General features: G+C 46.8%; 1 protein-coding gene and 1 long non-coding RNA gene across 2 annotated transcripts; both read right to left on the bottom strand.

Moving 5' to 3' along the window:
* Positions 1 to 19,558: 19,558 nt before the first annotated feature.
* LOC147663273 (uncharacterized) lies at positions 19,559 to 21,718 on the bottom strand. The gene is made up of 2 exons (XM_086950569.1): positions 20,013 to 21,718; positions 19,559 to 19,928 (listed from the first exon to the last, which is right to left on the bottom strand). Exons 1-2 carry the CDS (start codon positions 21,716 to 21,718, stop codon positions 19,685 to 19,687), a joined length of 1,950 nt encoding a protein of 649 aa, XP_086806695.1. The 3' UTR covers positions 19,559 to 19,684.
* Positions 21,719 to 22,193: 475 nt separating this feature from the next.
* Positions 22,194 to 97,293, bottom strand: LOC147663272 (uncharacterized). Its single transcript, XR_015305360.1, has 4 exons — positions 97,102 to 97,293; positions 94,551 to 94,668; positions 71,247 to 71,316; positions 22,194 to 23,069 (listed from the first exon to the last, which is right to left on the bottom strand). It is a non-coding gene; the product is annotated as an uncharacterized LOC147663272 (long non-coding RNA).
* Positions 97,294 to 136,000: the final 38,707 nt, after the last annotated feature.

Raw genomic sequence — 136,000 nt, 5'->3', positions numbered from 1 at the left:
CGCGCTCTGTTACCACGGGGTATCCTGGCGCGGTGAGTGACTTTTTAGAACAGAAGTGCTGAAAACAGAGTCTGGAGGAACTACTAGTAAGGGACATTGAACAAGTGGGTCTTGAGATCTTTTTTAAACAGAGCAATGGTTGGCGAAGCTCTGAGAGAGAGGGGGAGAGCATTCCAGGCAGAGGCTGCTTTAACTGAAATGGATTGGCCTCCTATGCGTGCGTATTTGAATTTGGGGGTGGTTAATAAACAGAGGTTGGCCGATCGTAGGGCACGGTTGGGAGTGTAGAATGAAAACCTTTTCTGCAGGTATGTTGGTCCCTGGCCATGGACTGCTCTGAATGCCAACACAAGAATTTTAAACAAAATTCGATGAGGTACTGGTAGCCAGTGCAAACTGCGTAAGTGGCTACGCACGCTAGATCTCCTTGGGAGGGAGAAAAGCAAACGTACTGCAGCGTTTTGAATCACCTGCAGGCGGTGAACCATGTACGCAGGTAGACCACTAAATAAGGCGTTGGCGTAGTCGAGCCGGGATAGAATCAGAGCTCGAAGGACGGACTCCTTGGCTGCCCTAGGCAGAAGAGGAAAAAATTTCCTCAGGGCACGCAGGGTGCCAAAGCAGATGCCGGTCAATTTTTTTATGTGATCAGCAAACTTTAGATCTTGACCGAACCAGACTGTGTGCCCGGTCAATACGAATTGCAAAGTCTGTGGGTTCCTCTAGTATCTCCCGGAAAAGGCCCTGAAAATACTTGGTGATATCTGCTCCTTCTTCTTTGGATGGAACTCCTCTGACTCGGATATTATTGCGTCTGGACCTATTTTCTAAGTCCTCGGCGTGTGCCTGTAAGTCCACTTGTTGATTTCTAAGGCGGAGAAGTTCTTGTTGGAGGTGTTCGACTTCCTCGCTTCTGGTCTGAGTCTTCGAGGGACGCCACTTGCTCGCCTATGCCGTCCACATCGCAGTGTATCTCCCTCACCTCCCCGCCACCTCTTATTTGAGCGTGTGGAAATCCTCAAGCAGAGAGTTGAATAGGGTTTCAAGAAAGACCTGGTGATAAGCACCTCCTCGTCCCCTGTTCCATTTGATGCTTTGATGTTGTAGGGGAGGGAGGCCCTCTGTCCTCCTTAGGGGGGCCCTTAACAAGCATGTCAGTAAGCGTGCGTTCTCTCTTCGTTCTCGTGTTGGCCGTGATATGGCGTTGTCCGCTGAAGCTCTTCTCCCCCAATTTGCTTAGGCCGTACGGGGCCCTCACCGTGTGACCTGGTTGCTAGGGGCTGGCATGCTGGCCGGGGAGCCTTGTGTGGGAGCGCCGGTTTGTCCTTCTCGCTGATTCTGAATGTTGCTTGAGCGGGTATGGGTCTATATGTGGCCCCAGCCGCGAAACCAGGCTCCTCCTGACTGGTGTAGTGCAGGGCACTATGTGTGTTTCGGGCTCAGGCCGCAAGTGTGCTGGTGTCAAGGCCTACCCACGAGGGCCACTGTCTTCTGTTGCCAGGCCCCGCTTGCTCTCTGAGAAACAGGACTGGCCAACCGCACCCCCAGCCACTATTGAGTGGGCCGCAGATCTACCTCTTTCTTTACTCCTGAAGTAAGTGGGGGCACCCGCTCTCCTCCGTGTGGGCACCTGTTAGGTGATTTGGTCCCATGCGCGCTCAGCCGGCATCCACGTGTTGGGCCCACCGTGTGCGCTGCCCTGCTGGGAGTGTCAGGTCCGGTGCTTCGTTTCTATTCTTAGCAGTGCCTAGCGGAGCCCAGGTGTGTCCGTTGCCAAGTGCGTATGCAAGGAAGGTGAAGGCCCTGCTGCCAAGCCACACTCAGACACCGCTCTCCCAGGGGCCTCACTGCTGTGCCTCGAAGTGAAGGGCAATGGGCCTCCCTCTCTCCGCTTCCCGGGCGCCCTTGAAGGAATAGCAGGGGTCGCACTATGCTGTCTTGCTGCTGCTTGTTCCTGCGCCCCCTCTCCGCTGCAGATACTTAGCGGTACCTGTATACAGCTCCGCTGGGGCTCGGTCCACCTCCGCGTTGCTTCAGCTCCGGGGTATTCCCCCGGGGACCGGCGCCGGACCCCTCAAAGTGGCACCAGGGAGGGCGGCATCCGGTCACAGCTCCATAGGCCCAGGAGCCACGGCCTCAGTTTTCACGCTCCCGTCAAGCAGCGATGCGCCCCGCAGTGCTGCCGGTGCTCCACCTGGGCCCCCGGTCTCGCCGCCACACAGCCGCCACCACTCCCCCGCAGCGTGGTGAGGCCAGAGGAACGGGGGACAGTAAATGCTGAGACCTCCTGCTGCTTAGCCTTGCGGAGTCCTTCGCAGTGACCGAGCGTCCCGGGTGCCATTTCGCAGCCTCGAGCTGCAAGTTGCTACAGGGTCATTCGGGAGTGCCGAGCTTCTCAAAAGTGCATTCCAGGTAGACTCCTCAGCTCTGTATCTCTCTCCACCAAAATCTGAGGGACAACCGGGGATATTATGCTCAAAATTGGCCCGGAGAGGTGTTTGGTGCGAGGAGCCTCGAGGTCCTATGTCCTCTCAGGTCACCATCTTGGCCATGCCCATCCTCTCAAATTTTTTTTACATTTGTCAGTATTATCCACCGAGATGGGAGTTTCCTGGCTGGACTAGGAGATTGAGCTGGGCTGGTCTGTTGTTTAGTTGTCTCACCTCTAACTTTAGAGCTTGAGATAGCACACTAGCCAGGCGGCTCACTAGTTGACAGCTGTGGTGCATCTGCGTAGCAAGAGCACAGATGGTGCGCCAAAGCCAAGCCTGTTAGCACCCTTTCACCCCTGGACCATGCCAAGCACCCCAAACACTCTCTTAAAACATCTCTTAAGTCAAACTGCTCTGTTCGTATCTCCTCCACCTCTGCTGCTCTCCATACAAGGTAGGGCCTGTTCTCAAATGTATTCACCTGCACCTCACATGCATAGACCTGCTTTCAACATTCCTTTTCTAGCACAAAACCTGCGAACAACATTTTCCAACCATATAATTCACTTTTCATGGGTCTCTCCTCCTACTCATGCTTTTCAACATCACCCGTACAAACCACTGTGGCCACATTTAATGGAACAATACTGAGGTGCGCTCATTCGTTCCACAAGATGGAGAATGCACCAGAACAGCGCACGCTGCACATAAGATAAAGATAAAGGACCTTCTGCGACTCACACACATGCCCGGCAATGACACAGTCCCTACACAGCTTTTACAAAGGGCTAGATGCTTAGCATTGCTTTTCAAATACACACAAAATGCCATAGGCACAATTAAACAATGTAAAATACAATTAATTCACACACAATTCACAGTGTAAAATCCATCAGCAAATGATCCAAAGTGTACTGCATGCCACAAGGGTCTTTACTATCACAACTGCGTTGACAGTTTGCTGTCACCAAAGTGTTCTTCCTTTGAAAAAGGTGCATTTCCTCTATGACATGTAGAGCAGGGGCAAGCCCATATCAGACAGAATTAAAAAATGTATAGCTCTGTAGTATTCAGAGACAAAGAACTGGGTAATAGGACAATGGCTTCCAATAACACAGCACTGAGCACCTCACTTAAGCCAATCTTAAATGATTGTTCGAAGAACAGGGCAACAGGAAGGTGTATTAAATGCCGACCATTAACCTTTCACCAGCTGCACACGGGGACGGCATTGGATAGATGGAACGCTGTGCTCCAGCAACCGCTCAAGTCATGCATACAGGCGCTAAAACATGTTGTCCTGGAACTCTCGATTCCAATTCACACAATCTAACTACACACATTACAGTTAACTCTCACCCCACCGTACCAAGTGCGTGTTTCCTGATTCGACACTGTAGTGTAGTTCCTAGTTTCCCACTAGGCCCTGCGCATTGGAATAACATAAACAGTAGTATCGACGTGGAACTGCGGATATTCCAGGCCTCCACTGACTATGCTAAACTTAATTGGGTTTGTTACCAACTAGCTCAGAGGTCACTGGAAACTTTCTTCTCTGCATGGGAAGTGATCAGCTTCCCTGGCACAGACAAGAAGGGATTCAGTTTTCCAACAACCGTGCAACATGACAACTTTGCTCCTCAGATCAAGAGTCAATCTCTAGGGTCGTGTGAAACAATAGACATGTATTTCACTCAGTCAGTCTAGTGCAGTTTACTTTCACGAGATGTAGAGAATAGAGAGACGGGCGTTTGTCAATAAAGGGTTAACATTTATTGAACAGTCTTTCTTCTCGTACAAGAGAAATGTATTGCCACAATTGCAAGACTTGTTATGATAAAAAGTACGTACAGTAAGATAAGTATTGCGAAATAGAACTGTAAAAGCATTGATATGGTTTCTTAGCCATTCAATGGTTTAAAAGTAATAAAACATATATACATTCATATATACATTAGGCTAACATACTCAACTGGTGCTTCTAACTATGCCTACCCCAGTGTGCCTGACCTAAGCCTAACACGTGGAAGGGGAGTAAGTAAGTAGCTTTAAGTTAAGTTGGTTTTGCCAAGGTTTGCTTAAAGAATTCTCGTCTAAGGGTTTAGTCAACACCATACCTCTGAATAGAATGATGGAAGTCTGGTATTTCCTTCAGGGGGCACTCAATATCCTAGTCACCCGCGAGGGCAGACCGGAAACGCTGGAGCTGGATTTCTCTGCAGGAGAAAGGCAGCAGCTCTTCTTCAGCGCGTCGGGAGGAGGAGGCGGGGGACAGCGTCCGCGGCAGCTGGAATCTGCTGGGCTTCTTTCGCAGAGGGACGGCTGTTCAGCTCCTAAGCGTACTGCACCATCGTTCGCGCTTTAGCAGCGATAATGGTATCAGTAGCTTCACCACCAAGGGACAACAGCAGAATCGTACTGCCTGCAGCAGCAATGGGATGCACAACAAAGTGCACGGCAGCTTACAACAGCACGACAGCTTTCAGCTCACAGCACACATTGCTTAAGGCAACGTTGGTAATATTTATACCTGACAGGTGCCGGGTTTGACGCAAGTTTGCTGGACATAAGATGTCAATTAAAGATGTCACTAGGAAGTGATAGCTATCAGTTGCTCATTAGAGTTCCATTACTAATCAAAACACAGCAAGCGGGGATTTCCAGGTTTGCTGAGTTTTTATCTTGTTGAAGAACTCGGAGTGTTAATCTAGGAATATCAGATAGTGACTTCTGCTCTGTCATTGCACTAATTGGTTGCAAAGGAAGTGGCAGAGAACTATGCTGGAATGTGGCTCTGTTCGTGTGAGGCCAGAGATGACTTTCTGAAAATCGCACTTGAACGGTTATACCAATATAGGGAATAAATGGATTTATAGCCGAATAGGGGCATAAGGTCACAGTATCGATCAGGAACCTAGATAAACACGCAACACCCACTCCACGTTTTCATGTCCATCAAATTACTAAAACTAGAGCAATTAGATGCATGTGTAACATTGCCCACCCCAAAATACATAAATGCATTCGAAATAGGCGTATATTGTAATACGTGAAATTTAGGTACTGTACGTTTTTGAAGCATAGAAATCATTCAAAAATTATTGCATATGAAATCAATGAACGATTATGCATAAGAATTACACATGAAGTATCTCTGAAACAGAAGAAGGGCGAGATAAATCATCACATAAAAATGCATTGCAATAAATGTGCTAGAGGCTGGTGTAATGTTGTTATGTCTCTAGATGTGTTTAGAAATAGAAGTGTGAAGCTTCTGTTCTCTAAGAATAGTTTTTACGTTAAGCAAAGAATTGTTCGTGCCAAAAAAAAGTGAATATTTAAAAAAATTGTCCAAATCAAAAAGAATTAATGCTTAAACGGGAAAATAGAGCTACAAAGCTTTTTGCAGTCTTTGTTGATCAAAACTGAAGGCCGAATTCAGAGTTCATGGGAACGCTGTGTGTCGGAAAGCTTCTCCAAAGTTATTGTTTCTGTATGGGTGAGAACATCGTGTCAGACAGGCTCTCAAAGAATTGGTCTACAAAATCAGGTGACAGTTCGACCAAATTAGATAGCGCTGTAACTTGGCAGGTGTGAGAATGATTGCTGTCATCATAGTCAGGACCAGCAATGCTCACAGAACGTTGTACCTGGATGATGTTGCTTTTGTCACTCGCTCCACTGTTACCACTTGGTTGTAGCACAGGAGTCTCCACGAATGCCGTCATCAGGATTGGTAGCCGCTGGGGACAACACAATGCGTGAGCCGTTATTGGACTGAGCAAAGTATCGACGTCCATTGGTACTGCTGATGGAAGTGAAAGACAGATGTCCAACACGCATTCATCGCCGCAAAGCATACACCGTAGCACAGGTAAAATGCAATTTTGCCATATAGGTCTGAATGAAAGGAACCAGGTCATGTTTAGATCTCTCAGCCTGGCCAATCCAAGGACGTTAGTTATCCTGTCCCGGTAGCGCATTGCTAGGATTGTCTCTTCCATTCCCATGGGAGCTATGTCTGAGCCGAGGCTTGCCATAACGAAGCAGGAGGGTCAAAAATAAAATCCCTGCGACGAGTCCCAAAAATAATGGTATGCCGAGAAAAACAGAGTGTACAAAATTAGGAACGATTCCCAAAATTGCCTGGAAGGGTGTTAGAAGTCCCGTAAAGACTGTCTTAAATATGCCTGGGATGCTTGTTGCACTAGACATGTTAAGGAGTTGGCTCAACATTTCTACGAAATGCACGGGGCAATTTGTTGATAAAAGGTCATGAACTTCAGTAGCTGTCCTTGCAACTAGAAGATCATACGTCTCTTTTGATGACGTTATAGGCACTGTTGTCTGTAAAAGTACAGATTTCATTTTGCTTAATGTATCAATTCGTATAGAATAGAGATTCAGACGAGGCCAGATGGGAGTCACTGTGTCTGCAGGCCCACTCGGAAACAATGCCTGCATACAGCATTTGACAGTGGATTTTACTCTTACTAGATAACTTTTCCCTGGCACAAGGCCACAACATCTGTGATCCGTTCTAAGAATGTAACTTCCGTTTGAAAGTTGCATAAAGAAGGGCTCTATCTGAGTTGCAGGTGTGACTAGCTGGTGGCATGAAAGGTTGTTAGAATTTCCATCACATGCTCCGTGTAAATTAATACCCTGACACAAAAGTATACCGCTTAGTGAATGTTTACAGTTATCACCACTAAGAAATACATTTTTGTCGCTGTCACTATAGCAAGAATGAGTGTATGGTAATTTCCATTCTGATTTTATATATCCTTTACCCAATTGTTCATACTGGCCAGCAGGTATGTACTCAAGGCACTTTTTAAATCGGAAAGTTGTTATCGGAATTGTGATAATTCCGTGTATTATCCATTCAATGACAGGACTCTCTGACATTGTCAATGGTAATCTCTCGAGTTTTTTGATGCTCAGGATTGTATAGTCTGCTCCTTTCTGTGCCAAACTGATCTGTTTATCAGTAAGGTTAAAAATGGAAAATAATGACGTTGTGTTGATTAAACGCCAAGGCACATAGCCTGAACGAAGATTTTGCAGCGTCCAGCCTAGTTCTATAATAGAGCGTAATTGAGACTGGCCATGTTGTAACATTAGCAAGTCTCTGTCTATCACATCAAAGGCAGAGGATACAATATTGTCCAACGAATATATTCTGGAAGACAGAGTCATTAACCCATTGTCTACTACAGAAAGTGATTTCTCCAAATTAATACGATCAATTTCTCGTATTTTCTCAGCAGTTTCAATTTGCTTTACTTTCCAAGCCTCGTTGTAAGCAGCATAGATACTGGTCGCTATGAAACGCTTTTGACGCTGTTTGCGTGGTCCAAGAATGAAATCGCGCAAATCAGCACCATCTTTTAGTAAAGACAAGTGTTGCTTAATTTCAGCCAGTGTGGATGATGTTAGCCATTCAAGGCAGAGTTTCCCTACACTGTATGTTGTTATAATCCCTGGATGTTGTCTCTGGGAATATCTAGGGTCTAGTCTGGTAATTTTTAACCCCTGTGTTTTATTCAGGAATCTATCTTGACAGCTGTTTGTGTCAGTAGGCCAGATTAGCCACTTTTTCCAATCAGGATGTGTTTTGTTGAAATGTAAAATTTGTGACACGTCTAACTCAATATCTGTGGTTGCATTTTCAGGAATTGGCTTTGGTATAGACGGTGTTTTAAGGTCTTTGATCTTAGCTAGGCCAAGACAAGATGTTTGGTGTATTGTGTCATTTAAAAATAACATTTGTTCTGGTATCATGCAGGTTCTGAATAGTGCTTCAATGCCTTGCACCTGCCAATCTTTTGTACCCCAAATTGTTTTTGTTTCAATATTATTTTTCCAATAATCAAAACCAAATGTCATCATTTTGTCATAAAATGCTTCTGAATATATCAATTTAGAATTTGTCAGCATTGTTTTCATTCCTGTTTTATCTAACAGTTTGTAATAAAACGTTTCTGCATCACTGGTGTTAAACCCTGAGAAGTATTTGAATTTCTCAAAAAATGCTTTAGAACTGCTTTTAGGTGGTGTAGAACAATGTTCCCATTGATTATACATAAAAACATTTCTAGGCTGTGCAGATTTATGCAAGTAATGATCCCCATAGTGGGTGTAACAGAATAGCTGCTCATAACTAGATGAACCTTGTAAATAATCATGATCTGTGAATCTAGCTGACATTACTAAATCAGACATCATGTCATTAATACTGTTAAAGTCCCAATCATCAGAGAATGTACTAGGTGTCACAAAGTCACTTAAGGAAACCTTTAGTTGATGAGGATACTTCAGGATTTCGACCGGACCATAGATCTCATAGTCTGTTTTCTCCCATACTACCCCACCAGGTATTGGAATTGCTGTGATATTTACTGTTGACAGTTCTCTTTTCTTCACGTGGGATGATCTGTGTGGTTTCAGGACTAGGTTGATGTTATGACTTGCTGTGTCCATTCATTTGTAATAAACTTCCCTAAAATTAAAACTAAAATTAGGCATAGTAGGAGTATGAATACCCCTGAGATAATCCAATGCTCAATCAACGGTGAATCCAGATATAATTCTTTGATTTGTTGAAGGAGTCCTGTAGTATTTTCTTTAGAATACTTTTTTGTTTCTGGCATCACTTCGGGGTCGTTTTGATCTTCAGAGAAGTTGTCGAAGTTGATGAAATAACCAGAGGCAGTTCTGTCAATTGTTGGGATTGTTCTTTCAATCTGTCTTTCGGTAGCACTTTCTGATGCCACATCATTGTAGACTGGTGTTGTTTCTTGACGAACTGTTTCAATCTGTGTCTCAAGAGGCACGAGTTCCATGGCATTATTGCATAGTCCTTCATTGTGCACTGCAGGCTGATCGAATGTGATTAGTCTTTCAGTTTGAACCTCTTGGATTGGACACGACTCTGTTCTCCTTTTTACCAGCAAGGGGCGGTAGCACAACTGATCTTGTTCCGGTGACTGCCAAGACAGGTCCTGCTTTTCTGTAAGAAGGCCCAAATTCCTTCTTAACCGCGATCTTTTCTCTGACTAGATCCCCAATCTTTGGAATCCAGACAGGCCTTGCTGGGGCTGTTGCTGGTGGTGCCTCGTCAGTGGTAGTTGGCTGTTGCTTTAACTTTATGTTGCTTAAGGATTTTCTTGTTTCATTCAGTTCCTGTAAAACAGCCAAACGATCCTTTACATCAAAGTGCGTTTTTTCTTCTTGTACCACTGACATCTGACTATCGAGATCCTGAATACGCATTCTAATTCCGAACAATAGTTCGTATGGGCTGAAACCTTTTAGAGAATTTCTTGGCATGTTGTTAAGACTAGTCTGGACACTTATTAAATGTTTGACCCACCCAGCGCCTGAACCTAATACCTTCGCTGTTATAGATTGCTTTATGTCAGGGTTTTTTCTTTCTACCACACTGTTCCCTTCCGGGGTATGACGGACAAGAATACCGCAACCCAATTCCCATGCTGGCCATGGCCTCCTTATAAGCTCGAGAGCTGAAAGCAGGACCCTGATCAGAATGGAACGTGGTAATTGCGTATATGCCAATAAAGACTCGCAAATCTTTTATAACCGTTCTAGCGTCAGCCGAGCGCTGGAGGCCTCATTTTTTAAATGTTTTTAGCCTTAACTATTAATAGGACGCAGGATGGGGTGTAGGCAGTGTTACACTCTTTCTGACTGGTAGCCGGTAGCAAGGTTCGCTACTGCGATCCCTATTACAGTTTTCACAGTTGTTTGCATATATTTGGTGTTCTACACTCATCCCCGGCCACCAGAATACTGATTGTAATTCAGTCAGTGATTCCTTGATCTCTCTGTGCCTAAGACCCAAACCCATATGTGCGTCTGCTATTAAAAATATTCTCCTGTTCGTGTTTGGAATTACTCTGTCCCCCACTCCAGGGATTCGAGCAAAAGGAACGGAGTTTGCATCGATTACGTATGCATAATTGAGTGGATAGTTCACGGGCAGTGCTGCACAGCCGCCTTTTACGGTCGTTTTTACTGCCAGCATGGTTTCCCCGTCTATGTATTTATCTGTACGCTTTTTTGTGGCTACGGAAGCCGGGTTAGTTGCTTCCGCTTTGGCTGTATTAGCCAATGAATTCCCTGCAACGTGAACGCCATCACGTTGAAGACTCTGTGCGTGAATCACGAGAGTCTTTTGTAGTTCTTTGTGTAAAAGAGCTACCTGTTTCCAGAGCAATTTATGCTTTATTGTGGCACCTGTGTCATCTTTGTAGTCGTTTTCAATCCAGCTCTGCAGTTTATTGTTGTAAGAGTTGACGCAAAAATGAGAATCGCACACGATAAGTGTCGGGAATTCACGTTCTGCATTTTCGAGCGCCATCTTTAAAGATCTGATTTCAGTTCTCTGAACCGAACAGTTTCTTACAGATTCAGTTTTTGTTACTTTCGGTCTGAATTTACCGCACAGCCAACGACCTTTAATAATCGCACATGCTGCATTGTAGGATTTTCTCTCTACGTTGAAATGCTGTACAAAACTATCTGTATAGATTATACAGGCGTACTGTGGGAGAGGCAGAATTTCGATTGGCAGAGGATATTCTTCTTCATATTCTAAATCATTCAGTTCTTCGAATTGCGGGGCGAAATAGTATTTCACATCTTCCGCTCCTAGAGAATCTATGCACTGTATCCATTTTGGATCCAGTGACACTGTAGGCAGGTTTACTGGGCTGAATAGCGCCTCGAAGGCGGATTCCGCTGTAAGGATATTAATCCGTTTGCCGTGTGCTAGTTCTCGTTCATTTGCTAATGCGATTTGCACTGCTTTCACAGTTCTTTCTGTGGGACTGAATGCTTTTTCTGCTTGTGTGTACAAGTGAGATTTAATTGAAATTGGTACCTTTTCTCCCTCATTAGAGGTTAGGTATGTGAATCCGCATCTTCCTGGGATGACTCGGATTACAAGATCGATCGTGTTGTCACGTGTATCTAATTTTGTTTTTGCTAACATGTCTGTTTGCAGCGATCTCAAAATTTCTGTGTGTTTTTGAGTCCAATTGATTTGTTTAAAATCAGGTTTAATTAGTTCGTAGAGAGGTTTAACCCTTTCTGCGTAATTTAGAATGTAAGTTCTCCCGAAATTCAGAAAACCTAGTATGGATTGTAAATTCTTCAGCGTTTTTGGAGCTTACAGCGCACTTCTCTAAGAAGTTGTCCGCTAGGCTTTTCCCTTCACTTGATAATTCGTACCCTAAAAACAGTACCGTCAGATGGGCAATTCGAGACTTTTTAAAGTTGAATTTGTAACCCTCTGCTGCGAACCAAAGTATAATGGTGTTCACTCTTTTCAAGTGAGTATCCAAGTCGTCGTCTGTGAGATAAATATCATCTACGTAAGATAATGCTTCATCATCATATATTTGTAGTAACTCTGTTACCCTAGCTGAGAATAGTCCTGGGCTGTTCTTGAGCCCCTGTGGGAGTCGACAGAATTTTTTCTGCGACCCAAATGCAGAGAAAGCGGTCAAATATCTGCTTTCTGGTGCAATGTTTTGACAACGCGTCGGGAGGAGGAGGCGGGGGACAGCGTCCGCGGCAGCTGGAATCTGCTGGGCTTCTTTCGCAGAGGGACGGCTGTTCAGCTCCTAAGCGTACTGCACCATCGTTCGCGCTTTAGCAGCGATAATGGTATCAGTATCTTCACCACCAAGGGACAACAGCAGCAGCGTACTGCCTGCAGCAGCAATGGGATGCACAACAAAGTGCACGGCAGCTTACAACAGCACGACAGCTCACAGCTCACATTGCTTAAGGCAACGTTGGTAATATTTATACCTGACAGGTGCCGGGTTTGACGCAAGTTTGCTGGACATAAGACGTCAATTAAAGATGTCACTAGGAAGTGATAGCTATCAGTTGCTCATTAGAGTTCCATTACTAATCAAAACACAGCAAGCGGGGATTTCCAGGTTTGCTGAGTTTTTATCTTGTTGAAGAACTCGGAGTGTTAATCTAGGAATATCAGATAGTGACTTCTGCTCTGTCATTGCACTAATTGGTTGCAAAGGAAGTGGCAGAGAACTATGATGGAATGTGGCTCTGTTCGTGTGAGGCCAGAGATGACTTTCTGAAAATCGCACTTGAACGGTTATGCCAATATAGGGAATAAATGGATTTATAGCCGAATAGGGGCATAAGGTCACAGTATCGATCAGGAACCTAGATAAACACGCAACAACACCAGAGTGCCCGCGATGTAAACTGGCTGATGCCAGCTTCTAACATATGGTGTGGGAGTGCCCACCACAACAGGTGTCATGGCTCGAGGTTACAGCCACCACAGCTGAACTTGCAGAACATATACTGTCAACTACCCCTGAATCCTGCCTGCTAGGCCTTCACCCTAAAGCAAAGAGGGAGCTAACACTTACACAGGTCCCTAGACCTTGCATACATACTTTTCAAGTGACGAATAGCAACGTCTTGGAATGCGGCCTCTGTGCCGGACACTAAGAGGCGGCTGCATACTCTCCTGCACTGTGCACGAGCAGAGGCCAACACACTACACATGCTACTCACTAGAGGAGTGGGGAGAGTGGATGGGGTGTGGGAAAGTAGGATCTGCTTTCATGGCTACCCCCACTTTTTCCTGGTTTCATGCTATTTTTCTGACGTTGTAGTCGACGTAGGTGTTTGGCTGGGATTCCTGCATAGAGTGTGTTGCCGTAGGCCAGTCTTGTTCTGACGAGGGCCTGTGTCCCCGTTCTTCTTGTTTCGGTAGGGATCCACTTGTAGATTCTGCGGAGCATGCGGAGGGTGCTGAAGCAGGAGGAGGAGACAGCGTTGACCTGCTTAGACATGGAGAGGGAGGAGTCAAGGATGAATCCTAGGTTGCGTGCATGGTCAGTGGGTGTTGGTGCTGTTCTCAGTGTGGTCGCCCACCAGGAGTCATCCCAGGCTGAGGGGGTGGGTCTGAGGATGAGGACCTCCGTCTTGTCCGAGTTCAGCTTCAGACGGCTGCTCTTCATCCAGTCGGCGACGGCCTTCATTCCCTCATGGAGGTTGGTTTTGGCGGTGTGTAGGTCCTTGGTGAGAGAGAGGATGAGCTAGGTGTCGTCGGTATAGGAGATGATGTTGAGGTTGTGTTGGCGGGCCACTTGTGAGGGGGGCCATGTAGACGTTGAACAGCGTTGGGCTGAGAGATGAGCCCTGGGGGACGCCGCAGATGATGTCGGTGGCTTCGGATCAGAAGGGTGGGAGGCGGATGCTCTGGGTTCTGCCGGAGAGGAAGGACGTGGTCCAGTCAAGGGCCTTCTCTTGGATTCCGGCTTCTAGGAGGCGTGTCTTTAGAGTGCGATGGCAGACCGTGTTGAAGGCGGCTGACAGGTCCAGGAGGATAAGGGCTGATGTTTCCCCGTTGTCTAGTTGGCGCCGGATGTCGTCTGTGGCGGCGATGAGGGCTGTCTCGGTGCTGTGGTTTCGTCTGAATCCGGACTGGGACGGGTCCAAGATGTTGTTGTCTTCCAGGTGGCGGGCCAATTGCATGTTGACGATTTTCTCAATGACCTTTGCCGGGAACAGGAGCAGGGAGATGGGCCGGAAGTTCTTGAGGTCCTTGAGGTCCGCCTTGGGCTTCTTGAGGAGGGCGTTGATTTCGGCATGCTTCCAGCTTTCCGGGAATGTCGCTGTTTCAAATGAGATGTTGATGACCTTCCGTAGTTGGGGTGCGATGGCTGCGTCTGCTTTGTTGAATACGTGGTGTGGGCACGGGTCTGACGGAGGTCCTGAGTGGATGGAGTTCATGACCTTGCGTGTCTCGTCGTCATTGACGTTGGACCAGGAGATCAGGCGGTTGGCGCTGGAAGTGTTTACAGGGGAGGTGGAGTCTGGCGTAGTCGGGGTGGTCGTGGTGTTGAAGCTGTCGTGGATGTCAGCGATCTTGCTGTGGAAGAAGATGGCTAGTGAGTCGAACAGTTCTTGTGAGGGCGGGATGTCGTTGGCACTGGGGTTGGAGAGTTCCTTTACGATGCTGAAGAGCTCCTTGCTGTCGTATGCGTTGTTATCCAAGCGGTCTTTGAAGGAGGATCTCTTGGCTAATCTGTAGAGGTGGTGATGTCTGCGGGTGGCGTGCTTGTGAGCTGCATGGTTGTCCGGTGTGTGTTCGTGGAGCCATATCTTCCCCAGTTTCCGGCATTTCTTTCTATCTTCCTCCCGGTTAGGTCGATCCTCCTGCTTTCTTTGTCTGGTGGTGGGCCTGATGTTGTCAGCACAGTTGCCCTTTTTCTAGTAGTTGCCGCAATAATGGAGTCTACTGTGACGGATCCTTGGATGTACGGGGTTCTTTGGAGGAGTGGTTGTACTTCTTCTCCGTCCTTGGCGTGACGGACCTGCATGTTACTGGGTCTTTGAAAGCCTCCCTCCTTTGGTCCACGACACTCTGAAGCATAAGGGAGGAACTAGCTTCTGGTCTGAGTGGGGAGCAGGGTCTCCAAGAGGAAGTCTGCCTTTGGCTTTTCCTCCTCTAATCTGACTCCAAAACCTGTTGCCGCGTTCCTGATGACCATATTATAGGCTCCAATGTCATCTGGCGGCGAAGGCCTCGAAGGGCACATGTCCACGGCCTCTTGTGGCCTTTCAGTTGCGAGGTCCTGCCATTCCAGGTCCTGTGTCCCCGAGGATGCCGAGCCGAGGGTTGTCCGCTGGTCATCGTCCAGCTCCTCCTCGTAGTATAGGGCCTCCTCCTCTAGGTGTTCCTGGGGCTTGGGAGTTTTTGGAGGCCCTTCGGCGTCAAACTCCTCTTTTTCTTCTATTTTGACGATCGGCGTCTACGGCTTCGACAAAACCGTGAACCTCTTCATTTTTTTGTCAAACTCTTTTTTCCTTTGCAGGTGCTATCCATTTCGGCCTCGAGCCGTCTCTTCCTCCCCTGGAGCTTGGCGGCCTGTTCGGCGTCGACCGTTTCGGCTGATCTTTTCCTCGCCGCCATCAGCGTCGGCGTCGACCCGGTCTTCGGGTCATTCTCTCTCGACGTCGAGCGGTCCTTTTCGGGGACTTGCTTCGATGACCTTGGCATTTCGCCGGTCTTCGCCACCTGGGAGTCCTTTTCGAAGGATCCGCTGGGCTGTTTGTCCTTGGATGCAGCTGCAGCCGTCGAGATTTTCGGCGCCAGTGCTCCCTTTGAGGACTTAAGACTCTGTTTTTTGAGAGTCTGACTCAGACCTTCAAGGGTCTGTCAGGGGTTTGGGGGTCAATGACTCTCCTACCTCTTTAGAAGTGTTCTTATTGGACTCACCGACCGTGTAGTCATTGGCTTCACCGGTGACGTTATCCTCCTTATTGCTGGAGAGTCCCAGGTCCCGAAGCGACGGCGGTTTGCCCTTGCCTTGCATGTTGTAGTTGGCCCTTCTCTGTCTCTCTCTAACCCGGAGAGTCTTCGGTGAGAAGGCGGAGCAGGCGTTGCAGTCCTTGCTCTCATTGTCGACAGGCAGGCAAGGTTATAAACCAGGTGCTGCTCCTTCTGTGCGTATTTGTGGTAGCAGTTATGGCAGAATTTAAAGGGTGTCTTGTCCATTCCTGTGCTCAGGGGGCCCCCTGTGTGCGCATTCTCCGTTGGACGTCGAAGTTCTCCTTCATCGTCCCGGCTTGGTGGTCTAGTCCCTTGTTGACTTCTCCAAAATTTTCTGTTGAAAATTCGCCTTTTCTGCGCCTTCTTTCCTCCAAAAATTCTGGATCTCCTAAGAGACGATCCAGACCCAACGGCGGAAAATAGAATCTGAAGATGGCGCCCAAAGGTGGGAGCTTCCGCAGGAAGCAGGCCGACGTCACAGGAAGTAACACCAGAAGGTGGGACGTCAGCGCCCACCTGGGCTACAAAAAAAAAAAGAAAGAAAAGACTACGATTCCGGACCCAACCACTAGACCGCGGAATAATGCACAGCATAGTGAATCCAGAAAGATTCACTCTGCAAAAATTGTAGTTACCAGACAGCTCAAGAGCTCTAGAACGAGCCGAATCTACCCTCCAAGACTCTACATAAGAATAAAATGGAGTTAGAATAACCAAGTCCTTTTCCATTCCACCCTACCCCACAGCACTGCCACCAACTCCACCACAATAACCTTGAAAACCATAGCTCCTATCCCCAAAGCACCGTCATCTGTTCCCACAAAACACTGGCCCTTTCTGCTTGTCCTAAAGCTACTCCCCCACACTGCCACCTACCCTCAAAAGAATACATGGCTACACTGTCTGGATAGATGTGTTGCAGCAAAGTTTGTACTATGTTGTGACTTGGACACAGCCAATTGCTTTGGTCAGGCGATTGACATGAGTGTGGAACTTCGATGCATTGCCTGGATTAGGTCTATATGCTTCTCTAAAGATACCCAAGCATCGTTAATGGACAAGCTATTTGATGGCGCTCGCCTTTTAAGCAAGAAAGTGGACTAGGCCCCAGACAGATTCCTTGGGTCTGTCTGCCTCCGCCACGCAATTTCATCACAAATCTCATCCCCTTTTGGCTACAGTAGGGTTTTTCAACTCTGCCAGCGACAGACCCTGCTACAAACCCAACAGGTCTCCCAGTTCTTTCATGGCCATGGCACACAAAGGCAACGTCCAAGACATCATGCCACTGAGTGACCTGCTGCTACAACTGGTGCAGCTGCAAAACCTCTTGGTGTCCTTCCAGACACTGACTCACCCTATTGTAGGCAGTATCCAACATTTTCTCCAGGGAATTAGATTATGCCAGTGGCAGACCCCTCTCTCTATTCCACCCAGACTTAACAGTGGTGACGGATGTATCACTTCTGGGTTGGGAAGGTCATATGGGAGACAGAGATTAGGGAACCCTCGTCACCGACAGAGCTCCAACTCCACATCAAGCTGTTGGAGTAGGGAGAATTTCACTTGTCTTCTGGCCCACCATCATATGAGGGCTGGTGCAGCTTCTCACAGACAAGACTGTCAATGACGATGGTCTCATCAGGAAATGTCACACAAACGTGTTTGACAGCGAGCCGAGGATTCACTGGCTGCAGTTGTTTGGCCTGACGAACGGGCGCTGGAACTGCTTAGTTGAATTTGACTTCCTCCCAGGTACGCTGCCCGAAGATACAGAAGAATCCTTACTCTGTTGTATTGAATATAGTTGAGAAGCATATGGGAGAGACGGCGATCTACCATCCTGATGAGACCATGGTAATTAACTGGAACGGTCGAAACATTGACTATACAGGGATTATGTCTTCTGAGAATCGCCTTTGCTTAACTTGTATTGTACAATGGTAATTTACAGCCCTGCTTTTGTGTACAAAATGTGGATCGGACTGTTTTATCATCATATCACTTTCATCTTGAGCACTGCGCAGTCATCACTGAACAATTTATATATACACTTGCTGCTGAGAATACAATTAGAATTTTGGGAAATGAAAAGGCCTCATCTGAATTCTAATCATGATAAAAAAAGGTGTATTAATATCTGCCCAGGGCCTGCATATGTGATACAGACCTGTGAGATAATGAACTCATAGACCTCTATAGTTGTTCACAGTGCTCTGGGAAGTGCTTTTATGCGTCTACGCTTGTCACTTCTGGAGCACAATGACGTCAACACTGAGCTGCATGATACCTCCTGCGTGCAGCAGGACTGCTTTAAAGTTTGAGGATTCAGTCTGGCGTGTGGGAAATATTCATAAGGTGAGGAATCTGCAGGTAAAGGAGTATCCACCAGAAAGAGCGTTACCGACGGCAAGTAACTGGTTTGTTATGTTTTCCTGCAGTTGTATTTTATCTAATTCCGGGTGGTGAACTCCGCTCGCAGAGATTTCCATACTCCGCGGAGCTTGCGGAGTTCCTAAATAATCCGTACCGTGAAGCGTAGCAAGGTTTTTTTCCACACCGCGCTCTTCAACGTCATGTACTGGAGTAAGGAAAATCCACCTCCTGATGAGATTTTTCCTTGCTCGCGATTGCCAAGGTCTAGTTGGTGAGCAAAAGCATCTTCCTGGCGAGATTCGTCGTCGGATTTCTCAATGCAAGTGGTCGCCGCAGGTCACAACCACTCGCGTTGAGAAACTTTCCTTGGCATTGACAAAGCTTCCGCTCAAGTAGAAGCAGCTGCACCCTCTTGCGCTACACATGGTGCCATTCACGATAAATTTTACAGGGCGGGACAAACAATCGGAGATTAAAATCACCACGAACGGCATGACTCTAACGCACTCCGCTGCTCGTAGAACTCCGCATAGTGCGGCGCAGTTTTTTGACACTTCGCAGAGTTCTTCATTGAGGACCACCACCTAGGCTTAATCTTATCATGAAAATCTAGATTTCAGTCATATGTTAAGAAACAAGGGTGAGTAGAAACCTTTTGGGTGGAGAAAATTTAAGACATTTATATTGTGAATTTTTTGGTAATTAGTTAATTTTTGCAAGTACTAACACTTCTCTTTGTAAAATAAATACCTTGAGATTTTTTAAACTTTCAGATACTCAAATTGTGGATTTTGTTGCAATTAAAACATTTTCGAGGCCTGAAATATCTTTGGAGGTTGCATGCTGGCAGCCTAAGTTATCCTGCAAGAGTTGCTTGATTAAACCACAATATGTGCTATCTCATGTAGTCAGGTTGTTAAAAGCTTTTCTGCAACTCAAGATATGCCTTACTTTTCGCCTGGTTTGGATGCATTTCTCATGTTTAGTGAGATTTCCTTTCTGAGTATAACGTTTCCGGCTTTCCCCTCCTGTAGAAGGCTTTAGTCCAGTGTGAATTCTCTCATGTCAAGTGACATTGTATTCATGATTAAACCTTATCTGACATTCAGAACACACATAAGGCTTTTTTCTCCCGTGTGAGTTCGCTCATGACAAGTGAGAAGTAATTTGTAAACAAAACTTTGCTTGCATTTCGAGCACTCATAAGGCTTTTCCCCAGTGTGGGATCTCTCATGAAGCATAACACTGTCTTTCGGATACAAGCTTTTATGGCATAAGGATTTTCTCCAGTGTGGAGTTTCTCATGGTAAGATAGCGTTTTTCTCTGCAGCTTTTCTGTCATTCAGAGCACTCATAAGGTTTTTCATCAGTATGGAGTCGCTTATGGTTAGCGAGGCTGTGCCTATCAAATAGGAATTTCTGGCATTCACAGCGTTGGTAATGTTTTTCCCTGTGTGCGTCTGCTCATGTAGTGTGAGATTGCATTTAAAATTGATGCTTTTCTGGCATTTGGAGCACTAAATTATTTTTGATGGTGAGTTTTCTTATGGTGCATGTAACCATCTCTACCTCTGAATCTTTTCTGACATTTAGAACACTGATAATGTTTTTCCCCAGTGTGGATTCTCACATGTGCAGTGAGATAATATTTTTGGCTGAAACATTTTTGGCATTCGGAGCACTGATAAGGTTTTTCCCCAGTGTGTGTTCTTATATGCTGAATGAGACGTCTTTTTTCACTGAAACATTTCTGGCATTCCGAGCACCTATAAGGTTTTTCCCCAGTGTGGGTTCTTACATGCTGAATGAGACGTCTTTTTTGACTGAAACATATCTGGCATTCAGAGCACCTAAAAGGTTTTTCCCCAGTGTGGGTTCTTATATGGTGATTGAGACTGATTTTTTCACTGAAACATTTGTGGCATTCAGAGCACTGATAAGGTTTTTCTCCAGTGTGGGTTCTTATATGCTGAGTGAGATAGCATTTTTCACTGAAACATTTGTCGCATTCAAAGCACTTATAAGGTTTTTCCCCAGTGTGGGTCCTTGTATGTTTAATGAGTCTTCTTTTCTCAGAGAAACATTTCTGGCATTCAGAGCACTGATAAGGTTTTTCCCCAGTGTGGAATCGCACATGTGCCATTAGAAGTGATTTAACTTTGAAATCTTTTGGGCATTCAGAGCACTGATAAGGTTTTTCCCCAGTGTGGAATCTCACATGTGCATTTAGAAGTGATTTAAGTTTGAAATCTTTTGGGCATTCAGAGCACTGATAAGGTTTTTCCCCAGTGTGGGTTCTTATATGCTGAGTGAGACTGAGTTTGTTTATGAAACATTTCTGACATTCAGAGCATGAATAAGGTTTTTCCCCAGTGTGGGATATTGTATGTCGAGAAAGTCTTCTTTTGTCACGGAAACATTTCTGGCATTCAGAGCACTGATAAGGGTTTTCCCCAGTGTGGTTTTTTATATGCAGCGTGAGATGCCTTTTTTCATTGAAACATTCCTGGCATTCAGAGCACTGATAAGGTTTTTCCCCAGTGTGGGTTCTTATGTGCTGTGTGAGACTACTTTTTACACTGAAACATTTCTGGCATTCAGAGCACTGATAAGGGTGTTCCACAGAATGGGTTATTGCATGTCGAGAAAGACTTTGTTTGTGACAAAACCTTTCTTGGCATTCAGAGCACTGATAAGGTTTTTCCCCAGTGTGGATTCTCACATGTGCAGTTAGAACTGATTTAAATTTGAAATGCTTTGGGCATTCAGAGCACTGATAAGGCTTTTCCCCAGAGTGGATTCTTGTATGTTCAGTGAGTCTGCTTTTGTAAATAAAACATTTCTGGCATTCAGAGCACTGAAAAGGTTTTTCTCCATTGTGGGTTTTTCTATGATGAGTGAGATTGTTTTTGTCAATAAAACATTTCTGGCAATCCGTGCACTGATAAGGTTTATACCCAGTGTGGGTTCTTCTATGCCGAGTGAGACTGCTTTTGTCAATGAAACATTTCTGGCAATCCGTGCACTGATAAGGTTTTTCCCCAGTGTGGGTCCTTGTATGTATAGTAAGTCCTCTTTTGTTACTAAAATATTTCTGGCATTCCGAGCACTGGTAAGGTTTTTCCACAGAGTGGGTTAATACATGTCGAGAAAGATTTTGTTTGTTACAAAACCTTTTCTGGCATTCAGAGCACTGATAAGGTTTTTCCCCAGAGTGGATTCTCATATGGTCAGTGAAATAAGATTTACGACTGAAACTTTTTTGGCATTCAAAGCACTGGTAAGGGTTTTCCACAGAGTGGGTTAATACATGTCGAGAAAGACTTGGTTTGTTACAAAACCTTTTCTGGCATTCAGAGCACTGATGAGGTTTTTCCCCAGTGTGGATTCTCATATGCTCAGCGAGATAAGATTTACGCCTGAAACTTTTTTGGCATACTTTGCACGGAGAGTTTTTTCCCCCCGTGTGGATTCTCATATGCTCAGTGAGATAAGATTTACGCTTGAAACTTTTTTGGCATACTTTGCACTGAGACAGGTTTTTCCCAGTGTGCATTCTCTCAAATTCAGTGAGATGAGATTTATGGCTGAATCTTTCTTGGCACAGGTAACTTTTTTCCCCAACTTGGGTTATTTTGCTTTGATTGAGGTGGGTTTGAACACTGAATTTGTTCTCACAGCCCGTGTTTTTATAAGGTGTATTCATTGAGTTACATTTAATTTTCTCTTCCTTATATGCCACGGTAAGAGTGAACCCGATTTTAGAGTCGGGCTTGTTTAGATAATGTTCAGTATTTATCTCTAAAAGAAATTGTGTGTTTTACACTTGAATTGAGCAAAATATGTCTGGAAGCAGCCCTGTAACACCTGTCGAAATGTTTCTAGCAGATAATAGTCTTTTGGTTATAGCCTCTCCGGCAGCAACTTATTTTGTGACTGAAGTTTTTCTCAAATCTATTTGTATAGGTTCTTAGCAATACAGTAATAAGGTGTTAGTCTGATATTTAATTATTAAACTGAGAAGTACCTTTTTGCACTGATTTAATGGAAGTAACCGAGAACATTAGAACATGCACAGTACTATTGTGGATCACCAGTCACAGAACATCAGTTCCTTTTACCCTTTTTATGTTTGGTGTAAGGTGTAGTTCTGAAGACGAGGATTTATTTACATTAGCTATAGCGCAACGGTGCTCATTTAATCAGTTTTTACACATCACTCCTGCACAGCAGATAATGTCGAGGCGATTTACATAGAATTACAGAACAGAATACATTAAAAAGGAAACATTCTGAGATGGTCATGAAAACAATAAAGTGGTGGATTTTTAAGGTTTTCGCCAGAGTGAGCAGAGTGGGTCGTGGTGTTCTATCCAGAGGCAGATAGTCTCAAACTTGCGTAACTGGTTAAAAACGGTTGTTGAACAAATGTGATTTTCCAATCTTTTGATTGTTTGCTTGTCAGTTTTGGAGTCTTCTTTCAGCGTCTTTTCTTTGATGGTCTGCAGAAGAAACCTTTTGTTATAACTTTCTTTTATGCAGTGTCTGCTTCCCCTCTGGAATTAGATGATGCTTTAGATGAACGTTAGTCTGTCATGCTGCGGCAATCTGTCTTTCTGATAATATTTCAGATGAGGATGCTGTGATTGGTCTTTCTGGCATTATTTCTGATGCTGTGTTCACAGATATGACTTTGCTCTGGGTTAATGAAATGCAAAATTAGAGACTTCACTTACAGGTATAGTACTTTCCTCAGCTCCCACTTCCTCGCCACACCTAGGTTTTGGAAATTGTTTAAACTTAGAATGCTGGATGTCCTTCAGTTTTTCAGAATAATCCTTCTTATGGCACTAACATTCAGTTGCCCGGTGCTAAATCTTGCTTTCTTCATGCGTAATTTCAATCACCTATAGTATTAAAATTAAATAGTTAATACATGTAGATTTTCCCAAAAATAATTTACAAGCCATATCAATGCAGAATTGCAGAATTTTGAAAATGTTGAGCTGTTCTTCAGACAGAGCAGAGTATAGTATGGTAGCCTGAGAGTACTTGGATGTGTGAGGATTTGTAGAATGTATTAAGCTCACAAAGGATACACGTACCCTATGGACTTGTAACATTGAATCCCAAAGGCAGACATTAAAGTCATATGGACTGGCACCAAACAGATATTTAAAAAAGAATACTATTAATTAATTTTTAATCTAGATTTCTGGGATGGAAATTTCTCCTCCACGGACAACAGGCATTTGCCTCTGCCCTGAGTTACCACCTACTTGTATCTGATATCCTGACTTTTGAGTTCTGTCCTCTGCCGCACGCAAATCTATTGTGTATTGCGAGGACTATGCCTAGACCTATCCCTCAACTATGGTCCTTAGTATGAATCAAGGGCAATGAAATTAAGGCGTACTTTCATGTGTTCATTTTATTCCACCTGATTATCAGTTGTAGGTTTTTCTGCACCTGAATGTACCGGGTGCAGAAAAAATAGGACACCCTTTTTTTCCAGACAGAAATTTTTTACTGAAATGACGCACCAGACTCTGGGTGCAGCAGAAGCAGCCAAGACTTATGCTGTTTTTTTACTAACTGGGGGAAACACACAATTCTTGCCTCTGTTAGAAAATGCTTTCCTCTTCCCTCCCCTGCTTCACCCATCTCCCCCCAACCAACCACATGCATATATCTACCACCTGCTTAAATCAAGTGGTAAATAAAAGAAAAACACTATGAAATTTGGTTTGACAGGCAGAAGAATCTGTTCCTCGTGGCAACTCCCCAGTCCATGGTGTCTAACTTGTAACTGCACTTTACTGGGATAAATCTACCACAAAACAATTACATGAGATTTTTCTGCCACTCCAGTACTGTGCAACTTCTAACAAGGGACTATGAGAGGTATTGGACGGGTCCTGTGACCTGGAGGGCCACACCAAGTGTGCCCTCATTTAAGGCAGAGGACTGTCAAGGGTTTACCAGCTAGAGCGGTGGTGGCAATGCACCCTGTTGTAAGGATCAATAGCCTTATGATATCTTTGCATCATGGTCAGTGGAGTGGGGTCCTGCTGACACACTTATGTAATGCTCCATTTCTATGCCTGTGCCCAGACTTTGCACTAACATCAAGTGTGTGTTTAGGGTGTTGGTGTGCGTAGAATAAATGCAATGTGAGAGTGCGACAGGGTAAACCGCATCTCCTGCCTGACAGTTGTGTATACGAGTGGGACCATCTATCCCTCTTTTATACCCTAGTTCAAAGTCCTCTGTTACCAAGGAATAATGTGCTCTACAAAGTACTCAGGTGCCTGCTGTGACACCAGGGATGGTGTCAGCCTGACAGTTTATCTAAGTTGAGGGGACATCACCTGCAGGCTGAATTACTTAATGGAGAAGCTGGGTACCTGTCCTGAAGAGCCTAGAAGTCTGCCTAGAAGCTTGCCTGTCTGGTGAGAAAGGGAAGGGAGTTTGACTATCCAGCAGGGGGACAAGGCTGTCCTGGAAAAAGCAAGGTCCGACACATCCCCGTTATCTGTAGGGCGGGCCGGAACGCCATCCAGCAGGACCAGCTAGTTTGAGGGACCCCCTCCTCCCCCGCCAAGACTTTCCCAACAGTTCAAGGCAGAAAATAAAAGTCTACGACAACATGATTGTTGAGGCCCAGTAGGACGATTATGTGCTGCCAACAGGCCCGTTCAAGGTTTCACTTGTCAAATTCCTAACACAACAGGGTCTGAATCTATTCACTTCCTGTAGAGCCTGTGTTGGGCTTTTAGCTGCTGGATTTTGGAATACTCTGTGTCAGAGGCCCATGAGGAACTACAAATACTCCAGTGTCGAACACCATGTCTGAGCTTACGCCTGTGGTCCAAGCGGCCACAGTGTGGGCTCAATTGCTGATGGTCGGGCCTCCAGAGGGGCTGCACTTACCGACAGGCCAGGTGTGACTGCTACCTTGGAACTGCTGATCTTCAGGCAACTGCAAAGAAAAGACAGAGTGGGTGCCCTACTGAATGCAATCCTACATCCAGGACAAAAGCACTCCACAAAAGCCTGCTGGTGGGTCACTGCCCTCTCGAGTCTTCGGGCGTGCCATTCAAGTGTCGGGAAACAGGAAAGAGACCCAGACAAGACTGACATCCTGTGAAAGGGTAAGACGCTTACGACAGAGCATACAAGCATCGGGGTGACTGGAGTGACAGACCTGCACCTATACTATATTCATGATACTCCTAAATGCCCCAGAGGGCAAGAGGGTATCAGAACCGGACGCACCTGTCTGCAGCACATGGTAGTCTGGCATGCCTGCACTATCTTTTCACCCAGACTGTCCATAAAGATGATTTCAGAGCCACTACGCACATAGCAGTGGGAATCACAGACCATTCGCTGGTGGAGGTGCAACTCGATAGTCCGGTTGTGGACTTCATGCTACCCTCAAGGGTTGATCCATGATATTTAAAAGACAAGACGTTCAAAGCTCATATGAGAGATGGTGCAGACTTCTATTTTAAGACGAACGGGCGGCCTGTTGAATCAGCTTGCGTGCTATAGGATGAATTCAAGCCAGTGATCCTTGAGGACACTGACAACAAGGGGACGGAAATACTGGGAGAGACTTCCTGAAAGACCTGACCCTGCCAATGCCAACAAATGAGGACGGAGACGCACTAGACCAAGACCTGACAGTAGACTAAATAAATAAGACAATAGGAACCTTGCAAACAGGGCACGCGACGGGGCCTAATGAGCTCCCCATAGAGTTAAATAAAAGCACGAAGGATAAAATCAGGGAGTGCCTCCAGAAGAGGTTTCAGACTTCCTGAAAATAAGGGTGTCTCCCAGAGGACCAAAGAACGTCTGAGGTGGTGGTCATCCCAAAAAAGGACAAACCAGTAACTGAGTTTGGGTCTCATAGACCTACCTCCCTGCTTAATTTTGAGACTAAGGTCCTTGCGAACGCCCTGGAGATCTGCATGCGGACAGTAGCTTTATGCCACACGAGGGAACGCGCTTAAATCTCCGACACCTTAATGGAGTACCACATGCAACAGGGAATTCCTTTGCTGAACCAGTGGTGCTGCTGTCAAGCTCTTGTATGTATTTACAACAAGGGGTGGTGAGGGACAGAGTCTCTGAATTAAGCAGAAAGCTCTCACCCAGTCAAGAGATCAGGGCTAGATCGAACACCATTTTTTAGCTCACTGCACCATCCCAGTTTCAGAACCTGGCTGTATGCAAATTAGTCTGTTCCTGTCCCAGTGCATGATGGGAACAGAGCAAACCAAACTACAAAAGCCAATTCTTACACTGGGAAGGAAACAAGCTCCCGGGGACCGGTTTCTGGCATTACAGCCGTCTTCGGCCCGGTTTGCTTGAATCCTGATGGTGCAATGAGCAAGGGTCTCACATCTGAGAATACCCTTCCACGCTTAGGGTGGACAAAAATATTTACAACAAGGGGTGGTGAGGGACAGAGTCTCTGAATTAAGCAGAAAGCTCTCACCCAGTCAAGAGATCAGGGCTAGATCCAACACCGTTTTTTAGCTCACTGCACCATCCCAGTTTCAGAACCTGGCTGTATGCAAATTAGTCTGTTCCTGTCCCAGTGCATGATGGGAACAGGGCAAACCAAACTACAAAAGCCAATTCTTACACTGGGAAGGAAACAAGCTCCCGGGGACCGGTTTCTGGCATTACAGCCGTCTTCGGCCCGGTTTGCTTGAATCCTGATGGTGCAATGAGCAAGGGTCTCACATCTGAGAATACCCTTCCACGCTTAGGGTGGACAAAAATATTTACAACAAGGGGTGGTGAGGGACAGAGTCTCTGAATTAAGCAGAAAGCTCTCACCCAGTCAAGAGATCAGGGCTAGATCCAACACCGTTTTTTAGCTCACTGCACCATCCCAGTTTCAGAACCTGGCTGTATGCAAATTAGTCTGTTCCTGTCCCAGTGCATGATGGGAACAGGGCAAACCAAACTACAAAAGCCAATTCTTACACTGGGAAGGAAACAAGCTCCCGGGGACCGGTTTCTGGCATTACAGCCGTCTTCGGCCCGGTTTGCTTGAATCCTGATGGTGCAATGAGCAAGGGTAAGAGTGGTCTGCTCAATTCAGACACTCTGTTCATCACCACCCCCTTTTCTGTATCGTTTTTGGCCACTATAGGTGTGGCAGGGTATACTCAGACATGAGTCCCTTTCTCACTGCTCCATCAGGATTCAAGCAAGCCGGGCCGAAGACAGCTGAAATGCCAGAAACCGGTCCCCGGTAGCTTGTCTCCTTTCTGGTGAAGAATTGGCTTGGTAGTTTAGTCTGCCTTGTTCCCATGATGCACTGGGCCAGGGACAGACTGATTTGCATATAGCCAGGTTCTGAGCTGGGATGGGGCAGTGAGATAAATAACGGTGATGGATCAAGCCCTGATCTTTTGACTGGGTAAGAGTGGTCTGCTCAATTCAGACACTCTGTTCATCACCACCCCCTTTTCTGTATCGTTTTTGGCCACTATAGGTGTGGCAGGGTATACTCAGACATGAGTCCCTTTCTCACTGCTCCATCAGGATTCAAGCAAGCCGGGCCGAAGACGGCTGAAATGCCAGAAACCGGTCTCCGGTAGCTTGTCTCCTTTCTGGTGAATAATTGGCTTGGTAGTTTAGTCTGCCCTGTTCCCATGATGCACTGGGCCAGGGACAGACTGATTTGCATATAGCCAGGTTCTGAGCCGGGATGGGGCAGTGAGATAAATAACGGTGATGGATCAAGCCCTGATCTTTTGACTGGGTAAGAGTGGTCTGCTCAATTCAGACACTCTGTTCATCACCACCCCCTTTTCTGTATAAGCTCTTGTATGTGGCCCCTCTAGCATGCATGCGCGTCAATAATACAGTCTCCCGAGTCTTTGCCGTCCGACAGGGATGTTCTTTGTCTCCTCTGCTCTTCACACATACGTAGGTTCGCCAGGACCTCTCATATGGGGTATTCCAGTTGATCAAGAGTGGGATGAGAGAATCTCCCTCTACGCTGATGTTTTGGTGTAGGATACGTAATCAGCCTTCTCGAGTGAACGAATCCTACAAATCTTTCACATATTTGGAGATTATTAAGAATATAGGATCAATTGGAAGACGTCCTTAATATTCCTGCTGGTGGCAGGGATCCTGCGGCTGGACTCTACGTGCACAGTTCAAGTGGCACTACATGGCTTTAAATATTTAGGCGTGTTCATTACAAGAGAGCCACAGGCAGGAACATACTCCTGAAATTAGACCGGCTTTGCTGGGATGCCCCACACTTGCGGGCACTCCCGCTTTCTGTACTGGGCTGGGTGGTCCTATTTAAAGTGATGACCCTCCAGGGTTTCCTGTACATCGTGCAAAAAAACGTCCTTTAAGATCCCACCAGACATTTTCTTTTAAAAAGTAGACTGAGAACTTCGCCTCCTGTTGTGGGATGGTGGCTCTTCAAGCTGAGTAAGGTGCAGAGGGGAGTTCAAGGTGGACCAGCGGTCCGGAGCATTCGCAAGCATTACTGGGACACGCAGCTGATGGCAGTCAACAACTGGGTTTTTGCGGACCGTGAGGATCCTGCTTACTGGGTAGATAGATTGGCCATGGGCAAGAGAGGTTACCCCACCCCGGTGCTGTATCGAAGAAAGTATGAGTGCACCCTACCTACTCATACCCAAACTTTGGTAAGGGTGTGGAGAGAGGCTACCAAGTGTTTAGGCTGAGAAGGTAAGCTGACTGAAATTACTCCACTGTATGATGGTGATCTCTTAAGTGCAGTGGGAGGATTGCAGGGCTTTACAAAATAGGGATTGATTAGCTTAGAACGGCCGGGCGATGTGTGGAGGAGACAGGCGCTTGTGTCCTTCACGATCCTACAACAAAGGTATATTAGGTGACTAAAGACGGTTCTGACATTTGCAGGTGGGTCACGCTCTGCAAATGTAAATGTAAATGTCAAGGTATTTGTAGAGCGCGCTGCCACCAAGCGGTTTCCTGGCGCTATTACTCATACCGCTGTGGAACCCTTCCTGGCTTTCCCTGTGAAGTGTCCACTCCTGGGCACCCCCAGGGTGAAGCCAGGCATCCTAGCGCTGTTGGGGCCGGTGGGGGCCGGTGTAGAGGTTAAGCAAGCTATTGCCCAGAGTTGCAGCGAGGGACCCATGATTAGACAAGGCACCGAGGCGAGAATTGTCAGGTCTGAGGAAATTGAGCCCAAGACCCGCCGAGGCGGGAATTGAACCCTGGTCCCGGGCCAGAACTCTGCATCAGGGTCTGCCGCTCTAACCATTGAGCCAAACTCCTCCGAAAAAGCAATTTCAACCATTTATAGGAAGTTTATCTACAATTCTCTGGATCCCTTGGGATCCAAAGAATTGACCAACTTTTGTGTTTTTCAAAAACAAGCTTTCAAAGCTGGAGTTGATTTTTAAAAACCAATAACTAATCACCCTCACACCCTTGGAACTTTCTCCCTGATTAATTTTCTCCCAGGAAGTGGGTTTCATTTAAAAACAAATTCTCATCACGACTGCCAGGTATTCCCTGGTGGTCCTGAATAAGAGAAAAATACATCAGACTGCTTTATCTAAAAAGGAATGGTCGTACGATGTATTTACAGGCAGACCATCCGTTTTTTGGACAGGGTACTCCACCACGCTTGTGAAGGAGTACCCTGCTCACCAAACTATAAATCAAGACCTTTATCTTGTCTGTGCTATGCATGTATCTCTAGGTCTGCTTCCTTATGTCCATCAGTCTTTGTATTAGTTACCTGTTATTGAGGCTTGTGTGTTTAGTACAGCGTAATCTTACGGTGTGTGTGTGGGTTTATAGGAACCCTGCGGTTTAATCTGCACCTGTTGTTTATGCGGTGTTCTCACACCCTTGTAATTATAAAAAGTATGTTACAGGCGGCCAGGTGTCTCTTGCCCATGACTTCTGCGGAAGTAATGGTGCACAGTTAACAGCAGCAACATTGCAAAGTGTCAAGAGCCTGATTTAGAGTTCGCTGGCAGGGTTAGTCAGACACAAACGTGACGGATATCCTGGCCGCCGTATTACAAGCACCACTGAATATAATATATGAGAGCCTCATTTCTTTCTTTCGTACTTTCTATTTCCCTTGTTTTTATCATCTTTACTAGCTGTACCCGGCCACGCGTTGCTGTGGCTCAGTCTGGTTAAATGGAAAAGAAAGAAAAGGACAAGCGCACGTTTCTAATATGTTTAATTTCACAATGCTTGTGGGTATACAATATTTTTTGTTGTTCCATTGTCTGTGCAGATGTAGAGATTGTCTGGTTTGCCGACTCTAGAACACGCAACATATAATTATTTTTTTTTTAAACTTTATTTTTGTTGCAGGTACATACACATTTAGTCTCCGCCCGTGGGCTGCCTTTCCATAGTAGCAATCGTGTGCTGACCGAGTATATAGTTATGGACACGGCCCATCAGCCCACATCCCGGAGGCCGGGCGGCGCAACTGTAGTCAGTCAATCAGACATTACATAGCCATCATCAGTGCGTATCATCCATGTCGAGTCGGTACCTTGCATTTTTCATATAATAACCCCCCCCTCCCTCAACTATGTTCAGTGCGACTGAACAACGCACCCCCAACAAGTTTGTTGCCTCTTCATTTCCTTTGCCGCAGAACCATCGGTGTAATTTCCCTACCGCCACAATTGTACCCTCCACCACCTCCCCCCATCCTCACACTACCCACCCGCACAGCACCATTTCAGTCTTTGCTTCTAAAGTGTCGCCATGATGTTGCAGACCTCCCCACTCGTGCCTTTGCAGTTACGGGATCAATCCCACTCCTATTGTGGGCCCCCCATGTCCTGACCCAGCACACCTCACTGCCCTCCCTCCAAACCATGATACTGTCTCCATTTCACCCAGACCCTGTGAAACTTCTTGGGGCACCCCCTCGCCTTATACGTCACCCTTTCTCCCGCCATGTAGAGATCCAGGCCCCTTCTCCATTCCTCTATGTCCGGCGTCTCCGCGGCCCCCCAGTATTTTGCGATGTCCCTCTTGGCCACCACTAGCGCCAGGACCAAAAATATAAGGTGGTTGCGTGGTAAATCAACGTCGTTGGTCATGCCCAGCAACGCCAGTTTCGGGTCGCGCTCCAATTCTATTCCTAGGACCTCCCCCAGTTCCGCGAAAATGTGTGTCCAGTATATGCTTATGTTATCACATGACCATATTGTGTGGTAGAAGTCACCTGGGTATTGTTGGCATCTAAGACATCGGGGGTCCGTTATTTTCCCTGTTTTCAGGAGACGCACTCTGTCGAAGTAAGTCCTGTGGAGTACGTTCAGCTGAATGAGTCGCAACCGTGACTTAATAGCTACTTCTCGTGGGTGCATCAAGACCATTTCCCAATCCAAGTCCTCCATCCCGCCTACCTCCACCTCCCATACTCTTCTAAGTTTCGTTAGGTCCCCCAGCATATTGTTAGTGAGTGTCTTGTATGTGAGCGAGACCGCCTGGTGAGTTATCTGTTCCTGCAGGAGCCTACCTTCCAGCGGAGCGTATTCTGGCAAATCTGCGGGTATGATGTTTTGGGTTCTCCATGCATGGGCTAATTGTGTATGTTTAAATAGTTGCGATCGGTGTAGTCCATACTCCATTTGTAGCCTGTCAAACGACTTCAGTTCCCCCCTGTATTCGACATCGCCGATATGTGAAATACCTATATCGTCCCATCGTTGGAAACCTTTCAGTTTTTTAAGTTCAGGCAGCCAATGGCATTGCCATAACGGCGTCTGTCTGGTCGGTCTCTTATCCCACCCCATACGCTTTGTCGCTCTTGTCCACGCCTGTAGCGTGAGCAGTGTTGCCGGTAGAAGCGACCTTCATGTCTTACCGCCGTACAGATAGTGATATACACTGTGGGGTGACAATTTTTATCGTTCTAGTGCGTATGTCGGGTGGTCGGCCGGGGCATGGATCCACTCGTTGATTGGCGTCAGGTGCTCCACCCAGTAGTACGCTTCTAGATTAGGCAAGGAAATCCCCCCACTGTACTGTTGCCGCTGGAGCGTCTGAAGTGCAATGCGTGGTTGTTTCCCCAACCACAGAAAAGAGCGCAGGTCTGCGTGGACTCTAGGGAGCGTGGCAGCCGGTAGGGGGTAATATTCGTTTTGGAGGGCATAGAGGAACTTGGGGAGGGTAATCATTTTGTACATTGCGGCCCTCCCTAACAGGGTGAGTGGGAATTGTCTCCATCTATTCATGTCCTCTACCGCCTCCGTCATGACTCGTTCTATATTTCTGCGGAACGAGAGCGCCTTGTCCAGAGTGATATATACTCCCAGGTATTGAAACCCCTCAGCAGTGGTAAGCAGTTGGTCAGGTAGGGTCCCCCACGTATCCGCTCCCCGTGGGTCATAGTGTATGGATTTATTCCAATTTATTGTATGTCCCGCTCTTGCGCCAAAGCCCTCTAGTTCCCTGAATAACTCCGGGACCGAAGCCTCCGGTTCTGTTATGTATAGCAGCACAACGTCCGCGTACAACGATATTTTTTCCTCCGTTTCCCCGCCCGTTTCCCCAAAGAAGCCGCGTATTTCGGGGTTTTGCCTAATCTTGGCGGCCAGGACCTCGATCGTGAGCGTGAATAGTAAGGGGGACAATGAGCATCCCTGTCTCGTGCCTCTGGACACCCGAAATTCCCTGGACAGTCTGCCGTTGACGCGAACACGTGCTGTCGGGGCTGTATACATTAACTCTATCCATCCCCGAAATTTTGAATCAAGGCCGAACCGTTGCAGTGCTGCCAAGAGGAATGGCCAGTGTACAGCATCGAACGCTTTTTCTGCGTCCAGGGACAAAAACCAGTGGGGTTCTTTTCTGTCTCTGACTTCCTGCAACCAATTGTGCGTGCGTCTCAAATTTAGTTTAGTTGCTCTGTCTGGCAGGAATCCGGACTGGTCTGCGTGAATGAGATCTGGGATTACCGACCGCAGGCGCGTCGCCAGTATTGTAGCCAGGATCTTCACCTCAATATTAAGGAGGGAAATGGGGCGGTATGAAGCACAGTCGTCAGGGGGTTTGCCCTGTTTGTGGATTGGTACTATGGTGGCCATGGCGAGGTCGGGTGGGAGTCGTCCCTCCTGATCCGACTCAGTATAGAGGGCCTTCAGATGGCGCGTCAACTAATCTGCTGTATGTTTAAAAAATTCCGCGGGGAAACCGTTGGGACCCGGCGTTTTCCCTGTTTTGAGCTTAAATATGGCCTTGGAGATCCCATCTAACGAGATATCCGCCTCCAGAGCCGAACTGGGCTCAGCGGCTAGCGCCGGCAGGTCTACACCCTCCATATATTGCAGTGCGTCTCCCACCGTCCCGAGGTCTCTCGCAGCATAAAAGTCTGCGTAGTGTGACGCAAAGGTATCAGCAATCCCGTGTTCGGTGCTCACAATGACGCCATCCGTCCGCCTAATCCGTTCCACCCATCTGGCCGCCCTCTCCTTCCTACTAAGCCATGCCAGGAGCTTGCCTGATTTATCGCCCACGTCAGAGAGTCGATGTAGGGTGGCTAGCGCCTGCGTCCGCGCCTCATTCAATGCTATTTCTCTATACTCCCGTTGCTTGTCCAGCAAAAGCCGCAGAGTACCGTCCTCCCTCGTGCCTGATATTCTCTCTCTAGTTGTATATTTCGGCCTCCAGTCCTACTAACACTGCCTGCTGCTTCCTACGATCCTCCCGCAACCTACTCTGTGCCCTGTCTCTCAGAACCGTTTTCATCGCCTCCCAAAAGGTCACTCCAGAGGCCACCGAGCCTTCATTCTCTGCTATGTAGACTTTAATGTCCGCCCTGAGGCCTCTCATCAGGTCTGGCTTCTGGAGATCCCAGGCTGCCATACGCCCCTGTGTGCCAGTCCTACCTCTGTCTGCCCCCACCTTAGCATACAATGGAGAGTGGTCCGAGATCCTGCGAGCCTTATACTCCGCCTCGTCACCAGTGGTGAGATATTGCCTGGCCACAAAAATATAGTCAAGTCAAGTCAAGTCAAGTCATGAAATTTATATAGCGCACTACATACCCAGAGGGTTTCAAGGCGCTTAGGAAGGGGAGGAGGATTATTTGTCAAATATCCACGTTTTAAGCTGCTTTCTGAACGCTAGGTGATTCTGGGTTAGGCGAAGGTAGGCGGGGAGTGAGTTCCATGTTTTGGCAGCCAGGTAAGAGAAGGATCTGCCTCCCATGGTGGTCTTGTTGATGCGAGGTACAGTGGCGAGGGCTTGGCTGGAAGAGCGGAGTTGGCGGGAGGGGGAGTAGAAGGACAGTCGAGAGTTGAGGCAATCTGGTCCGATGTCGTAGAGTGATTTGTGTGCGTGGGTGAGCAGTCGGAAAGTGATCCTCTTATTGACGGGTAGCCAGTGGAGGTCTTTAAGGTGACCAGAGATGTGTTCGTTGCGTGGGATGTCTAATATGAGCCTGGCTGAGGCGTTTTGGATTCGTTGTAGTTTCTTCTGGAGTTTAGCGGTGGTACCTGCGTATAGGGTGTTTCCGTAGTCCAGTCGGCTCGTGACCAGAGCATGGGTGACTGTTTTCCTTGTTTCGGTGGGGATCCAGCGAAATGTTTTTCTGAGCATGCGAAGAATGTTAAAGCAGGAAGAGGATACGGCGCTGACTTGTCTGTTCATTGATAGTGAGGAATCCAGGATGACGCCAAGGTTCCGTGCGTGGTCTGTCGGGATGGGTGCATTTCCGAGGGCTTCCGGCCACCAGGAGTTGTCCCATGCAGAGGGGGATTTACCTAAGATGAGGACTTCTGTTTTGTCTGAATTCAGTTTCAGTCGGCTTTGTTTCATCCATTCGGCGACTTCTTTCATTCCTTCGTGAAGGTTAGTTTTGGCGGTGCTGGGGTCCTTGGTGAGAGATAGGATCAGTTGAGTGTCATCCGCGTAAGAGATGATGTTGAGGTTGTGTTGGCGGGCGATGGCCGCGAGGGGGCTCATGTATATGTTGAAGAGGGTGGGACTGAGTGAGGATCCTTGTGGTACGCCGCAGTCTGGAGAATACTTTATGTGCCCCGGAGTAATAGGAGTAGTCCTTATGCGTGGGGTGTCGCCATCTCCACACGTATGTGAGACCCAGGTTGGCCATGTGTCGTGAAAGTTTTTACCGATATCAATTTGATACATGTTTAAATCACATCACATCAGTTAATATAACAGAAACAAACAGTACAGATGGTAGCTTTTGGACGCATCCTTAATATATAACATGTAACAGAACCGCAGGTCGCAGTTGCATCCTGTTCTTTTAAATTATGTTGCAAACTGAACCAACTCCTCCCCCCTTCCTCCACCCACTTTACGGTCTGCCATCCTGACACCAACTGTCCATCCTAATATATGTAGACTATTGTCTCTATGCGTCCCTTGTAGTTGTTGCGCATCAACCAAATCAATAGGGTCTGTTCGGGCCTTCGATTAAAAACACGCACGTATTCGACACGCGTGTATTTGAATCCAACGTTGTGTATATAAAAACACACACGTTTTCAAATCCAACGTTGTGTCAATATTTCAAAGCAATCGGTGGAGTACTCTCGGAGATTTTAGATTTTGAACAACGAACAGTTACATTTTTATTTATATAGATAGATTTTACTTTTTTTTGTCCTCTTTCTTATTTCTTTTTCTGTTTCTCTCTATTCCTGGCTTATCTCTCATTCATTTCTTAATTTAAGAATGCTCAGCCTCCTAAAGCATTTTATTCATTCATTTGCATTTCTTCTTTCCTGTCATGGGGATGACTGCACAGATATCCTTACAAGTAGGATCTTTTGAATTCTGCATGAACCTTTTTACTAATGGTCCTAGTCGAAAGTGTCATTTAGAAGTTAATTATATGTTTCTTATGTGAGGGAGGGTGGGTATGTGTGAGAATGCGTGTGAGTGAGAGAGCGTGTGTGTCTGTCTGTCTATGTTATGTTATGTTATTTGTACTTGTAAAGCGCACTGCTACCCTAGGGTGTCCTGTCGCTGAGTACTGGTGACCTGGGGAGCATCAGCTGTTTAGTGGGAGAAGAATCATGTTTTCAAACCCTTGCGAAAAGAAAAAAGGTTTAGCGCATTTCTGAGATGGAACGGAAGTTCATTCCATGCTTTGGAGGCACAGTGGAGAAAACTTCTGCCTCCCCAATTAGTTTTCTTAAAGGTGGAGGTTTTGACTAATTTGGATCCGGAGGAACGTAGGAACATACCATGTAAGTCTGGTTTTAAGAAACTCCGGACCAATCCCATTAACCGCCTTAAAGATGACACAAAGTGCCTTGAAGCGTGATCTAAGTGGAACTGGGAGGCAATGCAGTTTCTTAAGTTCTCCTTTGACCGAAGCAAACCTACGGGTTCCCGTCAGCATTCTCGCTGCCGCGTTCTGGACCAGTTGCAACTTGTTCATATGTTGTTTCTGAACATTAAGATAGAGGCTGTTGCAATAGTCCAGATGGGACATAATGAGTGCAGTGACAACCGTCCTTAGGTTGTCTGCCAATAGGAAGAACATGATTTTTTTGCTGAAGTTACCCGATTCACTAGGTACCCCATGGTGAGTTTGTTATCCACCATGACTCCCAAATTCTTAGCTTTCCTAGAGAGTGTAGGGCACGATCCCAGATCCTCCGGCCACCAGTCTGGGGTCCAGACCCAGGGATTATTGCCAAATTTTAACACCTCAATTTTAGCTGAGTTTTAAACAGTTGGACGACATCCAGGTGGAAATACAGCTCATGCAATTATAGAACCTCTCCCCCGCCTCCCTTTCCGCACCCTCCATCAGTGATAGCACAATTTGTGTGTCATCAGCGTAGGAGGTGAGCTGGAAACCAAACGACTTGATGGCACTGGCCAGGGGTACCACTTAGATGTTAAAAAGTGTAGGGCTCAACGCCGAGCCCTGTGGCACCCCGCAGGGAAATGAGAAGGGTTCCTAAGTGTTGCCATCTAAATCTACTGTCTGAGCTCTGTAGGACAGGAAGGAATGTAGCAGTTTCCATACTGAGCCCTTCACACCAATATCAGAGAGCCTGTTCAGAAGGACCTTATGGTGGACCGCATCAAAGGCCGCGGATAGGTCCAGGAGGATTAAGATGGCATTACCTCCCCTATCCACGGCTTCTCTGATTTCCTCGGTTGGTTTTATTAAAGCCAGTTCCGTTCTGTGAAAAGCTCTAAACCCATATTGCGATGGGTCCAAGGAGTTATTGGCAGAGATAAAGTTGCTGATTTGGCTATTTATTTCTTTTTCCAGTAATTTGGCAGGTAGTGGAAGCCTAGAGATAGGACGATAATTATTCGGGTCCTTAGGGTCAAGAGATTACTTCTTTAGAAGAGGAAGCACAGAGCCTTTTTCTAATTTTTGCGAAAAATTGCGGACTGTAAAACTGCATTAAGCAGGGGTGTGAGAGCCGTTCCAAACGTTTCCGGAATTTGCTTAGCAATTCCAGCAGGACACGGATCACTAGGGCCACCCGATTTTAGCATAGACAACAATTTGACCAAATCTGCTTTCTCAATCGGGGTGAAATGCTCCAGTAGTTCTGCCGGGGCACCTAAGCTTCATGATTCTGTTAGATTGAAATCAGTGTGAGTATCATTGATTAGACCATTGAGTGAGGTAAAAATTGTTTCTACTTTGGTTTTAAAAAAGCCAGCTATTTTATTACAAAATTCTGCATCCCCCGGTTTCTTTGGAGCGGCAGGGTTAGCTAGTTTAGAAAAATCATTCCACTTTTAAAAAAGCCTTCAATTCAATTCAATTCAAATGATCTTTATTCGGAATTTAAAACATCCATAAAAGTACATACAGAATGAAGCATTAAAAACACATAAAAACATGTATAAAAATTAAAAGCAAGATACCAATTGGGTGTGAACAACATATATGGCATAAAGTGCATAATACAAAAATAGGAAGACATTAATCTATTAACAAATGTAGTTTCAGTTTATCCAATCATATAGATCCAAACGTACATATAGTTGATTCTCTGTACAATTTATATCAGGAAGTTAAAGTGCAATGTGCATTCAGTGGCCATTACACATGTTCCATACTTGCCCTTGATCTCACACAGGCTTTTATAAAGCAACTTACAGTGTATATAACCTCGTCTGTTAATAGCATTTGTAAAAATCTCAGTGCCAGATTAAAGTCCCTTAGGTTATATTTTCTGAAAATCGGCATTAGATATTGACGGGTATACAATTTATAGTGGCCACAGAAGAGAAAATAATGCAACAAACTTTGTTTCCCTCCTTCAGAGCAAGGGCAATCCAGCTCCTCTAAATTTTTGTTATAACCAAGGGGGAAACTTAGTAAATTGACAATACTTCCATCCCGGAACCTGAACAAAAGGCTCCGGTTCCATCTTCCTATGGGGATTGACAGGTATCTACAGGGCTTCTTTGGGTTATTATTACCTGAATCAGTTAGTGGAAAATATTTAATAATAGCTGGTTTCATCAATTCAGATCTCATTCGTTCCTCCTTATATTTGTCAAACAATGCCCGTTTTACACTGTTCTTGTGGGCGAGGACAATGGTATTTGGAGAACTGAACAGAGAGTCATGTCCCACGCTCAACAGGCAATTCTTGACAGCATTTAGCCAAGGTATATGGTGGGATCTTTCGTGCAATAGGCAATCTGAGATTATGCTGCGCGTTAAGGAAGCCGCTGGATTTGTCCATATTTTTATCCAAAAAAGCGCGGGCCTTGACCTAATAAAATCAGCTATATAAGGCAACCTGAGTTCATGGTGACAAATAAATGTGGGCGCACAGGAAATTCCCCCCAGCACCTTCCTACAAAATCTATTTTCCTCCAACTGCAGGGACGTGCTGTTACAGTACCCCCACACTTCTGCTCCATATGTCCCAGTTGGTTGGCATTGGGTGCGATAAATGTTGAGCAGGGGGGTAATAACATCGGCCAGTTTCGGTTGACGGAGAGATAAAATTGAGTTGATTGACTTGCCCATTTTATTTCTCGCGTAGGCAGCATGAGGCTGCCATGAGCCAGTGTTAGAGAATAGTAACCCTAGATAAGGGAAAGTGCTAGTGCATTTTAATACATTGTCACCTGATTTAATTGAGGTAGTGTTATACCTTTTAGGTCCACAATTCATGATAAAAGATTTTTTAAAATTGGTATTTAAACCCAGATCGGACATGAAAGCAACAAACCCTGTGATTAACGAACGTAAAGCATTTGGGGTGCGCCCCATTAATACTGCGTCATCCGCATAAAGTAGGGTAGTAATGGGGGAACCATTTATAATTGGCACATCCTTAGTGTTCTTGCTCAAGGTGGAGCTCAACCCATTAATATATAGGATAAAAAGCAGTGGGGCGAGTACGCAGCCCTGTCTAACTCCTCTGCTAATAAAAATATCATCGGATAATTCGCCATCATTATTAATTCGTACTCTTGCCTTAAGATCCCTATGTAAATATGAAAGAAAATATACCAATGAGTCATCCAAACCATAATCAAGCAAAAGTGACCATAACCTAGAACGATTAACAAAATCAAAAGCGGAACTCAGATCCATGAAACCTAAATAAAGCGGGGACTTTTTAACGATAATGTATTTGGCCATAATCAAATTCAAATTAAGACACTGTTCGACAGTGCCCACATGGCTTCTAAATCCCAGTTGACTGCAGTGTAGCACATTATTATCCTCAGCCCAATTCCTTATCCTTTTAAAAATTACCCTACCAAGGACTTTTAGCGTGTTGTCGATCAGTGAGATCGGGCGGTAGCAGGCAGGGTCCGACCTGTCACCTTTCTTGAATATCGGTACGATGACACTGTTCGACCAGGATGTGGGGATTGAGCTGTCAGTCAAATTGTTAAATAAGTTACATAATAAAGGGACGCAAAAATTAATTTCTGATTTAATCTGATCAATAGATAGGCCATCCGGGCCAGGAGCTTTATTACTAGCGCTCTCCAATATAGCATCCTCCACCTCAGATAATGAGAAGTTCAGTTGTTCAGCATTATTTAATAAGGAGGCAAAATCTAAAGAAATGGGTGGTATAGCATAAATTTTGGAAAAATGCTCGCCAGTTATATTACAGTTAATTGGTTGGATGTTAGAACCAAGGGATCTGAGGGACTTGACTTCTCTCCAGAAACCTGTCGTGTCTTTTAATGAGGCAGTACGCGTGAGAGATTCCCAATGATTAATCACTAGGGCCTCAGATCTAGTCTGTAAGGCGGATTTGTATTTTAATCTTAATTCTCTCACGAGGTGAGTGTCCCTTGGATTTTATTTTAAGGCCGCCCTCAGTTCCCTATTGGCCTTAGAGCAGGCGGAGTCAAACCAGCGGGGGCCATGGTCTAGATTTGGCCTGGCTGGTTTAGAAGATTCTCTTTTAATAGCCCCGCAAAGATTACCAAATGCAACAACCACTTCAACGCCAGAGCTATTAAACGACAGACAAGTCTCTACTAACATGGGATGTTTTTTAATTACTCTGGCTAGGATATCCTTATTGTCCACCCCTTTCCATATTAATCTTAGTCTATCAGTGGATAATGCCAGATTTTGAGCCCCAGTCTCAAGTATATTCTAAGCGGATAATGGTCACTATATGCGGAGCAGATAACTTCTGCTCTTAGAATTATATCACTCAAGGATGAACAAAGAAATATATAATCTATCGTGGAAGCACAGCCCTGACCTATATATGTAGGTATAGATATATTGTTTGCACTGGGACCAGCAATTTCTATAGCATTTACTAGATCACGGGAGGCTAGATGGTTTTTCAACTCTTCACCGTTTCTACATGGAGCACTAGTGCGGTACATATGAGCATTAAAATCCCCTCCGATGCAAATGCCATCAAAGGGCCCATACTTCTGCCCCTCCACGATATCATCAATAAAATTAAACAATAACAAAAAAATTTCATTGGGACGGATAGCAAAATCATTATTATAAAAGTTAATTATGCATAAATTCATCCTGTTAATGTACTTCATAGCCATAAAACATTTGCCTGGTGTAGGGATCTGTTTGGTTTGTACCCCGGATTTTATTTTAGTCCAAATGGATAAACCCCCACTGGGGCGACCCATAGGTGAGGGAGAAGCCTTTAAATTATAGCAACAGAAACCCTCCATTATGGGAGTGGTTGTGCACCAAGTCTCTTGAAGCAACAATATGTCACAGTTGTTATTGACCCAGTCAGACCATTCTTTAATTTTCAGTTTAGAATTAAGACCCGCTATGTTCCAACTTACAAGAGATAGTTCAGAATCCAGAGGCAATAGACTTTTGTTCGTGGATTTACCTCTTACTGCAGTCCCTGTCAAGGGTTGTAGAACTTCCTGAGTTTCAGTGATTAAAGCCAGTGATGGATGATCTGGATTAATCGAAGAGGGTCAATCTAGCATGTCCAAATCTGACAAAGGTGCAAATCTATTGAATGTATTAAGTGGAAATGTAGCTGGCTGGAATTGCATAGGGGGTGGCTGAAAATGCATGGGTGGTGGTTGAAATTGCATTAAGGGTGGTCAGAATTGCATTGGAGGTTGTATGTAAAAGTAACTCAAAGGTAACATGGTTGCAACCGTAGAGATAGCGGAACAGTTACTATTTCTATTGAGTAGGTGTCTTACAGTTCCAGGGTTTTTGAAATTGAGAACTATGCAGTCACCATCCTTGTCTTTGAGTGATGGTCCAACCCAAGACACCCTGCGAGCCGATATGATTTCTCTAGAGACGCGTATCCGACGCCCTTGTGCTTAGTTAGCCAGTCTATACATTTGTTCCGCAGTTGCACCCATGACTCCCCCTGATCCTCCCTCAACGGTGGTACTCCTGCAAAGACCAGGACAAAAGGACAGGCATCCGGTGGCAAATGTAAGGCAGGCCCTTGATGTTTAAAAGGCCTGCTTGACCCTGCTTGTCCAGTGCCTTTATTGTTAGCAGCAGTTGATATTATTGCTGTTGTGGGTTGAGTAGAGCCATTATTATGATTGGTGACATTTGTGTTAATAGTAGCTGGAGGGGCAGTTTTTCTAGGTGCAGGTGTTGGAGTAGATTTGGAAGATGAATTGGGTTTTGCCAACTTCACCCCAACATTAGCAGATCGGGGTTGAATTGTAGGTTGTACAATTAACGGTGGTAATATTCCAGGGTTACTCGTACCCCCACCCAATACGGTGCGAGCTTCCTGTTCCTTTAGTGTCAGAGTGTTGCTTAGGGATTCAAGTTCTTTTAAGAGACGGTCGGCTCTGATTTGGTCCAGGATAACAGTCCCCTTCCTTTTGACTTCTTCATTTTTAACCAGGTTATCTAGTCTATCAAGTCTTTTAAAAACGTTATTAAACTGGTTGATCATTTGCTTCTCTAGTCGATTAAAAATAGTGTCAACTATGGTTTCAATAAGGTTCCCATTTTGTTTCGAGAGATGGTAGTTATCTCCCATTAATGTTGTTTGAGTCCATATCGTGTTTGAAATCCCAATTGAGTCAGTAGTGGTTCCGGCCGAAATATCATCATCCATAACCGCAGGATCTTTGTCCACAACATGAACGATTTGTGGCCCAGTTGGTTTTTGTCTATTCCACAAGCTCTGAGGCGTGGGCTGGTTCTTACTAGTTAAAGGTTGTTTTCTTTTGTTGGCACTTGGCTTAGCAATGCCTCTTTTGCGTTTTTCCCCTCCCTGTTTGTTACTAGTTTCCAAAGGTCCCGGGATAGTAGCATCATCCTGGGAAGCTATTGTAATAATAGGAGCAGTTTCAGACAACAGGGGTACGTGGGGTGGTAATACTAGTGCCTGTTTTGTAATAACAACAGCTGGTGAAAGTGGGATACCAGGAATATTTGACAATGGTATCGGCTGTATAATGTTGTTAGTACGGCTCATGGACATTCTTCTTTCGGTGTCAGCTATTTTATTTGATACCAAGTTCAATGCATTTTCAAGTAGGGATTCGAATGTGGCAGGGGGAAAAGGAAAGTCATCCTGTGTAGCAACAACATTGGCGGATTCCATATTGGGACAGGAGACTGGACTCACCGCCAGCGGGTAAACGATGTTAGAGGGGTGGCCCGCCCGACCACTGCTGACCACTGACGGCCACAGACGACCCGCCCTCTGCCCGGGCTCCGCCCGGCGTTGCCCGCGCGCGTCCCGCGACGCGGAGGTGTTGTCCCGCCTTTGTAGCGCCTCCGGGCGCGAAGACAGCGGGAAACAGGAAGTCCACGCAAAGCCCGCTGGGAGCTGTAGTCTCCAGCCGCGTTGGGATGGTGATGGCGGCGAGACCTACAGCGTTCCAGACCCAGGGGCAAAGGCTGCGTGTGGCGTGCTGTCCAGAAGGTAAGTGTGCTGCCAGTAAACCCCCGCTCCACCGAGGGGTTGTCCCGCCTTTGTAGCGCCTCCGGGCGCGAAGACAGCGGGAAACAGGAAGTCCACGCAAAGCCCGCTGGGAGCTGTAGTCTCCAGCCGCGTTGGGATGGTGATGGCGGCGAGACCTACAGCGTTCCAGACCCAGGGGCAAAGGCTGCGTGTGGCGTGCTGTCCAGAAGGTAAGTGTGTTGCCAGTAAACCCCCGCTCCACCGAGGGGTTGTCCCGCCTTTGTAGCGCCTCCGGGCGCGAAGACAGCGGGAAACAGGAAGTCCAGGCAAAGCCCGCTGGGAGCTGTAGTCTCCAGCCGCGTTGGGATGGTGATGGCGGCGAGACCTACAGCGTTCCAGACCCAGGGGCAAAGGCTGCGTGTGGCGTGCTGTCCAGAAGGTAAGTGTGCTGCCAGTAAACCCCCGCTCCACCGAGGGGTTGTCCCGCCTTTGTAGCGCCTCCGGGCGCGAAGACAGCGGGAAACAGGAAGTCCACGCAAAGCCCGCTGGGAGCTGTAGTCTCAAGCCTTCCTTGGAGTCATCAGACCCGAATAACTTTCGTCTAATTTCCCAGCTTCCATTTCTGGCTAAGGTTACTGAGGCATATGTGAAGTCAGTCCTGGCACAATCTGTCGAGCATTTCAAGTGGTGGCACCACCGTTTCATTCTCACACACATGCTATTAAACACGGGGTTCCTCAGGGCTCTATATTGAGCCCTGCACTTTTTAACATCTTTGTACAGCCCCTAGTCCTGCTGGCAAAAAGCAAAGGGTTGTCATTGGTTTCATACGCCGATGACACCCAGCTAGTCATCACTTTTTTCGAGGAACTGCCAAGACAATCTCATCACATTGAAAGAGGACTTGGTAGCTATCTCTGACTGGATGGCAGCTAGTTGTTTGTAAATTCTAGTGCTGGGTAGAGACAGCTCCCTCTGGTCAGAACAGTGGTGGCCTGTCAAACTTAAACCTGCACCCCAGCCAAAGAAGGCTGTAAAATATTTGGGCTTTTCGATCGATAGCGAACTTTCATTTGATGTGCAATCCAAGGCCCTGTCTGGATCCTGCTTTGGTCTCCTAAGAGGGTTGAGGCCCCTACTTGGCTATTTTGCACCAAAAGTTTGCCAAATCATCCTTCAGGCTACAATTTTGTCAAGGCTGGACTATGGGAACTCCTAATATTTAGGCGTCAACAAGTCCTGTATTGTCCGCCTGTAGACAGAACCCAGCAGCTCGCGCCCTGCTAGCTTTGCCCAGATCTTGCTCAGTCTCGCACCTTCTGCCTAAATTGCACTGGCTACCGATAGCGAAAAGAATCCAGTTTAAGTCTTTGTGTGTGGCTCATAAAATATTGACCTACCAAAGACCGCAGATTTTGGCGAATCTGCTGGCCCATTATGTAAAGAACCGCCTTTTGCTTTCGGCTAATGCGGGCTTGGCTTGCACTTCCCGTTTACTCAGAGCTAGAGCGGGCGGTCGATCATTTAAAGTTCAGGCGGCACCCCTCTGGAACTCTCTTCCTACATCTATCAGAGGACTCCAGAACCATCTGGCCTTTCGTAAGGCGTTAAAGACCTGGCTCTTTCCAGCTTAGGCTCTTCTTTTTCCTTTGAAGTGTTTCAGCCATGGCTTAGTTAGCGCTGGGACACCCCGTCACTGGGGCAGCTATGCGCTTTATAAAACTTAAAAACATTAAAAATAGTTGTAAACAATGCTTTGGAATTGGATTCGGCCATGGTATTTTGAAACGAGAAGTACTCTTTTTTTAGCTTCCAAAAGAGCTTGCTTGTGACTGAAAATACAAGTTTTGTAATTCTCCTTCTCTGCTTTGTCATAAAATTTCCGCCAATTCACCTCTGCAGGAGAGGCCCGTTTGGGAGTCCATTTTTTGTGAGAAACAAGCTGATCACAGGCATCTAAAAGCCAATTATTATAAATGGTCGTGGCCTCCTCCACATCCAGCGGGAGCTGGTACATTGAGTTTTCCAAGACATTTCCCAGTCCCTCCACATCCAGCTTGTCTGAGTGTGAGTCTCAATATAGTATGCAAAAACAACAATTGATGGACAGAATGCAGAACAATGTCATACATTCACCCCAGTACAGAGATCTGGGCCTCAATCCATCGTTTTTTTGCACTCCACACCACCCCAGTTCAGACATGGCCATATGCAAATCGGTTTGACCCTGTGCCTCATGGGAACAGTCCAGCCCGAACTGCCAAGCCATGCCTTCCCTGGACCGGAAACAAGCTTCCGAGGACCGGTTTCTGGCATTTCAGCCATCTTCAGCCAGGATAGCTTGACTACAGTGGTGTGGAGAGCATGGGACTCACGTCTGAGCATACCCATCCCTCTCGGGGTGACAAATGCAAATCTCAATATAGTATACCATAGTGTGCAGAGAGTCCAGTGGATCCCCAGAGATTTTACAGAGGTTAAAGTAGATAATACTAATGCTCTTTTGTGGTAGTGTGGAGGAGCAGTAAGACGTATACGAGGGTAGTGTTAAGCATTTGTTGTACACACAGTGGCAATAATGACACACACTGTTGTACACACAGTGGTAATAAATGACACACACTCAATGAATAAATCTGATATCAATTTATAAAATGATACTTGGTTAGATTTATGTTGCAGAACCACAGAATTTCATCTTGAATAAATATGTTTTGCAATAGAAGTACTGTCCAATATAAAAAAGTGGATAATTCGTGCAATTTTCAGACTTTGCAATGTTAACCTATGGGGTGAAGAAAACATTCAACATACGTACAGGGAACATCTCCTTACAAGACCATTCTTCGGAAGTTAAGGTCAGTATTGGACAAGGTTCAGTTCAGAACCAACAGTGCACCACCAGCGGCACGTGGGTGCCGGGGTGCAGTTGCAAGTTCAAGGTTGGAAACCCAATACAGGGGGACTAGGGCAATCGGACAGAGGCTGCTTACAGGTAAGTAACAGCGGCTTGGAGGAACTAGGTGGCCAGGAACTGAAGTTCATGGACTGGGGATGCCACCTAAAAACTTGATTTAAGGGCGTTACAAGGGAGTGACAGGTAGTGTCCAATGGGCCCTTTGCCTAGGGTGTCTACGCACTCTAACATGCCCACCTTCTGTGAGATCCGACTTAGCGGATGGGTGCAGGTTTGAGTGTTTGTTATTTGGATTTGCCGTGGCTCTGCTCACTGAGATTGTTTCCAGAAGGAGCTGAATGAAGTATAGACTTGCCCCGTGTGAACTGGCATACGCAATTTGGACATTTGAGTGGACGCCCTCATTTTTGAGGACGTGTACACCAGTACCCGTGTCCTGATGAAGCCTAAAGAAATATTTGGCGGAAGCGCGACCGCGACTGCGTCGACACCATTCTAAGGAGTCCCCTTATATTGATTTATTGTGTTTCGTTTCTGGCGCCTTCTTCTCTATATTTTTGTGTATAAAGAATTTACAACTTAGGCGCGGAGAGGATTTCCTTTATAGCTTTATATCATTTAAGGTTATAGTGAATACTGTTTATCCTAATTATTTTTCTTTCCTTTTGTAGGGTACACATTGTTTGTTTATATGTAATGTATATAATGTATTTGTATGATGTATATATTACCTATATATATAGTTAGGATTTTTTCTCTATGGGACTTTTGAAAATTCTATGTCTAATAACTTTGGCGTTTGTGGACGGAATCGGCTGAAATTTTCAGGAAAATGGCACATTTTGTTTCTGAGCAGCCCCTGAAAATTTGGGGGGGTTTCGTCAAGGGGGGCCGAGAAAAAAGGGGGGTCCCAAAACGCGTTTTTCCCATTCATTTTTCCATAGGGCGTTTGGCCTCACTTTTAGCTCGAACGGCTGAATGGATTTACACGAAACTTGGCAAAATTGTAGGGACTGTTAGCCCGATGTGCCTTTGCTGGGTCTCAAAAAATGCTCCAGTGGATTTTGAGAAATTAACGTTTTAAAAAACAGATATATCTGTGACAGCGTCCCGGATAGCGAACCAGTTCGCGTACTTTTCGCATAACGGAGCATTGCAAAGCGAAGCTGATTGGCTCTCCGGTGTCTGTCAACATTCTAAACAGTCCGTAGCGGCCGCCATCTTGTCTCTCGGTAGGATCAAGAGACAAGAGGAGGCCAAAACGAAGGGGCAAATGACCATAAGGGGGCATAGTAGATCCTCCCTGACCCCCTAGGTTTGATGTGGAGGCTTTAAAAGGGCCCCGCGGGGTTAAAAAAAAAACTTTTTTTTACGTGGGGGCGCGCACCCGAAAGCGGTCCAGGGAGCGTACTATAAGGAAACAAGAATGAAAGACTTTTTAACTATTGTATGTTTATTGATTGTTCATTTTGTTGGGTTTTTTTTGTTTTTTTTATTTACGTAGCAACATGTAGGTACCAATGCAGAGTGTAAAAATAAATAAACGCCGTCTCCTTTGTAGATATCTTGCAAGTTGTTTCAGAAGTTATTGTGGTATATGGAATTCATACCATAGTCTGTCTGGAAAGCCGAAACAATATGGAGGCAGGAGATGATAAAGAGATGTTAAATACACATTGGAGATAATATAGTTTGAGAAAGGAAGTAACTATGAGGAAATTTACTACCTAACATAAACTAGTTGTACAGTATACTATAATTTTGACTTTACATTACAATCAATTTGGTACTAGTTTATGAATTACATATAAAAAAGATTAAAGACTCGAACAATTTTTGATTATTAAATATAAATTTATTCTTCTGATTTTTCTGATTTTTCAAAATTTAATAGACTGTCTAATATTTGACTGTCCGAAATGTCCTCTTGTTGAGTGAACATAACTTCCCACATTTTATCGTCCTCATAATGAAGTAACAAATCCACAGATTCTACACATTGTAGACGTTCTTGGTCTCGTGATTCGTCCATGAATTTCAAGTCAATGCGTTCAATGATTTTCTCATTGTTCATCTCTAGGGCAATTTCAAAGGAATGTCACTGACCATGTCATGAATGATGTAATATGTGACATCATCAGCAGTGGATTGCGGGTGCGCGATATATAGTTATTGCAACTAACTATATATGCGAATTTCGATGGTTTTGTGTGAGTAAATTAAGGTTTTGTAAATGCTAATCCCTAACTATATATGGTCTATAACCTATGGTTTTTTCAGTGAATATATATATATATATATATTGTAAATATGTATAATCTATATATTATTTTTGCTGTTGTGCCACCTTGTCCTGTGATGCGCATATCTGTGTTTGTAAATTTGTGAAATCATATGCTTTACAAATAATTGTACATGACAAGGTAATTAAATATATCTTGTGTATAAAGTTTGTTGTCGAATTGATCCCTCTATACCCCCTTTGTTCTACTTTTTCATCCTTGTGACGTACCTAGCCCAGGTTTGGGAGGGTTACTTGGGCAGAACCCCTGCATAATTTTTTCACCTTCTGTGAGAGGACACAGTCCTAGCCCTAAATGGATAAGTTCCATCATCTTCAAGATGGTGGGCATTGAAAAGTGTACTTGACCTAGCCTCCAGCACCCGAGAGGTGGAGTTGGCAGAGTGGGGCTCATCTCCTCTTCTATCAAAGGTTTCCCACCTGTCCTGCTGCCAAAAAGGGATGAGGAAGGATGGAGGCCAGCTCCTTCGAACAGGAGAGGCTGGGGTCGCATTACAAAGGGGGCAAGACCTCTGAAGCTCCCCACCACGGATGGCTCTTCCTGTCTAGGGGGAGACGTGAACACCTCCACCCAGGAAAGGCATTGTTCTCAGCCTCAGAGTGCACAGGCACGCTCCCCTGAGGTCAGAACACACTCTGGCGGTAACAGGCTGGCTCGGGCCAGTCAATGACCACACTAAGGATTGGTAGGTTTCAGGTGACCCCTCTAAGGGGCCCTCTGTGTGCAATTTTTAATAAAATCGACACAAATCAGTGCAGGTTTATTGTGTTGAGATGCTTGGTGCCAAACATCACATATTTCAGTGAGGCCATCATGGAGCTGCAAACTCATAATGACGAGTGTCCAGCCTATGTACTCACTATGACTTCCCTGGTCACTTACAATATCCAGGAATCGACTAGGATACAGCAGGGGCATCAGGGGCATTTCATGCAGATATGCCCTCACAGGGGGGAGAGGATGTGGTGCAGCAGCAAAAGTTGCCGACTCGGGAAATGGGGTTCCGGGCTCAAGTCTCTGCTTCAGCGCAACATCCTGTGATTCTGGGCAAATCACTGTATCTCCCAGTGCCCATAGACAGCGCCTGTAAACCCTCACAGGTGATGAGCTGCAATATATAAATCTGTGAACTTTAACTCCCTGCCTGGGATATGGGTAAGACACCCTTCTAGCAGTGTTCATGGGTATGGCACACAGGTTAGCTCTTCAGTTTTGTCTGCACCAAGACACTCAGGCCGCTGTGGCAGTGTGCATGTGGTAGGTGAGGGGCCCCTTAGGGTGGCATAATTTGTGCTGCAGCCCTTAGGGACCCTCTTTAACCACAAGGCACTTGGTACCAGGGGTACCTTTTACTAGGAACTTATATGTGAGCTAAAGGGGTGCCAATGTGGAAATGACGGGAACAGTTTAGGGAAGGAGATCTGGCACAGGAGGCCTGGTTGGCAGGGGACTCTGTGCACTTCCAGTCGAAACCACAATATTTTCAAGGCAACACGTGGGGGCTAACAATGTCCAAAAGAGGCACGTGTATTCATGACACCCTCCCCCCCCAAATGAAAGAGGATGAGACTAACCTTCCTCTATAGAGCCTTCATCGCCCTCTTAGTGGATAATGTGAGTAATGCAGGGATACAGGGTCTGGCCCTTAAGTGGCTTACGTCTTTCCAAGAGGATCGCACTCAAGCTGTACGCTGTGCCCAATTCTCTACCTCTAAAGTCAAATTGACTTGTGGGGTGCCGCAGAGCTCCTCCATGTCACCGCACCTTTTTAATCTGTATCTGTATCCTCTAATTCAATCCTTAGGCAAAAGGAAGGTATGTACTTTCAACTACGCAGACGATCATCAACTGATCTTGGAAATCGACAAGTCTGCAGCCTCTGTTAGTAACTTTCAAACTACCATGTGACATATTGGTAGCTGGATGAACAGTAACCACCTGCATTTAAACCCAGACAAAACTGGCCCTGGAACTCTAATGTTTGTCCGACTGAGTTGGGAAACCCACCCCTACCATCTAGATCAAGTAAAAGACTTGGCATCACAATTGCTGCGATTGTCTATGAAATCCAAGATTGGGACGGTGCACTCTTTTTTCAGCTCCGGAAGATCAGGAAGATGAACAGAAGTTACTTACCTGTAAACCGTGGTTCTCCAGTATTGTTATCTTTTATAGATTCACATGCTTGAATCATTCCCCGTCGCCGAAGTGGGAGTCTTAAGGTACATAAAATAAATAGCAATATAGCAATAGCAATATAGCAATAGCATAGCGAAAGCATAGCTGAAAGAGCTGTAGGAAGTATTGTAACATAGAAGTTAATAGGAAAAAACGTGTCACTTTAATAACTTGTCCAAGTCATTAGATATGGTCCAAACTCCAGCCAATCAGGCAACAGCACCCTCTGGAACCTTCTCCTCAGAGGCTCAGGTTCTCCGATTTCTGAGCACAAGTGTGGCATAGGAGCCAAGGAGAAGAGGGGATTATGAAAAACAGGGTTAAACCCAATGAAGTCTAAGGGACCTGGGTAATTATCGTTACAAAGGGAAGGGGTCCCAGACAAAAGACAGAATAATACACACTTATAACATTTGATAAATTCAAAGTACAAAGCTAGTGAATGCAAAAAAGTATTTATTCAGATTTGCATGAATACCTTCTACTGGTTAGAGTTCATATCATATTCAATTAAACACATTACAAATTGGTATTAGATATACGTGCCCACATTCACAACGGGGAGGGGGGAGAAAGTGAAGGAAGTGTCAAGGGCAGGGTAGGGTCAAAGGATATTCCGATTCATTCTGTGACAAGTTTTAATCACAATTCGGAAGATGGGTACAAGTAGTCCCTATAGCCAAAGGGCAACAGCATAAGGCTCTGAAAGAGTTCAAACTATAACAGATGCACCGAACCAAACTCCGCTTCAGCCGATAGGGTCTTGTTGGGGTAGGAGATTGGTCGTAGTTATATAGTCTATATAACTACGACCAATCTCCTACCCCAACAAGACCCTATCGGCTGAAGCGGAGTTTGGTTCGGTGCCTTATGCTGTGGCCCTTTGGCTATAGGGACTACTTGTACTCGTCTTCCGAAAATGATATGAACTCTAACCAGTAGAAGGTATTCATGCAAATCTGAATAAATACTTTTTTGCATTCACTAGCTTTGTACTTTGAATTTATCAAAAGTTATAAGTGTGTATTATTCTGTCTTTTGTCTGGGACCCCTTCCCTTTGTAAGGAGAAGAGGGGAGCCTCTGAGCGGAGGTGGGTGGGTCACATGTGAATCTATGAAAGATACCAATACTGGAGAACCACAGTTTTCAGGTAAGTAACTTATGTTCTTCTCCAGTATTGGGGTATCTTTCATAGATTCACATGCTTGAATCAGAGTAGATAGCAGTAATTCGAGAATTGTGCATGGTAAGTCATAAGTAAATCGTAAACAGAGTACGAGAGAATACATATACCTATATTACAGTATAGCAGTAAACATGGGCACATCTGCAAAAGCAGAAATATATACATTGTGTGCAGGAGGAGGTAAGAAATAGAGGCTCACCTTACTTAAAAAGATTACGTAGCATCGCTTGCCCCACAGCTGTGTCAGCATTGTTGGCAGCTTCCAGACAGTACTGCTTGGTCGCAGCTCTGCAAATCTGATGAAGAGGCACACCAGCAAAGAGGGAAGTAGAAGAAGAGACTGCTCTAGTAGAGCGATTCAGAAAAGGGGGTGGTGATGAACAGAGTGTCTGAATTAAGCAGACCACTCTTACCCAGTCCAAAGATCAGAGCTTGATCCATCACCGTTTTTTAGCTCACTGCACCATCCCAGCTCAGAACCTGGCTACATGCAAATTAGTCTGACCCTGGCCCAGTGCATCATGGGAACAGGGCAGACCAAACTACCAAGCCAATTCTTATACTGGGAAGGAAACAAGCTTCCGGGGACCGGTTTCTGGCATTTCAGCCGTCTTCGGCCCGGCTTGCTTGAATCCTGATGGTGCAATGAGCAAGGGACTCACATCTGAGTATACCCTTCCACGCTTATGGTGGACAAAAACGTTTCAGAAAAGGGGGTGGTGATGAACAGAGTGTCTGAATTAAGCAGACCACTCTTACCCAGTCCAAAGATCAGGGCTTGATCCATCACCGTTTTTTAGCTCACTGCACCATCCCAGCTCAGAACCTGGCTACATGCAAATTAGTCTGACCCTGGCCTAGTGCATCATGGGAACAGGGCAGACCAAACTACCAAGCTAATTCTTATACTGGGAAGGAAACAAGCTTTCGGGGACCGGTTTCTGGCATTTCAGCCGTCTTCGGCCCGGCTTGCTTGAATCCTGATGGTGCAATGAGCAAGGGACTCACATCTGAGTATACCCTTCCACGCTTATGGTGGACAAAAACGATTCAGAAAAGGGGGTGGTGATGAACAGAGTGTCTGAATTAAGCAGACCACTCTTACCCAGTCCAAAGATCAGGGCTTGATCCATCACCGTTTTTTTAGCTCACTGCACCATCCCAGCTCAGAACCTGGCTACATTCAAATTAGTCTGACCCTGGCCCAGTGCATCATGGGAACAGGGCAGACCAAACTACCAAGCCAATTCTTATACTGGGAAGGAAACCAGTTTCTGGCATTTCAGCCGTCTTCGGCCCGGCTTGCTTGAATCCTGATGGTGCAATGAGCAAGGGACTCACATCTGAGTATACCCTTCCACGCTTATGGTGGAAGGGCATCACCAGGATTCAAGCAAGCCGGGCCGACGACGGCTGAAATGCCAGAAACCGGTCCCCGGAAGCTTGTCTCCTTTCCAGTGAAGAATTGGCTTGGTAGTTTGGTCTGCCCTGTTCCCATGAGGCATGGGTCAGACTAATTTGCATATAAGCCAGGTTCTGAACTGGGGTGATGCAGTGAGCTAAAAAACGGTGAGGGATCCAGCCCTGATCGATTGACTGGGTATGAGTGTCTTGATTAATTCAGATATTCTGTCCATCACCACCCTTTTTCTGAATCGTTTTTGGCCACTACAGGTGTGGCAGGGTATGCTCAGACATGAGTCCCTTGCTCACTGCATCACCAGGATTCAAGCAAGCCGGGCTGACGAAGGCTGAAATGCCAGAAACTGGTCCCCGGAAGCTTGTCTTCTTTCCAGTGAAGAATTGGCTTGGTAGTTTGGTCTGCCCTGTTCCCATGAGGCATGGGGTCAGACTAATTTGCATATAGCCAGGTTCTGAACTGGGGTGATGCAGTGAGCTAAAAAACGGTGATGGATCAAGCCCTGATCTATTGACTGGGTAAGAGTGTCTTGATTAATTCAGATATTCTGTCCATCACCACCCCCTTTTCTGAATCGTTTTTGGCCACTACAGGTGTGGCAGGGTATGCTCAGACATGAGTCCCTTGCTCACTGCATCACCAGGATTCAAGCAAGCAAGGCGGACGACGGCTGAAATGCCAGAAGCCGGTCCCCGGAAGCTTGTCTCCTTTCCAGTGAAGAATTGGCTTGGTAGTTTGGTCTGCCCTGTTCCCATGAGGCATGGGGTCAGACTAATTTGCATATAGCCAGGTTCTGAACTGGGGTGATGCAGTGAGCTAAAAAACGGTGATGGATCAAGCCCTGATCTATTGAATGGGTATGAGTGTCTTGATTAATTCAGATATTCTGTCCATCACCACCCCCTTTTCTGAATCGTTTTTGGCCACTACAGGTGTGGCAGGGTATGCTCAGACATGAGTCCCTTGCTCACTGCATCACCAGGATTCAAGCAAGCCGGGCCGACGACGGCTGAAATGCCAGAAACCGGTCCCCGTAAGCTTGTCTCCTTTCCAGTGAAGAATTGGCTTGGTAGTTTGGTCTGCCCTGTTCCCATGAGGCATGGGGTCAGACTAATTTGCATATAGCCAGGTTCTGAACTGGGGGGATGCAGTGAGCTAAAAAACGGTGATGGATCAAGCCCTGATCTATTGACTGGGTATGAGTGTCTTGATTAATTCAGATATTCTGTCCATCACCACCCCCTTTTCTGAATCGTTTTTGGCCACTACAGGTGTGGCAGGGTATGCTCAGACATGAGTCCCTTGCTCACTGCATCACCAGGATTCAAGCAAGCCGGGCCGACGACGGCTGAAATGCCAGAAACCGGTCCCCGGAAGCTTGGCTCCTTTCCAGTGAAGAATTGGCTTGGTAGTTTGGTCTGCCCTGTTCCCATGAGGCATGGGGTCAGACTAGTTTGCATATAGCCAGGTTCTGAACTGGGGTGATGCAGTGAGCTAAAAAACGGTGATGGATCAAGCCCTGATCTATTGACTACGTATGAGTGTCTTGATTAATTCAGATATTCTTTCCATCACCACCCCCTTTTCTGAATCGTTTTTGGCCACTACAGGTGTGGCAGGGTATGCTCAGACATGAGTCCCTTGCTCACTGCATCACCAGGATTCAAGCAAGCCGGGCCGACGACGGCTGAAATGCCAGAAACCGGTCCCCGGAAGCTTGTCTCCTTTCCAGTGAAGAATCGGCTTGGTAGTTTGGTCTGCCCTGTTCCCATGAGGCATGGGGTCAGACTAATTTGCATATAGCCAGGTTCTGAACTGGGGTGATGCAGTGAGCTAAAAAACGGTGATGGATCAAGCCTTGATCTATTGACTGGGTATGAGTGTCTTGATTAATTCAGATATTCTGTCCATCACCACCCCCTTTTCTGAATCGTTTTTGGCCACTACAGGTGTGGCAGGGTATGCTCAGACATGAGTCCCTTGCTCACTGCATCACCAGGATTCAAGCAAGCCGGGCCGACGACGGCTGAAATGCCAGAAACCGGTCCCCGGAAGCTTGTCTCCTTTCCAGTGAAGAGGGGTCAGACTAATTTGCATATAGCCAGGTTCTGAACTGGGGTGATGCAGTGAGCTAAAAAACGGTGATGGATCAAGCCCTGATCTATTGACTGGGTATGAGTGTCTTGATTAATTCAGATATTCTGTCCATCACCACCCCCTTTTCTGAATTGCTCTAGTAGAGTGCGCTTTAATCGTTGCATGAAGTATCTTGCCTGCTTGCTGATGGCAAAAGGAAATTGCTCTAGATATCCGACGCGCAATAGTCTATTTAGCAACTGGAGGTTCTTTACGCATCCTGCCGTAGGCTATGAAGAGCTGATCAGTTTTACGGATACTGGTTGTTCTTTGCAAATAAAATTTCAAACAACTCTTAACATCTAGAGAATGTAAAGTCTTTTCTGCTGGCAACTGTGGATTATGGAAAAAAGTCTTTAAGATGACCGGTTCATTCAGGTGGAAATCAGATGGAACTTTAGGAATTAAGGCCTGATTAGTGCGCAGCACCACAGAGTCTTTGGTGAATTGAAGAAAAGGTGGTTTGATAGTAAAAGCTTGTATCTCGCTGACTCGAAGTAAGAGCTAAAAGCAGTGATGTCTGCCAGGAGATGAATTTAAGATCAGCCCTATGAATGGGCTCAAATGGGGACTTCATGAGTTGTGCCAACAAAATGTCCAGATGCCAAGGAGGAGGCGTGTGTTGAATTTTAGGGAACATCTGAAATAAGCCTTTGAAAAATTGTTTAATAATTCTTGAAGAATAAAGAGAATTGGCGCCATCCTGCCAGAATCTGGAAATTGCAGCCAGAAAAACCTTCAGGGTAGAGTGAGAGAGTCCGGATTTTGCTAATTGTAATAAAAAAGGCAGAAGCTGCTCTAGCATAGAGTGAACAGGGTGAACATTTATTTATTTATTTTATTTATCATGATTTGAAAAGCGCAACTGACACTCTACGGGTAACCTGGCGCTGTGATTCAGGCGGTTAGCTTAGGGCCGAGAGACTGTGTCCCCTGCCAGGAAGGAGTTAGCAGGATGCCAAGGAGCATACTCGAGGGTAGAGCCAGATTTTTAACCTTTTTCTAAACTGCAGGATGTTGTCTATTTGTCTCGTATCAAATGGAAGAGTATTCCAAAGGCGGGACGCTGCCGCACTGAAGGCCCTACATCCTGATTTGACTTTCCTAACTCTAGGCACCCTCACCAGATTAGCCGACGAGGAGCGCAGCGCAGCGCTCGTGGAGGGACATACCATGTCAGTTTCTCCTGCAGAGATCTGGGACCGTGACCATGTAGAGCCTTAAATACTATACATAGTGTCTTAAATCGTATCCTCTGCGAGACTGGCAGCCAGTGTAAATCTGAGAGTGCCTGGGAGGCGGTGGAGCGGCGTGGTTGCACTAGAACCAATTTGGGCGCCATGGTCTGTACTCTCTGCAATCTCTCAATCAGCTATTGCGGGGATTCTAGTAACAGGGCATTACAATAGTCCCGCTTACTGAGGATGGTGCTCCGGACTATCAGCACTCTGTTCTGTTAAAAGAACATCAGAAGGATTTTCCAAAATGCTCTGATCAGAGTAAAACAACTTCCAGCTGTTTTGTTGACAGTTTTCTAATGTCAATTTCTTATCAACCATGACTCCCAGATTACGTACCACAATACTGGGAGCCAATGAAGTAGCAGGGGATGTTGGCCAAAACTCAAGCGAAAGTTTAAGAGGGATTTTACCTACTGCATCTCTGTCTGAGTTAAACTGAAGAATTTGAATTTGAAGCTTCACATCAAAGATAGAACCGTTTCCACTTGAGTTTGTAAGTTTTGATAGTGGAGGGTGGTCTAGCGTTAGTGAGGACCTCCCTGCAGTCCGGAGGAATAATCAAATTAGCAAACTCATAGTGCTCAGGCGCCAGGCTGCCAATCGCAGAGAAGTTGGATCCGGATGGCAGATCAGGCCGTGGTTCATAGTAAGAAGATTCGAAATTGGGCGCAGCCAAATTGAATTGCACTCCGACAGAAGGAGAAGCTCCGTAAACCAGAACTGGCAAGGCCATCTGGTGGCTATGAGAAGAATGCAGCAGGGGTTCTTTCCGCATTTTCCAAAGTACCCTTGCGACTAGAGGAATCAGTGGAAAAGCGTGAGTATATATTTTTGACGCATTCCCGCACGATTCTGAGTGGGGAAGCCACCTTGCATAGAATGTGCATTTGCGGTTCAGGTTGGTCGTGAATAAATCCAGATTGGGGTGTCCGCAAAGCTGAAAGATGCGGTTCAGTGTCGACTGATGAAGTTCCCACTAGTGGTTTGACGAGACCGACCTGCTCAGGGAGTCCGCTAGAAGGTTGGACACCCCCGGAACATGGACTGCTGTTAAAGTGATCTGATGTTGATTCGCCCAATCCCAAATTTGCTGAGCTTGTAGGGATAGCAAAGTGGATCTTGTGCCCCCTTGTTTGTTCACATAATGCATGCTTGTTGTGTTGGCCGTTTCGGACCAACACTGAAGCTCCTTGAATGAGGGTGCAAGAGGACTTCAAAGCCAGGAATATCACCAGTAACTCAAAAAGGTTTATGTGCCAAGTTCATAGGTGGGTGTCCCATTTCCCCTTGACTGCGAGGGCTTAAAGATGCGCTACCCACCCTTCGAGGGAGGCGTCTGTCGTGAGGATGAAACTTGGAGTGTCCACTACAAACGAACTGCTGAGATGTTTGGTATGAGAGTCCACCATAGCAATGCTCTTCGTATCTGAGATGTGATGTTGATGACATCGTCGAAGGACCCTGAGACTTGTTGCAATTGATCGTCGAGTTCCTCCAGTCGGGTCCCATTTTGAGTCGACAGTTGGGAATTAGGGGAATACCGGAAGACAGCATCCCCAGAAGCGATTTGAACTGTCGAACAGAAACATAATTTTATGTGCCCAGGAGAGTTGCCAGTTTGGAAATCCGCTGTTGTCTTTCGTTTGAGAAAAAAGCCCTTGTTTGCTGTGTGTCTATGATGGCCCCCAAGAAGGTCGTCACTTGAGAGGGGGTGAACTGAGACTTCTCCAGATTGATGGAAAGACACAGAGACAGGCATGACTGAGTGTGTCTGGTTGCGACTGCGAACGACTGCGCCTTTATAAGGCAGTCGTCGAGTTAGCAAAATATTTGGACACCATTTTAACCAAGATGTGCTGCCAACGGTGCCAAGACTTTGGTGAACATTCGGGTGCAGAGCGAAGGCCAGATGGAAGGACTTGGAATTGGAAATTTCTGCCAGCCGCTCTGAAGCGCAGGAATTTTCTGTGTCTGGGTAGAATAGGGACATGAAAATAGGCATCTTGAAGGTCCAGCGTTGGCTTGTAATCCCCTTGAGACAGTAATTGAAGCACTTCTAGAAGAGACAACATCCGGAAAGTTTGCTTCTTGAGGGAACGAAGGTCCAAAATAGAATCTTGAATAGAAGTCTGCATCCCTTTGAAGATTCGGGACAGTTTGATCGCTCCTTTCTTTAACATGAGATTGATTTGGCATAAAAGTTACTCAGACGGGCAGGAGGAGGACCTCTGGGGGGAGAATTTGGAGGGAATTTCACAAATTCCAGAGTGTAGCCTCTGGACACCATGTCCAAAACCCATTGATCTGTAGTTATTGAGGACCAATTGGAGAAGAAATGGGAGATCCGCCCTCCAACTTTGGTCGGATCGATGGGAAGAGCGGTTGGCAGTTGGCAGTTGGCACTGCTTTTTTGAGGAATCTCTACCTCAGCAGGAGGATTTCCCTCTCTACTGCTTGTAAGAGGCAGCCTGGAGCTGTCAAAACGACTGCTGTTGCAGGGAGGAGGAGTAACGCGGTTGGCCTGGATAGGGATGGTACTGCTGGTATTGGTTTGCACCTCCCCGAAAGGAAGAGGTGGAGCCACGACCCCTCGAACCCCCAAAGGGCTGCCTTTTAAACTGTACAGTAGACACTACACACTACACACGGACCCGAGAGGCCTGGAATTTAGACTTTGGCATTCCAATGGAAGATCAAGACTGGCAGCGGGCCTGTGAACTAACATGCATGGTTTCTAGTAATGCCCATTTTCGACTGATACATTATAATTTTCTGCGAAGAACCTACTTAACGCCACAAGACCTTTATCGAATGGTCGTGTCTTGCCCAGATATATGCCTGTGCTGCAACACTGTGGGGGCTGATTTCTTACATTAACCATGGCCCTGTGATGCAATACACTCCTTCTGGCAACTAGCTGTCGAAGAAATGGTGCATGCCACAGAACTAAGTATTGAGCTGACATCCAAATTATGTTTATATTGGTATTATATGTCTATGTATACTCTGAATGCCAGGTTGTATGTTAACAAAATTAATATAAAGTTCTAAAAAACAAAAGCCATTACATTGTGGGTGGTAGAGGGTAGTGAACCGGTAATTCACGCCACACTCCTTCGATATGTGTTTCAAGTAGCCAGACATGAAGTTGGTACCTCGGTATGACACCACCTCCTTAGGGAAGCCCACCCTGGTAAAGATGCTAATGAGGGCTCTAGCCACTGCAGCGGCAGTGGTAGTCCTGAGGGGAATAGCCTCAGAATACCTGGAGGCATGATCTCCTACCAGCATAACTGTTCCCTGATGCTGTAGGGGGTCAACAGGACCAACAATGTCAATCATTGTCCTTTTAAAGGAAACACCAACCACTGGAAGCGAGATTAAGGGGGCCTTTGGGTGCCCACCTGTCGTGCCACTGGCTTGACAGATGGGACCGGAGTTACAAATCTCCTTCACCTTCTGGCCAAGGTGTCCAGCTACGGGGATGCAGGTGGACCAGAGGTATATTTTTTGTTTTTACAGCCAGAGTCTTAAGGTCAGTGCCCAAGTGACCTACAGCCATGGCACCAAGCCTTCTTAGGATCCCATTTCTTACCCTGGTACCCACCCTTTGAATGTCAAGAGTCTCTGGACCCGCTCTCTTGAACAGGTTTTTGGGGGCCTGAAGTAGAATCTTTCTTTTCTGGGTTACCCCATTTCCCTAGGGTCGCTTTCTGGCCTCTTTCTTTTGGTCTCCCCCCCACCAGCAGGAGTCTTGGTCACCCTAGTTTTGACCCAGTGGTCTGCCTTCTTCCCCAACTCTTGAGGAGAAAGTGGACCAAGGTCTACCAGGAATTGATGTAGCTTCCCTTGGTAACAATTACTTAAAAGATGCTCCTTCATTATCAAATGATAAAGCCCTTCAAGGGCATGCACATTCTTACCTACTAACCAACCTCCTACTGATTTCAGTGAATAGTCGACAAAATCTACCCAGGCCTGGCTTTGGGTTTTTCGAGCCTCCCTGAAACTGGTGCTATACTCCGTACTGAATCCAAAGCCCTCACTTAGGGTACCCTTCATGAGGTCATAGGATTGAGCTTCTTTCTCACCGAGTGTCAGGAGTCTATCCCTGCACTTTTCTGAGAATATTTCCCAAAGGATAGCACTCCACAGCTTCCTGTGGACCTGCCTGCTAAGACAGGCCTGCTCAAAAGCAATGAACCACTTGGTGATATCATCACCCTCAAATATTGTTGGGCCAATCCCTTTGGGGTTTTTAGGGTCAAAGGAATCTACTTTCTCCTTATTTATGATTGTGATGCCACCAAAGATGGGTCCTAGGCCAAACTCCTTTCTCTCTCTTCTGTAGCTAGGAGTTGGGCTTCTAGAGCTGCCCTCCTGGCTAGTCTTTGAAGAGCACGCTTTTCGTCTGAAGAGGCTTCTTTGTCTTGGGGTGTCACACGGTCACTCCTACTGTCAGTATTTTGATCTGTAAGATCAGAGTCATTCTCTGGATGCTCTTTGTCATATTCCGCCAAAAGATCCTGGAGCTTTGCTTTGGTCGGGTTTGACCCAGTCCTGAGCCTATAGGTTTTACCCAAGCCTCTGAGCTATTTTATATTTAAAGACATAAGGTGTGAGGTCGATTTCCTCCACCTGTATCAGCTCTTCTGAGTGACTACTTCTAGCACTCATTGTCTTTACAAAGTTGGGAACCTTTTTGGGAAGGAAAAAACCCTAATACTGGTTTCCTAACTACAGCAAGAGTTTGACTTTTGAAACAGCTGTACTCAAGGGGACCGAACCAGGGCACTGACATATTTCAAAATTTGGAAAAATAGTCAATTTGCAAAACTACAATTTAACGAAAGGCAATTTCTGAATTGAATCTTGTTGTCACTTATTGTCAGAGTGGACCAGCAAACGCAAAGTCGTGTACCCTACCGCTGCGCCCCCAGTGTAGGAAGCTGGCTCTCTATATACTATACCAAAAAGAGGTAGATTGTGTCGTGTACCCTCCCGCTGCGCCACCAGTGTAGAAAGCTGGCTCTCTATATACTATACCAAAAAGAGGTAGAGTGTGTCGTGTACCCTACCGATGCGCCATCAGTGTAGGAAGCTGGCTCTCTATATACTATACCAAAAAGAGGTAGAGTGTGTCGTGTACCCTCCCGCTGCGCCACCAGTGTAGAAAGCTGGCTCTCTATATACTATACCAAAAAGAGGTAGAGTGTGTCGTGTACCCTACCGCTGCGCCACCAGTGTAGAAAGCTGGCTCTCTATATACTATACCAAAAAGAGGTAGAGTGTGTCGTGTACCCTACCGCTGCGACACCAGTGTAGGAAGCTGGCTCTCTATATACTATACCAAAAAGAGGTAGAGTGAGTCGTGTACCCTACCGCTGCGCCACCAGTGTAGGAAGCTGGCTCTCTATATACTATACCAAAAAGAGGTAGAGTGTGTCGTGTACCCTCCCGCTGCGCCACCAGTGTAGGAAGCTGGCTCTCTATAAACTATACCAAAAAGAGGTAGAGTGTGTCGTGTACCCTACCACTGCGCCACCAGTGTATGAAGCTGGCTCTCTATATACTATACCAAAAAGAGGTAGAGTGTGTCGTGTACCCTACCGCTGCGCCACCAGTGTAGGAAGCTGTCTCTCTATATACTATACCAAAAAGAGGTAGAGTGTGCCTTGTACCCCACCGCTGCGCCACCAGTGTAGGAAGCTGGCTCTCTATATACTATACCAAAAAGAGGTAGAGTGTGCCGTGTACCCTCCCGCTGCGCCACCAGTGTAGGAAGCTGGCTCTCTATATACTATACCAAAAAGAGGTAGAGTGTGTCGTGTACCCTACAGCAACGCCACCAGTGTAGGAAGCTGGCTCTCTATATACTATACCAAAAAGAGGTAGAGTGTGTTGTGTACCCTCCCGCTGCGCCACCAGTGTAGGAAGCTGGCTCTCTATATACTATACCAAAAAGAGGTAGAGTGTGTCGTGTACCCTACCGCTGCGCCACCAGTGTAGGAAGCTGGCTCTCTATATACTATACCAAAAAGAGGTAGAGTGTGTCGTGTACCCTACCGCTGCGCCACCAGTGTAGGAAGCTGGCTCTCTATATACTATACCAAAAAGAGGTAGAGTGTGTTGTGTACCCTACAGCAACACCACCAGTGTAGGAAGCTGGCTCTCTATATACTATACCAAAAAGAGGTAGAGTGTGTTGTGTACCCTCCCGCTGCGCCACCAGTGTAGGAAGCTGGCTCTCTATATACTATACCAAAAAGAGGTAGAGTGTGTCGTGTACCCTACAGCAACGCCACCAGTGTAGGAAGCTGGCTCTCTATATACTATACCAAAAAGAGGTAGAGTGTGTTGTGTACCCTCCCGCTGCGCCACCAGTGTAGGAAGCTGGCTCTCTATATACTATACCAAAAAGAGGTAGAGTGTGTCGTGTACCCTACCGCTGCCCCACCAGTGTAGGAAGCTGGCTCTCTATATACTATACCAAAAAGAGGTAGAGTGTGTTGTGTACCCCACCGCTGCGCCACCAGTGTAGGAAGCTGGCTCTCTATATACTATACCAAAAAGAGGTAGAGTGTGTTGTGTACCCCACCGCTGCGCCACCAGTGTAGGAAGCTGGCTCTCTATATACTATACCAAAAAGAGGTAGAGCGTGCTGTGTACCCTTCCGCTGCGACACCAGTGTAGGAAGCTGGCTCTCTATATACTATACCAAAAAGAGGTAGAGTGTGTCGTGTGCCCTACCGCTGCGCCACCAGTGTAGGAAGCTGGCTCTCTATATACTATACCAAAAAGAGGTAGAGTGTGTCGTGTACACTCCCGCTGCGCCACCAGTGTAGGAAGCTGGCTCTCTATATACTATACCAAAAAGAGGTAGAGTGAGCCGTGTACCCTCCCTCTGCGCCACCAGTGTAGGAAGCTGGCTCTCTATATACTATACCAAAAAGAGGTAGCCAAAAAGAGGTAGAGTGTGTCGTGTACCCTACCGATGCGCCACCAGTGTAGGAAGCTGGCTCTCTATATACTATACCAAAAAGAGGTAGAGTGTGTCGTGTACCCTACCGCTGCACCACCAGTGTAGGAAGCTGGCTCTCTATAAACTATACCAAAAAGAGGTAGAGTGTGTCGTGTACCCCACCGCTGCGCCACCAGTGTAGGAAGCTGGCTCTCTATATACTATACCAAAAAGAGGTAGAGTGTGTCGTGTACCCTACTGCTGCGTCACCAGTGTAGGAAGCTGGCTCTCTATATACTATACCAAAAAGAGGTAGAGTGTGTCGTGTACCCTACCGCTGCGACACCGGTGTAGGAAGCTGGCTCTCTATATACTATACCAAAAAGAGGTAGAGTGTGTTGTGTACCCTACTGCTGCGCCACCAGTGTAGGAAGCTGGCTCTCTATATACTATACCAAAAAGAGGTAGAGTGTGTCGTGTACCCTACCGCTGGGACACCGGTGTAGGAAGCTGGCTCTCTATATACTATACCAAAAAGAGGTAGAGTGTGTCGTGTACCCTACCGCTGCGACACAGGTGTAGGAAGCTGGCTCTCTATATACTATACCAAAAAGAGGTAGAGTGTGTCGTGTACCCTACCTCTGCGCCACCAGTGTAGGAAGCTGGCTCTCTATATACTATACCAAAAAGAGGTAGAGCGTGTCGTGTACCCTACCGCTGCGCCACCAGTGTAGGAAGCTGGTTCTCTATATACAATACCAAAAAGAGGTCGAGTGTGTTGTGTACCCTACCGCTGTGCCACCAGTGTAGGAAGCTGGCTCTCTATATACTATACCAAAAAGAGGTAGAGTGTGTTGTGTACCCTCCCGCTGCGCCACCAGTGTAGGAAGCTGGCTCTCTATATACTATACCAAAAAGAGGTAGAGTGTGTCGTGTACCCTATGGCTGCGCCACCAGTGTCGGAAGCTGGCTCTCTATATACTATACCAAAAAGAGGTAGAGTGTGTCGTGTACCCTACCGCTGCGCCACCAGTGTAGGAAGCTGGCTCTCTATATACTATAACAAAAAGAGGTAGAGTGTGCCGTGTACCCTCCCGCTGCGCCACCAGTGTAGGAAGCTGGCTCTCTATATACTATAACAAAAAGAGGTAGAGTGTTGTGTACCCTACCGCTGCGCCACCAGTGCAGGAAGCTGGCTCTCTATATACTATACCAAAAAGAGGTAGAGTGTGTCGTGTACCCTACCGCTGCGCCACCAGTGTAGGAAGCTGGCTCTCTATATACTATACCAAAAAGAGGCAGAGTGTGTCGTGTACCCTCCCGCTGCGCCACCAGTGTAGGAAGCTGGCTCTCTATATACTATACCAAAAAGAGGTAGAGTGTGTCGTGTACCCTCCCGCTGCGCCACCAGTGTAGGAAGCTGGCTCTCTATATACTATACCAAAAAGAGGTAGAGTGTGTCGTGTACCCTACCGCTGCGCCACCAGTGTCGGAAGCTGGCTCTCTATATACTATAACAAAAAGAGGAAGAGTGAGCAGAGAGTCCAGTGGATCCCCAAAGGCTGTACAGAGACTCAAGTAGATATTACTAATGCTCTCTTTTGTAGTAGTGTGAAAGAGCAGTTAGCTTATCCGAGGGTAGTCGTAAGCATTTGTTGTACACACCGTGGCAATAAAAGAGACACACACTCAATGATTACATCTGAGACCAATTCATAAAAATGACACTTGGTTGGATTTATTTTACAGAACCACAGAACTTTGTCTTAGGTAAATACATTTCGCAATATAAATAATAATATACATAATTTTCAATATAAAAGGTGGACACACTGCAATTTTCAGACTTTGCAATGTCATGCAATGGGAGGAAAAAAACATTAAACATATGTATACGCAACATTGACTTACAAGACAGTCTTCGGAAGTTAAGGTCAGTACAGGGCAAGGTTCAGTTCAGCACCAACAGTGCACCACAAGCGACAAAGGGGTGGGCGGGTACATGGTGAAAGTTCAAGGTCAGTCACCGAATACAAATAAAGGAGACTGGGGCAATCGGACAGAGGGTGCTTACAGGTAAGAAGCAGCGGCTTGGAGGAACAGTCTCCGGGGCTGAGGCTAAAACTGAGCAGGGGCCAAGACAGCACCAACACTACAACACTAGCGGCACAGGGGCGGCTGGATGCAGGGTGCCAACACAGCTTCGGGTGCCCAATGAAAAGCAATGGAGGCAGGCCAAATCTGAAAAAGGCTGCAGGCTCCAGCCAGGAGGCAGATCGAATGAACCCACAGCCATTGAGGTAAGTTATGATGCTTAGGAACGTAGGAACATCTTTTGTCCTCTTCAGCAAGGCCCAGGATGGACGGGTGAAGGGGTGCCTTTTGGTGTCAGAAATGGCTAACCAGTGCACGTCGCGGTTAAGGGGTCTTCTTGCAGAAGCTGCAGGCAACTTCTAGGAGTCCAGGAGAGGTCAGCTCATGGTGGAGTTGGGCTCTTGAGAACAGGGGAACCTTGCTGAACAGGTGGGCCACTTGGACTCGGGCTGGTGGCATTGGGTGCAGAGGTAAAACCAGGGGGGCAGGCTGCGCAGTTCTTCAGGTCACAGAGTCTTTACTTTGAAGAGGGTTGCTTTGTGAATAGGTCTGCTTTTCTCTGGAGACCTTGGTCTTTATCGAAGGCAGGCAATCCTCCCAAGGTTCTGGAGGTCGCTGGGCTGCAAGACGAGTTGCCTTTTGGGTCAGGATCATCCAGGGATGCAGACAGGCAGTAGGGCTGGGACCATGTCCGGCTTTCGAGCTGGGTACTCGACAGATTCCGCGCTGCTTCTTGCCACTGAATCCATCAGGCAATTTGTGGATGCAGGTCAAACGGTGGCCTTGATCCTGTTGGATCCAAGTGCCGCCTTTGACACTGTAGCCCATCACACGTTGGTAGTGTCTGAGGAAGGGTGGGGTGTCTGGCAATGCCCTGAATTGCCTAAAATATTTCCTGTCGGGTCACTGCTTCCAGGTGAGACAGGGCAAACACTACTCCAGGGTCATCATGCTGAACCAGGGAGTGCGGCAGGGCTCGACCCTGAGCCCGACCGCGTTTAATCTCTATGTAGCTCCCGTAGCGGAGACTGCTGAGGGGTTCCGGATCAGGGTCGTATCCTATGCCGATTAAACGCACCTGGTGGTCTCCCTGACCCAGGCACAGGAGTCGGCTGCCTTCAACTTCATGGCATGCATGCAAGAATTGGCTGCATGGAGGGCTAAGAACTGCCTGAAGTTGAATAGCAACAAGACAGAGGTGCTTGTGGTGGGTAAGGCCCCACTGTGTTGTCATCGGCATGGTGGCCCCAGGACTTGGGGGGTCACCTACGCCCTGTGTGCAGGCAAAGAACTTGGGAGTTTGGTTAGATCCCAGTCTTTCCTGAGACTATCAAACAAGACGGGTGGCAGGTACCTGTTTTGGGATCCTGAAGGTCCTGCATAAAACCTTGGACCTACTCCCTGTGGCGGCTAGGAAGACTCTGGTTCATGCCATGGTGATGTCGCGCCTGGACTATGGTAACATCCTATATCTAGGCGTGACAACCGAGTGTATGCTCCGTCTGCAGGGAGTGCAGAATGCGGCAGCCTGCCTTATTTTGAGGCGTCTGAGAAGAGCATCGGCTAGGGAAACCCTGGCCGCGTTACACTGGCTCCCGATTAAAGAAAGAGTCACTTTCAAGGCACTTTGTGTCTGTCATCGGATCCTGCAGGGAAGGGCCCCTCAGTATCTGTCGGATCTCCTGACCCCCTATATCCCCACACGTCAGCTGAGGTCAGGTGGGGTAGGATTGGTGTGCGTACCCAACATTAAGAAAGCCAGGATGGCAGGTCGGTCCTTCAGTCTATTGGCGGCCAAGCAATGGAATGCTCTCCCGATGGAGCTCCGGATGGAGGCCCAGGAGAGATGCTTCAGGATAAAACTAAAAACGTTTCTCTTTCCCTAAGTTTAGTAGGGTGAGGGTAGTGGGCATCTGATTACTGGCTAACTCTACCGCAGCGCGGGGACACACTGGCATAAGTGTAACCATTGCGCTTTATAAGTGGACCTATTATTATTATTATAGTTCTCTACAGAGCCTCACCAGCAAAGAAGGCTGCCGTGCCCGGCTCTTCTTAGGTCGCCAGGAACTGAAATTCAGGGTCTGAGGATGCCACCTAAAATCTTGATTTAAGGGTGTTACAAGGGAGTAAAAGGTAGTGGCCAATGGGCCACTTTCCAGGGGTGTCTACACCCTCTTATCATGCCCACCTCATGTGGGAAGGGGACATAGTCCTAGCCCTGATTGAATAAGTCCCACCATCTTCAAGATGGTGGGCACTACAAAGTGTACTTCACCTCGCCTCCAGCACCTTAGGGATGGAGTTAACAGAGGGGGCGGGGGCACACCTCCTATTCTATCTAAGGTTTCCCACCTGTCCTCGCCCAAAAAGGGGGTGAGGACAGAAAGATCGCTTGCCCCCTCTAACAGGAGAGGCTGGGGTCGCATTAGAAAGGCAGCAAGTCCTTTGAAAATCCCTGCCACAGATAGCTCTTCCTGACCAGGGGAGGAATGAACACCTCCACCCAGGAAAGGCATTGTTCTCGACCTCAGAGTGCACAGGCACTCTACCCATGTGGTCAGAACACTGTCTGGTGGTAGCAGGCCGGCTCAGGGCAGTCGATGATCACACTAAGGATTGGTAGATTGGTAGATCTTAGGGGACCCCTCTAGGGGGCACTCTGTGTGCAATTTTTAATAAATCGGCCACTGCAATTGGCACAGGTTTATTATGCTGAGATCTTTGGTAGCAAATATCCCATATTTCAGTGAAACCTTCATGGAGCTGTGGAACTCGTACCGACAAGGGTGCAGCCAATGTACTTACTATAGAGTTTGCCTGGTCACTTGCAATATCCCAGAATAGACAAGGATATTGCAGGGGCATATCTGCTCATGCAGCTATGCCATCACAGGAGATATCCCTATGAGACCTGCTAGAGGGGTTTCTTACCTATATCTCAGACAGTCCCTATGGGCATCGCATACAGGGATGAGTGCCATGTCGACTCTTCAGTTTTGTCTGCACCAAGACACACAGCTGCAGTGGCAGTATGTATGTATGTATGTGCTTGGTGAGGGGTCCCTTAGCGTGGCATAATTTGTGCTACAGCCTTTAGAGACCCTCTTTAAGAAAAAAGGCCCTTGGTCCCAGAGGTATCTTTTACAAGGGACTTATAAGTGAGCTAATGGGGTGACAATCGTGGAAACGACAGGTACACTTTAGGGAAGGAGATCGGGCTCAGGGGACCTGGTTGGCAGGGACCTTGTGCACTTACAGTAAATACTATATCATTTTCCAGGTAAAAAGTGAAGGCTAACCATGTCCAAAATAGGCCCTTTCCTACATTGAGACATTTTTCCTAGGACAGCGAAAACTCTACAGCAGGTCTTGCTCACAGTCCTTATACTGTGACTGCCAACACTGAACATTAATCTTGAATTGTTAAAGCAGGGCCCAGATCTAGACAGGAGCCAATGAACAGGAGGGCAACTCACCCGATAATAGAAGTCTTCTGTCTTCACACTCACTCAGAGAGAACAATGCCATCCCATGTATTGCATGACTAAGAGACCACAACCCTCAGCGAAACACTCACCTCTCAGATGGGATTCGTTAATAAAATGAACATAACAGGTCCCTGGGGACCCCACAGATACACTGTTCCTACCAGTACTATAAATGCTTGGGGTCCCGCAGGTAAACCTAACTGTGGTACAAAGGCTTAGGGGCCCTACAGGTAAACCTTTCCTAACCCAGTGCTACAAATGCTATGTGCTCACTGCAGCAGGACTGGGCGCTCTAGGGCAGCAATTAAGTTGCTTGGCATTCATCTACCCTTAGCTAAGCCACGTGATAAAGGCAGTAGATCAGGATGAATCTCCTCGATCAGAAGTAGCTCTCACTATCGAAAAGTTGAAGACCCTGGTATAACACAAACGCAGACATGCGGTTAGGCTCTACCAGGACATGTAGTAAACTATTAATTTATGTATATGTAGGATTAGATTGCATTGCAAGTTAATTCATATGTCACTATTTTCCGCACACAACATACAACATAGATTCCTCACATGCATACCCTGATGAAGGGAGAACCCCCAAAATGAATTGGGGCAGACTGAATTTAAATTTACTTGCGGAACAGTGGATTTTGAAAGTGATTCTATGAGAATAAATATGCTTAAACTGGAATACAAGTGGATTTTCTTCCAAGGGAAGGAGACATTGATGCACTTTTACGGGTACAAGCTGGGGAGCAGGAGACACAGACCTGATCTAGTCTGGCGCTATATAAACAACTGTAGCCAAATACATCTACCTTCTGGCAAGCGATGAGTGGATTTCATAAATACTACAATAATGAATGAAAAATACACAGCATGCATAGACAAGGTTTGCTATGTAACATCTGGACTCCTGTAAACCTAAACAAACACCAGTAATCAGACACTAGGGACATCACGTGAAGCTCGTAAGATTTTCCTTTTGTTTGGTGTCTTGTTTTTGGTAGGTGGGTTTTTAGGATAAGCTATTTTTGGGTGCGTCTGGGGGTGGGGTGTGTATGGTAGCCCCTGTGGTAGACGATGGGATAGAGGATAAGGAGTGTCATGGCATCCCTTTATATATTTCTCCCCTCTAATATTCACAGTTCCCTTTTACCAGTTGTCCGCTTTGCTGTCATCAAGAAGTGGAGAGAGGGAAATCGGCAGGCGGCCCCTTTAAGCCGGAGCTAAGGATGTACATCAGAGGATACACACTTGAAAAAGGCGGGGCGGCGAGCATGTCAGGTTGGTCAGTAGTTGGTACAGCTACACCCGGAAAGGGAACGCGAGGCGGAGAAACCCTGGGAGGAAGACCGGAAAGACAGAGAAGGACTAACAGCCTTACGAGAGAGAGAACCGGAGCCCAGGGGAGGTCACAGCTTGTCGGCGAGCAGGACACCCGAACCTGGCGGAGGAGGGAAAGACGAAGCAGATGACCAGACCTCACTGAAGGACGCGGAGTCACCACGCCATGGCCCCGGAGGGACGTGGCTCTTCCAGGTGCGTGGGCTTCTACAGGGTTTTTAGAAAGGGGCTGAGTAAGAGAGGGACGGCAGGGGAGGCTGACGGGTGAAAGGGACCCAGGGAAAAGGAAATAAGTGAGACGGAAACAAAGACAAGAGCAGAAATCATCGGCTACTCTTTTTCTTTTGGTTGCTCCAACCTCTACCCCCTCCCTTCACATCTATGCATGGCTATTATTTATCCCTCACATCCTCCCTTGACTAAACCATAAAGCAAAAACACTTACCTGAGTCTTTTCCTTTTGTCCGAGGGACGACCGTGGCCGAGGCTCGCCTAAGGGACTGAAGAGGAAGACCCTGTGGGAAAGAAGAATATAACAGAGACAATCAATCATTGTGATTTCCTGTAATACTAATAAAAAGAGCATACAAAGAAATTATTCAATGCAGTGTGCTCCCTCTTGACCGACTCTTCTACAACGGGGAGCTACATACTTTCCCTACAGGGAATGGGACACAGAAACACAGAGACCAACAGACACACACACACGGGAAAGCATAGTAGGAAAATGCTATATACAGTTTTTATATGCTTGCATATGTACATTGTTTTAGAAAGATGGTGGAACTATTTATTCTGTTCAATGTGCCTATTTTGCTAACTACTTTTATCTGCTTCTATTATCATTGCAGTTCGGACTGGACTGTTCCCATGAGGCACAGGGTCAAGACTGATTTGCATATGGCCACATCTAAACTGGGGTGGCATGGTGAGCAAAATAATGATGGATTTAACCCAGATCTCTTGACTGGGGGTGAATGTTTTGATTTGTTCTGCATTCCGTCCATCAATTGTGTGTCTTTTGCTCTATTATCATTGCAGCACATACATTCTATACAAGAATTACGATGGTTAAATTAATAATGAAAATGCTAATGATATGTTATTTTAATTTGATATTGCACATGAATTGCCACTAAACAGAAACTACTTTAAGGAGAAATTTAGGATTGGTACGTAGAACCACTCAATCTTTGTGAAGTTGAAAGAAAGGCTCTTGTATAGTTAATGCCTGAAGTTCATCAACTCTCCTTAGTGAGTTTATCGTTATGAGGAAAGCAACTTTCCATGATAGGAATTGTAACGGACATTTGTGCATTGGTTCAAAAGGCGGGGCCATTAGTCTTGTAAGGACTATGTTTAAGTTCCACTATGGGGCAGGGGGAATACTTGGCGGTATAACCCTTTTTAATCCTTCCATGAAAACTTTAATCACTGGTACTCTGAAGAGAGATAGGTGTTGTTTATTATGCAAGTGTGCAGCTACGACTCCCAGGTGTAAACAAATGGATGTGTAAGTGAATCCACATTGCTGTAAATGCAACAGCTAACAAATTATATTCTGCACAAACGCATCAAGATGATTGATATTGTTGTTGTTACAATAGGCAACAAAACGTTCCATTTGCTGTATAACATGCTCTAGTACTGGCTTCCTAGCTTCCTTGAGAATATTTATACAGTCTAGTGGTAGTTGTAAATAACCAAACTCTATGACTTCAGGAGCCAAATCGCTAGGTTGAGTTCTCTGGGAATTGGATGTCTGATTTCTCCATGGCTCGGAGTGAGGAGACAAGATGTGATATGTAGCTTTTGATGTGGAACCACTGAGAGTTCTAAGGATGAGAGTACCAAGGTTGACGAGAACATGTGGGGGCTATTAAGATCAGTGAGGGACATTTGTCTGAGCTCCGAACTATGGAATTAGCAGGAGAGGCGAAAAGCGTAAGCTAAAGCGTTTTCTCCATGTTAATTTCCATAGGAAATTTTGCGACAAGCTACAGCCCGAACTGCTGAACGGAATTACTCGAAATTTGGAAAAAGAAGGTAGAGCTTGGTTCAGAACGCGACCTTTTTTAAAATGGTGTAAATCCGTTCAGTAGTTTTTGAGAAAATCAAAAAATAAGAGTAAAAAAATCAATTTCCCATAGGAAAATTTGTGCAAGGCTACAGCCGAAACTACTGAACGTAATTACCCCAAATTTGGCAAAAAGGTAGTGCTTCGGTCAGAAAGCGACCTTTTTAGGTCTCACCTGAGCCAGCGCATGCCCTGCACTGGCGAGACTTTAAGTAAGTGGGCTTCAGAAAATTCAACCACTGTGGCCTAGAGCTTGCGGTTACGCGCTCGGGCGTGCGCTCACAAGCAGAGGAGCTATATGGCTTTCCTCTCTCCTCATGGGTCATCAGCTTTCAAAATACGAGAGCTTTCTTTCACATTTCTGAAGTTGATAGCTTCCTTTTCATTTGCCTATGTATCCCTACCTCTCTACCTCTACTCTACCTCTCTACCTCGACTCTATCTCTCTTCTACCCCTCTACCGCTCTTCTACCCTTCTACTTCTCTTCTACCGCTCTACCTCTCTTTATTCCTCTACCTCTCTTCTATCCCGCTACCTCTCCTCTATCCCTCTACCTCTCTTCTACCCCTCTACCGCTACTCTACCTCTCTTCTACCCCTCTACCTCTCTTCTATCCCTCTACCTCTCTTCTATCCCTCTACCTCTCCTCTACCCCTCTACCTCTCTTCTACTCTTCTATCGCTCTACATCTCTTCTAGCCCTCTACCTCTCCTCTACTCCTCAACCTCTCTTCTACCCTTCTGCCTCTACTCTACCTCTCTTCTACCCCTCTAACCCTCTTGTACCGCTCTAACCCTCTGCTACCCCTCTACACCTCTACTACCCCTCTACACCACTTGTACCCCTCTACTACCCCTCTACCCTACTACCCCTCTAACCTACTACCCCTCTACCTCCCCTCTACCTCTCTTCTACCCCTCTACCTCTACTCTACCTCTCTTCTATCCCTCCACCTCTCTTCTACCCTTCTACCCCTCTATACCTCTATCCCTCTTATACCCCTCTACACCGCTATACTTTTCTACCCCTCTACTACCCTTCTACCCCCTTTGACCCCCTTCTACAGCTCTACCCCTCTATCCCTCTAATAACCCTCTACCCCTTTTCTACTCTTCTACCCCTCCTCTACCCCTCTACTACCTCTCTTCTACCTCTACACTACCTCTCTTCTACCCCTCAACCTCTACTCTACCTCTCTTCTACCCCTCTACCTCTCTTCAACCCCTCTACCTCTACTCTATCTCTCTTCTAACCCTCTACCCCTCTTCTACCCCTCTACATCTCTTCTACCCCTCTACCCTTCTTCTACTCCTCTCCTACCCCTCTTATACCCCTCTACTATACCTCAACCCCTCTACTACCGCTCTCCTAGAACTCTACCGCTCTACTACCCCTCTTCTCCTTTTCTACCCCTCTACCCCTCCTCTACCACTCTTCTACCCCTCCACCCCACTACTACCCCTCGTCTACCCCTCTACTACCCCCCACTACCCCTCTACTACCCTGCAACCCCTCTACTACTGCTCTACAACCATCTACTACCCCTCTGATTCCCCTCTACCTCTCTTCCACCCCTCTACCCTCTACTAACCCTCTTCTATCCCTCTACTCCTCTACTACACCTCAACCCCTCTATTACCCCTCTACCACTGCTCGCCTACTGCTCTACTACCTCTCTTCTACCGCTCTACCCCTTTTCTACCCCTTTACCACCTTCATCCCCTGTACCCCTCTTCTACCCCTCTTTTACCCCTCTACTTCTATTTTACCCTCTACTTCGGAGGGTGCTGTTCTCCCCCTTCTCCAGTCTCTGAAATCCGGCTCTCCAGCCGATCCGTGCCCAGCCCGAGTACTTTCGGAGGTGGCAGTAACAGTCTGCGGTGAGATCACGCAGATAGTGAATCTTTCCCTGGCTGCGGGCGTGGTTCCTCAAGTTTGGAAGCAGGCCAAACTTCTGCCGCTTTTGAAAAAACCTGGACTGGATGTGTCGGTTCCTGGGAATTACCGGCCCATCTCCCTTTTACCGGCTCTCACGAAAATCTGTGAGAAGGTGGTGCTTCAACAATTGGAGAGCTTTGTTGAAACCTCCAACGCCCTCCACCCTGCTCAATCGGGCTTCAGGGCTGCGTATAGCACCGAGACGGCCCTGTTGGAGATGACTGAGGCAATTCGGGACTGTTTAGACGGAGGTGGCAGAGCGGTCCTAATTTTATTGGACCTCTCTGCCGCCTTCGATACCGTCCCTTATGAGCTCCTCCTCGGCCGGCTGTCTGCCATTGGCATTGGGGGAGTTGTGCTAGAATGGTTGTCCTCTTTTCTATCTGACAGGACCCAGCAGGTCTGGCTGCCTCCCCATGCCTCTGAGCCCAAACCTCTGCTTACAGGGGTCCCGCAGGGGTCCACTCTTAGCCCCTTACTGTTCAACGTGTATATTACCCCCCTGGTCTATCTAGCGGAACAGTTTGGGGCTAAGATCATGGGGTATGCAGATGATACCCAACTGCTGTTTACTTGGCCAGACGACAATCTGGATACGTCTACAGTCCATCTGTGTTTGTCCTCTGTATTTCGCTGGTTAACACAGGCCCAGTTGAAATGCAATGAGGACAAATCTGAAGTGCTTTTTTATGGTTCCTTCCCCCCCTCATTTATGAGCACACTGTGGCCTTCTAACATCCCCAGCCCGAAAGAGATGGGGAGACCTGCCAAAAATCTGGGCATTTGGTTCACAGAGGATCTCAAATTCGAGTACCTTATTAAAAAGCTTACAGGCACCTGCTTTGCCACTCTGAGAATGCTCCGTAAATTTTCCCCCCTGCTCCCTATGGAGGCCAGGGAGTCGGTTGCCCGGGCGCGCATATTGGCTCGGCTGGACTACGCGAATGCACTGTTCAGTGGCATTCCGGCATATCTGGTGAGACGCCTGCAAATTATCCAGAATGCGGCTGTCCGTCTATTATTCAACATCCCTAGATGGAAGAGCGTTCGCGCTGAGATGCGCACGCTCCATTGGCTTCCTGTTGCACAGCGCATCTTGTTTAAATCTTTGGGTGCTTGCGTTTCGTGCAACTCATGATCAAGGCCCCCTGTATCTGAGAAAGAGATTCACCAGCTATGCCCCTGCACGCACCCTGAGATCTTCCACTCTGTTTAAACTGTCCCTCCCCTGTTTCAAACGTGCTAGACTTGGTGGCCAGTCGATATCTGTGGTTGTGGCTCAGGCCTGGAACGCACTCCCTCTTCACCTGCGCTCCACGCCAACAGTGGCGGCATTCAAAAAACACCTGAAAACCCACTTATCTAAGAGTGCAATCTAAGATGTTTTTCTCTGGGTTTTGTTGTCTGCCTTACTTTTTTTCTCGCGCCAGGATACTCTCCAGTAACGGAGCGCGCTATAAAATGGTTTATACTTATACTTACTTCTCTTCTACCCCTCTTTTACCCCACTACCTCTCTTCTACCACACTACCTCTCTTCTACCCCTCTACCTCTCTTCTACCCCTCTACCTCTCTTCTACGCCTCTTACCTCTCTTCTATCACTCTACCCCTCTTCTACCCCCTACACCTCTAAACTTCTGCCGCTTTTGAAAAAACCTGGACTGGATGTGTCGGTTCCTGGGAATTACCGGCCCATCTCCCTTTTACCGGCTCTCACGAAAATCTGTGAGAAGGTGGTGCTTCAACAATTGGAGAGCTTTGTTGAAACCTCCAACGCCCTCCACCCTGCTCAATCGGGCTTCAGGGCTGCGTATAGCACCGAGACGGCCCTGTTGGAGATGACTGAGGCAATTCGGGACTGTTTAGACGGAGGTGGCAGAGCGGTCGTAATTTTATTGGACCTCTCTGCCGCCTTCGATACCGTCCCTTATGAGCTCCTCCTCGGCCGGCTGTCTGCCATTGGCATTGGGGGAGTTGTGCTAGAATGGTTGTCCTCTTTTCTATCTGACAGGACCCAGCAGGTCTGGCTGCCTCCCCATGCCTCTGAGCCCAAACCTCTGCTTACAGGGGTCCCGCAGGGGTCCACTCTTAGCCCCTTACTGTTCAACGTGTATATTACCCCCCTGGTCTATCTAGCGGAACAGTTTGGGGCTAAGATCATGGGGTATGCAGATGATACCCAACTGCTGTTCACTTGGCCAGACGACAATCTGGATACGTCTACAGTCCATCTGTGTTTGTCCTCTGTATTTCGCTGGTTAATACAGGCCCAGTTGAAATGCAATGAGGACAAATCTGAAGTGCTTTTTTATGGTTCCTTTCCCCCTCATTTATGAGCACACTGTGGCCTTCTAACATCCCCAGCCCGAAAGAGATGGGGAGACCTGCCAAAAATCTGGGCATTTGGTTCACAGAGGATCTCAGATTCGAGTACCTTATTAAAAAGCTTACAGGCACCTGCTTTGCCACTCTGAGAATGCTCCGTAAATTTTTTCCCCTGCTCCCTAGGGAGGCCAGGGAGTCGGTTGCCCGGGCGCTCATATTGGCTCGGCTGGACTACGCGAATGCACGGTTCAGTGGCATTCCGGCATATCTGGTGAGACGCCTGCAAATTATCCAGAATGCGGCTGTCCGTCTATTATTCAACATCCCTAGATGGAAGAGCGTTCGCGCTGAGATGCGCACGCTCCATTGGCTTCCTGTTGCACAGCGCATCTTGTTTAAATCTTTGGTGCTTGCGTTTCGTGCAACTCATGATCAAGGCCCCCTGTATCTGAGAAAGAGATTCACCAGCTATGCCCCTGCACGCACCCTGAGATCTTCCACTCTGTTTAAACTGTCCCTCCCCCGTTTCAAACGTGCTAGACTTGGTGGCCAGTCGATATCTGTGGTTGTGGCCCGGGCCTGGAACGCACTCCCTCTTCACCTGCGCTCCACGCCAACAGTGGCGGCATTCAAAAAACACCTGAAAACCCACTTATTTAAGAGTGCAATCTAAGATGTTTTTCTCTGGGTTTTGTTGTCTGCCTTACTTTTTTTCTCGCGGCAGGATACTCTCCAGTAACGGAGCGCGCTATAAAATGGTTTATACTTATACTTATACTTACTTCTCTTCTACCCCTCTTTTACCCCACTACCTCTCTTCTACCACACTACCTCTCTTCTACCCCTCTACCTCTCTTCTACCCCTCTACCTCTCTTCTACGCCTCTTACCTCTCTTCTACCTCTCTACCCCTCTTCTACCCCCTACACCTCTATACCTCTACCCCTCTACTACCCCTCAAACCTACTACCCCTGTAACCTACTATCCCTCTAGTGCCCCTCTACCTCTCTTCTACCCCTCTACCTCTTCTACCACTCTACCTCTATTCTACCTCTCTTCTACCACTCTACCTCTCTTCTATCCCTCTACCTATCTTCTACCCCTCTACCTTTCTTCTATCCCTCTAGCTCTCTTCTATCCCTCAACATCTCTACTACCCTTCTACCTCTCTACCATCCCTCTTCTACCCCTCTACCACTCCTCTACCCCTCCTCTACCCCTACCCCTCTTTAACCCCTCTACTTCTCTTTTACCCCTCTACCTCTCTTCTACCACACTACCTCTCTTCTACCACTCTACCTCTACTCTACCTCTCTTCTACCCCTCTACTTCTCTTCTATGCCTCTACCTCTCTTCTACCCCTCTACCTCTACACTACCGCTCTTCTGCCCTCTACCTCTCTTCTACCCCTCTTCTATACCTCTACCCCTCTTCTACACCTCTTCTACCCCTCTAAAACCGCTCTATCCCTCTACTACCCCTCTACCCCTCTTCTAACCCTCTACACCTCTTCCCTTTCTTCTACCCCTCTATTACTCCTCTACTACCCCTCTACCTCTCTACTACCCTTCAACTCCTCTTCTACTGGATTCCGTTAGGGCCCAGAACCATTTTATTTAGTGAAGTCCATCTGCACACTTCTGTCAAGGGGGGTGGGGCACGCCGCGGACATGCACAACAGAATTACCTTTTGCATCATGGTAAATGTAGTTTTCAAAGTTGCTGGTTTGTCAAATGTCATGGCCAGCGCCCGTATCCCTATGCACGTGTTTCGAAATTCCTTTCTCTTCAGTAGGGAAAAAGTTCATAGGTTCTTGTGCACACTTTCCTGCATCTTGTAGTAAATTGAATATTGACAAACAGAAGTGTTATTTCCACAAACAGTGAATTCTGCAGCTTGTCTGTGTATCTTTTATCTGCACCTCACAGACTCCTCACATTCCTCTCGAGAGAAGGTCCTGCCTCCTACTCATTAGTGTTGTTTCAGTAACTGTTTCTATCATGTGTTCATGTTTCATTGACTTGTATTAGGAGAAAAGTGTGTAAAAATACATTGTGTAGCATTAGCATTATATACTCAAATTGTTAGGGTGGATGCTCTCGTCCATTGCAAAGACAATTGTCACTTGTTAGTTTGCTTGGCCTTTTGCTATTTTTGCATTAAATGTATTCAATGTAATCTGCCTGTTACTAAGTGACTGACTTGAATTGTATCTTGCTGATGTGAGCTGCGGAATTGCTCGGTGTATTGTGTCTGCCACAATTTTGTTCCTCAATAAAGATTTTTGAAAACTTAAAAAAAAAAGAAAAAAAAATATTTTTTTGCATTAAATGTATGATAGATTTGTTGGCCTCCCGGTGTGGTGTGTTTTATTTTACATATCACAAGAGATGCCGAGGAAAATGACAGTCCAGTATACACATTCTTCATATAAATCAACTCACAGTATACTGTTCTGGAGGTTCAGTCCCACAGACATTATCTCTAACTGAGCACCCTAGGAAGCATGTGCTTTTCAAACCAGTCGCCCTCTGATGCGGCGTCCTCGCTATTGGATAAGTCAGTATGTCCTGAATTTTAGGAGGGTTACCGTATCTAGTGCACTCTGTTAGACAGTGCTCACCTGTGGTAGTAAGATGATACTAGGCACCTTATCACCTGTGCACGGTGCAGGGCTTTGAGTTACAGAGCTCCTCACGCTGTGGAGAAGATTAGGTCACATTTACCCATTTTCCCATATTTGGTCCTGATGAAATTCCAACAGATTGCTCCATGACTACACAGGGCATGAACAAAGTTGACCTGAAGTATAGACCCCAGCTTACCAGCAGGTCCATAGGTGATCGACACTTTCACACAGTGATAGGCGCCATTAGTTCCTCAATTTCTCTGCCACTGTTTTTAATCTCAACATGGACCAGGAAGATCACATTAACTATATTGCGGCCACTGGCCGATAGTTGATCTTAAATTCATACTTTCACCAATCTCACATCTTATGACACAACATCCTCTGTCCTACTATGCTCATCCCAAGTACTTAATAAAAGATCTCCGACAAAGTGTCCTCTTGTGGTGCCCGCCAGGCATTGTAGCGCCCGCCTGGTGAGGAGTATAGCCCAATGATGAAGCATGTCACCTTTAGGTGAGTGAACACAACTTGTCTTAAAAGCACATGATTCCTAGGGTGTCTGCGTTCAGTTACAGATAATGTCTCTGGGACTGAACCTCTGGAACAGTATACTGTGATTTGATTGCCCATCTGACCAACTGGCCATTTCCGCCTGCCCTTTGCTGCTCTGTGCTGCCCAGTGACCTGCTTGTTGTTTGTGGCTGCCTTCTTTGACAGACTTCGCCCCATCTACATCGCGGAGTGCTGGACTGTCAGGACTGCAGTTCCTAGGAGGCAGCGCGCTCTCGCGACATTTCCACGGGCCAACGAGGATGAATTAGCATCGGGGCTCCCGCGGCGCAGGACAAGGGCGGGCCCGTCAAAGGCCGGAGGAGGCCGGGCAGGGCCACCCCCCTTGAGTCTGAAAACAGGACAGCTCCCATAGGGACGGGCGCTAGACCCAGAGTGGCAGTAAGTGAACCGCCGGATACACATTGTGGACACGTCCTCCAGTGAATGAGTGGAAGTAATAGCTGATTACACCAGTTTTAGCAGTTAGGGAGGCAGCGCCTTGTGCTTTGTGGACTCTATTTCATTTTTAGTGCCTTTCGTACTGTATGTAACGTATGACCTGACCATAGTTCTATAGCACATCTGCGCTGTAACCGGTGGGAGTATCGAACACCACTCAGTATGAGTAAGCGGAAGGTGATTCCTGGGGTAGGGGCGGGGTTAAGGGGACCCTTGACGCATTTCTTCAAAGAGCAGAATCACTATTAGTCCACGAAATTCAGCTCACAGAAAAAGATTGTCGCTAGATACACTGCTAGAACATAAGCGATCATCAATGGGCCCCATAGCGAGGTCTAAAACACCAAGTAAAAGTATCCTCCAAAGTCAATCAAAGCAGGATAGAGGCAGCATCACCAGTGCTATGGCTCATGGTCCCCATAGGACACAGGAGGGTGGCTCACTTATGTACCCTGATGACCCACTTATAACGGATTCTGACCCTGACCGGTCTCACATTAGTATTGAAGAGGTGGAGAAGAATTCCAGCGCATCCACTCCAGTGATTAACAGGCCAGAACAAGGGCCATCAGAGTTGGTAGCCACTAGGGCCAACTCAGGTATGGGTACTGTCATGATCAGGACTACGAGGGGTGCTACCTCTTCTGGCGTGTAATAGCCATCAGAACCACAACTACCAGAAGGCTTAGCACGAGGGAGGAGCCCAAGTCTATTTAGGGGTCTGCCTCCCGGAGAACGTTGTACGTGATTTTGTTTGATTCTTCGGAGTTTCGAACCCTGGATTGTTTGCCTAGGTTGTGTTCAGACTTGGGCGTACTTTGATCGAGTTGTTGGGGCGTGCAGCGGCTGTTGCGTGTCCTGGAGTTTTCTGCATTTCCTGAGCAGTCGGTAGGAAAGTTCCCGGCGTGTTGAAACGGGGAAGGCTGCTGAATCCAGTGGCGGCGTTCCCACCTTTTGGCTCCCTCGGCCGAGAGAACCCGAGCAGGGACTTACTTGCTCTCCTTCTGAGCGTTCAGCGGCTGCTGAAAGCGATACCGACACCGGCTGGTGTTGGAGTCTCTGCGAGGGAGAGACGGATTGGACTCGCTGCATCCACCGATCCGTGAGTTGTTGTATCACTGGAACGTAGAGCTAGCGCGTTCTTGGAGAAAACGCTACAGGAACTTGTTTGTTGTATTAACACTGTTGCTTCTGATGATATTGGAACTGTGGGCAACATAAAACCTGGATCGTGGAATAGTGTACACTGGACTATGGATTTGCATAGTTAATTTTTGAGAAACTGTTAAAGACTCAATTGGTCGTTTTTTGGAGCACTCTTTTTCTTTGCACTTGGATTCACTTAGGGTATTTCGGATTTAGTTTGGTGATTCCAGGAAGGCTGGAAGGTGTGTGAGTAAATGCCTGGGACGAGTGTCTGGGAAGGGTGAAGCAGTGTAATCGATGCTTACTGTGTTTATTGCTTTCCAGAGTGGTGTATTTTACTTGGAAGAAGGCTTCCACACTACCTACCGGGAAGGAAAGGAAAGCTTAGCTAGTCCCCATGGTAGGTGGTGTTCTAGTGAGAAAATACTGAGAGTAGTTAGATTGTAATCTGTACTAATGCCTGTTTGTTCTTCTTGATTTCTTCTCTCCTTACAGCCTCCTGTCCCGTTCCAGTCCTATCCTGGCCTTTTTTCCCTCACCTGATTTCCTTATTCTCTGTTAAGTTGAGTTTCAGAGGATAGGGCAGTCTGGAGGTGGACCCCTATATAGCATCGCCCTGATCCTGAGGATACGCGGTCGTGACAGAATCACATACCCACGTATTAATATCCTCCTGGTCAGGGGGTTCTGTTAGGATGGCCACTCTAGACGATGTGTTACGTGCATTGGGGGTGGTACAACATGAATTAGAGGTTTCTAGAGCCGAAACGGCGGCTTTGAAGGAACGTTTGGATAAACAGACACGAAACCCTTTTGATGCCAATACGGGGGGGTTCTCCTATACAAGTCACTGTGTCTCCCCCTATACCGTTGGCCAGTCCCGAGAGATATTCAGGGGATCCTGCTACCATACAGACCTTTCTGATCCAGGTTGCCTTACATTTCTCCTGTAGACCTGCATCCTTTCCCACTCACATATCCCGGGTGGCGTTCGCAATCTCATATTTAACAGGGGACGCGGCCAGCTGGGCAGTGCCTTTAGTGAGATCGGATGATGTTTTGTTGTCTAACTGGGAAGCATTCCGTACTGAGTTTGAAAGGGTCTTTGATCGACGGGCCACCACCCTAAGTGCAGATAAGGAGTTATTGGGGTTACGTCAGGGTAAGAAGGAACTTGTCACCTATATGACTGCCTTCAATAGATTGGTGGTGGAGACCTCGTGGCCGGAGGCAAAAAGGATGGCCTTATATTATCAGGGCTTAAATGAAGATCTAAAAGAGGTGATTGCTCAGATAGACCCCCAACCCAAGACCTGCATTGATTTGATCAATCTCACATTGAGATTGGATCATCGTATGTCTCACAGAGGCGGAGAACGTAGGAGAGGTGACAGATACGGAGCCGGACCACCCTCAGTAGGTCGGCCTAGCATAAAGGAAGTGGGATCTGAGCCCATGGAGTTAGGAGCGATTCGACCACCACTAACGAAAACTGAGAGGGAGAGTAGAAGAGCTATGGGGCTCTGCATGTATTGTGGAAAAAAGGGGCACTTCATTCGGGACTGCACGATGAGACCCAAAAACTCTACTTATTTCCCCCCAGCGAAACAGCTAGCGGTAACCCAGGCGGTAGTCAGGGAAATTGGAGATACAGATACAGAGGGTCAGTCTGTGGAAAGAAAGCCTTCGCTTGAGTGGAAGATCCCGTCTTTAGAGGTGCCCACATGTAAGAAGTCTGAGGCTCATATCTTGTTATCTATGTTCTTGAACACCAACCTTGAGAGTCATCAGGTAGTGTCTATGATTGACTCTGGTGCCACGGGTAATTTTATAGATCAGGGGTTGGTTGACAGGCTGGGTTTGGTGAAGGTACCTATTGAAAGACCAGAACTGGTGTTGGCGGTAGATGGCACACAGTTGAGGTCGGGCCCTGTTACAGCCCATACAGAGAGCATTGAGTTGGTTATGCCTAGGGGGGTAGGAAACCACAGAGAAAGGATCGTGTTGAACATCATCGAGGCTCCTCAGTACGAGGTAATACTGGGGATGCCTTGGTTGTGGCAACACAATCCTACCATTGATTGGAGAGCTAGAACAGTCCGTTTCGAGTCCGTGGAATGTGAAGAGAGCTGCTTGTACTCCTCCACAGCCCATGTGTCCTCGTTAGCCGAAAGGTTCAACATCGTTACAGCGGTGGAGACAGACGTGGCATTGCCCTCCGTATACCATCGTTTTCAGGACGTCTTTAGTGAAGTGAAGGCGGAGACCTTACCCCCGCATTGGGATTACGACTGCCAAATTGACTTAGTGGAGGGGGCGGTGGTGCCGTCGTGCAGAGTGTATGCTCTTTCTGTGTCAGAAACGGAACATCTGAGGAATTACATCGAGCGCTTTAGCAAGCTGGGATTTATACGCCCTTCACGCTCCCCTGCTGCCTCGCCACTTTTCTTCATAGCTAAAGCCAATAAAGAACTGAGGGCTTGTATAGACTATAGGCAATTGAATAAAGTGACAGTGCGGAACAGGTATCCGCTCCCTCTCATTTCGGTCCTTTTGGATCAGGTCAGGAAGGCAGGGATCTATACACGTCTGGACCTCAGAGGGGCCTATCATCTGGTGAGGATCAGGGCTGGCGATGAGTGGAAGACAGCGTTTAAAACCTGTTTTGGTCTTTATGAGTGCCTGGTAATGCCGTTTGGGCTATGTAATGCCCCGGCGGCATTCCAGTTCTTCATAAATGACATCATGAAGGAGTATCTGGACAGGTTTGTTATCATCTATATTGATGACCTGTTGATATACTCAGTGACGCCAGCTCAACATGTGGGCCATGTGTTGTTGATTTTGCAGAAACTACAGGAACATCAATTGTTCTGCAAACTGAGCAAGTGCGAGTTTGGTGTTGAGGAGGTGGAGTTTTTGGGGGTGATTCTTAACCCTAAGGGTTTCAGAATGGCTGATAGAAAAGTGAGGGCAGTGTTGGAGTGGACGGTTCCATCGAGTGTACGTGACATCCAGTGCTTCCTGGGTTTCTCGAATTATTATAGGAGATTTGTCTCGCATTTTTCATAGCTGGTTTCTCCTATTACCCACTTGCTACGAAAGGGGGTACCTTTTTTGTGGACACAAGAGGCCACGGAGGCATTCGAACAGTTAAAGGTGGCGTTCAGTTCTGCTCCAGTTTTGAATCACCCCCAGTTGGATGTAACCTTCATAGTTGAGGCGGATGCCTCCGACGTAGCAGTGGGGGCAGTATTGTCACAGCGTGATCCTGTAACAGGATTGCTGCACCCTGTTGCCTTTCTTTCGAAAAAACTGAATCCGGCAGAAGCTAATTATACCATCGCCGAGAAGGAATTGTTGGCAGTGAAGAAAGCGTTTCAGGAGTGGAGGCACTACCTGTGGGGGGGACAGCATCCAGTGACGGTGTATTCTGATCAAAGCAATCTAGTGTATTTGAAGACGGCCAGACAACTGTCCCAACGGCAAATGCGGTGGATGCTGTTTTTCGCCGAATATGAGTTCACCATCACCTTCCGACCGGGGGTGGAAAATAGAAAAGCTGACTCCCTGTCCAGGTGTTTGAATACTGATGGTGACGAGCAGGTGGCTCTTCGTCCTATACTATCGCCAGAGGCGGTGGTGTGTTCGATCCAGGTGGGACAGTTTCTGGAAGTGGTGGCCAAGCAGCGTACGCTGCAACAATGGGAACAATGGGCGGCTGTGTCAAATCATCGGTCCCTTAAACACGGTTTGCCCATGGTGCAGAACAGACTGTTCCTTCCAATCCATGCACTTCGCTTACAGGCCTTCAACTGGTGTCATAATGCGTTGATGGCTGGTCATCAAGGACATCAAAAGACCGTGCATGAGGTTCGAAGACATTTCTGGTGGGATGGTCTGGTACGGGATGTAAAACAGTGGGTGAACCAGTGTGAAACCTGCGCAAGAGCCAAGAACACTGTATCGAAGCCAGCAGGGCTTCTCATGCCATTGCCGACTCCATCGAGGCCGTGGCAGGTCATCAGTTTGGATTTTGTAGTGGGGTTGCCAATGGATAAAGGGAATGACGCCATACTGGTTGTGGTGGATAGTTTCACCAAAATGGGACATTTCATCCCCTGCAGGAAACTTCCTTCCGCTTCTCAAACAGCCCAGCTGTTGTTAACTCAAGTGGTTCGTCTTCATGGGGTTCCGCAAGTCATCATTTCAGACAGGGGTCCGCAGTTCGTGGCCAGGTTTTGGAATACTTGGTGTAAAGCTCTAAACATCTCGGCTGCCCTGTCGACTAGCTTCCATCCTCAATCCGATGGTCAGACAGAGAGACTAAATCAAACTCTGAAAAAATATCTTCGCTGCTATGCGGATGAGGCGGCGGACTCTTGGGTGTCTCTGTTGTGGCTAGCGGAATTGTCCTATAACAACGCATGGCACTGTTCTACAGGGGAGACACCCTTCAGGGCAAATTCTGGGTTCAATGTTAACATCTTACCGGTAACCATCCCTAGTGACGTAGCCAATCATCCAACAGTGGCCAGTCAAGTGAGGGCGCTTTTGCGTATCCATCGGAAGGTACAGGCCTCGTTGGAGAAAGCGAAGGTGTCTTACAAGAAATGGGAGGATAAACATCGGAGGGAGGAACCTGAGTACAAGGTTGGTGATAGAGTATGGCTCTCAACAAAAAACATCCGCTTCCGTTTTCGGAGCGTTTTTCATCCACGCTACATTGGGCCATACACGGTGGTGAGACTGGTGAATCCGGTGGCCTACAAGTTAAAGCTTCCTGCTTCATTACGGATTCATCCTGTCTTCCATTGCAGTTTATTGAAACCAGCCCTGGGGGCTCGAATAAAAGCTGTTCCTCCTGTGTTGCGGGATGGGAACCTGGAATATGAAGTACGTAAGATCTTGGACTCTCGCTCTAGGCAGGGTAGGTTGTGGTTTCTTGTATCCTGGAAGGGGTATGCGGCAGAGGATGACTCATGGGAACCCAGTTCTGTGGTGCACGCGCCTCTTGCTGTTCGTCGCTTCTTTGCCAGTCATCCGGGGAAGCCTGGAGCAAGTAGGCGCTGGTAAGGAGGAATATACTGTCATGATCAGGACTACGAGGGGTGCTACCTCTTCTGGTGTGTAATAGCCATCAGAACCACAACTACCAGAAGGCTTAGCACGAGGGAGGAGCCCAAGTCTATTTAGGGGTCTGCCTCCCGGAGAACGTTGTACGTGATTTTGTTTGATTCTTCGGAGTTTCGAACCCTGGATTGTTTGCCTAGGTTGTGTTCAGACTTGGGCGTACTTTGATCGAGTTGTTGGGGCGTGCGGCGGCTGCTGCGTGTCCTGGAGTTTTCTGCATTTCCTGAGCAGCCGGTAGGAAAGTTCCCGGCGTGTTGAAACGAGGAAGGCTGCTAAATCCTGTGGCGGCGTTTCCACCTTTTGGTTCCCTCGGCCGAGAGAACCCGAGCAGGGACTTACTTGCTCTCCTTCTGAGCGTTCACCGGCTGGTGTTGGAGTCTCTGCGAGGGAGAGACGGATTGGACTCGCTGCATCCACCGATCCGTGAGTTGTTGTATCACTGGAACGTAGAGCTAGCGCGTTCTTGAAGAAAACGCTACAGGAACTTGTTTGTTGTATTAACACTGTTGCTTCTGATGATATTGGAACTGTGGGCAACATAAAACCTGGATCGTGGAATAGTGTACACTGGACTATGGATTTGCATAGTTACTTTTTGAGAAACTGTTAAAGACTCAATTGGTCGTTTTTTGGAGCACTCTTTTTCTTTGCACTTGGATTCACTTAGGGTATTTCGGATTTAGTTTGGTGATCCCAGGAAGGCTGGAAGGTGTGTGAGTAAATGCCTGGGATGAGTGTCTGCGAAGGGTGAAGCAGTGTAAAGGATGCTTACTGTGTTTATTGCTTTCCAGAGTGGTGTATTTTACTTGGAAGAGGGCTTCCACACTACCTACCGGGAAGGAAAGGAAAGCTTAGCTAGTCCCCATGGTAGGTGGTGTTCTAGTGAGAAAATACTGAGAGTAGTTAGATTGTAATCTGTACTAATGCCTGTTTGTTCTTCTTGATTTCTTCTCTCCTTACAGCCTCCTGTCCCGTTCCAGTCCTATCCTGGCCTTTTTTCCCTCACCTGATTTCCTTATTCTCTGTTAAGTTGAGTTTCAGAGGATAGGGCAGTCTGGAGGTGGACCCCTATATAGCATTGCCCTGATCCTGAGGATACGCGGTCGTGACAGGTACCATAGTAAGGGGGGCGGAGAAGTGATCACAAGATCAAAAGGTGCAATAAAAGACACATCTACTACGTAGTTGGTATCACCTCTAGCTGACGCAAGGACCCGGGACACACGATCGGGGGGGAGGGGGCCGATTGTTTCAAAGCCAAAATTAAAACAGAAGGGTGCGGTAAAGATCAGCAGAGTGAACACTGCCGTGGGACCCATTTGTAGCACGCAATGTTCAAACTGTGGGAAGATGGGGAGCGGACAAGGAATGGAAGATCTATTAAGGTCAAACTTAGAGCTCCTTTTTCCACCCATTTGGGACCGGTGCTCGAGAGAATTAAGGTTATTGAGGAAAAACTATCTCGGCTATGCGATCAGGGGAATAGTGTGCCAGGTAGAATTAGGGGACCGGAGAAGGGGGGAGCCGAAGCCTCATCATACTCAAAGCCCACAACTAGTTATGAGGGTCAAGGACGGGGGCACAGCGAAGGTGGGCGGTTGGGCAAAGACAGTGAGGGCACTAACAAGGGTGCCTTGGTGGGTAAAACGAGTGGGACTACCCTAAGCATAAACAGAATGGGGCCACCTAATACGGTTTGTCCTGACACAGCCCAGAGGGGCTTGGAGGGAAGAAGGGCAATAGTCAGTGATGAGGAGTTAACAATAGCGGACGCTGTGCAGAGCACTAGGGGTTTACCGACATTGGATCTCCCCCCAGCCTCAAGCCCCTATACAGTGGCCCTTGTAGGGGTTCCTACTAACGGGGATGAGAGGGAGGAATCCCTGTGCACTCTATTTAACAAGACAGCACATTGGCTAGTCAAAAACACGGGTTTCAATATCACACAACACAGACATATTCTGATGGCAAGGAGGGTGGTTGGATTGGAAGTAGCAGAAAGAGCTTTGCGGATGATTGTGTGATTTTGAATTTCAGATATCCAGAGTTAGTCAATGAGCTCCTCCATAGTCAATCCAGGGGTCAATACCAAGGGGATGGAGGGTCCAGTATCAGACTGCTCCCCTTGGATTCTTTCTATAGGGATATGGCCCGTAGGAATATGCAAGGTGACCATAGGAGGAATAGGATTGAATCAGATGGGAGGGGGCAGCTAGTTTCACTCATTAACCGATTTGCACCTCTCCACTGTGCTTCAGCCCTAAATGAAATAGATTGACTGGTGGGGGGGTTGAAAGACGAGAATAGCACGAAGGGGGAGGGGTCACCCATAATAGGAGACAATGAAGGTCCAGGGCGCACACAGTCAGATGATTCCAATGTCAATGTGAGAGTTATAGAGCCCGGTGGGAGAAATGTGGAGAAAGATGCAGGAAATTTGGGTGAAGTTCCTGTAATGCCCACTAACCCTACAACTGTCACGGCAGGCAGTCAAATAGTGGGAGAGATTAAGATCATATCCTGGAATGTAGCGGGCTTAGCCTCAAAAATCAATACTGGCTAACATATAGTAAGAAACATCAAATAATCCTCCTACAAGAAACATGGGAGGTACATAGTAACACCCAGGCAATAGAAGGCTACAAAATGTTTTTCGTCCCAGCACCGGGGAGGGCAAAGGGGGGGTCTGACTATTTATGTCGATCTCAGACTCTCAGGAAGGTGGAGTGAACTTAGATGGGCCTCGGACTGCACACTGGGACACACATATCGTAATAAGGGTTTTAATTTAACTGTTGTAAATTTCTATAATGCCATTACTACAGGACAAACTCTCCAAAGCCTAAATGAATTAGGAGCTCGGCGGGCAGGAATGGAGGAGCAAGGGGCACTGTGCCCCCAGCTAGTATTAGCAGGGGAGTTCAATTGTCACCCATGCCCCTTCCTAAGAATGAATGATGGGAACTGGTCGGCTTGCCCGATTGTAGGGGGGTGGCACCTGAATCACACAAGGGAAGGAGGAGTGCTGAATAAGATCCTGGGCAGGCATGCCCGAACATATACCATGGAGTTGATTGGTGGGGAGGGCAATAGCACGTCACCCCTACTTTCAAAGGCAGGGCGAAGGGCACTATAATTGATTTTATTTTTGTTACACCCATGTTAAAGTGTCAGGTTACAAAGTTTGAGATAGAGGTTAGCATTTTCAGCGACTATAACCCGCTTCTCCTGTGCATCATAGATCCAAATGCGGTTCTTATATCACAACATAGGGGGGGGGCGGAGATTTGATTAAAGCCACTGACCAAGGTAGGAGACTAAGGTGGGTCAACACGGACAGTGAGGCATTTTACAGAATCTTACTGACGCAGGCCGAGTCCAATGTTTGGAAGTGTTTGGACTTGGAGGTTGAGGGGGCAGACCTGATCAAGGCATTTGAGGGAGCGGCCAAACAAATAGATGGCTTACTTAGGGGCAGGAAGATCAACAAGGAACACAGTGCACCAAGGTGGTTCGATCATGACTGCACCCTCGCCTTCGACTTCTTCAGGGCTGTAATCAAACAAAACATATCCCACAATCATTACACATATTACATATTAGTGGCTATAAGAGGTGGGACAGCACCAACCACCTTCCAGTAAGATAATAGCCTTCAGAGTGGAAAAGTTTGAGGTGAGAAAGAAAGTAGTAAAGCCACTCCAGTCATTGTAGTGGGAGACAACTGTAAAATTCGGTTGTGATATATTACCCATACCATGATTATTCTCTTGGTTGGGGGTCCTGACTTTTATCACATTTTGGGTGTATATCTAGACTGGAGTGGCTTTACTACTTTCTTTCTCACCTCAAACTTTTCCACTCTGCAGGCTATTATCTTACTGGAAGGTGGTTGGTGCTGTCCCACCTCTTATAGCCACTAATATGTAATATGTGTAATGATTGTGGGATATGTTTTGTTTGATTACAGCCCTGAAGAAGTCGAGGTATTATAGTGTACACGACGAAACACGTGTTGGCTGTTGTAATCCCTTGAACATCTGATGAAATAAAACTACAAGGACTTTTTACACTGGAAGTTTGACTTTTGACATTGTCTTTGGGAATTTGTACTTACAAATTCAACTCCTTAGGATTAGAGTTACTTGCCAGATATATATTTGAATTACACATGTGAACTGTGGGTGTGTGCTCAGAGGATATTGTATATGGTAGCAATGAGAACTGGAAAGTGTGAACCCACCCCAGATTACCTTTTCCTTGGGAAAAATAAAGGCGGGGATTGAGGGACTAACCCGCAATAAGGCGCCAGGACTTGATGGGATTCCACCAGATCTCCTCTTTAGACAGAAAGAACTCAGGGTGCCCATACTCACCAGAGTAATAAATACCGCAGTGAAAACAATGATGCCAATATCCTGGTCTACGGCCACAATAGTCCCCATATTTAAAAAGGGGACAGAAATATCCCTCAATGCTATAGGCCTATTTCATTAATTGATGTTACTGTGAAAGTGCTAGGTAGGGCCATTCTTAACCGATTGATTGATTGGGCGGAGGAACATAAGATCATTACGGATACCCAGTATGGGTTTAGGTACGGCCGCTCCACCACAGATCAATGGCTTAATTTATATCTCCTGGCAGCCAAGTACACCGTAGCCAGTGAGGGGACGGTGTACATGGCTTTCATGGACCTCACCGCGGGATTTGATCGAGTAAATCGGAAGACATTGTGGGGACTATTGGGGGCCTTGGGAGTTGACCCTGGTCTGGTAAATATATTACGGACACTGCATCAGAATACTTCTGCCCAGGTCAGATATGATAAGGAGGGAAAGGTCACAGACCAGTTCCCATGCTCAATGGGTGTGAGGCAGGGATGTATTTTGGCCCACTTCCTCTTTACTTTATATATAAATGGTTTGACCCAGGCGCTGGTAGCTCTAGGGGTGGACTGCCCGCAGATAGGTAGGAGAGGGATACCGGTGTTACTGTATGCAGATGACGCAGTACTCTTGGCCCGCACTGCGCGTGGACTGCAGCGCCTCATAGATGGCTTTGTCCATTTTATGGATAGCTTAGATTTGTCACCGAACCTCACCAAATCATATGTTATGGAGGTAGGGAAAGGACCATCCAGCAAAACTAAGTATACAATAGGCACACAGGGACTGGAAAAGGTCAAGTCATTTTCATATCTGGGGATCATGTTCGACAGTCGCCTTAGTTTTAAAGCCCTTGTGGAGGAGAAATGCAATAAACTAATTAACTCAACAGGGGCAACTATGAATTTTGCAAAGAGGCTAGGCCGATGGTCTCCGGAACAAATCCAGAACCTCTACAGTTCTGTAAGCTGTGCCAAAGTTTTATATGGGAGTGAGGTCTGGGGCTTTATAGACCCGCATAAGGTACAAATAGAAGGAAACAAATATTTGAGGCAGGTACTGAAAGTCCCACAAAGCATTTCCTCCTACATGGTTCATGAGGAACTGGGTATAACCCATCTGTGCGATAGGCTGCAATGGAAGCCCCTCACATGCTGGATTAAGGTATAGACAAACCCAGAGGCGGCGTTAAACCAACAAATAATATCAGACTGCATTGCACAAGCACAGGGTTACAATATTCCTTGGATTAGACACATCAAGGAAAACCTGTTAGCCATGGGTTGTGTTGAATATTTTACCCACCCGACTAAATTGCTATCTAAGGATAAGGGCCGTATTAAGTCAGAATTTTTAAACAGAGCCAAGTCAAATAGGGAAGCAAGAGAGCTGACTAAGCCATCAGTAAGAACTCATCAGTTAACAAAGTCGTGCCTGGGCGTGGAATTTGAATTTGAATTTGAATTTGAAGGGATTTGTATAGCGCTCGTACACCTGGCGGTTTCTTGGCGCTCACTGGCAACTGCTACTCAGTGTGTCGGAAAGGGGGAAAAGTTGAGCATTCAGGATGGGAAGGCTTGGGTGAAGAGGAAAGTCTTGAGGTTTCTACGAAAGAGGGGGTACTGGGTGCAGGTTCTGAGGGGTAATGGGAGGGAATTCCAGAAGGCTGGACCTGTGGTAGCAAATTTTGAACCACCCCACTTCTTCCGTTTGAAGCGGGGAACCAGGAGGAGATGGTGAGAAGAGGATCGGAGGTCTCGTGAGGGAGTATAGGATTGAATGGCCGAGTTAATGAAGGAAGGGGCGGAGCCTGTCCGGGCTTTAAAAATGGTGTAGCCGAGCTTGAATAAGACGCGTTGCCGGACAGGGAGCCAGTGAAGGGAAGAGAGAAGTGGGGTAACATGGTGTGATTTAGAAAGGTTAAAAACCAGCCGAGCAGCCTGGTTTTGAACAAGCTGGAGACGTCTCATGAGGTAGTTGGGCATGCCGTGGTAGAGGATATTGCCATAATCAAGGCGGGATGTTACCATGGCTAGAAGAATTAGTTTGAGCGCGTCTGGGGCAAAGAATCGAGAGACTCTGCGGATAGTCCTAATTGAAAGGAAGGCTGAAGAAACCACAGCAGAAACTTGAGAATGTAGGGAGAGTTGGTTATTGATTTTAAATCCAAGACTTTTGACAGAGGATACAGGAGTGGGAGGGGAACCTAGTGAGGGGGGGCCAGAAGGAGGAGGTCCAAGGGCTGGAGCAACCACCCGTCAGCACCAACTCCGTTTTATCGGGGTTGAGCTTCAGGTGGTTGAAGTTCATCCAGTCCTGGATGAAGGTCATAATGGACTGGACTGGACTGGACTGGAACCTTATTTGTGTCTTATTTACAATCCTCAAGACAGATTTCTCATGACCCGTTTCAGGCTAGATTTTTTACACCATACTTTGGCAGTTCCAGCAGGGTATACAAAGCATTTGGAGAGTAAGGGCTCCTGTGGCTGCGACCAACGGTCTCCACAGGATACGCTCCATTTGGTCCTACTATGCCCATTTTACGCTTACCCTAGGCGACTATTTTTAAAAGGTATTTTAAGGAAGGCCAAGTTCAAACAAGTTAAGGTGGTCCTACTGTTTCTGAAATTGTCAGTAGAACCTTTAAAAACTTTTCTGTGTAGTACATTTTCTAAGATTAGCGATGAAACTCAGAACCAGAAGAGGGGAGGAATAATGGTCCTGTGTGTTCAATATTTGCTCTGATTTCCACTATACTATGGATGAAACAATTTTAACCGGGTACCTTCTTGTCATTTCTATAAGATGATCCCTGTGCCGAATCATTTATATTTTATGTATTGTTGTTAAACAGGTTTTTAGTATGTTTTTTATAATGTATGAGATATTGTTTTTCAACACTGTACTTTTATGGTATTGCTTTATGCCGAATAAAGTATATTTTGAATTGAATTGATTGTGTTTTATTTTAACGAATGTACATAGCAGATATTGGTGCTTGCTTGTTTCACAGAAATTATCGGATACCTGCCTCGGAGAGCACTTCTTACAGACGAGTATGGGGTTATCATGTTGCTGCTACAAGCTCCTTACCTGTGTGAGTTATCGGGAATGATGCAGGGGGCAGACCAAACCAGCCACACATGGAGATCAATGACAAATACTGAAGAATTAACTGAGCTTCCAAGCTGGTGACCATTACTTAATTGACCTTGAAAATAAAAGACACGTTTTTAGTATCCTGGTGACTCATGACCATAAAAAACAAAGATTATAAATTCAATATTGTGTCAAATACTTAAAAAATGGAACTGGATGTGCTGAATCTGATGTTTTCCTAGGTCATGCGTGACACCTTACACCACTATTGCTTATGGGACTTGTAGTTTTGTTTTCCTCATTAAAAGGATGGGCTCTAAAGTCCCAGTGTTCTAAGCGATGTTGGTTAAAATCAGAGGCCTGAAGGAGGGTGAAGCATGACATGGCTCTGCTTAGCAGCGAGATGAATGACAGTTCCCCAGCCCTTCCATTCTTTGACAGACAGAGGCTCGTTGGCTGTTCATATTTTTTTGCAACGACAAAGAAACTTTTATTGTAGCTTCTGTCAACTGAAGAGATAAAACCCCTGGGCATGTTTAATTAACTACTGACAAACATGAACAATCAAGAACATGAGTTTCTGGAAAACTATCAAGCACCCAATCAGAATCAGCCGCCCTTCACACCCAAGAATTCTTGAGGCTTGGCTTTGGAGAGGATGAATTGCATGTGGTATAAGTAGTGGGGGTTGGTGCATAGGGGCGAATGGGGCTTAAATTAAATTCAGTCAGTCTGACTCTGACTGTCTTGGTTTTTTTCATCAAGGGATGGACGATGACGAGGGCACAGCAGGTCAGAGACCTCCTGCGCATGTGCTGGCCGGGCGAGGAATATTGCTCGCCCCGGAAGCACATGCGGAAAGAGTGATGTCACCATGAAGGGAGTGGCGTAATAAAGGGGAAAATGCCTGGTTTCAAATGGGTACAAGAGGGGGTGGTGATGGACGGAGCATCTGAACCAATCAAACACTCACACCCAGTCAACAGATCTGGGTTTAATCCATCACCGTTCTTTAGCCCACTCTGCCACCCCAGTTCAGACATGGCCATATGCAAATCAGTCTGACCCTGTGCCTCATGGGAACAGTCCTGCCCGAACTGCCAAGCCATGCCTTCCCTGGACCGGAAACAAGCTTCCTAGGACCGGTTTCTGGCATTTCAGCTGAACAAAGCGGTCCATCACCACCCCCTTTTGTACCGCTTTGTTCGCCATAAGTTGTCAGGTTTGCTCGGAGGTGAATCCCTTGCTCACTTTGCCAATGGATTCCAGCAAGCCTGGCTGAAGACGGCTGAAATGCCAGAAACCGGGTCCTAGGAAGCTTGTATCTGGAGCGGAGACACCCGTGAGCAGCAGGTTAACAGCAGCAGCGTGTGCGCACTTCTCTTCTGCTGCATTGGTTTCCTGCCCCGAGGAAAGGGATGGCTCACTTAATTTAACTACGGTAGATGAGGCTTCATTTTGCATATGTTATGCCACTTGATTGTTAAAAGAAAGAAATGAAATACCGCTATTTCAAATGTTGGCAGGTGTAGCTGTGGCGTTAAATGGGAGCCGTGTTGATGTGTCTGACTGTTTAGTATCTGTCTCCCATTCCATGTTTGCATTGAGTAAAAGACAGCTTGTTTCTGTTTACCAATCTATATACAAGCATTTGTAATGCAACAGGTCTCGCAATTACACGAGTTTAAGCTATTTGTATTGTAAATGACAATGCCTTTTATTTATGTTTTAAAAACGAATAAAAATTAAAAGGCATTGTTATTTGTAATGTCAATAGCTCAAACTTGTGTAAATGCGAGACCTATTGCAAATGATTGTTTTGTAGAAGCGCCCCATACTGCTCTTTCACTTTAATGGCGACTCACCCCTTTCTTTAGACACGGCTCGTCTAAGAAAAGGGGCCCGGCCAACATTAAAGTTAATGCGCTGCATGGGCGTTTTTACAAACAGGCATTTGCAATGCAATAGGTGTCGCATTTACGAAACTCTGGTATATGCGAGACCTATTGCATTGCAAATGCTAGTTTCAATTTACCATGAGCAATATCGACCTTTTTCAAACAAACTGTTTTCCATGTGCACCTTTTGCATTTTCGTGCTAAAGCAATACATATATTTTTGATAAAACAAAGAGGGTGGCACATAACTCAGTAGGCCACAGGTTGGTCATTTAGACTCAAATGTGCAAATGGCAGGTCAATACACATGTCCAGCGCTTACAAATCCAAGGGCGTGAACACACATCTTTCTGGAGGTTGGGGCAATGCACCAGTGAGAAAAGACCAGGTAGAATGTACTACTTTTCAGAGTTCTCCCATTAGAATCTAAATAATGTTGATAACTCTGCAGTGTAAACATCTTGTAGAGTTAAGCAATTAAAGGAAATAGGCCCCAGAGCTGTGAACTCTGTTACAACTAATGTGCTTGCACCATTTGCTTTGTGGAAACATCGAGCTGTAAGAAATAACACTAGAATCAGTTCCTATTGTAAACATTTTGTTACATTGAGCAGAAAAATGAGAAGACAGAATGCACTCAACTATACCTCGAACAAGAAGCCAGGTGCTTTGAAATTCCGTTTAACTGTATCCACTCTTCAAACACCCGCCATGGGGCCCCCTGAGCAACTAGAAACTGAGACACCTTGTCCCAGACCCACCTGGACACCCAGGGACCTGTCAATGGCGCCTGTGACAAACAACCTATCAGCGCGGGCTAGAGGCTTTGCATGAACTGCGCATGCGCTGGAGACAGACTCGGCTGAAGAGTGCCTATTGATTAACAACTGCGCATGCGCGGACAACTGACACTACGTTCCCACTGCGCAGCACCCGAGCGAGGATTACGGGGGTCTCAGACAACTGCGCGTGCGTGGCGGACAGACACTGCTCACAGGCTTAGTATTACCAGCTACGCACGCGTGGAGAATAGAGAGTACTCTCAGGCGTTATATTCACAGCACGAGAAGTCATCGAATGAAGTGCATTGGAAGAAATAAATATCAGAAATTCCTATATTTTGAACAACGAGAAGCTCTAAACATATTTTGAAAATAATGGGAAACGACTGTAATAAAAGGTCACTAACCTACAACCTCTTTCTAATATAACTAAATTTTTAAAGTAATTGCGGCAATGAAGACACCTGAGAAGGAAGTTTGATGGGGCTGAGAGACACTTGCTTAGCTTGACAAGACCTCACTCCTGGATCAACACTGTTCAGCAGACAAAAAGGAAGTTTTAGAGGCCAGTGCGTCAAGAAATATAGACGGGCCAGTTACTCTGAATCACTTTTGCAAATGTGCGCTCGGTACAATTATACAAATCTCAATCTCAGCTGCACGGAGAGTGTTATCATTGGTGCAGAAAAGAATGATGCTTCATTTCAACCGCGCTATTCTAAAACACAGACTCTTATTTCCTCTGCAAACTGCGTAATAATTAATTGCCCGTCAATTGTCAAGGTACGAAAATTGTGGCTAACATGAGGCTTTACCAACAAGCATTCACAATGCAATAGGTCTCGGGTGAATTAAGTTTGAGCTATTGGCATTGCTAAATATTGCACCTGCAACAAAAGTCTATAAATTGTAGGCCAAAAAAATGTGTATTTATTTTTGTAGCAATGGTGGCATGCTGCGCTTTAGATGAATATGTTTAAAAGTAAAATGCGCCATACTGCGATTGCTACAATAGTTAATTGTGGATGCGGTAACAATTGATGTGTGCACTGATGACTGGTGGTGTGTGTGCCTGTTGAAAGTGTGCACTGCCGGCTGGTGTTGTGTGTGCCTGGTGGAAGCGTGCACTGCCGGCTGGTGTTGTGTGTGCCTGGTGGAAGCGTCCACTGACGGCTGGTGGAGTGTGTGCCTGGTAAAAGCGTGCACTGACAGCTGGTGGTGTGTGTCTGATGAATGCATTCACTGACGAATGGTGGTGTGTGTGTGTGTGCTTGGTGAAAGCGTGCACTGACGGCTGGTGGTGTTTGTGCCCGGTGAAAGCGTGCACTGATGACTGATGGTGTCTGTGCTTTGTAAAAGTGTGCACTGACGGTGTGGTTCTGGTTGTGGTTGTGTGTGTGTGGTTGTATGTGTGGTTGTATTTGTTGTTGTATGTGTGGTTGTGTGTGTGGTTATGTGTGTGGTTGTGTGTGTGGTTGTGTGTGTATGTGTGGTTGTGTGTGTGTGGTGGTGTGTGGTTGTGTATGTGGCTGTGTGTGTGGTTGTGTGTGTGTGGCTGTGTGTGTGGGGCGGGTGAGGGTCAGATAAGCGTAATGTTGTCAGCTCTGAGGAGCACACAGTTTATGCTCATATTCTGAAGCATGTGCTTCCAGACTCCCTGCTCCCCCTTCATGGTCGGTCCAAGTTATACCTTGCACTGCTGTTAAGCCTCAATAAATCCCAGGCACACTTCCGCTTTGCATCTATCGCCACAGGGAAGAAGCAGTGTACCAGTACATTGATTAATTGGCCGGCTGATGAGACCCTCCTGTGAAATCTAAAGCATTTAATAAAATAACCCTCAAGTTAGCTCTTAAAGTGACCCTCACATTATATCCTCAAATTACCTATAGGTGAGATAATAAAGTGGCCCTCCGGCGAGACCCGAGAGTTAGCATTTGAGATCCACGGGTGATTATACCTGAGACGCCTTATACCTGAGACGCCAAAAGAAACTGCTGTGACATGTCCAGGAGCCACCTAAATTACCCAACTGTATTTACAACAAGCCATGTAAGGAATATCGCGAACAGATGTTTGTGACGGACCCTCGCGAAGTTTGCTTACTGTGCCTGGCGGCGGAGCATAATTCTAGGGCCTGCATCGACTGCGCTCAGTTGAATCTGAAGGTCATGCAGTTTGCTTACTGTGCCTGGCAGCGGAGCACAGTTCTAGGGCCTGCATCGACTGCACTCAGTTGAATCTGAAGATCATGCAGTTTGCTTACTGTGCCTGGCGGCAGAGCACAGTTCTAGGGCCTGCATCGACTGCGCTCAGTTGAATCTGAAGGTCATGCAGTTTGCTTACTGTGCCTGGCAGCGGAGCACAGTTCTAGGGCCTGCATCGACTGCGCTCAGTTGAATCTGAAGGTCATGCAGTTTGCTTACTGTGCCTGGCGGTAGAGCACAGTTCTAGGGCCTGCATCGACTGCACTCAGTTGAATCTGAAGGTCATGCAGTTTGCTACTGTGCCTGGCGGCGGAGCACAATTCTAGGGCCTGCATCGACTGCGCTCAGATGAATCTGAAGGTCATGCAGTTTGCTTACTGTGCCTGGCGGCGGAGCACAGTTCTAGGGCTGCATCGACTGTGCTCAGTTGAATCTGAAGGTCATGCAGTTTGCTTACTGTGCCTTGCGGCGGAGCACAGTTCTAGGGCTTGCATCGACTGCGCTCAGTTGAATCTGAAGGTCATGCAGTTTGCTTACTGTGCCTGGCGGCGGAGCACAGTTCTAGGGCTGCATCGACTGCGCTCAGTTGAATCTGAAGGTCATGCAGTTTGCTTACTGTGCCTGCCGTGGATTACCTCGTTCCTTGCCGGAAGAACTCAGAGAGTCCGCCTCCCACCATTCAAATCAGAAGCCACTGAAGTCATTTGCGGAGTACCACAAGGATCCTCACTCAGCCCCACCCTCTTCAACGTATACATGAACCCCCTTGCGGCCATCGCACGTCAACACAACCTCAACATCATCTCCTACGCTGACGACACTCAACTGATCCTCTCACTCACCAATGACCCTAACACAGCCAAAACCAACCTACATAAAGGAATGAGAGAAGTAGCCGAGTGGATGAAGCACAGCCGCTTGAAACTGAATTCCGACAAAACAGAAGTCCTTATCTTAGGTACCTCCCCCTCTGCCTGGGACGACTCGTGGTGGCCAGAATCCCTTGGAAAAGCACCCATCCCAACAGACCACGCACGAAACCTGGGCGTCATTCTGGACTCCTCACTCTCGATGACCAGACAAGTCAACGCAGTTTCATCATCTTGCTTCAACATTCTTCGCATGCTCAAAAAAAATTTCGCTGGATCCCCACTGAAACTAGAAAAACGGTCACCCACGCACTGGTTACAAGCCGTCTGGACTACGGAAACACCCAATACGCCGGTACCACCGCAAAACTTCAGAAAAAACTCCAACGCATCCAGAACGCCTCAGCCAGACTCATTCTTGACATTCCACGTAAAGAGCACATTTCTGGTCACCTGAAAAACCTCCACTGGCTCCCCATCAATAAGAGAATAACATTCCGCCTTCTAACCCACGCACACAAAGCACTTTACGAACTTGGACCCGAATGCCTCAACACACGACTTTCCTTCTACACCCCCTCCCGCCAGCTACGCTCCTCCCACCAAGCCCTTGCTGTTGTACCTCGCATCAACAAAACCACCATGGGAGGAAGATCCTTCTCCTACCTGGCGGCTAAAACCTGGAACTCACTTCCCACTCACCTTCGCCTCACTCAGAACCACCTAGCATTCAGAAAGCAACTTAAAACCTGGATTTTCGACAAGTAACTACCCACCCTTCTCCAAGCGCCTTGAGACCCTCTGGGTATGTAGCGCACTATATAAATCTCTGAATAGAATTGAATTGAATTTGCGGCGGAGCACAGTTCTAGGGCTGCATCGACTGCGCTCAGTTAAATCTGAAGGTCATGCAGTTTGCTTACTGTGCCTGGCGGCGGAGCACAGTTCTAGGGCTGCATCGACTGCGCTCAGTTGAATCTGAAGGTCATGCAGTTTGCTTACTGTGCCTGGCGGCGGAGCACAATTCTAGGGCCTGCATCGACTGCGCTCAGTTGAATCTGAAGGTCATGCAGGACTGTGAGGTGAAGTTCCATGTCACCAAATATTGGAACCCTTCACACCATGACATGTCGGAGCGTTGCGACACCCCCTACCGGTGCGCAGGAGTCCTGCAATAAAGTTTCCAGATCCAGGCTCACACTTGGGGAACATTCCTTCGGTGAGTAAACTGTGGGTAGAAGTATCCATCAGAAACAGGCCACGTTGATAACAGGAGAAATGACACCCGGTAACAGTGACTAAACAGACCGAGAAGAGAGGAGGCCGGAGACAAATAGGGGACTGACAGAGGCACAGAACAGATGTATGTAACATGGGAAAGGAGATTAAAGTCACCTGGGAGAGAGAGAGACTGGGCTAAGTGACAAAGAAGAGACTGTGAAACTAAGGGACACATAATCCAAAAGAACAGCTACACCAGGAGACCTACAATAGACGCAGAGAGACAGAAGGGGGTCAGAGAGAGGGAGATCATACCGCGGTGCAGAAGAGAACACAATGCGACATGGGACACACATGGAAAAAGAGACAAAGAAGAGACTGTGAAACTAAGGGACATATAATCCAAAAGAACAGCTACACCAGGAGACCTACAATAGACGCAGAGAGACAGAAGGGGGTCAGAGAGAGGGAGATCATACCGTGGTGCAGAAGAGAACACAATGCGACATGGGACACACATGGAAAAAGAGACAAAGAAGAGACTGAAACTAAGGGACACATAATCCAAAAGAACAGCTACACCAGGAGACCTACAATAGACGCAGAGAGACAGAAGGGGTCAGAGAGAGGGAGATCATACCGTGGTGCAGAAGAGAACACAATGCGACATGGGACACACATGGAAAAAGTAACGAAGAAGAAACCGGGACATCTTGGGGTACAGACTGGCAGAGAGTAGAGACACTCAGAATAGAGACATACCAGGGATCGGACACAGGGAATACAATCAGAGGAGCAGCAGAGGACAGACTATAACAGAACAGAGGCCCAAACCTGAAGACATCTTGACAGAAGCAGAGATTAGCACACACAGTGACAACATACTCCGGAAATAGAGAAATTAACAAACTAATCGGCAGGCCGGGGCCTCCAAGGCCAGTCGAATCTTCGCTCATGCCCTGGCCCAGGGAGGTCATATGCACCTGTGCACTTCAGTGCGGCTCATAAAGGACACTGGAGGGCTCTGCGCCTATACAGGGCACGGACCCAGGCAGATGTATTCACCTGTATGCAGCACATAAAGCACACGGGGCAATCACCCAGGCCCTGGCCCAGGGAGGTCATATGCACCTGTGCACTTCAGTGCGGCTAATAAAGGACACTGGATGGCTCGGCGCCTATACAGGGCACGGCAGAACACGGACCCAGGCAGATCTATGCACCTGTATGCAGCACATAAAGGACACAGGGCAATCACCCAGGCCCTGGGCCAGGGAGGGGATATGCACCTGTGCACTTCAGTGCGGCTCATAAAGGGCACTGGATGGCTCGGCTCCTATACAGGGCACGGCAGAACACGGACCCAGGCAGATCTATGCACCTGTAGGCAGCACATAAAGCACACGGGGCAATCACCCAGGCCCTGGCCCAGGGAGGGGATATGCACCTGTGCACTTCAGTGCAGGTCAAATGGCAATGGAGGGCTCGGAGCTCATACAGGGCACGGCAGAACAGAACACTACAAATGTAGTTTGAAAACAGTAATTTGTAAGCACTAACATGCATAATGTACAGCAAGATGTACTGCGTACCAATTCGTTGGTTAACTGTAACATCTTTTGTTGCAGCGCTTTCAAGTCGTAAGTGTAGTTTGCCGTGCATAAAACAAATTATTTCTCTCTCACACACACTTTTCATATATTTTGGATTCTGGAACTGTTGCCACATTCCTTTAACCATCTGCTGATATTTCGAATCAGTTTTCTCTGATTTTCTCACTGTTCACTGTGCTGCTACTTTTATGTATGTGTGTTGCACACACTCATGTCAGCCTCTGCTCCACCACTAACGTAGCTTCCTGCTGCGATGTCTGTTCATACTTTCGTTTTAGTGTTTTCTGGCACTTACCCTCAGGAGCCTGCAGCTGATTGTCATTTCACTTTCTGCTACATCATTTCCGTGTCTGCAGTGCTGATACTTTCCACTCTGTATTTATCCCATTTCAATGAAATTGATTATAATTAATTTCAATTCTGTGTATGTGGATAGCCTCCTGTCAGCATTTAATACACTTTTATTTCATTGTTTATTCCTGTTTTTATTTCAGTGTCTGCTGACACGGGTTATTCCACTTAATACCGCGGCGTTCACTTCAGTGTGCACTGACAACTTGCCGCCAGTGTCTGCAATCACTAAATATATATTTTTTTATATGTTGGATTGCTCGGTGTGCAATTTCTTAAAAGCGCTTCTTAAAACTCCGCGCAAACCCCGAGAAAAGGACTCTGGCTGAGGGTGTCCTATGTTGGCATTTAGGGGAAAGCAGTCGATTCTGTTAAGGGGCTAAGCTTAATTTGTAGTTCTGTGAACAGTTATTGTATGTTTTTATTCTGGTTATTATATTTCTATTCTGATTCTTCGTATGTGAAAAAAACTATTTGTATGTCACACTGCCTCTCAGATAATGGATAGGCCTGATTGTGTTGCATTCATTAAAAGTTGTTTTGCGTGAATGATAAATATTTGCTTCTGCGCGTGAGAGCGTGCCTTGAAGAAGCAGCTGTTGTGTTTCGAGGCACCCACGGTGGCCCGAAGGGGTAGGCCGTGAGTTCCTAACAGGATGTTGTTTGGACGGACTATCCTTGGCCCTAGTGACTGTGTGATCATAGTGTGGTCTGTGGGGCATGAGTGAGGCAGGGGCCCTTCACGAGAGGGTGAGTGTGTGATCATAGTGTGGTCTGTGGGGCATGAGTGAGTCAGGGGCCCTTCACGAGAGAGTGAGTGTGTGATCATAGTGTGGTCTGTAGGGCATGAGTGAGGCGGGGCCCTTCACGAGAGAGTGAGTGTGTGATCATAGTGTGGTCTGTGGGGCATGAGTGAGTCAGGGGCCCTTCACGAGAGGGTGAGTGTGTGATCATAGTGTGGTCTGTGGGGCATGAGTGAAGCGGGGCCCTCCACGAGAGAGTGAGTGTGTGATCATAGTGTGGTCTGTGGGGCATGAGTGAGGCGGGGGCCCTTCACAAGAGGGTGAGTGTGTGATCATAGTGCGGTCTGTGGTACATGAGTGAGGCGGGGCCCTTCACGAGAGGGTGAGTGTGTGATCATAGTGTGGTCTGTGGGGCATGAGTGAGGCAGGGGCCCTCCACGAGAGGGTGAGTGTGTGATCATAGTGTGGTCTGTAGGGCATGAGTGAGGCAGGGGCCCTTCACGAGAGGGTGAGTGTGTGATCATAGTGTGGTCTGTGGGGCATGAGTGAGGCAGGGGCCCTTTACGAGAGGGTGAGTGTGTGATCATAGTATGGTCTGTGGGGCATGAGTGAGGCAGGGGCCCTTTACGAGAGGGTGAGTGTGTGATCATAGTGTGGTCTGTAGGGGCATGAGTGAGGCGGGGGCCCTCCACGAGAGGGTGAGTGTGTGATCATAGTGTGGTCTGTAGGGCATGAGTGAGGCAGGGGCCCTTCACGAGAGGGTGAGTGTGTGATCATAGTGTGGTCTGTAGGGCATGAGTGAGGCGGGGCCCTTCACGAGAGGGTGAGTGTGTGATCATAGTGTGGTCTGTAGGGCATGAGTGAGGCAGGGGCCCTTCACGAGAGGGTGAGTGTGTGATCATAGTGTGGTCTGTGGGGCATGAGTGAGGCGGGGGCCCTTCACGATAGGGTGAGTGTGTGATCATAGTGTGGTCTGTAGGGCATGAGTGAGGCAGGGGCCCTTCACGAGAGGGTGAGTGTGTGATCATAGTGTGGTCTGTGAGGCATGAGTGAGGCAGGGGCCCTTCACGAGAGGGTGAGTGTGTGATCATAGTTTAGTCTGTGGGGCATGAGTGAGGCAGGGGCCCTTCACGAGAGGGTGAGTGTGTGATCATAGTGTGGTCTGTAGGGCATGAGTGAGGCGGGGGCCCTTCACGAGAGGGTGAGTGTGTGATCATAGTGTGGTCTGTGAGGCATGAGTGAGGCAGGGGCCCTTCACGAGAGGGTGAGTGTGTGATCATAGTTTAGTCTGTGGGGCATGAGTGAGGCAGGGGCCCTTCACGAGAGGGTGAGTGTGTGATCATAGTTTAGTCTGTAGGGCATGAGTGAGGCAGGGGCCCTTCACGAGAGGGTGAGTGTGTGATCATAGTTTAGTCTGTGGGGCATGAGTGAGGCAGGGGCCCTTCACGAGAGGGTGAGTGTGTGATCATAGTTTAGTCTGTGGGGCATGAGTGAGGCGGGGCCTTTCAGGAGAGGGGGAGTGTGTGATCATAGTGTGGTCTGTGGGGCATGAGTGAGGCAGGGGCCCTTCACGAGAGGGTGAGTGTGTGATCATAGTGTGGTCTGTGGGGCATGAGTGAGGCGGGGGCCCTTCACGAGAGGGTGAGTGTGTGATCATAGTGTGGTCTGTAGGGCATGAGTGAGGCGGGGGCCCTTCACGAGAGGGTGAGTGTGTGATCATAGTGTGGTCTGTAGGGCATGAGTGAGGCAGGGGCCCTTCACGAGAGGGTGAGTGTGTGATCGTAGTGTGGTCTGTAGGGGCATGAGTGAGGCAGGGGCCCTCCACGAGAGGGTGAGTGTGTGATCGTAGTGTGGTCTGTGGGGCATGAGTGAGGCAGGGGCCCCTCACGAGAGGGTGAGTGTGTGATCATAGTGTGGTCTGTAGGGCATGAGTGAGGCAGGGGCCCTTCACGAGAGGGTGAGTGTGTGATCATAGTGTGGTCTGTGGGGCATGAGTGAGGCGGGGCCCTTCACGAGAGGGTGAGTTTGTGATCATAGTGTGGTCTGTGGGGCATGAGTGAGGCAGGGGCCCATCACGAGAGGGTGAGTGTGTGATCATAGTGTGGTCTGTGGGGCATGAGTGAGGCAGGGGCCCTTCACAAGAGGGTGAGTGTGTGATCATAGTGCGGTCCTTAGGGCATGAGTGAGGCGGGGGCCCTCCACGAGAGGGTGAGTGTGTGATCATAGTGTGGTTTGTGGGGCATGAGTGAGGCGGGGGCCCTTCACGAGAGGGTGAGTGTGTGATCATAGTGTGGTCTGTAGGGCATGAGTGAGGCGGGGGCCCTCCACGAGAGGGTGAGTGTGTGATCATAGTGTGGTCTGTGGGGCATGAGTGAGGCGGGGGCCCATCACGAGAGGGTGAGTGTGTGATCATAGTGTGGTCTGTGGGGCATGAGTGAGGCGGGCCCTTCACGAGAGGGTGAGTTTGTGATCATAGTGTGGTCTGTGGGGCATGAGTGAGGCAGGGGCCCATCACAAGAGGGTGAGTGTGTGATCATAGTGTGGTCTGTGGGGCATGAGTGAGGCAGGGGCCCTTCACGAGAGGGTGAGTGTGTGATCATAGTGCGGTCTGTAGGGCATGAGTGAGGCGGGGGCCCTCCACGAGAGGGTGAGTGTGTGATCATAGTGTGGTTTGTGGGGCATGAGTGAGGCGGGGGCCCTTCACAAGAGGGTGAGTGTGTGATCATAGTGTGGTCTGTGGGGCATGAGTGAGGCGGGGGCCCATCACGAGAGGGTGAGTGTGTGATCATAGTGTGGTCTGTGGGGCATGAGTGAGGCGGGCCCTTCACGAGAGGATGAGTGGGCGAGCACCTCGGGTTCATGACTGTTGCACATTGCGGTGACTCTGACTAGACATTTGTGAGGGGACGTGAATGAGCAAGGACCAGATTTACTTTTCCATGAACTGGCACCTCAGTCTTACGGTACCTGTTCCCTCCCGCAATTGGTCAGCGGTTCCATCACGGAGTATAGTCGGATATTGACTGCTCCCACAGCAGGAGAGAGCGAGACACAGGACATGTATGACACCTCAAAACCTCAAAGAGCTTCATTTTCTAAAGCCCCTCACTTTTTTCACTATGTTTATTTTTTTCATTTTGTACATTTTATTACAGTGAAGTGTATGCCTTTTCGGTGTAATGTAATTTGTAAAGATCGTGACTCCAGGGCCCAGCGGATGAGTTTCCTTGAACTTTGAGGTGTCATCACACCCCACGAGAAGTTCGGCAACCCCTACAGTCCCGCACAAGAATCCCTGCTACCACCGATTCCCCCCACCTCATCCCCATAAGATTATTGGCTTTCTTCTCCTACCCATCCCCCCAAGAATTTTCATAACCCCTTCCCTCGTCGCCAAATTCCTCAGGGCTCTGTTGAACTATTTGTAAATGTACCGTGTGGGAGTAAAGGGAAGCCAGGAGTGCGAGCCGGGCAAGTGCTTGTAACTAGTGTAGCGCTTAGTGAGGTGTGTGTCAACAGCGGCGCTGTGTGTGTGTGAGAATGCAGCGTGTGCTCCAGTGAAGTGAATCCAAGCCCATGGTGCGCCTGTGATTAGCAGCTGGGGCACAAGCTCACACCCTCTCGTAGGAGGATTATCCCAGCTCATTAGTTACCCTGGAGTAGGAAAGGCTGAAGGGTAGGTGAGATGTCTGTATCCGCTTACACGACACTGGAGCTCTGTGAAAGACCTGCGCCCTTTTCTAAATTTTTAGCTCAGGGTTGTGCATACGATGCCCTTCGACGTTCCTTTGTATCGGACGTATACATGAAACCTTTTTTTTTCAGTGTATGCTTTGTGGTACAAATGAAAAATGTCACAAAACGTGCAAGATCTTCAGACGACCCACTTATTGTCACGTGCGTTTGCAAAGCCAATAAAAAAATTTGAACAGTCATGTTACTATATGTACCTTGTGACGCCTCCAAAAGAGAACCATACGCCACTGTCAAATGTCTTTTCTGCCTCAAACCAATGGAAAGGAAAATTATCCCCAGAGTGAGGAGAGGTGAACTGGACCTGGCGCAAGAGTGAAATTAAAAAAAAAGAAATTGCGCAGTAACTTGAAATTAGATAATCAGGGGCGCAGTGGTGTCTGGTGGCAGCTGTGTGAAGATAGCTAGACCACCTATGTTTTCGGCAGACCAGTCCATTAGATCGCAAATACAAGTGTCAGGAAAGGAGAATGTTACATTATCAGAAAAGTTGTATAGGTACACTAAATAAAAAAGGAAACGACCCTCTGGCGGCGGCCCCGTTATTTCCCTGCTATTTTCAAAATAAAGATGAAAGCGAAAACAGTGGACACAACTCACGTGGCAATCCCCACACTTGCAACACGTAACCACGAACCACTCCGAGTAGAAACGAGCGGCACAAACCCTCCCCAATCTTCTATAGCCTCACTCCATTCAGACAGCACTGAAAGCGATTGCGCGATCGCTATTGTAACAAGTCAAAATGACTGCGCACTATTTAAAATAAGCGTCACAATACTGTAGTTAGGCTGTGCTGCTTCCGGAATAGCCGGAAGTTACCTACTGGCTAAAGAGCCAATAATAAGGCTGCTAACAAATAAAAAGCCAAAGTTAACCAATGGCAAGCAGCAAGAAATAACAAAGCAGTAGGCGGAGTTTCAGCACCCTTATAGACTACCAGATGTCTCGGAGAGACAGCGCATGCGCACTGCCAAACCGAGACCAAAAAATGACATTGCCATGGAATATATGCTAACTAAGGGATTTTTGCACATAGTTCCGGTGGGCTGAGGGATTTTCTGATGCTTTAAATCACAGACGGGCAAAGTTAGTTTATGCGATTATTATTTACGAGTGGGAGGCCAAGGGGGGGAGTCGGAAGCACCTCTGCTGTGTGACTGTGTGTAAGTGTTAAAGTAGAGTAAGTGAGGAGGAAGCGTGCTGGAGGCGGAGGGCCAAAACAGCAGCATTTAAACAGCAATTAGGTAACTGCCTCCAGATGCTATTTTTTGTGAAATTATTTTTTCTGTTGATGATCAGACAGACTCGGGCCGCTCCACAGCTGTACTAAACTGACTGTACAGTACTAAGTCAGTAACGGCTCTGCCTGGCACGCAGCACTTTGCCCGCTGGACTGATGTAACTTAAGTAACACTTACTTGAACTAGACAAGTTCAGACTGCTGTCTCTTCCCGGTTCATGACCGTACGGTCAGCAGTGCACCCGGACTAGTTATGCCACACGATGCACATGATGGACAGGTTGCCGATGATGCCCACGGTGAAGACAATCAATGAGAGCAGCATCATGCCATAAGCGCTATACGAGTTCTCCGTCATGGGGTGGAGTGGGTTCTGAACTTGCGGGCACTTCTGGTCTGTCGTGATTGGTTCCTGTCCGTCTCCGAGGCCCTGCCATGCCTGACTCTGGACGGGTCTGTGATTGACGTGAGCAGTGGCCTGGTAGGCCTCAGGTGGCCAGTGTCAATGAGAAATGGGTACTCGGCTATCATCCTCGGCTCATACTGCTGCACAGCGTTGGCATCATCGTCCTCTGCACCTCTCCGCATGCGCAGCAAGGTCCCAGAGGTGTCTGGAGCACCCTGCCGCTGCCATCTGTTCATTCGAAGGCGGAAGCCAGTATTGCCCTGTGGTGGTTCCACTGACTGACTCCCCGTGCCTCGGTTATCCAGAAACATCTCTTCCTCAGTCTGTGGACCCGTTCTCCACTGCCGGGATGTCAGCCTGCCTCATAAACGAAGCAACTTCGGATGCCTCATCCCTCAACGAAGTCCGGGCTCACTAACGGTCACATCCAGATTATAATCCCCGATGGTGTGCCACCTGAGCCAGTAGCAGCAACCACTCACTGCTTAGAGCAGTCGGTAATTGCAAGAGCAGTGTGTCAAAGCCGTGCGGCACGGCCACAATTAATCATGTAGCCTGGAGCCAGATGCGGCAGGGCGGGCAGGTTCATTGATACTTTGTAACACTCTCAGCCACTCCAGAGCTGAGAGCAGACCATTTTAACTATTTAGGAACTACTGAGTCCAGCAAGCAGCTGCTGTAACCATGTCTCGGAGCAGCAGAGCAGGCGCAAAGGTTCACAGGCACCGTAGGTGGTGCGTGCTGGCAACTGACACTAAATGCGTAACAATGCATTTCAGTGCGGTGTTGCGCAACACCGCACTGAAATGCGCGAGCGTCACACCTGATGCGTGATACTTGACAGGCATGGATGGTGACAGGTGCACTGCACCGTGCAGAGGGTGACAGGTGCTCTGCACCGTGCAGTGTGGCTGATGCACCGTGCAGAGTGTGACTGGTGCACTGCACTGTGCAGAGTGTGACTGGTGCACTGCACCGTGCAGAGGGTGACTGGTGCACTGCACCATGCTGATGGTTACAGGTGCACTGCACCGTGCAGAGTGTGACTGGTGCACTGCACCATGCAGATGGTGACAGGTGCACTGCACCGTGCAGAGTGTGACTGGTGCACTGCACCGTGCAGAATGGTGACAGGTGCATTGCACCCTGCAGAGGGTGACAGGTGCACTGCACTGTGCAGTTTGGCTCGTGCACCGTGCAGAGTGTGACTGGTGCATTGCACCGTGCAGAATATGACTGGTGCACTGCTCCATGCAGATGGTGACAGGTGCACTGCACCGTGCAGAGTGTGACTGGTGCAGTGCACCGTGCAGAGGGTGACAGGTGCATTGCACCCTGCAGAGGGTGACAGGTGTGCTGCACCGTGCAGTGTGGCTGGTGCACCGTGCAGAGTGTGACGGGTGCACTGTACCGTGCAGAGTGTGACTAGTGCACTGCACCGTGCAGAGGGTGACAGGTGCACTGCTCTGTGCAGAGTGTGACTCACTGCACCGTGCAGATGGTGACAGATGCACTGCACCGTGCAGAGGGTGACAGGTGCACTGCACTGTGCAGAGTGTGACTCACTGCACTGTTCAGAGGGTGACGTGTGCACTGCACCATGCAGAGGGTGACAGGTGCACTGCACTGTGCAGAGTGTGACTGGTGCACTGCACCATGCAGAGTGTGACTGGTGCACTGCTCCGTGCAGATGGTAACAGGTGCACTGCACCGTGCAGATGGTGACAGGTGCACTGGACTGTGAAGAGTGTGACTGGTGCACCGTGCAAAGTGTGACGGGTGCACTGCACCGTGGAGATGGTGACAGGTGCACTGCATCGTGCAGAGTGTGACTGGTGCACTGCCACGTGCAGCGGGTGACAGGTGCACTGCACCGTGCAGTGTGACTGGTGCAGAGTGTGACTGGTGCACATGCTAATTTAGCAATGTCGACAATGGACCTATAAGCCTTACTACAGGTCTGTTTAACCCCTTCCATGCTGATGCCGGCCCCCGTCCATCATGCATCACGGTGGGCGTGTGCTGATGACGGCTGGGGGCCGTCATGAACTCGCCCACTCATTAAAACAGCCGCACAGGCGCAGAATCGCGGCCGGGCCCAAGGAGTTAATGCTCGAAATCCCACCTACTCCCGAATCGCTAGAAGCCTCTGGGCTGTTTTCATTTGTCTTCCGCCTGAGTTATTATCTTGTATTACGGCGTCCCATACAAATTGGTCCTCCTCCGTATCAATATCTTCAGATGAACTCCTGAACATATTTGAATTGAAGTCCCCAGTAATGATCAGGCTGTTGGCATGCTCTTCCGTTATAATTTTGTCGAGCTCCTCCTTCAGTTGCTGGGTGCCTTTAGTTCTGTCACACTGGTGTAAATAGAGATTTATGAGGATTATCTGCTCATTTTCATCCTCCCCCTGTAAAGTGATTCGGAGCACTTGCATGGCGTTTGGAGGTGCTAAGCTGTGCATCATTGGCTCCATAGCATAAATGCTCTTCATAGAGCTGTTTGTAGCTAGGCCTCCCTTGCTGTGGCCGAATTTTGCGCTTTTAATAGCAGGTAGGGCGAGCAGGTTAAAACCGTTTAATGCTGGTGGCGATTCGCACCAAGTTCCCTGGAATGAAATAGAACACTGGGACTTTAGAGACCACCCTTTTAATAAGAAAAGCAGAACTACAAGTCGCATAAGCAATAGTGATGGAAGGTGTCTAGCATGCCCTGGGGCGACAGCCGATTCAGTATATCCTGTTTTATTTTTTCAGTATTTGACACAATATTGAATTTGTAACCTTTGTTTTTATGGTCATGAGTCACCAGAATACTAATGTTTAAAGGAAGTCCGCTGCACTCCAATGGTAAATCAGTAAGCTTAATTGGTAGACGATGAAAGTATAGTCTTTTAGGGTGCTCAGGGTGAACCCCTACTGTCCAGGAGGGGAAAAGATATGAAAGCGCGAAAAACCTTACAGGCGTAAGGTGGGAGAACCTGAGCACTCTTGTGTGCTACAAAAGCAAGTGGATACGAAGATGTTTTGATGTTCAAAGTTTTATTCACTTTGCAACATAATTCATGTCGTTTTTTTAAACATTTTTGTCCTTTTGTTAAAGAAATATTCACGTGGCTGAACAAAATTTGGATACGATGTTACAACATGATTCCAAAGGTAGAAGAAATCTTTTTCATTGCATCATAATTGTGGTAAAGGGATGGCGTGTATCAATATCCCCGATGTATTTCGAGCTGCATGGCTCTTCATCAGGGGGTTAATGTAATTCTGTGGAAAAGTAGGAAAAACGGAAGTTAGCGGGTCAGGAGCCGAGTGTAGGTACGGAAAACATGTTAGTGGAAATGTGAAGTGAAGACAATTAACAGACGTTACGTGGTAATTAAAGAGAAATTGGGTTGTGAGAGAAAATGGTAGGGTGGCCCCTTGTGAATGCCGAAAAGAAGAGAAAATGAAAAGAAACATGTGGTAGATAACATAAAACAAAAACAAAAAGGGAAACCCGGCGTGCGCTTTAAAAAAATGAATAACATGAGAACAAAAGTGCTAACGAAAAAGAAAAGTGATCCAATAGTGCGATGGAGAAAAGATCCGCGAACCGGTGAAACGACTTAAAGAAACAATGAGAGTGAGGTTCATGTAAGGGGCTGGACATAGAGATTGTGCTTACCGAGAAAAGTATGAAGCCGTTAAGCGGTGAAAGGTCCACAGCGCGGTGTGCGAAAGAATGCCATCCGAGGATGCGGAAGTAAGCCGACTGTGGTGCGCATGCGTGTTTTATCTTGCGCATGTGAAATGAAAAGAGGACAATGTTTGTAAACACGGAAACATATAGTGGGTGAAAAGTAGGTGCCCATGCAGTTCAGAAAATGTTAGTGAAACTGAGGATGAAGAGAAAATGTGACGCAATATGATTAAAGTTGAGGAAATTATGAGCGAAACAAAGGTGAATTTTTTTTTAAAGAGTCAGGAAAAGTGGTAAGGAAGTGTGGCCAAAGAGATACGTAATGTCGATGAAAAGTACGAGAGTGTATCTGACTTAGTGTGCTAAAAGAGGGGTGAGAAAGGTGAAGGAGTCTGACAAAAAAATTATGGAATTTGGAAGGGTAGGAAAAACGGATGCGAGGTGTATATGTAAGGTGAAAAAATATGCATAAAGATGCAGTCAGAAGGAGAAAAACCAGCATATACAATCAACATTCTTTACAAACACATTAAAGGAAACCGCTAAATTCCAGACGCTGATTCAGTCCTTTCGGGTGGGCGGTGCCAAGTTTAAATATCCAATACAGTTTCCTTTGAAGCAGGTATTTTTTCGGGTCCATGCCCTCCGGTTTCTGACTGTCTCTAAAATAAGGAAACAAATATGAGTGTTGTTATGGTTTTGTTGGGTGAAATGAGCAGAAACATAGGATTTCAAATTTTTGTTGCGGATGTTGCTCCTGTGTTCATTGAGCCTGGTTTTAATTTTGCGTTCGGTTTTCCCTACATAAGTCAATCCGCAGGGACATTTTAAGAGGTACACAACATTCATGGTGTCACATGTCGCATTGACTCGAAGATGAATTTGAACACCTGTACTGAGATGGTTGATGCTATTTCCTGGAATTATATTGTGACAGTTCTGGCAGTTTTGACAAGGAATTGTTCCTTTGTAAATAGTGGGTTGGATGGTGCCGGTTTTTATGTATGTCCGTAGATTTTTAGAACGTTGGTAGGCAAAAATTGGCAGTTCTTGTAACAGTGTATTGAAATCGGGTTCCAATTGGAGCAATTGCCAGTGGGTGGTGATGCTCTTTTTAATCAAGTAACTTTTGGTGGAAAATTTGGAGACAAACACATGGCGTTGTTCGTTTGAGGTGATTTTTGGTTTGGGTTTGAGCAGAGTGGATCGATCAATGGTGCTACTCTTGCGTAAGCGGATTGCACAATCTGGTTAGGATAACCTCGTTTCAAAAATTTGTTCATGATGATAGTAGTGTCATGATTGAAAGATTTATTTGTGGAAGCAATTCTTTTGGCACGCATTAGTTGAGAGTATGGCAGATGTTTCTTCAGACTGGGTTGATGAAAACTTGAGTAATGGAGGTAATTGTTGCGGTCAGTTGGTTTTGTGTATGTAGATGTTTCAAGTTTGTTATCCTTGATGATGATCTTCACATCTAAGAATGATATTTCACTCCGGTTGTAATTGTGGGTGAATTGTATTCTGTTATTGATGCTGTTGAGATGACTGATGGCAAAGGTGAGTTGTTGTTCAGTACCGGTCCATATCAGAAAAATGTCATCGATGTATCGGTAGTAGATTTTCAGATGGTTTTGCCAGTGTGGGACTGATAGTATATTTTTAGTTTCAAAGTCCTGCATGAAGAGATTTGCGTATGATGGGGCTGCACAATTGCCCATCGCTACGCCAGATAATTGAATGTAAAATGTATTTTCATATTTGAAGTAACTGTGTAGCAAAGTGAATTGGATAAGTTCCATGAGAAAGACTTGTAAATCAGATGGTTTGTTGGTTTTGAGTAAGGCTGCTTCTATGGCCTGGATGCCGAGATTGTCAGGGATAGATGTGTAAAGCGAGTTTACATCAATGGTACAAAGTAAGACGGGTGTTTGTGGATCGATGCTGATGGTCAGGAGTTTGGACAGAAAGTCTGTAGTGTCCTGTAAGTAGCTTTCCATTTGGGTTACGGAAGGTTGAAGATGCCGGTCTATGTATGTTCCAATGGATTCATGAATAGAGTTGCATGTGCTGACAATCGGTCTGAATGGTGGTTTGATGAGATCTTTGTGAATTTTGGGAATCATATAAAGGTATGGAATACTAGGATGAGTTTTGATGAGATAATTGCGATCTTTGTTGGTAATTGTTCCAAATGCTACAGCTTTGTCAATGAGGGTCTGGAGGATCGCAGAATATTCCTTGGTGGGATCCAAATGTATTTCCATGTAGGTGTTTGTGTCTGAAAGATGTTCGTTTACGCTATCCAGATAAAACTGGGTATCCAAAATTACCAAGGATCCGCCCTTGTCTGCGGGGCAGATCTTGATGTTGTTGTTGGTAGCTAGTTGAGTTAAAGCAATTCTTTCGTGTCTTGTGAGATTCTGTCTGTGTCGAACAGTAGTTTGACTAATTTTTTCAAGGTCTTTTTGTACTAATGCTTCAAAAATATCCAAGGTTTTATGGCTGACAGGAGCCAAAAAGGAACTCTTGGGACGTAAGTCCATGATGGTGTGTTCTTCTGTTGTTGCAGATGTAGTGCAAACATTGCAAAAAACGTTTTTAAGGCGTAGAGTTTGCATAAACTTGTAAAAGCTGACTTGAGTTTCTAGATCGTTGGTAGTTTCGTTTGGGACAAAGGAAATGCCCTTCTGGAGGACCTTGGTTTGTGTGGTGGAGATGTTGGAACTTGAAATGTTTATGATTAGGTTCTGTGGCTCCTCGATGATTGAGCTATAGGGCGCTGTCGCTCTGTTGAACCTTGTTCGCCTGGATCTCCGGTTGCGTCTGTGCCTAATCCTAAAAAAGGCATCAGTCCAGTTCTCTGGGTCGTGGGTTGACTTGTAGATGCGCCACTTTGTGAGGGTAGACTGGTTGGAATGCCTTCTGGTTGGGATTGTGTTGAACGTGAAGGTTGTCGTAGATCTTGTCTAGACTGTCTGGTTCGTGTGAAACCATCAGAAGATGATGTGTCGCCTTCGGTTGATTTATTGAATTGTGATCTCTGTTGTCTTCTGGCCGCGTAAATTTCGGCCCAATTGTAAACTTCTCCAAGTTTGTAATCTACTGTGTCCCTTTTAAATTTGCGCAATTTGCGCTCGTTGATCTCCTTGGTATATTTCTCAAGTTGTAAGTTTACGTCTTCAAGAGTCTGGCGTAATTCTTCTTGGGTTAATTTGGAACTAAGGGGCATATAAAATTATCTCCCTATTACCTAGCTGTCGCTAACACCAGTTAGCGACAGCTAAGGAGATAGCGACCATCTTGGGCCCCACTTTGCATGTCAGTGATATTTATCACTAATGACATGTAAAGTGGGCGTGCCAAGATGTTAGAGACTGAAAACAGTCGCTAACATCGCTATCTCCTATTACCAACTTTTGAAGATCTCCAAAAGCTAACACCTGCCCTGAGCAGTTCTTAGCCATGTTATCCAATGGGAGGTGGATAACATGGCTAAGAGCATTAGCTCGGTAATGCATGAATATCGCTGACTTTTCAGCGATATTCATGCATTGCGGCGATTTTTATCGCATTTGCGATAAACTATGGTAATAACAAAGTTTATTTGCGGTAAAAATCGCCGCAGCGCAGCGGTAAATTTTTGTCTCTAACCAAGCAATAGCGAAAATTATCGCTATTGCTTGGTAATATGCCCCATGGTTCTTCTTTTAATTGTGCTACTTCAGTGTTGAGGTCGTCTAGCATTTTGGACAATTCTTCAACTATCAACAAAATTAAATCAAGTGAACACTTATTAAGGATTCCGTACCATCTTTCAGTAAATTTTATGTTGTTCTTGCATAATGTAGATTTAAGAGGTATACACAGTCCTCTAGGTATTCTCGAGACTTTGTGGTAGCGGATCAAGGTGCTTGCATGTAAGCGTTGGTTGATCTCTCTTTTGACTGCATACAAAAGTTGTCGTATGTTGGATTGTACTGATCCTGTGCTGGAAGCTATACACTCGGGTTCCTGAATGAGTGTGTAAATTCTCTCAGTATCTTCCGTGGTGAATTCAAAAGTGTCTGCTTTGTTGCTGGTCAGATTGGTCAGCTAGAAGATGGAAGAGAGGGTGGCAGGGAACTCACGGGGAATTGAGAGTATGGAGGAGGACGAGGGTGAAAAATACACCGAGAGACACCAGTGAAAAGGCAGTGACACACAGCACTACAGAAACCGGGGAGAGAAGGACAAATAAGAAATAGAGAGCACCGGTGCATTATGGAGGCAATGACAGACACCGAGGAGTGAGTAGGGGCAGGGAGAACCCAGAAGGAAAGGGGCGGGGGAAGTGGGGGTGAAAAGTGGGAGATGGACGACTCGGCGCCCCGCGGGCATAGGAAGTAGAGCCGAGAGGAGTGTGGGCAGAGAGGAGGGGCTGAGGAGAGAAAGGGTACAGTGAGGTGTGAGGAAGAAGGGAGGAAGAAATGAGGAGGAAGGATGCCGAGGGAGGTGGGGCTGGCAGAGGGAAGCCAGTAGGAGTGAAGTGCAAAATGGGGACCAAGACATGCACTGCTGTGGCCTTGAAAGGGGGTGGGGCAGTGCCACCGGATAGAAACAGAGGGACCAGGGGAAGAGAGACGGTGGAATTAAGAAAGACACATAAGTGCTCGAGCGAAGCAGCATTTCGGGCGTAAGAGAAGAGACCGTGGAAGGGAACATTTTCGTATGAAGAAGGCTGAGAGAAGAAGAAATAAAGATAAGATTTGAAGGAAGAAATGTGACAGGAAGGGGGAGGGGCGCATGTGCTAGCAGAGAAGGGTAATGGGGGAACTGGCACTGCAATCAAGTGTTTGCTGGGCCGGGAATGGTGTGTGCGTGTATACGTGCGCGCACAGTCAGCTCTTTTTCAAAGCACATACTCATGCTTGTGGCGCGCCCCTGCGGAACTGATCCTTATGACCTTATTCAGGACAGTACAGTATGCAAACAGTTTTGACCCTTTACTGCGTTGTTTAAGAAAGACCTTGTAGGCTCCAGTATGGGCAATTTCCTATGATGGTCTTAGATATCAATTCTCTGCTGGAATGAAAACGACCACTTTGCGTACTTTCCGTGGTGTTACAATGTCCAAATTAAATAAACTCAATACGTCCGATTCTTGCGACTATCAAAATCTTCTCCTCAAAGCACAGGCTGTCAGGGGTTCGTGGTCTGCGGCAAGCACGATGACCTCAGTGAGGTCATCATACTGTACTGTCCTGAAGAAGATCTTAAGGATCAGTTCCATCGAAGACCGAAACGTCAACCATTCAGTCCTTTTCTCTGCTTATGATTAACCTTCATAGATGATTTTTTATTGTATCAAAATAGATGTCATCTTTCAAATTGATACAGGATTGGACTTTGTTGCAAATTAATTATAGGTTGTTTTTTTCACTTTTCCTTTGTTCATTTGTATAGCACTATATTTCAACCTTTAATGTTGATTTGTACCCTTATGACTGATTAAGCCAATATTTATATAAATATATTTTTTTCAAAAGAATAACTACTCCGTGTCTCTCTCTTCTCTACTATGTAGAGTATTTTCTCAAAGTAGCTTGTTGAATGCTTTAAGTAAAAGCGTTCCTGAACTTAATGATCTTAGTACTTGATTGATTCTTTACATTTTCTGTGATTATTTTCAACACAGAATCACTATCTGTTAAATAATTGTCATAAACGAAGTCCCTTGCAGGCACCTTTTATTCTTGTTTTTCCCATGTTGTCATTTCTAAACGCTTGCTCTATGTAACCGTGCTCACCTGAACAAACTAAGAAGGGTGGAAGGCTAGTTAGGCCTTGCCAAGATTTTTAATCTTGCCAAGATGCAGGTCTGAGCAGATGGCAGATGCAAGTTTGTAAATTACGGATCCATCTGTCAGGAGTATTCTCTTTACTAACACTTACTTCCCTTCTCTTTTTGAAACTCAGGGGCAGCAACATAGTTGTGGTGCCACCAGGGCTTTAAGTGGAAGCTTTCAATATTATATGAAAGCCATAGTTGCTGCTTATTCATCTTATGCAACTAACAACCATTGACAAAGGCAATAGTCCTGACTTGCATATATTTGGTTACTTGTTGTATCATAAAACTGGATGCAATGACAGAAACAGCAAAATACAAGTCGGGAGGCACACTATGCTAAGTACAGATTTTTTGCTTATGTGTCTTAAGCCACGCTCTTATTTACACTAGCCACGCCCCTTTGAAAATATTCCATGCTTCTTTTGCATTGAGGGATTTCAAAAGAGATCTTGATACTTCATATCAGGTTCCTTCATATTTGGGTGTACATATTTATGCATGACAAGGTTTTTCAATGTGCAAGCAGCTCGAAAGTAAAAACACATAGAAATCATTGTTTGTGTTTAACATCACACATTCCAAGGGCTTTCTTAGTAAGGGCATTAGAGGGAAACTCTGCTCTAGATATTTCAAAATGGATTTGAAACACTTTTTGTTGTGGTGTTAAATAGCTCGCTTTAACACCGTCCTTGCCATCTTTGTGATCTGTGGGATCCTCCTTTGTAAGAATCTGAGAGGAGAGCTCATCTTGCGTATTGGTGTAGGTGGCAGTCTAAAAAAGCAGCTAATCAACAACGGAATCGAAAATGTAAGGTATTCTACATTTAAAGTATTGTTCTTCTGGCAAATAGATTTGTGTTTTTTTCACTTGAGCTGCAGCTCTTGGAGTTGCTACCTCCGCCCTCTCCATTTGAGTTCTTATTCTGTTTTCCCAATGTCTCACTATGGACCTCGGGAAAACAATTTGACATTCTGTGGTGAGATGTAGCCCAGCTCTGTTAAGAATGATTCAGCAAGTCTACAAACATGACGTGTGCTTTTCACGCCTTATTTGTCGAGTTGCTGCATCTCTTTCCTTACCAGAGCTGGGCTGGGGGGTGATTGTGGTCATTTGTTAAAGATTTCAGGTTAATCGCAGCGCCCGTCTGGAGCTGCAATTAACCTGAACACTTTAACAAAGTCTCACAATCACGCTCAGCACAGCTCTGGTAGGATGAGAAAATCAGCAAATTTACAAACATGACGTGTGCTTTTCACGCCGTGTTGTAGCTTGCTGAATTTCTTTTCTTAATAGAGCGCCGCAGCTGCAGGGATGATGTCGAGCAGATTGTTTGCTTTTGTTTAAAGAATTAATGTTTATTGCTGCTGGTGATGGCGCTGCAATTAGCATGAATACTTCAACAATAGCACAACAGTATGCACCACAGCCTGAAAGAAACATGCGCGCACTTTATTGGGAACAGTGGTCTCATGTATAACTTGCGGAATCAAGGGTGGCTTTAAGAATGGAGCACTAAGGTGGATTATATGTTCCTCTTTGCGATAAGGTGGTGGATTTTTCATTAATAAATCCTCCAGGTAATCATCTTCTGAATCACCATTATTAGTTATTACATTTTTCGTTTTCTCTGTACATTTACTTCCTGTTGGCTCTTCGGTTGTTAATACAGGACACCCGAACAGAACCCGTTCCGAGAACATCTCACACTCTGGCGCCGATATATCGACGATATTCTAGTCTTCTGGAAAGGTGATCGGACCAGCTGCGAAGCCTTTTGTGCGTGGATTAACCTGCAAGACCCCTTTTTGAAATTTACAGGCACGATCTCTGAGGAGTCTGTACCCTTTCTAGATTTGACAATCAGGCTGGAACCCACAGCAATCACAACAACGCTGTTTAAGAAAGGGACTGACAGGAACAGTCTGCTTTTGTACAACAGCCACCATACCAGAGCCCTAAAGGATAACCTGCCTTTTGGGCAATTCCTGCGGCTCCGCAGAAACTGTACATCAATAACAGACTACAAACAAGAAGCTAATAATCTCCAACACAAACTTCAGGACAGGGGGTACCCGACTCGACTTCTCAAGTCATCTTCTAAAAGGGCTCTCAATAATAACAGAGACTCACTGCTGGAAGTTCATACTAAGGAGCAAGACGACACAATCACATGTGTAACCTCTTACACAAGAAACTCCAATTTCATAAAAAAGACTGTGAACTCGCATTGGGGAATCCTCAATACGGCGGGCCTGGAAATACCTCGGCCGCGCTTTGCATTTAAGAGGACATCTAACCTCAAGGATACCCTGATCCATACTCGCCCCAAGAAAACGAGCACCCGCCCAGTTAATACACTCTGGGACCTGCCACCGGTTACGGGACATTATCGTTGTGGTTCCTGTGTTGTTTGCCCCCAGACCATCCAAGGTCGAACCATAGAACTTCCAAAGGGTTTCACCTGGCACCTCAACAAGCACACAAACTGTAACAGCGCAAGATGCATCTATATGCTGACATGCCCATGCAAGATGATCTACATCGGCATGACGATGCGCACCGCGAAACTACGCATCATGGAACATAACAGCAACATCCGCTGTAAAAAGACACACACCAGGCTGTATGAACACTGTAGACAACACAACCACCTGGCGGAAAACATACAATGGACTATCCTTGAATGCCACCCTTCCATTAATCAACAGGCATTATTCAGAATGGAACAGCGATGGGTGCATCGTCTCCAGACAGATGAACATGGTCTAAATGATTCTGTGCCTTGGAATATGCTAGCCAGATAATCCAGTCTTGGATTGTTCCTACCCAAGACTAAAATACCATCCTTCTATACCCATTGAAGGCACCCCTAGCATTCTCCCAATTGGGGTTTCTCCATTCCAAGATGGCGCCTTGCTGCGAACGCTGTTTTCGGACTGTGGCTGGCCTCTCTTTCCACACCACGCTTGTCCGCGTTACCTAGCAACGCTTTGCACACACCCCCACTCACGGCGCCCGCGGCATTCTGCTTCTTAAGCAGCTCAGCCACACACCGATTCACCGGCTGTCCTGCGATCTCGCCGCTGTGGTAGGGGTAGGTGCTTACAAGCCTAGTGCCTCGAGCAAACAAGGTAAGATGTGGTCTACGGACACAATGGTTCTGTGTGCCATCAATTGGCGATCCCCTTGGCTTAACCACCAGGGACCAACCTAAAACCGTCTTGTTCTGTCAACCACAATCATAACCAGAATATTTACTCTATTCAGGTAACTACCTTACAGCTCAGGCCCCACAAGGACAGTCAGTGGGGTCCGTCTACCAGGGACTAAGGGTAAGGACCTCTTGAGAATATCCGACCCTGGTGTTCCCGTTTGTTCTTCACCGATTGAAGTGCTTTGGTTCTGATTTTAATCTCCAACTCCCAATTTAACGAATACACTACCCCTTGGCTGTAAAACACATATGAGTGACTAAGCATGGAGTGTATAGCCTTATGTACATCGATTTTATGCACCCTTACCACTGATGACATTTGGCACTTAGAATGTAAATTCTCTCCCCGATTGCCTTATTATTTTTTAAGGTTTCTCTCTCTCTTTCACCTTCACTTCGTTTTGGTAGGGTTCATGTTACCATACCTTTTGTGCATGATGACTCTATTTGTATAATTCTCCGGTTGTCAGGCACAACATTGATTGTGCCCTTCTCTCCTTCTTTCCCCACACCTAAGGCGGGAAATCACGTAGGATTCCATCCTGCGATACCCTGCAGGTTGTATATTTAATTTTTGCTAACGGTTGTAAATCCCTGCAAGTTGATGAGCAATTAAGGTCCTGAAGAATTGCCCGAGTGGCATGAAACATGTTGACCGCACCATAGGCGAGGGTTGAACGAGGCCAAATCACTTTACTCTTTGTGCCTCGGTACCCCTCCCTTCACTACTTTTAAACGAGGCAGTGAGCCATATCATTAAAGGTTCTTAATGGACTCTACTGACCTTTTTTAACTTTTCACTCACGCTCACTATTGCACTCCTTTTTGGCCCCTCACGCACATGCATCTATTGGCCAGGAATAAAAGAACTCCACTAAAGAGTAGCACTCAGTGCTACCCGACAGGCATTGCACCGCCAGCCTGCCGTTGGAGCAGGAGCCCAATGATGACACGATACAATCATCGGGTGGGATGGCAACAGTCGTCCAACCTTTGAATTGTGTGAGGCATCCTTAATTCCGTTAAGGGAGTACCTTATTCCCTGTCACATAACACACTCCAGAGAGAGAGTCATTCCCTCTATTTACCCAACCCTCCGTGGGGAACTTTATACACCCTTTTGATTTCCAATACAGGATATAACCCTTCTACCAGCATAGACTGTCTCCATTATTTCATTTGCTTATCTCTTGTCTCTTTCGGAAATCTGGGATCAAATTTACTCAAACTCCTGTCACTTCTTGGTCAGTTTCCCACTCCTCCAATGCTTCATTTTGCGTTAATCTAGGTCTGGGATCTAACTCATTCATGCGATTTATCAAATTGTAAAACATCCTACCATTAAAGGTACCATTTTCTGGAAATGCCAATATACTGTCACCTTTTGTGTACTCTATCCAGTTTTCGATCCACACACAAGTGTGGTCGCCTCTTTCTACCATCATGTATGATGCGGGCGTATTAGGTGGTGGAATAATAATTCCTTCTCTTGTTTTAATGACTTCATCCTTTTTGAAATAATTCTTTATTTTCTATAAAAACTAAATTTTCTCTTCTCTCCGCACATGATATAAGGTCTTCCTCTAATCTTAGAGGAAGACCTTATATCATCTATGGGGAGAAGGCAATATTTTCTATCAGGGCGATTTCCTATAAATGCTGGATCTAGATGCCACATATAAATAGCACTGAAATCCAATATACAATTTTATCAATCGTTTACTTTACTATAAATGCTTCTCCAATGCCAGCGCATCTTTTATTAGCAATAACCAATCAACTTTTAATTTTCAAAATGATTCAACCAATGGTTGCGCGGCTTTTCTTGTGAGATGCGTTCTCACGCTCTGCACTCACCCCTCCTTTACAATATTACCTCAGTTACACACCCGCTGTCCCAGCGCGGCTCCCTGTGACATCAGTGCAGCACCCGCGACTGACCCCACCTTTGCAAGGTAATACGAAAAATTGTTTCTTTTCACTTTTAAATGCAACTTTCATTTATTAACAACATAGAAACATTTGCCACTGTGCTTGATTGACTAAATTCAAAGTAAAGAAACTTTTCTTTTACTGCAAGTAAATCCCTTCCATTTACCCATCACTCACTACGAGTAAATCTCTTCCGCTTACTCTTCACACAAGCATTAAGGAACCTGTTACTCCTTCAGACTTAACCTTTGTAGGTGATATAAGGCCAAAGTTTCACTAGCAAACTCCTTTGCTCTCACTTATTTATACGTGTATTCAAAAATCCCTAATCAGACCTCCAAGTTTTACCTAACTTTTACGCACTTACTTCCTCAAGCATGGCGTAAGGGCAACAAAAAACTATGATGAATCTGCCCCGTTATCCTAATGTAGAAATCTGGCCTGACTGTTTTTGTGCAGGACGGACATTTTCTTGCACAAAACACAAGGCTCTGACGGTGTTTCCTTTTTCTAAGTATGCTGCGAAATATAACACGTATAGAAGGAGGAAGAAAGAAGGGGATATAAAAGTATTTCTCCTTGCTGTGCCTCTTCTGGGGGCGCTCAGCATTTTGACACAACCTGGGATAGCACAGAGATCCATGGGTTGGTGTGTGGGAATATCCCTGCTCCACCAAAAGAACAGCTGCCCTGGGCAGTACAATACAAGGCAGAGCTCCTCCACATTTACCAAGCCGCAATAAGGCACATAAGGTTCAAATGTAGCATGGCAACTAGCATTCTAGGCTATGGATTGCACCTTCAGCCCCGTGAGTGGCGCAAAGCTATGCCGAATATGCCCAATGATCCCAATGTATAAATCTGGCCTTGACAGATTTGCCAAACATACCATGCAACCACTTCTTTGACTGTCAAATGTTTATTTACCTGATTAGAGCTTTTACCTACAAAATCACCAACTTTATTCAGACTTTTCTCGATGCCACTCCAACTTCAGTGAGATATGTATTGATAAAGTCTGAGGCCTTGCCCCGTTGAAGTATATTGACTTCCACTGTATACTCTTATTCAGAAGGAACAATCCCAGACATGGCCGACCCGCTTGGAGTATCCAACCCCGAGGTCCATTTGGTGAGCCATAAAGTGTGCTTAGGTCCCGGTGTGCCATCAAATATTATTGCCACTAAAATGTACCCATAGTTTCAAAATGTCATTCCTCTGGTTCTCCTTGTTTGGTTTTGTTTATTTTGTTGACATTTATCTTTTTAAAAATGTACTTTATTTTAAAAAAATCTAGTTGGGTTCATATTGTTGGGTATTTTGACTGTATTGCTGTTTCAGTACTGCATAACTCATTTATGCATTTCCCTAGATTAAGCCTGTCTGCTCTGTGTCATTGCTACCAGGGGCTTGGAGCTCTTGTTAATGTAGTGACTCTTGCAGAACACCCTGGCAGTTGGTGTTATTATTCCGTAAGGGGGGGCGACTGCCCACCCCAGTTAATAATACACTTCATTACAATATACCTGAGAGCATAGGGGCATCCCGGAATCCTGAGCAGCGTTATATAAAATGTGCATATTTGGACTGTGTTGGTGCAAGGGGGCTAGGAGCACTGCAGCAGCAGCAGCACCCCCACTCCCAAAAACCCCATTCTAATTGAACATTGAAAAGAGCACCTAAGTCTTCCAGGTACTTGGATTCCTGAACTGGGAAGCTTTTTTTTATCAATTTCTGAACGAAAAGAATAGAAGTAAAGGGAATATAACTATGTTTTTCTTCATTCGCTTTCTCATTCTCCACTATATCCAATGTGTGCCACAGGTGGTGAAGACTTCTCCACATAAGGGGCCTCTCTTTCAGCAAGGAACAGGTCAGCATCAGACCTAGTGAGTTCTTGGTTTTTCCCCAGTCATGATAAGGAGTTTTAAAGTATGTTTTAAATGCTTAATTCTGGGAGCAGCTTCAAGATGTTAAGGCCTAATCAGCTCACGGTGGACCCAGATTTCAAAACTGGAACTCACTAGTTGCAAACTGTAGTCAAGGAGTCAAGTTCATGGCAAACCTAAAGACCGCCATTTACTCGAGAGGCAGTCTCGACCTTCACTTTGGTCCACCCCGTCCTCTTTCACGGTGATGGTAGTCTTGGCATCTGCCATGGTCCTATGTCAATGAGGGTTCCATCAGAGGTCCATATATACACGACTCCGGGGCTTCATTCCATAGCATTCATAGCATTGATGTTTCCTTCTCTCTTTGACATTAACTCTTCTATATAGGTGTCCATTTACCTTTATTGCTTTTACAGCACCTCTCCCATCAAACACTCATGCAACAGCTACCCATAAAACACACAGACTCGTGGTGGACGCAGCAGAGTAAACTAAAGTTTATTCTTTTTTTCAATGTCAATTATAAAGCAGGCACATATGTTTTTATGCTTTGGGTTTTGCTACAGCATAAAGCAGACCCATTTCAGGATTATGGAGCAAGTTAAAATTGTGGATATAACACATACCTCTTCTTTCTTTTGTTTTGGCATCTCCAAAACAACTGGTAGATATTTTCCATGATCTTATATTGAAAGAGGTGTTCACCTCTAAGCAAAGAAATAGAATGAAGGCGGGAATGGCTGGGAGCGCCTGGTAAGGTTTCACTGATAGACAGTGGTTTGATAGTTGGGAGTGTCCTGAGAGTGCTCACTGATGGCCTTCAATCTGGAAAGGAAGAAGGATGACCTGGAGCGGAGACCCGATGGCTGATCCAAAGTTTCCAGCTGCATCTCATATGGGAGGTGACACCTTGCCTCTCTGTTTCAGGCACAGATGAGTTCATAATGAAACAACCCTTGGTGGTGGAAAGGAAGTGATACAACTGAAGGAGCCAGAGATTCAAAATCAGCCAGCTTTCAACCATGCTGAAGGGTGTCACACTCTTTGTTGAACACATGTCAACACAAGGAGTTCACATGCAATCTGCATTGATATTTATTGGCAGGATAAACATTGACTGTACAATAATAATTTGGTGATGTTCTTTAAAATGGAGAGATGACACTGGGTTTAACTTTCCTCCACTGTTGCATCCGAAGTCAGCATTAGGAGGTTATTCAATCAATCAATCAAAGACATTTATAGAGCGCACTACCTACTCGTAGGGTCTCAAGGCGCTTGGGGGGGGGGGGGGGGCGCTACTGCCCGAACAGCCAGGTCTTGAGCTTCTTCCTGAAGAAGAGGTGGTCTTGGGTCAGGCGCAGGTCGGCCGGGAGGGAGTTCCAGGTCTTGGCGGCCATGTAGGAGAAGGACCTTCCTCCTGTAGTGGCTCTGCGGATGCGTGGGACGGCGGCGAGGGCGTGGCTGGCAGATCGGAGGTGGCGTTTGGGAGCGTAGAAGTTGATGCGGTTGTTGAGGTAGCTCGGGCCTTGATCGTGGAGAGCTTTGTGTGCGTGGGTAAGGAGGCGGAAGGTGATTCTCTTGTTGACCGGGAGCCAGTGCAGGTCTCTTAGGTGTCCGGAGATGTGGCTGTGTCGTGGGATGTCGAGGATGAGTCTGGCTGAGGCGTTCTGGATGCGCTGGAGTCTCTTCTGGATCTTGGCGGTGGTTCCGGCGTAGAGTGCGTTTCCGTAGTCCAGTCGGCTGGTGACGAGGGCCTGGGTGACGGGCCCTCGAGGAGCACCTTCTCTGATCACGAGCCAATGTCTGTGGGTGGATGAAGGGTCTGGGCTGAGATCACTCAATGCATCAGGCAGAAGAAGCCAGCTCATACACCAGGCTCCAAAGATGGCTTCTGATGGAGGGTGGTGGTACCAGGCCCATTGCCTACGTGTATTCTGTATCCCAGGGAGGCTGCCATGAGTTCATCTGTTTCTTACACTTCCCAAGTCCAGACTCTGCATCAGGCAGAAGAAGCCAGCTCATACACCAAGCACCAAAGATGGCTTCTGATGGAGGGTGGTGGTACCGAGCCCATTGCCTACGTGTACTCTGTATCCCAGGGAGGCTGCCATGAGTTCATCTGTTTCTTACAATTCAAAAGTCCAGACTCTGCATGCCAGGTACTTGTAAAACTTTGAAAATGTTTCTACTGACAACTGCTAAGCTGCTGTGGTATTACTGCGTCCGAGGTGTGACCAATGGCCTCATAGCTTCTTGGCAGGCGAGCACTGTAAATCATACTTAAAAAACTGTGTCCCGACCATGGAGAACCTTTGACAGAAATCCTGCAAAATGCATCCTCTGACAGTGAAATATTTCACAGCTTCACCTGTAGAAGAAACACACAGACCAGAACCGTCATTAGTAAGGCTGTGACAAACATGTTTTCTCCATTTAGGAAAGAATTGATTAATGGAGAAAAGTCACCAAAATCGCAGATAAGCAACTAATAGAGACTCTGCTAATTGTTAAAGGCAACCTGGACAAGATTCCAGGGCCTGGGTTTCTATCGGCCTGACACATAAGTTGTAATTTTAACTTTACACTGCCAGAAATGAATGCCAATCACCCACAATATTTATGGAGATTATCTAAGGAGTCTTTTCATTTTTCATTGCTTTTTATAGAATACCTGTTTAACCTTTTCTTTTACAATAAAGGTGGAACACTTTACATGTTTATGCTACTGATTAACAATGCCCAGAAATGCTCAGTTGTTTTTCTGCAAATTTTGTAATGATCTGTACCACATTTATACAGAAAATAAAACGTTGTTATTTTAATTGTGTATCTCTATAAGCTACCTTTCCTGGTGTGCCTGAATAATGGGGGCATAATACTTAAAATACCACTTCACCTTGGTGATGAGACCATCAGTGTGAGTTCACCCAACAAATCCATCCTGTGTGGAGTGGTGTGGCTCACTGGTTAGAGGCGGCAGACCCGGGAGCAGAGGACGGCCCGGGACCAGGGTTCAATTCCCGACGCGGCAGGGTCGGCGGACTCGATAATTCTTACCTCGGTGCCTACTCTAACCAGGGATCACACTCGGCAACTCTGGGCATTAGCTTGCCACATCTCCACAATGGCCCCCCACATACGCCGAGGATGCCTGGTTTCACCTTGGAGATACCCAGTAGGGACCATCTCACAGGGAAAGCCAGGACGGGTTCCCCAGCGGTCTATTGCGCAGAGATACTCCTTCGGGAGTCGATTCTAGCGCGTTAGAATCCTACAATTAATTAATTAATTAATCCTTGTGCCTCCAGTGTTGTGAAGTGGGAATCATATGATCCGTCTTCCTTCCTGCAGGGGATACAGCGGCAACAGTGCACTCCTGTGGTTCCAAAAGGGAATATGGGGGAGACTGACTGGACTATGCCACCCTAGACAACTTCCACAGTGTGCCCTATATTTATGGAATTATCTGGAAGATCCTCAACAATAGCTGGGACACACACACATGCCCACTATGCAGGTATTGCTTCTTTTCTTGTTGCTGTTGCCGCTGTCTGTGGTGTTTGTCGCCACTGGTGAATTATAGACCCTGCCATGGTGAGTATGTAGCTTGTTGTGCTGGCATCGAGCTCAGGACATGACAAGCGTGAACCGCTGTAGTTAGGAGCGCTGGATCATAGCCGCCCTGATCACCTGCCTTTTCTGCATTCCATGGCATCTCAATATCTCAGAGGGTGTTGTTCTTGTGTGATGTGTTCCCTTAGGATACATTGTATGATGGACATTTAATGACACCCAAAAGGTAAGAGTTGCAGGGACTGAAAGTGTTGCATTGTTTGTCTTCTACTTAAGCAAATTCTCACCTCTTCCACCATTAGGCAGGACGATTAAAAATAGTATGAACAGCAATCCTCTGAATTAACATTAATTAGGCGGGACAGAGTTTTGCCGCTGACCTAGATGGCCCTACTCTGTATGGATCCGGATAACTCTGGCAACAGCAGGGCCTTTCCTCCTGTACCCAGCCATGAGGCCTTGCAGACATTTGGGCAAGCTGTGAGTCATATCACTGGCTCCCATGCCCTCCACAGCCAATGTGGCCCTCAGACCTTGAAGCTCTGGAGCTCACTCCTGCCCCTTCCCTGCACTCGGCTCTGGATGGAGCCTGATGCCAGTGGGGCATCTGTATCTGCATCTGCTGCCAGTGGGGCATCTGCATCTGCATCTCGACTATCACACGGGCAAAAGATCATATCTGAGGGACAGGACTTCACATCAGGAAACACCAGCAAGTGATGCACTGGACCGAACCTGAGTCTGGTCAGAAGTGGGCGGGGCATAGTGCGCAGATTTCTGTTACTCGGAACTGCAAAGTAGCAAAGAACGCCATTCGTTTATGCCGGTTGAACTGATTTTTAGCGCCTGGTGCATAATGCACAGCTCAAGAGGACACTGCTTCTTTCTGCTTCTTTCTGCTGCTCGAGGAGATTTTCTCCTCGAATGGCAGCTTCCTCGAAGCGGAATGTTTCTGAACGCGAGCAGTCGTGAGCATCTTCGGCTGCCTGCAGCGCTCTAGCGTCGGACGTTACTTGCTTGCCAACTTTGCAGTGTTTCACAACTCTGTGTGATGAACAAAGCTCGGAATACAGACACGTCTGCAAACTTGTCGAACAGAGGGAAGTTCACCGCCCAGGCCTAGCCCAAAGAACATGGTACTGCATGGGAACACAGGATAAACATATTTTGCAACCCTCTACTAAATACACTGACATACAAACAACAAGCATAGATTTCATAATTTCAGTGCCCATTCCCCATCCCTGTCTATGCTGACAAAAGGTTCCTTCAATAGTCGTCTTAATAAGTGACAGGACTTGGGCGGGGTCTGGCCTATGGGCAAGTTAAACAACAAACCAAGAGAAGAATTCATCTATGCTAGCCGAAGGATATGCGAACAACAAACCAAGAGAAGAATTCATCTATGCTAGCCGAAGGATATGCGAACAACAAACCAAGAGAAGAATTCTTCTATGCTAGCCGAAGGATATGCGAACAACAAACCAAGAGAAGAATTCATCTATGCTAGCCGAGGGATATGCGAACAACAAATCAAGAGAAGAATTCAACCATGCTAGCCGAGGGATATGCGAACAACAAACCAAGAGAAGAGTTCATCCATGCTAGCCGAGGGATATGCGAAGAACAAACCAAGAGAAGAGTTCATCCATGCTAGCCGAGGGATATGTGAACAACAAACCAAGAGAAGAATTCATCTATGGTAGCCGAAGGATATGCGAACAACAAACCAAGAGAAGAATTCATCTATGCTAGCTGAGGGATATGCGAACAACAAATCAAGAGAAGAATTCAACCATGCTAGCCGAGGGATATGCGAACAACAAACCAAGAGAAGAGTTCATCCATGCTAGCCGAGGGATATGCGAACAACAAACCAAGAGAAGAGTTCATCCATGCTAGCCGAGGGATATGTGAACAACAAACCAAGAGAAGAATTCATCTATGCTAGCCGAAGGATATGCGAACAACTGACCAAGAGAAGAATTCATCTATGCTAGCCGAGGGATATGCGAACAACAAATCAAGAGAAGAATTCAACCATGCTAGCCGAGGGATATGCGAACAACAAACCAAGAGAAGAGTTCATCCATGCTAGCCGAGGGATATGCGAACAACAAACCAAGAGAAGAGTTCATCCATGCTAGCCGAGGGATATGTGAACAACAAACCAAGAGAAGAATTCATCTACGCTAGCCGAGGGATATGCGAACAACAAACCAAGAGAAGAGTTCATCCATGCTAGCCGAGGGATATGCGAACAACAAACCAAGAGAAGAGTTCATCCATGCTAGCCGAGGGATATGTGAACAACAAACCAAGAGAAGAATTCATCTACGCTAGCCGAGGGATATGCGAACAACAAACCTAGAGAAGAATTCATCTATGCTAGCCGAGGGATATGTGATACAGGATCCTGATTTAAGCAGTCAAGGATAATAGATTTGGAAAAACGGGTTTCTTCTTTTGCCCATATAGAAAACCATAATACCAAAGGCCTTGACAAGAGTATGTCCTCCAAGTACTGTAGACCGACCTCCTGATGTTCGACCACAGGGAGGCATAATAATCATTTGAAACAAACTATTTCCTCGGTTACAGTGGTGTACTAAAAGCAACGCCAGAGGCCAGTTCCCTAGGAAGCAATCTAGCATGATATATCCCCATCATTTCTCTAATGTGTCGGCTCCCTAGCTAAGATGAGAACCTAAAATCCCATTAGAGTTTCTGGTAATTATGTCTTTTGCATTTTATGGAGTGGTGTAGCTCACTGGTTAGAGGCGGCAGACCCGAGAGCAGAGGACGGCCTGGGACCAGGCTTTCAATTCCCGACGCGGCAGGGTCGTGGACCAGGGTCAGCGGACTCGATAATTCTCATCTCGGTGCCCACTCCAACCAGAGATCACACTCGGCAACTCTGGGCATTAGCTTGCCTCATCTCTACAACTGACCCCCACATTCGTCGGGGATGCCTGGTTTCACCTTGGAGATACCCAGTAGGGACCATCTCACAGGGATAGCCAGGACGGGTTCCCCAGCGGTCTACTGCGCAGAGATACTCCTTCGGTAGTCGATTCTAGCGCATTACAAACCCACAATTAATGAATTAATTAATTAATATCTGTTGTGCCCAAGAGCCATTACCAGTAAATAGAACCTCCTACTAGCAAAAATGATGTAAGTTAACAATCGGGTATATCAATAAAAATAATCTACATTGTCTGGGTTTTGGCCCACAGATTATTGTAAAAGTTGCAGATGTGTTGATCCCCATATTTTTAGAAGATATAAACCCTCCAAAGGCTCTCATCAATTTCTGCAAACCAACAGGAGTCCTAGACAGCAAGGCAGCGTCATCAAGCATACAACAACACTGGCGTAGGACGCCCCGCCACATAAGGAGCATCAGCTTGCAATGACTGCAAAGACTCATCCCCCCCTTGATAAAAAGAGTAAACAGTAAAGAGGCCAAAACACAGCACTGGCTAATGCCCGCCCCACTCGGAAAGTAGGCGAGCAGTCACCCTGGGAACAAAACTGAACTTTTCTGGATACATTCATGTAAAGACTTGTAAGGAAACCTATGTTTGGCCTAGAAGCCCCAAGGGAGATCGACCATTACCAAAGGATGGAATAGTTAATGAAATCAAATGTACTACGTGGATTTGCAAAACAAAGATACAAGATAATCAGCTTTGGGATATTTCCAAATCAACAGGTCCAGATTGACGCGTTGCCCGATGGTTCCTAGGCCTTTTCTGAAGCTAAGCTGGGCAGGGATAACATAGAATATTCCTGTGAGCATTCCTGCAACCTCTCAGTAGGATCCTGCTCAACATGTTTACCAAAGTGTCCAGGAGCAAAATAGGACAATAGTTTTTGGAGCCTGATTTATGACCATTGGGACGATAATAGAAGTACCCCAGGAGGGCGGTAATATCTTGACAGGAGCTACAATACATTTTCTTGGAAGAATGGGCCCATGTAATTTAGCTGGAGATTTAAAAGCATCTACTGCCCCACAGCACTAGCAGCCAGGCCAAAAGGACCTCTTTCCAATCTATGTATAACCTCTCGACCTTCTAAATCAGTGTCCAGATTATTCTGTTTACAAATTCCAGAAAGATGTGCAACCCTGGCCTCACAAGAAACCAAAGAACAGAACTCAGGAATAATATATATATATATATATTTTTAAACAGAGTATCTCTAAATAATGTATTTTATTTTAGTTTCTGAAGCTAAGCTCAGTTTTAACCACGCCTTGTCCTGGAGTATTTTATTCTTTTTGGAAAGAGTGTTGTTGTACTGTCTGCAAAAAGACTTAAATAACCATAATATCCGGGGAGAGCTTCTTAGGGCTGGTTCACAGACACCGGGAGGCCTGGGTCCAAGCATGACAGAACAATCCCCTACTACTCCCTCCATTACCAAACTGTGAGCGGGTCAGAAGTGACTTAAGAGAACTGCTTACATGATGAAAACTATCCTCAGACATGAGGGATAGTAGGCAATTCTGGGAGGTAATAAATCGCCCCTTCCTCAATAGTGATGAATAAGGCAACATGGTTACTCACATAATGGGGGGAACCTGGGAAGTCCATTATGCAAAACTTTTCAACCCAAAAGGTGTTTGTTTGATAACTAATGGAGAGGGGTATAGTGATCCTTACTCTGAATCAGCTTCATTATTTAGTCTTTCACTTTCTCTTTCTGAAGTCGAGGAGGCCTTAAGGAAAGGTATTTCGTTAAAGGCCCCAGGTCCAGATGCAGTTCCACTAGTCTTTTTTAAATATAATGTTGAGGTGGATTAAAGAGCCAGGAGGTGGAATCAAGAATGAGATAAAGGAGCCGAGAGTGTCTGGGGTGAATTAAAGAGCCACAAGGTGGAATCAAGAGTGAGATAAAGGAGCCAAGAGTGTCTGGGGTGGATGAGAGAGCCACGAGGTGGAATCACGAGTGAGATAAAGGAGCCGAGAGTGTCTGGGGCGGACGAGAGAGCCACGAGGTGGAATCAAGAGTGAGATAAAGGAGCCGAGAGTGTCTGGGGGTGGATTGAAGAGCCACGAGGTGGAATCACGAGTGAGATAAAGGAGCCGAGAGTGTCTGGGGTGGATTAAAGAGCCATGAGGTGGAATCAACATGAGATAAAGGAGCCGAGAGTGGCTGGTGGTGGATTAAAGAGCCATAAATCAAGAGTGAGATAAAGGAGCGACCCTTGACCCTGATCCAGGCAGGTAACTCCCCACGCCGCACAGCTCTACCTGTCTTTGCCCATGTCCCTGATCTCGCTGCTGCCGCGAGTTTAAGGTCCTCCTCCACCCGCAGGCTCACACCTGCGCCTCATCTCTGGTGGCCCAGTGGTGAGCCGTAAGTATCTGTGTGTTTGCTCTGTTCCTTTTTGCCTGTTATTTGTCTGCTGTTGTATTACTTTTTGCGGTATCTGTTACTCACTGTTATATTACTTTTTAGTATTCTGCTGCTGTATTATTTTGTGCCCACTGTTGTATTCCTTTTCTTTGTATTCTTTGCTTTCGCCCGTTTTTCGCTCAGTAGCCCTCCAGCATTCCAGCCTTCCTCTCCTTTTCCTGCTGCTGCGTCCCCTGTGGCCCCTACCCCCACTTGCCCATTTTTCCCGTTCCCGTCTCCCAGCTGCCCACCCTCCCACCTCCCCTTCTAATGAATGGCCGCCGTGCCAAAAGCGCGCCGAATGCAAACATGCCTGCGCTCGTCCGCGCCTGGACCTCGCCCAGCGCCAGGCCCCCCAAATGCCACGATGCCTGCCGCCACTACCACACCAGCACCCTCCACGCACTTAACGCTGGTTGATCATACACCTGCTTCCTGGCCACCCAGAAGCGCACCGAGTACCCTTCTCCTGATGGAGCTGCAGCTTCACCAGCCTCCAAGCCGCCACCTCGCCCACCGAGGTAGGACGCCACCACCTCAGATGCATACTACCCAACACCCGCTCTGCCCACAAGCACGCCATCGAACTCTGGGACCTACTTGACTCCTCCTCCCCGGACGACGACTTCCTGATGGAGACCTAATTTTCTATTCAACACCTTCCCTCGTGTCCATGGGGACTGGAGTTGGAATAGAAAATTAAACTTTTCACTATCCAGCACCTCTAAGCGCTATGCGTTCTAATGGATTCCGTTGTAAAAACCACGCTGTAAAGGCATGCGTGGTAAAAGCATGCGTTGTAACGTCATACACT

This window comes from Lissotriton vulgaris, unplaced genomic scaffold, assembly GCF_964263255.1.
Source record: "Lissotriton vulgaris unplaced genomic scaffold, aLisVul1.2 SCAFFOLD_5150, whole genome shotgun sequence".
Classification (NCBI taxonomy): domain Eukaryota; kingdom Metazoa; phylum Chordata; class Amphibia; order Caudata; family Salamandridae; genus Lissotriton; species Lissotriton vulgaris.
Note: the sequence above shows the minus strand (reverse complement) of the source record. Positions and strands in the feature narration are given on the sequence as shown.

Coding starts and splice junctions, on each gene's coding strand:
- LOC147663273 (XM_086950569.1), bottom strand. CDS start 21,718: ATGCACACTGGGAAAAACCTGTCTCAGTGCAAAGTATGCCAAAAAAGT. Junction 19,929..20,012: donor ACTGGGGAAAAACCTTTTAG/GTGCTCTGAATG, acceptor AAAACCTTATAG/GTGCTCGGAATGCCAGAAAT.